This window comes from Tasmannia lanceolata, unplaced genomic scaffold (genome assembly GCF_043159265.1).
Source record: "Tasmannia lanceolata isolate RefF3 unplaced genomic scaffold, GAP_Taslan_0.1 ptg000020l, whole genome shotgun sequence".
NCBI classification, from domain to species: Eukaryota; Viridiplantae; Streptophyta; class Magnoliopsida; order Canellales; family Winteraceae; genus Tasmannia; species Tasmannia lanceolata.
Genome location: NW_027518697.1, coordinates 25,247,712 through 25,391,890, shown reverse-complemented (window position 1 = coordinate 25,391,890; position 144,179 = coordinate 25,247,712). Strand labels below are relative to the sequence as shown.

Sequence of the window (144,179 nt, the reverse complement as noted above, 5' to 3'; positions counted from 1 at the left end):
TATCTCTACCTCTCAACAATGTACCAAGCTCTAACTCCTTCGCAGACAGTCGTTTTTCTTCGTCGTGAACTTGTCTTTCTCGAGCTGCAATGTCTTCTTCCCTCTTCCTCAATGTCTCTTGCACGTTCATTGAGACATCATCCTAAACCACATGGAAAACACAGTGCCCAAGTCATTCACAAAGATATCAAGTTATGAAATCAAACACATACAGTTATAAGATAACAATAATATACCTGCAAACTAAGTGTCCGCCTTGCAGCTTCATCTTCCAAGGGGGGTTAACATCCACATCATCCTACACGTAATAGATTCATTACATTATAGAATACCTACAAATCTATAACTAAATTATTGATTAGACACATTACCTGTGGAACTTCCACATTACTGGACGATAGTCCTTCTAGAGCATGCACATCTCCTTCTTCATCGGTTGCCTACGTAACCAAACGCCAGATGTTCCTCAAGATAATTATCTATTAAACATAACTTTAAAAACCATAATCAATAGCTTCAACTGCTATTATCTAACTCACTTTATGTAAAATTACTAATTTCTCTATGGCAGAAAGAGGTAACTGAACTATGACCTGAAAGAAACAAATATAAAAAATTTTAGTTAAATTGCAATTTCCTATTTATGATTACACAGTAAAAGGTAATGAAAAAAACTTACCGTATTATTGTCTTCAACTGCCAATTGTTTACTGTACACCTCCCTTTTACACAGCTGCAATCCCTCCCACTTGAAGTACCAGGGAAGGAGGCCCGGCTTTGGAGGCGAGGCGAAGGTCGTGTGTTCGTAAAACCACACCTGTAATATAAACTGAAGCTGGTTTAGATTTCACAATCAGAATCTTACTGATCAGTTAAGTTAGAATTGTGACCTAATAAGCTAAAAAACATCATGGAAATATACGGTGCTAGCTTATCTCTTCTTTAAAGCCAACCTATCAAAGTTTTCAACTAAAATATTGTACAAATGCAATCCCCATGCATAGCCTACATTATCAGCAGTTTTACAGATTCCTCCGCTCCTTCACTTGAGCGTAAAGACACCTCCAACCTCTCAGCAATTGCCTGACAATCTAAGCTGTTGGCCCCAATGAATGATTCCCTAAATGCGGTCGATTTCATATTTAACAACTCTATTTTCTGGCCTACGATGGGCAAACCAAATATTGCACCCACATCCTCAGCTTTAAAGGGTACTACCTGCCCCCCTATTCTAAAACCCTTCATCTCACTATCCCAACAGGGAATCAACTGCTCTACCAAACATCTATTTACAGGCATTGCTTCTATCTGTACTAGAGAATGGAGTTTCTCGTAGCAGCTCTGTGTGCTCCTGTGGGACCCGATCCCGCGAGAGGGGTGGGGCGCGAGCCGCCGCGCTCTCTCGGTCTCTCGTACCCACGCGATTGGCGTGTGCATTTTAATGTTGATTTGAATTAATCTTTCCTGTGAACTTGGGATCACTAAGGCAATCCGAATTCCACACGAAAGAGACTGACAGAGTCGCCACCTAGATGTGGGATCTAGGACCCGTAATTAACCAGAAATCTAGACTCGCTACCTGGTTACGAGAATGGAAGGTATGGGGAGTTATCCGCCACATGCACCATTCCTGCCCGATAATCGGTCTTCGATTCCAAAAGCTAATTCTTTTAAATTTATTTTAAATGGCTCATTCAACTCTATGTTAATGTGCGAACTAAGTGACATGCATCCTATGATCTAATTTTAATGTGAATCCTAGATGTGTATCTTGATTTATTAATTTGTCTGGATTCATTCTAAGTGAAAGTTCTCCTAGAATTCTAATTTCATGGAAAATCCTAAGTGATTTGATTAAGCATTTACAAGAAAATTAATATACAAAACACCACAATTTGTTTGTGGTGCCGACTCGCGGGTGGTATGCCATCAGACATCCAAGCTGCCTACGTACCCAAGCCTTACTGGGATCAGAGTCGACGTAGTTCGGTGCACCTAAGCTAAGCTACTTATGCCTAACTCAACTAGGACACCGACCTAGACGGGATTGACTGTTTCAACAGTTTTAGGAGAAGTTATTTAATTCAAGTTGAGGATTTTATTATCTTAAGATTTCATCTAAGATGCTATATGATTCTCATCTAAATGCAAATGGTCCCTTAGACTAATGCAGGTTTGCCTACATCCTAGTTTACTAGGCTTGTCCTAGGGAAAGATTGGGTGACTAGTGTAACTAGACCTATGGCACGGTTGCTATACATAGCAAACGTCCGTGATGAGGCTGGACTCCTAACTCTAGGACTCCCTAAAACCTAAGACTCCCTAAAACTTAGGACACGACACGACACCGGTGTTCCTAAATTGGGCTCTAAGGGTTCCTAAAGGAATTTTGAATCCACCGGCTCTTGGAAATCTCGAATTCTTTTGGGCTTGTGGAAACTTTTAGAGTTTTCTTGAAGCTTTTATTATCTGAAGGTATTTAGTGTGTTTGGTAGCTTTTAAAGTTGTTTATTTAGAAGGTTTTAGTTTCACTTGAAATTTTTAGTGGTCTTTTGGTTAATGGCTTTTAACGGATTTTTATCAGTGGATTTTAAATGGGTGAATTTTAGTTTTGTTAATTTTAGGTTGGATGTACTTTAGATTAATGTCTTTCGATTTTGGTTTGGAAAATGACGTTAACACAACCAAGTTTTGACAATTGCACAAATTCGACAAACCATTGACCATTAAAAGATCTAACAAATGCAGCCCACTAAAACTGTCGTAACTCTTTAACCGCTTGGCCAAATTCAACGTACGAACATGCGTTGGAAAGATCTTTTATAGGGCTACAACTTTTTAGTTCTCCATTGTTTGTAAATCTGTGATTTAGAGGTTCGAATTTGTGTTGCAAACAAAAGGACAGCAACATTAAACTGGAAATGCCTAAAGGTGTGCCGCAACCATTTTGGACTTAACTTTTTAACCACTCGCCGTCTGATCTAGCACGAATACTCGTTGGAAACGGCACGAAAATATCTACGACTTTGTAGTTAACCATTTCCCACGATTCTGTTGTTTAGAGGTCGAAAAATCTGTTTAAAGTCTAACAGCTAGCACTATGACGGGAATGATATTGGCACCCCCATGTTTTCTTTTGATAGTTCTTATTTTTTTTAGTGATTAAAAGACGGTGAATATGAAAAATGGCTTGAATGGGCCTGAGATTAGATTCAAATGGGATGTTTGAAAAAGGGGTTGTTTTTATCTACTTGGCAAGGTGGGGTATGGATATTGGGTTCTTGAGATTGAGTGGGGGCTGTTGTTATCAAATTGGAGTGGGGGCTGTTGTTATTAATTGAAAGATGGAGATTTTGTAAGCCAAATTAAATGGGTTTTGATAATTCACGTAAAATTCAAGTTTTCTTTCTTGTAAATGTTCAAAATTTTTAATGAATTGTTTTCCCAAAAGAAATCTAAATTCCCTAACAAGCCAATGATTTCAAAATCCCATCACAAATAGGTTCTAATGACCCTATCACATTAATTATATTTAGCATAAGTGAGAACATGACCAAGGCCAAACTAGTACGAAATTAAACATGACATCAACCAAAATATACGCAAAACAACACTCAATCCTACAAATATAGAAAAGAAAATAAAATTCCAAAAGGCATACCTTTTTGTAGACGATATTCCATGCAAACTTATGGAGAAGAGGGATTTGGTCTAGAGAGAGGGCTTGAATTTTCTAAGAGAGGGGTTCTCTCCTCTTTTCTTCTCTTCTTCTTTTTTTGATGGTGGGATGAGAGGGTATTTATAGGAGAATGGGATAGGAGGTTAGGTGAGGTTAGGTGAGGTTAGGTAAGGTTAGGTGAGGTTAGGTAAGGTTAGGTGAGGTTAGGTGAGGTTAGGTGAGGTTTGGTGAGGTTTGGATGGTTATGATGAGAGGAGAGGTTAGGTGAGGTTAGGTGAGGTTTGGATGGTTAGGATGAGAGGAGAGGTTAGGTGGTTTTGGATGGTTAGACCCAGGTCATGATCTGCCACTGATCTAACGATTTACGGAAATCGGGTCTCGGAATAGAATCAGGGTCCGGGCTATGAAGTGACCCTAGCTTATTTTGTCCCGATTGATGATCCGTAAAGTCAGATCAAGATATTAATGACCTAAAACATATAAATCAATGATAGAGGGGGTTCTCACATGGATTTAACACACTAATTTATTTGTTGATTAAAACAAAACAAAATGGGGTGTCTACAGATGCCCCTCTTTGGTAGAGATGACGTAGTCATTGAATACCAAAGTTAAAAATGACAGAACCATTTTGCGTAGTTTTAATCGACAAAGGACTCTCTAGATACAACGCACCTTAACATAATGCAAAACCTTAGATGAAACCCTAGAACTTGAATAATAATAAAAACTCGATGCGGCGCCGTTCACAAACGGGCAATTAGAGAATGAGATATCATTTTCGAATGGATTCTGAAGGGAAAGGACAAAGATCGCTCTGAAACAGTTTTTAGAAGGAGATGAGACGCCGCTCACAAGCGGGTTCAACGAGGATAAGAAGCATTCCCAAATGGACTTGGATAATGAGGCACCGTTCACAAACGGCCTCAAGGAGGATAGAAAACCATTCACAAATGGACTCGAGAAAAGAGGCACCGTTCACAAACGGGCTCAAGGAGAAGACAAGACCATTCACAAATGGACTCGAGAAATGAGGCACCGTTCACAAACGGGCTCAAGGAGGAAGATACCATTCACAAATGGATTCGAGAAAAGAGGCACCGTTCACAAACGGGCTCAAGGAGAAGACAAGACCATTCACAAATGGACTCGAGAAATGAGGCACCGTTCACAAACGGGCTCAAGGAGGACGATACCATTCACAAATGGATTCGAGAAAAGAGGCACCATTCACAAACGGGCTCAAGGATAAGACAAGACCATTCACAAATGGACTCGAGAAATGAGGCACCATTCACAAACAGGCTCAAGGAGAAGACGAGACCATTCACAAATGGACTCGAGAAATGAGGCACCGTTCACAAACGGGCTCGAAGAATTTAGAGATTTTCCATGAACTTGAATTTGACGTAAGATTGGATTTGATGAATTTTTTATTTTTTTGAACTCAATGAAATCGGGGATATTATGGATCGTGCCCGACAAAGATGTTGGAAACTAGGACTTTGACGAATGATGAAACGGCAAACCTTTGGAACGAAGAACCATTACTAGCAAGAATGGATTAGGAACATTTTTATGAAACTTCAACAAGATTTTTCTCAAAGAGACTGCTGGTCTTGTCTTCTGGGGATTTTGATAACTGAAACCTTGAACAAGACATTTGAGATTGGTAATTTAGAACAACGACTCTCTTGGATATTAACATGGAAAAGCGGGATCTGCTTCTTGACAGGTGTTTAGATAAACATTTCTTGACCAGGATAACTAACCGGAAGGGAATTATGAATTTGAATGGTTCATCTTTCTGAGAAATTGGCTCAACCACCATTGCATCTGAGGTTCTTCCAAGCTTAAGGTGCCTTCCTGGGGTATGATCTTTTTACGGAAGCTGGGCTTTCTGATGTTTCTACTTCTGAATTTTTCTGAGCTGATCTTCTTTGAAATGAAGTTGTTTGACTAAATTCTCGAGCTCTTTCAGGTATAATTGCAGGGAGCTGCCTAGGCCTGGCCTCCTTCACCAAGACAGTTACATCATTTGGACATAGGAACGACAATTGACTCTTTCTAAAGAGAAAACTTAGATGAAAGGCACTACTCAAAGGATTGAGCAGCCCTGAAGGAGTGAACTTAGAATAATAAAGATTGACTGACTATACTGACAAACATAGTGATGCTTCTGACTTAGTTAATGTTTTGTTTGGTAAGTCTATCCTTTCAAGGAATAGTTTTTCAATTGGTAAACACCGGACTTCTTCCTCGAAACAGTAATGCCTCAAGAATTTAATTACGACCCCTAAGATTGCTTAGCTTCAATGCCCCCAGTTTTGAGGATATCACTTGAATTTGCTTGAACTTCAGTTGATCTTCAGTCTTGATACCGGCTGTTGCCTTCTTATACTGATTCTCTTACCGTGACCAAGTCACCTCTTCAGGGTTTTTAACTTGCCGGACCGCGCTAGCCTTAACTTTTGCCTGAACCACCTTTCTAGGTTTTCGATCCAGCAGGCTATCCCCTTAGCTTTTGCCTAAGCCGCCCTTTCGGGTTTTCAACTTAGCAGGGGAATGATCTTAAATTTTGCCTAGACCGCCCTTTCAGGTTTTCAGTCTAGCAGATCTTCAAACTCCGTTATTTTTCTTATTCATCATCATTTCATTTTTTTATTGTATCTCAGGACCTAGCTCATTAGTTCTGAACACCAGAAGGACTTTTATAGGTAGGATAGGGCTTTTCAAAGAATGGCTTAAGGCTCAACAAAGATTTCGACCGAACCTGTGAACATGTCGCCTACATATCCCAAGGTAGGAATCAGGTCGTGTGTAGTTCAGGGCGAATGCCCCTAGTTTGAAGATAAATTGTTTGATTTTTTTTTCCTTTTTTCTTTTCTTTCTGGAACAATTAACTTCTCTTCTTTTGGAACTTGTCCCTCTCTTTTTTTTTTTTGAAAGGATTGAATTTCTTTTCCTTTTTGAATCGACCGAACTCGGTTCAACCGAGTTGCCTACGTACCCCAGTATAGGGATCAGGTCTCGCGTAGTTCGGGGGAATGCCCCAAGTTTGATGGGTTTTCAAGAAAATTTGATTTAGGCTCGAAGGGTTTGCAAATCGGTATTCCTTTGACATTGGGCTTTGATTTTGGGATTTAATCGGCCAAAGGAGGCCTTTCGATGTTCAGATTGGGAATCGATCTAGGTTACTAGAGTCCCTCTGGTACTGATTATTTTTTTTTTCTCTTTTGTTTTTTTTTTTTCGCGGAGTTTGACGGCATTTCCAGGTAAGAGATAATGGATCTTCTTCTTTCAAGATTCTAATACGTGCTTTTGACTTTCATAGAGCGAAACTTGTTCTTTGACATCCTCCATCTATGGATTCGTACTCTCGATATCTGATGATCACTTTTCATTGTTTGCTCTTGAACTTTTCATCTTGAATTTGTTGGCTTTATGAATTTGAGAACCAAGGTCATTGATTGGAAATATGAAAGTTGTTTCCACTCTATGCCCCTTGTATAGCATATATCTTCTCACTTTCTTCATTTTCTTTGAGCTTTCCATCTATGTCTTGCCCCTGGTATCGGTTGTAGCTTTTCTAGACAATCTTCTTATTCTTGAAATAATTTTATCAATTCTTCACACTCTTTAGAGGGTAATGTATTTTCAATCGGCATTCACTGAATCAAAGTTTCAGTGCCAGTGTTTATCATTTCAATTTCATCTTTGAAAGGTTGGGATTGGCGCTCCTCCTCTCGTTCAAGTAATTGCTGTGACTCAAGTGGAGTTTCGTCAATTTTGTCCTCATTTGAGGAGGGAGTCTTATTTTAAGATCAGAAGCACACTTAAGAACAGACACAAGTGAACTTTTTGGAACTGACTGAAATTTTATTTAAAGAAAAGCTATTACATCAGACGACCTATCCTGAACATGCTCACGATTCACAACTCTAAATAAGAAAGAGAAACAGAAGATAACTTGCCTGGACTAGGCATTGACCTTTAACTGTAAGACCGGACTCAACAATTATACTGACCATGATGACTGACTCAACATAAAATAGTAAGTGACTAAAACTTTAACTGCTGCAACTGTTTGGCGTTGAAGGCTCGGCGAAGGCTGGTTCGTTCTGAACATCATCATGGCTGATACTTTCAATTTTGGACAATGATGACTGATTCGCATAGGGAAATGCCCCTAGCTCAATGATTCTGAGAGTGAACTCTGAAGGACTTAGCAAAATAATCTTGAAAAAGGTAGCCCCTAGAGGAGGAACAGACCAGGGGTACAAGCAAGATTGGATTATCTGGACCAGGCATGATCAGATCATGAGAACGCATAATCGAAAGATTGTGAGATTCTGCATCTGCCAGTTAGGGGATGGCATGAAGATACGATCGAATCGTATGACAGAAGAACGAAAGACGCACGATCAAAAGATTAGATGAGATAGCATAAGATTGCTTTCAACGGATAGATCATGAATGACTAATCCTATGAGATCTTTGGAAATGATGGGATTTATATCCTAACTCAAAGGGAATTTTTTTTTTTCACATTTTATCAGTGTTACCTGAAGGCATCAACCTTAATCCTAATCTATCGGAGTGGAGAGAGAATCTCGACTCATGACTTTGTTCGTGTATATAAGGACCGATCGTGACCATTGGAAGATGGACCACGGCCTAATCTAGACACCAATGGGTAGGATATCCTAAACTAGGCTCACACACGTGATGCACATGTGTTCGTATACTACATGCATGTGTGGGTTAATCTAGGGGTAAGGCCAAGAGTTCCCTTAGCGCGAATCCCTGCTCGATATACTGTACCAGTGTCCGGCGTATCAGTACGTGAACAAGAGATCCGTTTACGTACCATAAAGGTACCAGGCTAAGGGTGGAATGCTTCTCTAGCACAGAGGCACCAGGTGATGAAATCCCAGTCAACCATGCTAGATAACACTCCGGGTTCCTAAAATAGGACGTGTGTGCACGTGAGATGCAAGGGTTTAGATGCAAGTGATGTAAGTGTGTGCAATAAGTTCGCGCAATCTATGATGCCTTCAGGTTTTGTTAAATTAAGTTCGAGTAAAATGTGATGAGAGAATAAAACAAGACAAACTAATCTGACAAGTATACAAGAGATAGAGTTCTTATGAGCCAGTTAAATTAAATTCAAATGAATTATCTTTTGGAATTTTAATGAAGTTAGGTGATCCCCAGCAGAGTCGCCAGACTGTGGGACCCGATCCCGCGAGAGGGGTGGGGCGCGAGCCGCCGCGCTCTCTCGGTCTCTCGTACCCACGCGATTGGCGTGTGCATTTTAATGTTGATTTGAATTAATCTTTCCTGTGAACTTGGGATCACTAAGGCAATCCGAATTCCACACGAAAGAGACTGACAGAGTCGCCACCTAGATGTGGGATCTAGGACCCGTAATTAACCAGAAATCTAGACTCGCTACCTGGTTACGAGAATGGAAGGTATGGGGAGTTATCCGCCACATGCACCATTCCTGCCCGATAATCGGTCTTCGATTCCAAAAGCTAATTCTTTTAAATTTATTTTAAATGGCTCATTCAACTCTATGTTAATGTGCGAACTAAGTGACATGCATCCTATGATCTAATTTTAATGTGAATCCTAGATGTGTATCTTGATTTATTAATTTGTCTGGATTCATTCTAAGTGAAAGTTCTCCTAGAATTCTAATTTCATGGAAAATCCTAAGTGATTTGATTAAGCATTTACAAGAAAATTAATATACAAAACACCACAATTTGTTTGTGGTGCCGACTCGCGGGTGGTATGCCATCAGACATCCAAGCTGCCTACGTACCCAAGCCTTACTGGGATCAGAGTCGACGTAGTTCGGTGCACCTAAGCTAAGCTACTTATGCCTAACTCAACTAGGACACCGACCTAGACGGGATTGACTGTTTCAACAGTTTTAGGAGAAGTTATTTAATTCAAGTTGAGGATTTTATTATCTTAAGATTTCATCTAAGATGCTATATGATTCTCATCTAAATGCAAATGGTCCCTTAGACTAATGCAGGTTTGCCTACATCCTAGTTTACTAGGCTTGTCCTAGGGAAAGATTGGGTGACTAGTGTAACTAGACCTATGGCACGGTTGCTATACATAGCAAACGTCCGTGATGAGGCTGGACTCCTAACTCTAGGACTCCCTAAAACCTAAGACTCCCTAAAACTTAGGACACGACACGACACCGGTGTTCCTAAATTGGGCTCTAAGGGTTCCTAAAGGAATTTTGAATCCACCGGCTCTTGGAAATCTCGAATTCTTTTGGGCTTGTGGAAACTTTTAGAGTTTTCTTGAAGCTTTTATTATCTGAAGGTATTTAGTGTGTTTGGTAGCTTTTAAAGTTGTTTATTTAGAAGGTTTTAGTTTCACTTGAAATTTTTAGTGGTCTTTTGGTTAATGGCTTTTAACGGATTTTTATCAGTGGATTTTAAATGGGTGAATTTTAGTTTTGTTAATTTTAGGTTGGATGTACTTTAGATTAATGTCTTTCGATTTTGGTTTGGAAAATGACGTTAACACAACCAAGTTTTGACAATTGCACAAATTCGACAAACCATTGACCATTAAAAGATCTAACAAATGCAGCCCACTAAAACTGTCGTAACTCTTTAACCGCTTGGCCAAATTCAACGTACGAACATGCGTTGGAAAGATCTTTTATAGGGCTACAACTTTTTAGTTCTCCATTGTTTGTAAATCTGTGATTTAGAGGTTCGAATTTGTGTTGCAAACAAAAGGACAGCAACATTAAACTGGAAATGCCTAAAGGTGTGCCGCAACCATTTTGGACTTAACTTTTTAACCACTCGCCGTCTGATCTAGCACGAATACTCGTTGGAAACGGCACGAAAATATCTACGACTTTGTAGTTAACCATTTCCCACGATTCTGTTGTTTAGAGGTCGAAAAATCTGTTTAAAGTCTAACAGCTAGCACTATGACGGGAATGATATTGGCACCCCCATGTTTTCTTTTGATAGTTCTTATTTTTTTTAGTGATTAAAAGACGGTGAATATGAAAAATGGCTTGAATGGGCCTGAGATTAGATTCAAATGGGATGTTTGAAAAAGGGGTTGTTTTTATCTACTTGGCAAGGTGGGGTATGGATATTGGGTTCTTGAGATTGAGTGGGGGCTGTTGTTATCAAATTGGAGTGGGGGCTGTTGTTATTAATTGAAAGATGGAGATTTTGTAAGCCAAATTAAATGGGTTTTGATAATTCACGTAAAATTCAAGTTTTCTTTCTTGTAAATGTTCAAAATTTTTAATGAATTGTTTTCCCAAAAGAAATCTAAATTCCCTAACAAGCCAATGATTTCAAAATCCCATCACAAATAGGTTCTAATGACCCTATCACATTAATTATATTTAGCATAAGTGAGAACATGACCAAGGCCAAACTAGTACGAAATTAAACATGACATCAACCAAAATATACGCAAAACAACACTCAATCCTACAAATATAGAAAAGAAAATAAAATTCCAAAAGGCATACCTTTTTGTAGACGATATTCCATGCAAACTTATGGAGAAGAGGGATTTGGTCTAGAGAGAGGGCTTGAATTTTCTAAGAGAGGGGTTCTCTCCTCTTTTCTTCTCTTCTTCTTTTTTTGATGGTGGGATGAGAGGGTATTTATAGGAGAATGGGATAGGAGGTTAGGTGAGGTTAGGTGAGGTTAGGTAAGGTTAGGTGAGGTTAGGTAAGGTTAGGTGAGGTTAGGTGAGGTTAGGTGAGGTTTGGTGAGGTTTGGATGGTTATGATGAGAGGAGAGGTTAGGTGAGGTTAGGTGAGGTTTGGATGGTTAGGATGAGAGGAGAGGTTAGGTGGTTTTGGATGGTTAGACCCAGGTCATGATCTGCCACTGATCTAACGATTTACGGAAATCGGGTCTCGGAATAGAATCAGGGTCCGGGCTATGAAGTGACCCTAGCTTATTTTGTCCCGATTGATGATCCGTAAAGTCAGATCAAGATATTAATGACCTAAAACATATAAATCAATGATAGAGGGGGTTCTCACATGGATTTAACACACTAATTTATTTGTTGATTAAAACAAAACAAAATGGGGTGTCTACAGCTCCTTTCTCAATTCAACTTGTTTGCAGTACCTTCTGAATTTCGATGCACTGCATCGGGAGTCATACGGGACCTGCAAATAACAGTTTAATTACATGACCAAATGACTGATTGTAGGAAAAACATTACGCTTTCACAAATTCAAAAACTAACACAATAAACATGGGCAGAAAAAGGAATCCATATAAACCCTAGATTGGGTAAAATTTTCTCTCCCATCGATTCTATGAAATAAATATAACTTCAGAATGTAATTGCATGTATGTAGATATAGATTGGGTAAATTCCAATATAAACCCTAACTTCGATGCACTTTATGTTCACATTGTGCTCTAACTGGGTTAGGTTTGGGTTACAACTATTTAAATGATGGTTACCTACCAAACAAACCATTGGAGTATTAACTGTAGGAGTTTTGTGTGGCCTTTCAGCATTTTAATTTCATTTATATTTATTTTATGTAGATGCTCATATTTAGCACATATGATGGTTATTGCTAGCTATTTGAGATAGCCTTATTTTTGCATTTATGCTCATGCTTTTGTGGATGCATGCTAATTAGCTAGATGGATTTAGTTAATCGATGAGGTTGATTAATGATTGTCAGCAGGTACGGTCTGCTACTCACACGGCATAGACCGGCCCCGACATTTGGGATGTGCGGGATGAGGCTGATCGCATTGACATCTGGGATGTCCGACAAAGTGATTGGCCGCCCTGATTCCACAAGAGGTCAGGACGATTGACCAGTTTCAGAGCCAGGATGAGGCATTCCTGAGATGAGTCGGATGGAGCCTTACAGTCATTGAGGCTTGATCCTGCATGGTGTAACCGCATGACGATATATCTAGTTCCGGATTACTATGTGCTTTTCAGATTTACACCATGACTTATGCACTGGGTGCGACACGTGCTAGAGATCACTACTTACAGGTGCAGGATTAATCCCTTTTACCTAGCATTGTGTGTGAGAAGCCGGTTCCGTAGGTAACCCTTGTGCCCTTAGGTACTCTTCGCTTTGCTAGGAAGTTGAAGTCTAATGCTCGCTACTTTGGCATGCTAACCTGCGGTTGTGATCGATTCGACTACTGGCGCGCAGTTGGACTAATACGGAATAGCATATGTGGTTGGGGAAGATCCCATGATATTTACACTATGGCTGGGCTATGGCGTGCACTTGTTTATCTTTATCAGCCGCCACATTTTTATCGGGTTTTATCGATCGTTTTGCGAGTTGTTTTCTAAATCTATTTATGTAGTTAAATATTTTTATTTTAGAAAATAATTTTTGCAAAACATCAGTTTGCTCAACAAATGAACACGTGCATGCTGAGGTGGATGGGGGCTCTTTGGGATTAGGGGAGTTCATCTCGGTGTATATCGTGTGGGTCTAGCGCAGGCTAGATGGGATTGTGATGTTGCCGTTCTGGTCAGATAAAGATTTGGTACGGTACTCTCATTGAGGAGATGATTGTTCTCTTGAGGTCTCACCTGTTAAGTTTCAGTATTTGAGATCAGGTGTGGATGGTTAGGATTGCTAAAGGGTTAGTTTTGTGCCGTTGGTTTGACTGCCTTTTGGGTTAGGCAGGTGAAAATTTTCGTTATGCCTTGAGGGTATTTTCCTCTTTAAGATCAATAATGGCACGGCTGTAATAAAGTCGAAGAGGGAGGGCTGTTTGTTTGCCCTTGAGAGTATAGAGATTTTGGGGGTAATTTGGGAATTATCAAATTTCCGTTTTCTATATAAGTTAGGTTATGGCTTATTCTCTACACACGTAAGATTATCTCCTCCCTCTTCTTCTCCGTCTAGCACCTTTTCTATCCACCCTCGATCTCTCTCGTCCATTTAGATCTAACGGGTGTACAATTACAAACTCCCTCGTGGTGACGTACAAACCCCCTCAAGGTTTTTCGATCATCTTCTATCCCGTCAGATTTTGGTTTCGATTGCGGCTTTGGCGTGATTACGTGTCCGGTTTAGTGATTTAACGAGCGAATTGTTTTTAAATTAGAGCTTCCGCAACATACAGTGGTTTCAGAGCCACACTTGACAAATAGTTCACAAATCGAGTTGAGAATCGATATCCATGCTGGAAAGGAGATTGTCTTCATATCCGCTATGTTGAATTTTATTTACATATTAAGGGCTTTATTTTTCCTTATTTTTGCTGGCCGGATGAGTCACCGTCGGTTTTCGGATGGCTAAGAGCCGACCGACACATGGCCGGAGTTACTGGTAGAGGGAGCCCACAATAAGTATGATCTGGGCATTTTCAGTTACCTGCGGTAATTTCATCATTGGCTAGGAGAAACAGAGAAGAATAAAGAAATAATAATAATAATAATAAAAATGAGGTGGGGATTGGCCAGTGCGTTTCGCTACGAGAAATCGGCCGGGTGATTTGGATTTTCGGACTGGTTCTGCCAAGCTTCAATGAGCGGCATCCACTATCACCGGCTTCGGTTCTCTCCACGGGGAAGCAAGAGACTATTCCGGTGAATTCTTAGGTTCCATTTGGCCATGAGATAAATTCGTTGGTAGTTTTTCCAGGGAGGGATTCATTATTCACCGTCACTCGCTCCTTGTAGTTGAGAGGATGAAGACGGAGTTGAATAGGATAAGTGGTTTTAGTAAAACACACCATACCCATTATTTGGTAATGACAGTCCATCTCAAAAACAGTTTTAATCGCATAAAGTTTTTTGATAAAGTTGACCCTCGTATGTTTTAGTGGTTAAAGAAGGATGACGTGTGGGGGGGGGACATACACTTCCGATATTTTTGACACTTTACAAATTCGTCAAAACGTGAGTAACATGGTTGCTGACGATGAGTTGCAGATAAGTCCTTCCCAAAAACTACACCCAGTAGTTTTATATTTCCACCTAGGGGTGTAAATGGATATTCTAAAATTCGATTACCGTCCCCATCCGAATCCGTTTAAAGCGAATATTATCCGAATCCATTTCAAGCGGATATTATCCGAATCCGTTTATGAGATATCCGGCTCTTAGCGAATGCGAATCAGGTTAATGGTATATCCGAATCCGAGAAGTACATCATTTTTATTTATTATTAACAATTTCATTAATGTTTAGTTTTAGTAATGACACACTATATTTTGTTTCTAAAAGAAAAGAGAATTTTATTTTTTAGAAACAAAACAAAAACAAAAAGTGTTTTAGGTGGGAAATAGAATAATCTCTTATTTTAAGGGCATTCTTAGAGTTTGACATGAATTATTTATGAAGCAACAAATGTGGGCTATAGGATGAAAGAGACAAATGGATGATGGTGATTGAAAAAAGATGACATAGCTTTTAGAGAATTCTAAAGTAAAAAGGCCATCTAGGTCATTGATGGTAAAAAGGCCATTCATTCGAGGAGTAAGGACAAGAAAGATAAAGTGCTGCAATAAAATGTTCAAATTTACCAGATAAACGGATACGGATAATATCTGTATTTGAACAATATCGTACGGAATCGAATTCGAATCCGAATCCGAATTCGGATAGTGTATACTGTGATCGAATACAGATATAGCTATATCCGCTTCGAATTCGATTCGTTTACACCCCTATTTCCACCCCATCCCAACTGTTTTAATAGTTTAAAAGGTGTTTGATAATTGATACTCACACCCCACTCAAACCCAGAGGATAAAAATTGTGTTGCCAATGGGCCCTTTGTGGTTGCAATGAGAGAGGGTGTTTGAGTTCTAGCCCGCGTATCTATAGCTCGTTAAACGGGCAGCAAAATCATATTTTAATTAGTACACAAACTCAGCTTGTGCTTCCTCTTTAATTGGCATGTGAAAGTGAAAACACAAAAAATTAGAAATTTAGATTTTGTGTGTAAAAGTGATAGATAGAGAAAATAAATGAGATAGTAAAATAGATGAACTTTAATTAAATGTTAAGCATGAATATATAATAAAATGAAGTAAATAATCATAAACAAGCAAAGGATAATAATAAAATAAGTAAATAAAAGGGATTTAATGCTTCCCTAGTTTGGCGGTTTGCCTTTCCGGTTGTTGATGACAGAATCGTCGCAAACAAAAGGGAAAATTATGGTGGGCCATAAGAGGCCATGTTTGAAGACTGGGATGGATGTCGGATGATCGACGTGTTGCCCCAATGAGAATTTAGAAAAAGGAAGAAAATGATGCAAGGTGGAGAGCAAGGTGGAGAGCTTTTCTTTTTCTTTTTCTTTTCTTGTCTCTTTGTTGTAATAAAGAATGAGGGGAAGTAGAGATGGAAGTGAGATCCCTTTTGCCCCTTTGTAGAATATGTGAGAGAGAAGTTGTAGCTAGTAAGTGAAAAACGTTTTTGAGTCTTTTATGAAAGAATGGGAGGAAAAGAGACGTTGGGAGAGATGAAAATTTGGGGAAATATGTCGTTTTTAGATTTTGTGTGATTTCTTTTTGGAGAGGGAGATATATATATTTGTTACTATAAGGGTGGGGGAGAGTGAAAGGAAAAAGAGACGTTTAGGTGGGGAGAGGTTTTCCTTTTTTTGAAGGGGTAAGAAAGATCTATAAAGGAAGCTTAAGTTAGAAATCTATCATTTATTGAGTTAAGTTGTCTAGATAAAAAAAGACATTTGGCAATAAAATATTTAGAGAATATGTGATGGGAAGATGGAATATTTTTGAAAAAAAAAACTGAATCTTGGAATGCTTATTTAGGTAAAGAGTGATTGTGGTTTATTTTTTTAGATTTTTTTATTTAAAGAAACCTTTTGAATTTTATGTTTTTACATTTGCCTCTATTTGTCACTTGTTGTATGCAATAAGTGGCAAAGAAGTAAACACATGAAGAAAATGAAGGTGGATGTTTGGATAAGAACAGATTAGAAAGAAACAGATGCCTATATGAAGCCCCTCTTGGATGCCTCAGGTGAAAAGTGGGGTATCCAAGTAGATAGGCGCGAAAATATACTACACAATGGTAAAGATTGTTTCAGAGATAAGATAAATGAAATAAAAATATTGGGATATGGGGCCACGACATCTACCAACATCCGATGAATTTTGATCTTCAATTGATTTGACAAGTGTTGTAGGTGAGAACAACAAGAATGTTGGCTCGATCCATTATACTGGCCTTGTAAATGCCATGATAATAAGAGCAAAGTAAAATGAAAATAAAGTAGAAGAATAGTAATAACGAAAATATAAAATTATAAAAGTAATAACATAAAGTTGAACAAATGTGTATCTAAAATAAGAAGGCTAATTGAGAAGTGAGGTATATATAATGAATAAAATTGTATAAAGCGGTGAGACAAACTGAGATAGATGTGTAAGCAACTACAAAATATTCTAATGGGGTTTGCCCCATTTGACATAAGAGATAAGAATTATGTATTAAGAAAAAATAATTAAGTATGTAATGATGTAGTCTATAATATGTGAGAGAGGTATGAAGATAAAATTAAAATAAGTTTTGAGATAATAAGATGGGAAAAGTTACAACGAGTGGCTTTAGTTTACATGAGAAGAAAAATTAGGAGTAATGCATATTAAAGTAATGAAAAGAAATAATGATATAGTGGTGTATTTTATAGTATGTACAAAGTAGATATATGTGATATAAATGTAGTTAAAATGAGAGGATTTTCAAGCGTAAAGTTCATATGAAAAGAATATTAAAATAAATGTCTAATTAAAATGGCATTGGAATCCGGGGTGACATGGTAGTTAAGGTTATACCCAACCGAATCGAAGGCAACAGAGTACCGTATAAGCTTAGTGCAATAAATTATCTGGCTAGTGAGTTTGTCAAGTATAGCAAAGCAATGCAATATGGATTATATGCCCCTGGCATAGGCAATATGAGTGCTAAACAAAGTACTGTCGTAATAAAAGAATACTATCATGACTACACTGAAAGTACATAGAGATGAATCATCTAACATTGTGGATGCATATGTAATGGGTGAGAAGGAAAGTGGCGAAATGTAAGTGGATATGCAATATGAGGTAGTGTGAATAAAGGGCTAGTCCCATAATATGGTGGATAAAGAAGATGTGGAAAATAATATCCTATAGCAGTGTTGTCATAGCCTGGTCTTATTGATATTTGTTGTAATTTGTTAGTATTATAATAGTTAGGTTTAAAAGATGTAGAGTGTATCATCGGTGAGGATTTAATATACGTAAGTGTAAAATGAGAGCGTTTACTATGATTAGTTGTAATATTTGATTGATTTATTTTGTTATTTTGACGTATTTTATGACCTTGGTTATTTTGAAAAAGAGGGGTTTGTAAAGGTGATGATGGAGATGTCAAAATTAGAGAGGGTCTAAAAGGAGATGTGTGATTCTTTGGTTGAGGCATAACTTGAATGTTGTTAATTGTAGGCCTTATAGGGAAATCTACTGAAAAGTGTGTAATATCTTTCAAATCAGATCGTGAGGTTGTGGGTGAAACATAGGTATTTTGAAGAATTTCATTAAAAGAAGATCTATGCGATGAAGAGGATTGGAGTAAATTTAGTAGGGAAATTCTAGGAACTGATGCTGTAGTTGATTGTGTATGTGAAGGCGTAGAGGAGAAGACTTTGATTGTGAATGAGGAGAGGGATTTGAGAGTGATGTTGCATGAGGATGTTGTGAGTGGTTAGTGATATTGTTAATGGAGTTTAGTTTAAGTGTTTGAGTAGAGGGCAAGGATTGATTTGGAGTTGCCATGGGCGTAGAAGGGGTTTCATCGATGACTAATTTGTTATTGGAAATTAAATCTTGAACAAAGTATTTGAAGGTAATACAATTGCCAATTAAGTGACCAATTGTTTTATGAAAGGGACAATATTCATCTTCTCGATAGTTCTTATGCTTACGTGTGTTAGGTTTGATTTTTGGATGGTTGATCATATTTTGAGACATGAGCCTATGAAAGAGGTCGGTGTAATTAATCTTGAGTGGCCTAAGATGAGGTTTTTCTTTTGACATTTGGTTAGGTTTGTTTGAGGTTAGGTGGCATATATTGTTAACTACATGTGATTGAGGGTGTATTTTAGGTAAATGATCTACATTTGATTTAAAACGAAATTCTCTGCTAGTTTCAAAAGCTTTTTGAATGGCAATACCATGTTGAAGGACTTTATCGAAAGAAGTGAGACAAAGAATAGAAATCTGAAAGCGTATTTTAGGGACAAGAGCCCGAATAAAGGTGGATACTAGAAGCGAATCGGGATATTGACCTGGTAGTTGGTTGGATACTATTCGCCACCTAGCATAAAATTTAGTGAATGTTTCATCATCTTTCTGTTTAGTGTTTAAGAGATCGTCAAGGGTAATTCCATTATCTATGTTATATGCCAAGTGGTCGATAAAAAGACGTGATAATTGGGCGAATGAAGTGATAGAATGATTAGCGAGGTTTATAAACCATGTGAAAGCAAGATCGATTAAACTTTGAGGAAAGAGTTTAAGTAGAAGTGCATCATTATGTTGAATAGGCATGCATTTGATTAAAAATGATTTTAAGTGGGGGCGTGGGTTGCTTGTTCCATTATATTAAATAAATTGAGGTATGATAAAATTATTGGGAAAGGAAACCGATGCTATAGAAGGAGGATATGGCAATGAACAAAGGTCATGAATTAAAGATGATTGAGCGTCTTGACTATGGCTAGCAGGTTGTTCTTTTATAGTATCTTTAATAGTTTGTTTAAGATGCCCAATAGATAATTGTGTTGTGGGTAACGGTATTTCAAGTATTCTTTAAAGGCGATTTGTGAAGTGGTGGGAGTTTGAGGTGGAGATACTATGTTTGTCTCTATAGGAATGCTCAGAATAACGTTGTGTGGTTGTGTTAGAAGAGCATCATTCGAGGCTTCGTGTTGTTGTATAGGAGTTCGCAATGTTTTATTTTAGGCTTCAAGTGCAATGAGTCTATCTTTAAGAGATGCAAAAGTATTATCATGAGATGTGGATGTTATAAATTGAGTTGGAAGAGCTATTGTGGCCATATATAATTAATTGAGAGTTGTACACTTGTGAGAGATCAAAATGTTTGTGTGAGAAAATTTGTTATAAGTGACTACCGATAACTATGCAATGACTAGCGTAATGAGAAAGCAAATAAATGCACACTTATTAGAATAAACAGTAGAATAATTAAACGAAAAAAATCAGGATTGTGGGGAGCTCGGGCGTGCCAAATTGAAAACACAAAAAATTAGAAATTGAGATTTTGTGTGTAAAAGTGATAGATAGAGAAAATAAATGAGATAGTAAAATAGATGAACTTTAATTAAATGGTAGGCATGAATATATAATAAAATGAAGTAAATAATCATAAACAAGCAAAGGATGATAATAAAATAAGTAAATAAAAGGGATTTAATGCTTCCCTAGTTTTGCGGTTTGCCTTTACGTTGTTGATGATAGAATCGTCGCAAACAAAAGGGAAAATTGTCGTGGGCCATAAGAGGCCCTGTTTGAAGACCGGGATGGATGTCAAATGATCGACGTGTTGCCCCAATGAGAATTTAGAACAAGGAAGAAAATGATGTAAGGTGGAGAGCAAGCTAGGTGGAGAGCTTTTCTTTTTCTTTTTTTTCTTGTCTCTTTGTTGTAACAAAGAATGAGGGGAAGTAGAGATGGAAGTGAGATCCCTTTTGCCCCTTTGTAGAATATGTGAGAGAGAAGTTGTAGCTAGTAAGTGAAAAACATTTTTGAGAGTCTTTTATGAAAGAATGTGAGGAAAAGAGACGTTGGGAGACATGAAAATTTGGGGAAATATGCCTTTTTTAGATTTTGTGTGATTTCTTTTTGGAGAGAGAGAGATATATATTTGTTACTATAAGGGGGAGAGAGAGTGAGAGGAAAAGAGACGTGTGCGTGGGGAGAGATTTTCCTTTTTTTAAGGGGTAAGAAAGATCTATAAAGGAAGCTTAAATTAGAAATCTCTCATTTATTGGGTTAATTAAGTTGTCTAGCTAAAAAAAGACATTTGGCAATAAAATATTTAGAGAATATGTGATGGGAAGATGGAATATTTTTGAAAAAAAAAAACTGAATCTTAGAATGCTTATTTAGGTAAAGATTGATTGTGGTTTATTTTTTTAGATTTTTTTATTTAAAGAAACCTTTTGAATTTTATGTGTTTACATAAAGATTTTTGGTAACTATAACAGCCCTTTAAATAATGAAAGACAAGAAGGGTTAGTGCAAATATCAAAACATGGTTGTGCTTATATCATATTCGTTTCTAGGAGGGCTGCTCTTATAAATGTAATCTTCATATTTTGTCTTATATGGGGCCACTCATAAAATGAAAAGTTACTTACAAACTTTATCAGTTTCTTTAAAATCATTTATATTAGTTTTGATGACAGCCCATGTCTAAGCAAGGGGTCTTCTGCCTTTGATAATAACACCCCTTGTTTCGTCTTATATCAGGCTAATATAGTACTATAAGAGTTGTTTTTAATGCCCATTCACAATCCGTTTTTCCTGAAATTTTAAACATGGTTGTCTGAGATTATGGTCCGCCCCATGAGGTTTCAAAAGCCCCGAAATTCCTTCTGGGCCATTACAGTATATTTCTTGTTGTTCATTCTAAACAACTTATGGTATTTTTGGTAATGGGCCCCACTTTGGAAGGGCTATTATGAAGAAATTTTTTGGGCCATAAAAATGATACAATATTCGGTTAGTTTTAAGAGATTGAGATGTTATGAGTATTCCTCTAATCCCTTAATGATCTATTAGAAATTAAGTGGGCCCACCATAATCTGAGTGTTAATATTGAATGAAAAATGTTTTGTTTCCTTTGAAATTGTGTATGAGATTTATAATAAATTGAATTGAGTGGCATTAATTGTAGATGCCCTAATTATCGTATACCATCGAGGTTTATTTTTCGATCATTTTACCATAGTTGTTGAATTTGAATTTTTCTCCTTACTTTGCAAGTTCGGGCTAATTTTGGTTAAGCGCTATGGTGGTGTATATGATAGATCCTGATTGTATGATTATAACCATCGAGCTATCCACATAAACTGTATGTATGAAATTCTTTGCTTTTGTCTAGTGGTACAGAATGGCTTCGAAGGGTGTGATTTCAGAACTCAACAAGGGAGAGAAACTTGACGGTACAAACTATGATATGTGGAGCCATGAGATGACCTATGTTTTGCATGAACAAAAGGTCTCATATACTCTGAGTAGGATAATGATTCAACCCGTGTCAGACAAGGGTGAGCCCGTGGTTAATGCCACATATGAGAAATGGCATGAGGACAACACAACTGCTAGGTACACATTACTTAGTGCTATGTATGATGACCTTATCACCGCCTTCGAGATCCAAGATACTGCCAAGGGCATGTGGGATGCCCTTAAGACTCGATATGCATCTGTGACAGCCATAATGTCATTGTCCCTCCTTAATGCGAGTGCTTTAGTTTGCTCAGAGGTTTTGGTAGCTGACCAATCTTGTCCTGATTGGTTTTTGGATTCAGGAACAACAAAGCACGTGACATGGGATAGGAGCGGATTCATAGATTTCCATCCGACCGTCAAGGGAGTTCATCATTTATACATGGGGAATAATGCGGCCGAGGACATGCTTGGAGTTTGCACTTACCACCTTCAGAAACGCATTGGCCTCACCTTAGTTCTTCATGATACTCTTTACTCTCCTGGCATGCAGAGGAATTTGATTTCTGTTTTAGGTCTAGTTAGAGATGGATTTGAATTCAAGTTTTTAGGGGATAGGGTTTCAATTCATAAAACCAATACTTTATATGGTTGGGGTTTTATTTGTGATAATTTATTTTGATTGGATTCTATCTGTTCTAATTAGTGCATGGATTTCAATATTACATGTGTGAATAAATCATTTAATATTGTTGATGCGTCCAAATTGTGGCATGCAAGATTGGGACACATTAGTAAGGATCGTATGTCTAGGTTAGCTAAGGATGGTTACCTTGGACGATTAAATGTCATTGATTACCCCACTTGTGAGTCCTGTGTATCAGAAAAAGCGACTAGAAAATCCATCCCTAACGCCAAGAGAACTGAGAACTTATTAGAAATAATCCACTTTGACATTTTTGTGGTCCTATGAGTGTAAGGGCTAGGAACGGTTTCCATTATTTCATCACTTTTATAGACGATTTCTCTAGGTATGGTTATGTCTACCTTATAAGCCATAAGCATGAAGCCTTAGAAATGTTCAAGCGCTATAAGTTAGAGGTAGAGAACCAATTAGAGAGAAGGATTAAAATCTTAATAATCGATAGACGTGGAGAATATACATCTGATTTGCTTGATCAGTTTTGTATGAATAATGGGATCGTCCACCAAACATCCATGCCATACACACCTCAACAAAATGGTGTGGCAGAGAGGCGGAATAGGACCCTTCTTGATATGGTGAGATCCATGATGGCCCATGCAAATCTCACCCCTTCTTTTTGGGGTGATGCACTTTTATCAGGTATCTATATTTTAAATAGGGTTCCTTCTAAGTCCGTGCCTATGTACCCCTATGAATTGTGGATAGGCCGAAAGCATGAACTGAAAGAATTGAAAGCATGGGGATGTTTGGCACATGCCCTGATACCTCATCAGAATCGAGGTGGAAAGATGGAGAAGAGAACTCGAGAGTGTATCTTCATTCGATATCCTGAATACTCAAAGGGTTACGTACTTCTCCATGATTTTGTTGAGATTGAGTCTAGAGATGTCACATTCTTAGAGGATTCTTTTCCAGTAGGAAGAAACCCAGGTTATATATGGATTTTCATGAGATGCCCTTAGATAGTGGGAGTCAACCATTAGACAGTGGTAGTCAAATGCGGGTCCTTTGGACAATGGGAGTCAGCCACCTACACCTATGGTTGAGGGAGTCCACCAGTCGTCGAGGATAGTGGGAGTGACCAGCCCGTGGTTAGTGGAGTCGAGCCCATAGTTGTTAGTGACTCACCGGTCATTCCTGCCATTAGAAGAGGGACGCGCATTAGACGACAATGGTTATTCTATGGGCATGACGGAGAGGCGTTCACCTGTGTTTCTGTCAATGAGGATGAACCAGGATCATTTTTGGAGGCGTTGAAATCGCCTAACTCTAAGGAATGGGTCTTAGCCATGAATGTAGAGATAAGTTTCATGATGAAAATTAAAGTATGGCAACTTGTTGATTTGCCCCCTCGCAGAAGGGCAATAGGAAACAAGTGGGTATTGAAAATTAAGAGAAAAGCTTATGGGAACCATTGACAAATTTAAGGCTAGACTCATGGGAAAAGGGTTCACTCAAATTGAAGGCGTCGATTATGAGGAAACTTTTTTCCCCTGTGCAAAGTTCACCTCTATTTGCCTAATCTTGTTCATAGTCGCATACTTAGACTTAGAGCTATATCAGATGGACGTTAAGACTGTTTATGAAATGGAGACCTCGAAGAAGAGATTTATATGAAGCACCATCAAGGATATGAATTAAAGGGTCAAGAAAGTATAGTTTGCAAGCTCATTAAATCTATTTATGGTCTGAAGCAATCTTTAAGGCAGTGGTATATGAAATTCCAGATGCAGTTACATCATTTGGGTTTAAAATGAGTGAAGAGGACCACTGCATATATATATATATATATATATAGAGAGAGAGAGAGAGAGAGAGAGAGAGGAAAAGGATTGTACGCTCGACCGTACCTAAAGTTAGGTACGGTAGAGTGCCAAATCACATGGGTCCCACATTTTTGGTGAGCATCTAAACGATTCATTTGCAAGGCCCCATCATAGATAGGGTGCATACCAAAAGTCAGCTCCATAGGATGATCCTAACCCATCCATTTGTGGAGGCCAAAATGGACAGACAATGTTTGTCCACAAATCTGCCCATTTTGGCCTCCAGTTTTGGAGGGGTTAGGATGATTCAATGGTGCTGATTTTTGGTATGCACCCTATCTATGATGGGGCCTTGCAAATGAATGGTTTAGATACCCACCAAAAATGGAGGACCCAAGTGATTTGGCACTCTACCGTACCTAACTTTAGGTACGGTCGAGCGTACAATCTTATTCCTCATATATATATATATATATAGAGAGAACATTTCCTACACACTTGTGTAGGGAAGTTACCTACACACTACCTTAAAATACAGTGGGGGCCCACATAGTTTGGGTGATCCAAACAATTCATTTGAATGGTCCTCACATAGATAGGGTGTCCACAAAAAATCAGATCCATAGGATCATCCTAACCATTCAAACTATGGAGGCAAAAAATGGACTAATTTGTGAAGGTTTATACACGTCCATTTTACCTCCACAAATCGTAGGGTTGGGATGATCCTATGGATCTAATTTTTTGTGGACACCCTATCTATGTGAGGACCATTCAAATGAATTGTTTGGATCACCCAAACAATGTGGGCCCCCACTATATTTTAAGGTAGTGTGTAGGTAACTTACCTACACAAGTGTGTAGGAAATGTTCTCTCATATATATATATATATATATATATATATATATATATATATATATATATATATATATATATATATAAAGCGGTCTAATCGTTCATTTCTTATATTGTCTTTGTATGTCGATGACATTCTCTTAACATGGCATATGGAGTTGATAGAGGCAACCAAGAAATGACTTTCTTCAAATTTTGAGATGAAAGACATTTGTGAAGCTAGCTATATCTTGGGAGTTAAAATCGTTCGTGATCGATCTAGAAAATTTTTGGGTCTATCTCAACAGACATATTCATAAGATTCTAGATCGTTTCAATATGTCGAACTGCAAGGCCATAGACACACCGGTTCAGAAAGGACTAAAATTGAGAGTAGATATGTGTCCTAAGTCGGATCAGGAGAAGGCTAAGATGAGTAAGATCCCTTATGCACATGCGGTTGGTAGCCTTATGCACACTATGTTATGCACTCGACCAAACATCTGTTATGCGGTTAGTCTCATTAGTGGTTATCAGAGTAGTCTAGGTATGCTCCACTGGCAGGCCGTCAAGAGGATCTTCTGATAGTTGAGGGGCACCAAGGGATACATGCTTTGCTATCAGGGTTCAGACCTGCATGTACGAGGTTTCACAGATGCAGACTTTGGTGGTGATATAGATGGGAGCGAGTCTACTTCAAGATACGTCTTCATGCTAGGAGGTGGATCTGTTTCTTGGGTGAGCAAGAAACATGATTGCATATCTATGTCCACCATGGAGGCATAGTATGTTGCATGTTCGACAGTGGCTATGGACACTGTGTGGCTCCATAAACTTTTGGAGAGCTTAGGGATTATTGCTAGTGCTAGAGATCCTATTTCATTGTCATGCAATAATACTTCTGCAATTGCTCTAGTGAAAGACCCCAAGTTTCACAAGAAGTCGAAGCACATTAGAAGGAAGTACCACTATGTTCGTCAGGCCGTAGTTGACAAAGATGTTGACATCAGTTATGTTCCCACTCGAGAGATGTTGGCTGACCCTACGACTAAGCCTTTAGTTGGTGAGACATTTGGCGTCATACTAGAGGCATGGGACTGCGCTATATATGATATGGCTTCAGGCCAAGTGGGAGCTGTAGGAGTTTCGTGTGGCCTTTCAGCATTTTTATTTCATTTAGATTTATTTTATGTGGATGCTCATATTTAGCACCTGTGGTGGTTATTATTAGCTATTTGAGATAGCCTTATTTTTTCTCATGCTTATGTGGATGCATGTTAATTAGCTAGATGGATTTAGTTAATCAATGAGATTGATTAATGATCATTAGCAGGTACAGTCTACTACTCACACGGCATAGACCAGCCCTGACATCTAGGATGTGCGGGATGAGGCTGGTCGCATTGACATCTGGGATGTCCGACGAAGTGATTGGTCGCCCTAATTCCACAGGAGATCAGGATAATTGACCTGTTTCAGAGCCATAATGAGGCATTCCCGAGATGAGTCGGATGGAGCTTTACAGTCGTTGAGGACTGATCCTGTATGGTGTAACCGCATGACAATATATCTAGTTCCGGACTGCTGTGTGCTTTCCATATTTACACGATGGCGTGTGCACTGGGTGCGACAGGTGCTAGAGTCACTACCTACAGGTGCCGGATTAATCCCTTTTACCTAGCAGCATGTGTGAGAAGCCGGTTCCGTAGGTAACCCTTGTGCCCTTAGGCACTCTTTGCTTTGCTAGGAAGTTCAAGTCTAATGCTCGCTACTTTGGCATGCTAACCTGCAGTTGTGATCGATTCGACCTACTGGCGCATTGCTTGGAAAGCAGTTGGACTGATACGGAATAGCATATGTGGTTGGGGAAGATCCCATGATATTTACACTATTGCTGGGCTATGACGTGCATTTGTTTATCTTTATCGGCCGCGACATTTTTATCGAGTTTTATCGATCGTTTTACATGTTGTTTTCTAAATCTATTTATGTAGTTAAATATGTTTATTTTAGAAAATAATTTTTGAAAAACATCAGTTTGCTCAACAAATGAACAAGTGCATGCTGACGTGGATGGGGGCTCTTTGGGATTAGAGCAGTTCATCTCAGTGTATATCGTGTGGGTCTAGGGCAAGCTAGATGGGATTGTGATATTGCCGTTCTGGTCAGATGGAGATTTGGTACGGCGCTCTCATTGAGGAGATGATTGTTCCCCTGAGGTCTCACCTGTTAGGTTTCAATATTTGAGATCAGGTGTGGATGGTTAGGATTGCTAAAGGGTTAGTTTCGTGCAGTTGATTTGACTGCCTTTTGGGTTAGGCGGGTTGGAAATTATCATTATGCCTTGAGGGTATTTTGGTATTTAAGATCAATAATGGCACGGCTGTAATAAAGTCGAAGAGGGAGGGCTGTTTGTTTGCCCTTGAGAGTGTAGAGATTTTGGGGGTAATTTGGAAACTACCAAATTTCCTTTTTCTATATAAGTGAGTTATGGCTCATTCTCTACACACACACACACACACACACACACACACACACACACACAAGATTCTCTCCTCCCTCTTCTTCTCCCTCTAGCACCTTTTCTATCCACCCTCGATCTCTCTCGTCTATCTTCTTCGGACTGAGATCTAACGGGTGTACAGTTACAAGCTCCCTCGAGGTTTTCCGATCATCTTCCATCCCATCAGATTTTGGTTTCGATTGCGGCTTTGGTGTGATTACGTGTCCGGTTTAGCGATTTAACGGGCGAATTTTTTTGAAATCAAAGCTTCTGCAACGTACATTAGCTTAGATTTAAAAAAGGCCCAAAATGTACGTATTTAAACAGAACCTGTTTCTTCTTTGCAGGTAGCCCAAAGGATTCCATCTCTACCGGGTTTAGAACTGGTTCATTGGTGGGTTCACCCGTTTCATTTCTCTCGTTATCCTCAACGTCTTTCAATGCTTTTTTCGATTCCTTTGTCGCACGACCCATTGAACAACGACTCCAACAACCCTACTTTCCTAAAGAAGACGAAGGAAAAGTAAAGGAGAATCAACGGACCATAGTTTCCTGAGGACGATGAAGGGAGAAGATATTGGCTAAGGCGACGGTGAGAAATGAACCCTTCGATATTTTAATCCGAACCACACTAAATTCAAATGGAACCTTAGTTCCTACCCGTAGATAACTCGCTCAACGTCCCAGATTAAATCTTTCTTCCCTCTCTTAAGTTCAAAGTGGTGGGCCTCGATCTCAAGGGATGCACTCGCACCGACTTACATTCGGGCCGCACCCATCTTTTTCCAGTCGCACCTTACTTTCTACCCGTCGATTCTCGCCTTTACGGCAAAGATTATCGATGTCTTTATACTGCCATTTACAACATATTAACGTCGACGTTAGAGTCGACTGTTTATTCGTTCAACGGCGTAGATTAAGGCTTTCCTTTCGTACTTGGGCCTCGAGATCAAACAAAAATTATTGCGCGTTCTCTTCAATGCAATCGCACCGATAGACACCCGGGTCGCACCCATCATTACTCCACTTGCACCGTTATTTCTAGCCGTCGATTTCAGCATTTACGGCAACGATTACACCTGTCTTTGCAATGCTCTTTTTTAAATTACAACATCGACGTTATGTTCGAAGTAAGAGTCGGTAATTTCTTAGTTCAACGGTGTGGATTAAGGCTTTCCCTTTTGAAGTAAGATGCCGTCGACCTCGAGATCATAAAAAATTAATGGAATTTCTTTAATGATATCGCCCGATATACACTCTGATCGCACCCATCATAACTCCAGACGCACCATACTTTGTACCCGTCGATTGCCGCCTCAACGGCAAAGATTGTTGATGTCTTTACACAAGTCGACGTTGATATTTAATGATGTACAATCTTTGCCGGATGTCGAGGTATAATTAATGCAAGTAGAAAAAGACACGCAATCAGCATGAAAGGTTGGATGTGATTGAGTTGTACTCGGGGGCTGCAAGGAAGGGCAAAATGGTCTATATTGGTCTGACTCATGTCCTTTTGCCGTGTCAAAGCATAAAGTTAAAAACTCGCCTCCTTTGGAAGTTCATAAAATAAACTAGCTGTCTTTGATGTTTGGATGTTCAGAAAATAAACTACCCGTCTTTGGTGTTTTCCTCGGAAAAAGAGAATGGAGGTTGATTTTTATAATGGGACGAAGCAACTTGGTTTATGAGGAATTGGAGTAGATTTGTGCGGATATCAGTTCATAAACGAACCTGCACTTTATTTAGGGACTGATATTTGCACGACCATCTTCTGATAATGGGACGAATCAACTTGATCTACAGTGAATGTATTGGCTTTGTGCGGATATTACTCCACTAACGAATCTGCACTTTATCTGAGTTGATTACATGGAGGGCCTGATATCTGCAGGACTATCTTTTGATAATGGGACGAACAACTTGATTTTATAGGGGATTGTAATAGCTTCGTGCAGATATCAGTGTCCTAAGGAATCTCCTATTTTCCTCCCTCTCAAAAGACGAACAAGTTGATTTTATAGGGGATTGTAATAGCTTCGTGCAGATATCAGTGTCCTAAGGAATCTACCTCCCCCCCCCCTCTCTCTCTCTCTCTCTCATTTGAGAGTGGTTTTGGGAAATTTTTCAAGGGAAGTGATATATAATCACCCCCTTTTCTTCACCAGCAGACCCCCCCCCCCCACACCCCTCAATTGGGCCTATGAATATTCCATGGAATAAATTTTCATGGTTGCCAATCATGGCCTAAGAGGATATGTCACAACCTATGTTGCATGGATTCCGATTCGTGTGCCGGTATCTGACACGGATTCGAGGTGTTGGATTAGGCAAATCTCCAAAATGTAAGATTCACGGATTTGGTAATTTTTATTAAAAATAAATAAAGTTGAAGTATATGAATGTATGTGTGCATACATTCACGGATTTGGCGTTTTTAGTAAGAGAGTAGAAGAAAAAAGGGGAAGTGGGTAGATGTTTGAGGGTGGACGATCAAGGCACTAGGTTTTTTATTAAGAGAGAACATGTTGTCTTTCACAAAGAAAGTTAGAAAGGAAAATCATTTAAAGAAAAAAATATACATGATTCGCATTTTAAAAGAAACAATGATGTGTCGGATTTGCCTGTAAAAACAGGATTCGTGCGGGATATTGCTACGACAAGAGTCCGGATGTGTCCCACGCGAATCCATGTCCAATTCACATATCGAAATAGACTCGGCACCGAGGGCAATGAATCCATGCAACATAGGTCAACGGATTGGGAGATAATCAATGAAGTAATCAAGGCTAATAAGTAATTCTTCAATGGGGAAAATTGTCCAAGTACTACTAATCTACTTTTCGTATCTTAGATGACAAAGAATTAGGTGCAAAGATACATTTTAGAATTGCGCCCCATCAGCCTGTGCAACTTTAGCTATAATATATTGGCTAAAATTATGCTTAGAAGGTTCTCTATCATCCTCAAAATCATAGCTCAAGAGAAAGGAGATTTTTTAAAAGTGGGAAGCATCATCAACGACATAAGCATATGTTGTGCGAAGAATGATCTAGAACATTGATAGAAAAATGAGAGGAGACAACAAGCTTGACGTGGATAAGGCTTACGACAGGTTGAATGGAAAATGTTTCGAAGATGTCCTTTGACGGATTGGATTCAATTTAAAATAGAGAAAACTAACCAGGGAGGCTACTGAAGGATGTTTCTTTTCAGTTCGTCTTAATGAAAAAACCCAATGATCTTTCCAATCTTATAAAGGTTTGCTTTGAGGACACCTCTCTCCATATTTGTTCATCATATAAAGCCGAGGCGAACCTAAGTTGATGCCTCAAAGAATGTTCACTAGTGGCAAAGCCTAGCTTTATGCTCTCCCCATAGACACAATCCCCTATCACACAATGCCTCTATGCTGATGGCACATTTATTTTTTGAGGTAACTAGTCCTTGCAAAAATGGGATGAAAGCTCGCCCCCATGGGTTGCATGTCACCAAAGTGCATTTGGCGCCCTTTCATCCCATTTTTGCAAGCGCACCTGCGTTTAGCAATCCTCATTTTTTTTTAATGGGACTAAATCTAAGGTTCGCCATATAATGAGTTTCCTGAAAAGATACTGAACTACCTTCTTCACTTGTGTGTTAGTTCATAGCTATAATAACAACTCTACTGAATGGGCGGAACATGTCTGCTAAGTTGCCCCAACAGGGGACTGAACCATAGGGTGCTACTGGTGGGATAGGGTCCATAAGGCTCTCCTTTATCAAGTGGTGAGAGAGGGAAGGGGAGGGTGGGAGATTAAGAGACTTGAAATTGATACGAGTGAGAAGATGGTATGAAGTGGCTAAAAACCAGGAAAACTAAATAAATTCCATTGATCAGAGTTTTTCTTTTGCTTGTTTTACGGCCATTTTCCATCTTCTCCTCACTCATGCCCTCACCATACGCTCCTTCTCCCACCCTTCCTAGCCTTCTCTCCCTACTTGATAAACTAAAATTCCATAAAAAAAATTAATTAGGGGCCGTTTGGATAGGTGGGATTTTAGAATCTTGGATTTCCACAAACTCGTAGATGGGAGACGAGAGGAGACCAGCGGTCCTTTTCAGATTTCTCACCCTTCTTTCCATCAGCATGAGAGTAGGAGATGATCCCATTTTCTAGGTCTTAGAAATCTCAGGATGGGAGAAAGATTTCTAAAACCTGATTTCTTACTTAAAATCCAAGATTCCAAGGAGAAACAAAACGGATGCTCTGCTTCTTCTCTTGTCTCCCATTCAGGATTTTGAGGAAATTCAAGATTCTAAAATCGGCGTATCCAGCCGTTTGGATACACGGATTTTAGAATCTTAGATATCCTCAAAATTCGGGATGGAAGATGAGAGAAGGAGACCGTCTATCGTTTTCAGATTTCAAACCCTTCTTTCCGTTGAACCAAAGAGCATGAGATCATCTCGTTTCTAGGTTTTAGAAATCTCAGGATGGGAGAGAGATTTCTAAAAGCTGGATTTCTTGCTTAAAATCCAAGAAACACTGTCTAGCATACAACAGCTTGATCATGAACTCTCTTTTACACTGTTTTCAAACTAAAACCCACGGATTCAAAAATCCTCATATCCAAACAGCTTAGGCGGCATTTGGATATGCAGACTTTAGAATCTTGGATTTCCTCAAAATTGCATATGGGAGACGAGAGAAGAAAGAGACCAGCTGTAGTTTTCTATTTTTTCGCCGTTCTTTCCGAGGAAATTGCATATGGGAGACAAGAGAAGAAAGAGAGCAGCCGTAGTTGTTTTCTGATTTCTCGCCCTTCTTTCCGACAGCAAGAGAGCAGGAGATCGTCCCATGTTTCCAGGTTTTAGAAATCTCAGGATGAGGTAGAGATTTCAAAAACCTGGATTTCTTAATTAAAATTCAAGAAACGCTGTCAAGGCAGCATGTTGAAAAGCGAGCCTATGTGGTTGCTCTCTCATGTAACATCCGGCTCGTTAAATGCATTCTGCGATGGTACCTAGCAAAGCCCATTATGTGTGTAGCGAGAGTGGAGAGTGCGATGGTACCTAGCAAAGCCCATTATGTGTGTAGCGAGAGTGGAGAGTGCCTAGTGTCACAGGACCCTCTCGCCCAATGCTGTTCGCATGGCTTATGACCATGGTTTAAATTTTCGGCCGAAATACTACAAAATTTTCCGAGATTTCGGATTTTGGTAGCGACCAAAATTTAAAAATTTCGCCCAAAATTATAAGAATTACAGTTAAATTTCCACGGAAACCGAAATTTCAAACCTTGCCTTTGGCCCTTGGCTTGCTATATCCTATGTACAAAATGGTGTGTATGCAAGGATCTCGTCATCAAACCCGAGGCCCTTGACACTAGGCAACTTGGCACAAAGCCATTATGCAAAAAGTGGGGCTGCAAAATGGCTTTTGTGAAATTGCCTATTGCTCAGGCAAATGCATTGTTATGCAAGTGTTTCCACAAATCTTCACAATTTGCATTGCCAAATTATTCTGCAATTGTATGTAAACTTCGACTACGTGTCTCACATATGTAAACCATACCAAACGAAACAATCTAAGTATCTTACTACATATCAAACTTTGTAACTTGTCAACAGTAAATTACTCAAATCTTAGTCATTCTTACTGTCTTTAACATCTACCATTTGCGGAACCTGCCCTGGCTCACTCACTGCTTCCCCTACCTGCAGATTTTCCTTCTTGTCAAGACCCACCTGCAGATCAACCCATCAACAGTAAACCAATGGAAGATAAAATTTAGGTGCATGTTCCCCTGCTAAGTAGAGCAGCATTTTCCATATGAGAAAACAAGATTGCATTTCTAATACAGGTCTTTGACATGAAAACAAGGAGTTAAACAACTTTTAAAAAGAAAGGGTGCAATTTGGATCGGGTTGGGTAGCTAAAAAAAGAATTGGAATCAACCCGGGTTGACCCGATTTTATGGTAAAAGCTCATCCGAATTCCGAAAAATTGACCTGAGTTTGCACCCCTAGGAACATCTTTAAATTTGTTCCCTCAAGTTACTATACTAATTGAGATTAAAGGAACAAAAAAAAAAAAGGACAGCCCAGTGCACGAGGCTCCCGCCATTGCGGGGTCTGGGGAGGGCTAGATGTACGCAGCCTTACCCCTGCTTTGCAGAGAGGCTGTTTCAATAACTTTAAACCCATTTAACTATTGGAAAACAAAGGAAAGTGGATTCCACATGTGGTTCAGAAGTTAGTGTCTATTATTTCTGTAGTAAAACCCTTTAATCAGGCCAAACTTATTATAATTCCAACCGTAAAGTCAATATGGTAATTGAAGGGGAAAAAATCAGTTTCTACTAAGTAACTTGATTCCATTAACCTCCTGCATTCTCTATCAGTATCAATACTCTGGACATCCTTTTATTTATGCATTTGAAATTATCATATAATATATTTAATCAGTGATTTTTACTCTGTTAGATCATATCATCTTTTGTTTCTATTTTCCAACTTAGCTCCACAGGTTAGGAAAGCTTCCAGCAATTATGAATTTGTTGAGTTAGCTATTGGACTCAACATTAGTTGGAAATCTATGCCAAACCCAGTATATTAATTGGCAAATATGTTTCTCCAGCAAATATTGCTAAACAGTTAATCAACATTACTTAACAAAACCCATAAGCATATTTTCAAAATATTTATTTGGTAAGAAATGAGTATCTAGCATCATGAAACTGGACAATTCAAAGGAAAAAAGAGCTTTGAATACGATTAGTTTATGACAGCAATGAATGCAGGGAAAATTCTTACTTGAACCTCCTTTTTCCCTGCAGGCTTGAATGGACAAGCTGGTGGAACCCTTTCTGGCTTCCTGTATTCCCAACCAAAAAGCAGGTACACCTTGCTCTGCAAGAGAGAGAAAAAAATTATATGGTCAAAAAAAAAAAAAAATCCATGGAAAAACAGTGCAAGAAAGATTGTGCTCCACAAAACAACAATTTCAGAACTGAAAGTGATTAAAAAATCAGAAATAGATGCATAACACTGAAATGGATCATATCTTGAGAGGCAAAGATGATCCCAACAAAACAAATTCATGCCGAAGAAAACAAAGGGGAAAGAGAGGAAGACACGCAAAAAGGATATTATATGGTGATTATCATGGTTCTACATGAGCATAGGAGAACCAAAGCCCATTCTACAAAGAATGCAAGAACTGAATAGCTGCAGAAAAATGATCATGCATTGAGTTTGAACCAACAAAAACCACTCCTAGACAAAAACACCGATAAACATTGAGAGAAAACAGCATAAAGAAGATCGATCGCAAAGAGATAAATGAAACAAAGTAAATGAAAAATAATACATACAGGATAAGAATAAAAAAAGGGCGGCCCAGTGCACGAGGCTCCCGCCATTGCGGGGTCTGGGGAGGGTTAGATGTACGCAACCTTACGCCTGCTTTGCAGAGAGGCAGTTTCCGTGACTCGAACCCGTGACCACCAAGTCACAATGTATGCAACCTTACATGCAGGATAAGAAAACTCATCGCAACTCAACTAAGCCTTTGTCCCAAACCAGTTGGGGTCAGCTAATGAATCCTTTAGAAAATTTCATGATGAAGGTGAAAGAATCTACCCGGCTCAAAATGACTAAGTCTAATCCTGACACTAGTTGGGTTCATCTACATGGATCATTTTCTTCCATTCTCTCCTATCCAAGGTCATGTTCTCTGTTATGTTCCTAGCTATCAAGTCTTTCCTCACTGTTTCTACCCAAGTTGTTTTCGGTCTGCCCCTATCTCTTTTTACTCCATCAACTTGGCACGAGTCGCCTCTTCTCACTGGAGCATCCAAAGGCCTACATGCAGGATAAGAATGGTAAAAAAAATTAAAATCTCTACTGAGTAACTTGTTTTTTCCACTTTTTATTTTCTCATCTCCAAACTCTTCTTCTCTATGCAAACAGAAAGGAAAACCTCTCCATTCTAAACCGCTACAGCCCCTTGTACACAGTTACAAAAGCTCTAAAAATTCCAATGGCTACTTTGATCCATCGATTCACACTTCAAATCTCATTTTTCATTGTTGAATCTAGTAAATCTACGCTTATTTAGCTCATACAACCTTAAATCGAGCGAAATCCCTTTCAAAATAGAAAAATGACACTGATGTGTATCTGTATCAGTGGGATCCGATATGATATGTATCCCCCATATTGGGGGTCACGAAAAATTGTAAGGTACATCGGCTTATGCAACCGATATGAGAATACACCCAACATGAAGCTAACACGGCTAATATGGGGCTGATACTGTCTGTATCATGCCATGTTCACGTCAATACCTAGAACTTCTCTTTATCATTTTTTTGCTTCAACCCCTCTGCTCATGATTGGTTTCATAAGCTTAGTTTGACTATTACTATGTATGGATTTCATCTATGTCATGTAGATCATTCCATATTTTTTTGTAAACGCTAAAGTAAAATTGTTATTCTAGCATTAGATTTTGATGATATTGTCATTTGGCAATGATTAGTAGGGCATCGCGGCATTGAAGAGATTTGCAAGAATATGTTCAAATCATGTACTTGGATAGTGAGATGCTTTCTTAGAATTGAAGTAGTCAGATCAAAACATGGAATCAATTTGTCACTAGGGAAGCGTGTTACTTATTATTTTCAGAAGCTAGTATGTTAGGGGCTAAGCCTATTGATGCTCCTACGGATCCTAATATCAAATTTTTGAAGGAAAGTGGAGAAATATTTGAAGATGCTGGTAGATACTGTTGTCTGGTTGGAGGGCTTATTTATTTTATATTTTTTTAATGATACAGAGAATATTATGGGAAGAGGAACCAATTACACATGCTTTTACAGACTGAGATGAATACATAATTTTAAATGTCTACTAAAAGCAACATGAAACAACCAAAATGTTTCCATTTCCATCCCCACCAAAACACAGACCGAAATTGAAGCACATGCTCCGTGGGTCGGAAGCCCTCGGAAATGACGTGGCAAAAAGAACAGATAAGGCAAAAAAAAAAAAACGCATTTTGTTCGGGGAAAAAGAAAACCAATAGAAGAAGATAAAGGTGCTGCAAATCAAGAGAGCAAGATGGAAGCCTAGAAGACGTGCATTACAGCTGGAAATCCATGAGATTAGAGCTTGAGAGAGAGGGAGAGAGGGAGAGAGTGAGAAGATGGCAGCTGGAAATCCCCAATTATAAAGCCCACATTTGCCCGTAATTTCTCTTTCTCAAGCATAGGACGCCATTAATGGAGGCTGTAACCTACGACAGCATAGAAGTCTCAAAACTAATCCTTCCTCTCATTCAACTAATTCTTTCAATCATTTCCCTTGTTTATTTCAATTCTTATCCTAGGCAGGAATAGGAATATTAGTTGCCAAATTTTAGTTTATGTCGAATCCAGTGATTAATCCCTTGGAGGTGTAAATCAAAAAGCGATATAGACTGCTTGATTCAACAGAAACTCAATCGTTGGAATCCATATTAGGATCTTACATCTCCCCTGATTGAAATGAATTTTGAACTTGGAAACTAAGACCACAAGTTCAGAATTCTGAATCAGATTTCCAGTCCATTCCAAAGAATTCTGAATCAGATTTCCCGTCCATTCCAAAGAATTCTGAATCAGATTTCCAATCCATACCAAATTGATTGGAGATAATAAGATCCTGCACCCGAGACTCCGTTCCTTACTCCCATCTTCCTAGAAGGCTAGAACTACGACTTCTCCTTCCAAAAAGAGCAAGATAGTTCATGGAAGTTTAAAATTCTCATTCCTCTATCTTCACCTTATTCTTCATTTTCGTTTGATTCTCCTTAGTAACGCATAGGAATCTAAATACATCTTCTATTTAGCATTAGCTCTCTGGTTAATGTGAAAAGAGTTTCCAGATGTTTTCCCTAAAATTCGAGAAAGAAAACCCTCTTGAGTTTCGCGAAAATCTAAAAAGATAGCACATTGTCAGACTTTCCATAGCTACCAAGTCTTCTCCAACCGGATGGATGGACCGATCGGACATGGCCCCCATCCGATCGGACAAAACTAAGAAAGAGTTGGTGTGCTGTCCTGTTTTCTGTTGTTCTGAAATCCTTTCATATTTTCCCACTTCAGTTTTATTCTTGTTAATAACTTCTCTTGTTATGAATTATGATCTGCCGTACATTTAAATAAACCAAAAGGAAAGGAAAGATATGAATGATAATCAATCCTAGGTAAAAAGAAAATGGAGAGATTTCAAGTAGAGACTGAGCTTGGCTGTGTAACTAATCCCTTCCAACCTCGTAACGAGATCACTTACATGATCTGAGGTTTGCAAACAACCGTGATCACTCTCCAAGGACCCTAAGGACCCTAGAACCCTAAAATTTTCTAGGTGGCAACTCTAGGATTATGAATTACTTATTCCACGGGTTGTTTATGTTCTCCATCAAAATGCAAATTCCGAGGTACCCTTTCCTCACCAAAAAGGCGAGTGTTCCATTAGGAGTGCTAAGGGGAGTGAAACTTTCGATTCCTCACCAAAAAAATAGAGAGTGAAGCGGTCATGGAGAGGTCGCCCGTCAGGGGATTCAAATCTCCACATTAGAATTTCCGTGTCTTACTATTAAGATATTTATTCTTTTGAAGAATATGGTTAGGAAGGAAAGCTCCTCAAAGAATAATAATATTGGGTCACAGAACTATTCTCAAGTTTTAATGTTCGAACACCCATACAAACTTCGGACTAAGATCTAACGGGTGAGTTACCCACGGCTCTTGTCTATTTGCTTAACAAATGAACAAGTGCATGTTGAGGTGGATGGGGACTCTTTGGGATTAGAGCAGTTCATCTCGGTGTATATTGTGTGGGTCTAAGACAGGCTTAGATGGGATTGTGATGTTGCCGTTTTGGTTAGATGGATATTTGGTACGGTGCTCTCGTTGAGGAGATGAATGATCCCTGAGGTCTCACCTGTTAGGTTTCAGTATTTGAGATCAGGTGTGGATGGTTAGGATTGCTAAAGGGTTAGTTTTGTGCCATTGATCTGACTGCCTTTTGGATTAGGTAGGTTAGTAGTTATTATTATGCCTTGAGGGCATTTTGGTATTTAAGATCATTAATGGCACGGCTGTAATAAAGTCGAAGGAGGGCTTTTTGTTTGCTCCTGAGAGTGTAGAGATTTTGGGGGTAATTTGGGAATTACCAAATTTCCTTTCTCTATATAAGTGAGCTTATGGCTCATTCTCTACAAACACGTAACATTCTCTCCTCCCTCTTCTTCTCCCTCTAGCACCTTTTCTATCCACCCTCGATCTCTCCTGTCCATCTTCTTCGGACTGAGGTCTAACGGGTGTATAGTTACAAACTCCCTCGTAGTGTACGTACAAACCCCCTCAGGGTTTTCCGATCATCTTCCATCCCGTCAAATTGTGATTTCGATTGCGGCTTTGGCGTGATTACGTGTCCGATACAACGTTAGAGTAGGAAACATATCTATACATATCTATTGTATAAGCCGGTGATTTGAACCAACTTATACCTACAGAACCGTTAGATCTCATAATAATCCTGAGTATGGGTCTTGTGTATCAGAGATGAGTATGGGTCTTGTGTTAGCTAGTAGAAATTGATTGCAATATAGTCACAGTAGAGATAGGCCCCACATGATTCTGAAAGCTCAATGATAATTAATTCTAATCTAATTAGCAGGAAACTAGAATGTCTCTAAGAACCTCCAATTACCTCAAATTGAGTTAGAATTAATCAATATTGAGCAAAATTTTTAACAATAGAAAAATCACAATAAATAATGCCTTTATTATGATTGGACCCACCATTAAATATACTTATAATGGCTCAATTTCTCTAATGGTTGGTTCGAACAATTTTTCAAGTCTATAACTCACCAATAGACTCCTGAAAAACAAATACGGCTATCTCTGAAGTCCCGCCAAGATTAGATTTAAAAAGGTCTTAATTTTTTTTTGTAAGTTATTAAATAACTAGTTCAATGGTTTTTAATTATTATTAAAATAATAATATTGAGTCACAGAACTATTCTCAGCTTTTAATGTTTGAGCAGACCCATACAAACTTCGGACTGAGATCTAACAGATGTACAGTAACCCACGGCTCTTGTCCGTTTGCTTAACAAATGAACAAGTGCATGCTGAGGTGGATGGGGGCTCTTTGGGATTACATCAGTTCATCTCAGTGTATATCGTGTGGGTCTAGGGCAGGCTAGATGGGATTGTGATGTTGCCGTTCTGGTTAGATGGATATTTGGTACGGTGCTCTCGTTGAGGAGATGAATGATCCCTGAGGTCTCACCTGTTAGGTTTCAGTATTTGAGATCAGGTGTGGACGGTTAGGATTGCTAAAGGGTTAGTTTTGTGCCATTGATCTGACTGCCTTTTGGATTAGGTAGGTTAGTAGTTATTATTATGCCTTGAGGGCATTTTGGTATTTAAGATCATTAATGGCATGGCTGTAATAAAGTCGAAGGAGGGCTTTTTGTTTGCTCTTGAGAGTGTAGAGATTTTGGGGGTAATTTGGGAATTACCAAATTTCCTTTCTCTATATAAGTGAGCTTATGGCTCATTCTCTACAAACACGTAACATTCTCTCCTCCCTCTTCTTCTCCCTCTAGCACCTTTTCTATCCACCCTCGATCTCTCCCGTCCATCTTCTTCGGACTGAGGTCTAACGGGTGTATAGTTACAAACTCCCTCGTAGTGTACGTACAAACCCCCTCAGGGTTTTCCGATCATCTTCCATCCCGTCAAATTGTGGTTTTGATTGCGGCTTTGGCATGATTACGTGTCCGGCTCAACGTTACAACGGGCAAATTTATTTATTTATTTTTGAAATTAGAGCTTCCACAGCGTTCAGTGGTATCAGAACTGTAGTTGACGCGTAGTTCCCAAATCATGGTTTTAATCGATAACCACGCTTCAATCGGTGATCCTTCGTCAGATTCGGTACGTTAATTTTTTTTGCTTTCAACAGCTTGGTTGGATTGCTGGAATCTTATTAAAAGAATACAATATGACGGAAATGACCAGTGTAAAAAGGGGTTTTTCCGACTGGAACTCTTTGGCTAATGTCGGAGATTTGTCGGCTGGGGATCTCCTTGGTCGCTGCTGGTTCGACCATTCCTCGTTCGTCAATCCCTCTTGCGGGCCACGCAATGGCTAAGAACCAGCCAAGAAGGCTTTTCCTAATTTTCAAAGATGGCGGAGTCTTCTTCCTGTAGCCTTGCGTTGGTGGCTATCGTTTCGGCGAAATCCTCTAGTCGAGGGTGCCGTGTGGACGAAGGGCCCGCTAGCTATTTTTGCGGGGATGGATTCTGGAATCAAGTTTATCATCTCCGTTTCCGTCGGGAGGTTGAAGACGAAGGTGAATAGAATACGTGTTTTAATAAAACAGCATATCCATCTTTTGGTAATGCCACCCATCCCAAAACCGTTTCATTGTTTAAAAGTTTTTGATAAAGTTGAAATCCCTATTTTTCATATTTACGGGATATGATAAATGCGACTCTTTTCTTGCCAGCTGCCGTGTACGTGGCAATCGGTTACTTTGAAACAATCCCAAGCTAAAAAGGAATTGGGCTGGGGGTAAATATATCATTTCCCGTTGAATACCAACTTACAAATTAACAAACACCGTGTTACACACGGTTGCTGATGATGACTTGGTGATAAGTTTCACGCAAAAAAAACTACACCCACTAGTTTTATATTTCCACCCTATTTTTAAAGCCAATTCAATAGAAAAGGGTGACTTTGTGAAAAAAAACTTTACAAAGATAATGTTTAAAAATACTTTGCCATTTATAAATAAAGGCACCCATCACACTAGCTATTTGAAAGGGCTGTGTACTGTGCACTTAGAAGCACGAAGCGGGTGCGGGAGCGGGGGCGGAGGCGGGAGCGGGGGCGGGGAAGCGTGGGGTCTAGAAGAGTCTAAGTTTGGGAGCGCCATGGGAGCGTGTATGTAATATTTTCTTAATATATCTTTAAAAATTCAAGTACATCAAAAAATAATATTTTCTAACCATTTTCATATGTATCTTTCAAAATGTAAATACATCTAAAAGCTAATTTCTAACCATCTTCATTTGTGTGCACTCGTTCATCGTGCATTCTGAAGATGCACAAGCCTTTGTGCTTGCTCCAATAAAGTACTTTGAAGAGTTAGAGTTTGATGTAAGGAAGTTGGTGATGGTGGGACTTATAGAGTAATAGAAGTAGGCTGGGGTGTCATTAGAACGGTTCCCGTCTCTCTCAGGTCGCGCTCCCTGGAAGCTCCTTCCTAAGGAGCGCCGAATCGAGGTTCTGAGGTGGGAGCGGCACCCCGAAAGAAGGTTCCTGCTTCTAAGACTGTGCATGTTCCTGTTTTGGAGAGAAGGCATGGGGACGCGTGGTAATATGAGAAAGTATTTTTCTTTACTTGAAAAATCTCAATCCTACTTAATGGTATAGCCACCCCGTTTCAAAACAAAAGCAGTCGATGGTTGTGTTATCCACAACTCTAGTATGGGTGCAATTATCAAATCTTCAATAGTGTTATTTCAAAACACTTATTTACTCAAAATGATCCCTATGGACTTTTTGATAATGGCACCCTTTTCTTTTTGTTTTGAATATGAAAGCTTTACCTATTATTTGATTTAGGGAAGTGATATTATCACAACCATGATTTAATAGTTACACGGTCAAAATTGTCTTTACTTTTTAAAGGGCCTTGTGAAAAATTTTAAGAACTGCAATAACCTTTGACAGCCCTTTAAATTATAAGAGACAAGTACTGTTAGTGCAAATATCAAAACATGGTTGTGCTTATATCATATCCCCTTTTAGGAGAGCTGTTCTTATAAATGTAATCCTAATATTTTGTCTTATATGGGGCTTTTCATAAATTGAAGAGTTACTAATGGACTTTATCAAGTAGCTAAGAATGAAACCATTTATATCAGTTTTGATAGCGGCTCCTGTTGAAGCAAAAATGGTCTTCTACTATTGATAAGAACACCCCTATATTGTCTTATGTGAGACTTTCAAAACTATAGAAATTGATTTGTGTTTCTTTCCATATTTTGTATGGTTTATTGAGAATTGAATTGAGCGGCACTAATTCTAGATGCCCTAATTATTGTATAACATCGAGGTTTATTTTTCATCATTTTATTATAGATGTTGAATTTGATTTTTTCTCCTCACTTTGCAAGTTTGGGTTAATTTTGGTTCAACACTATGATACTTGATTTGAAAAAATACTCTTTGATGGTGTATACGATAGATCCTGATTGTGTAATTATAACCATCGAGCTACCACATAAAATTTATGTACGAAATTCTTTGCTTTTGTCTAGTGGTATAGAATGGCTTCGAAGGGTGTGATTTATGAACTCAACAAGGGAGAAAAACTTGACGGTACAAACTATGATATGTGGAGATGTAAGATGACCTACGTTTTGCATGAACAAAAGGTCTCCTATACTTTGAGTTGGACTATGATTCAACCCGTGTCAAACAAGGGTGAGCCAGTGGTTGATGCCACATATGAGAAATGGCGTGAGGACGACACAACCGCTAGGTACATGTTACTTAGTGTCATGCATGATGACCTTATCACCGCCTTTGAGATCCATGATACTGCCAAGGGCATGTGGGATGCACTTAAGACTAGATATGCAATAGTGACAGCCAATAAGCTTAGAGTCATGGTTATGCAGTTAGAAAACAGTAGGATGGAAGAAGGTACGAACATCTGTGACCATCTTAGGAAGTTGTCCTTAATGATCCGCCAACTGATAGCTGCCGGTCATGTACTCAATGACGAGCAACAAATCCGGGCAGTGATGAGATCCCTTCCCCTTTCTTGGGCATTGATTAAAGCCCTATTGACCGATAACGCCAGTGTGAAGAATCTCAATGACCTTATTTTTCACCTAGAGTTAGAGGCTGAGCGTCGTTCTGCCGAGGGTGAGACTCATGTACATCTGGTAGAGCCTAAGACAGAGAAGGCTGTGAAGCCTTAGGGAAGAAAGGGTAAAAGGGGCAAGGGATTTAAGAAAGAGCGAAAAGTCAAACCCGAGAAAAGAAAGACTTTATTCCCAAGCAAAAGAGAGGGGTAAGAAGAATCGGCGCAGTTCGTCCAGAGGACTTCCTTGCCGATGTGGTATGGCACCGATGGAAAAGGAAAAATAGGCGCAATTAGTCCAGAGGATTTCCCTGCCGATGTAGGCACCAATAGAAAGGAAAAATCAGCGCAGTTCGCCCCAAAGGACTCCCCTGCCTGATGTGGTATGGCACCCATGGAAAAAGAAGAATCGGTGCAGTTCGCCCAGAGGACTCCCCTGCCGACGCAGCACAATAATCGGGGAAAAGCCTCACAAAGTCTGTCTATCATATGTGCAATTAAGTTCACCTGCAAAAATTGCTTCCTTAGCGATTCAAATTTCCCGCAAAATTGCTTGCGTGGACTGAAATCTACACTCCTATGAAACCCTTCACACAGGAAGTGGAAGCATGACCAACCGATATATTTTTGAAATAAAAGAAGGTTCCTGCAAATTTCATGATTTAATGATCAACCGTGTGATTTGTCTATCGGTTGGATGCAACTCTTATTATATTAAGCCCCATGGTACTGATATGTTGTCCAAAGCATGTGGGAACCAAGAACAAAATTCAATAACAAAGCCATCATCCAGGCAAAGTAATGTGGCTGACATTTGTCGCTTAATTCAAAATTTTTGTAGGAGTTTTCTAGCTTTCAAACGGGCGTCAGGCTTGGAACCAATCAAGAAACAGATGCTTTAAGACCAGATGATTCGTAAGATACTCAAATTAGCATTAAGTTTTGACTTTTTAATGAGATGCAACCTCAAAGGGGCATGACAAAGGGACAATACTTACTGCCGGGTGAAAAAATATGAAGTTTTGTCTAAACTAATGATCGGTGAACTAAAAAATCATAGCCAATACATACTAAACTCCTCGGCTTCTGATGATGAAAAGCTTCAACAAAGAATAGTCCAAAAAAAAGGGCAACAAACTGGCCATCCAAAAGACATAAATAGATGGGCCAATTGATGTAAAAAAAAGATATTCAGGTTTGCATCAAAATATTCTGAAACCCACAGAGAAGATTGAATGGTCACACGAATAAAATTGCAAAACCGTAATGAGGAAAATGATTGATAAAATAACCGGTACGATGCAAGGCCCTTATATTCTTTAGATATAAAAGGAAATTGATCACTATTTATCCTATCCCAAACCCATGCTTGTTAAACTTCCGCAAACATATATGTGAAGATGTAGCAAGTGCTAAAGAGATCCCCTCAAATAGGATTAAAACATCTGCCCAATAGGACTTTAGTGCTATTGCTCTGGAAGTAGAAGGTGCAGATGCAAAAATATGCAAACATCTGGCTAGGTTTCTAATTAAAATCTCGAGTTATAGAGGCTATAAAATCAGGAGTAAGGCATACTGACTCAGTTGTAAGTTTATGAAAAGGCTCAAAGCAAGGATTCTATAAGGGTGGCAATGCAACCTAGATAAAGGATTATCTGAAGAGCGACATCGAGACAATTCAGAAGCTACAAAGTTGGAAGGGTTAAAGTTACACAGGGAAAGAACATTAACTCTGATAAGCTCTTAACGGCTGTGGGGAATACAACTAGGGGGCCCATACGCAATAAGATTTACACTAATTGCAACAAAGAAAAAGGAGTGGAAATCTTAGGCATGGGATTTCTTCTGTGGTTCCTATTCCACCAACTTCCTCAGTATAAAAGAGTAGCTATAACTCATGTCTTACATGTCCTTGGACCAAACATTAATCCACAAAGACCAAATCGTCTTGGAAATTATTACCTCAAAGGCAGGAAAGTTCTTCGGGGTGCAAAATTTATGGGGTGAGGATGGTGGACCTAAACAAGTTGTCCATATAATAGTGGGCCCTAAATAGTGTAAAATAGTGGGACCCACTTCAGACCATGAGGTTCAACATGCTGTCCATACTCTTAGAGATATGAGATGAAATGATGGATCCACCTTACACATGGCTCAGATTATCCTATGCATGGCCCGTACAGTACTTGTTTAAAAATATCAAGGGTTGGATCATCCTATGAAGCGAATTTGTTGGGCATACTCTATCTGCATCAAGGCCATCCAATAGAAAAAAAAAATGATCTTAACCATCCAATTCACGGACATTTGAATACTATAACGTCCATTCTAAACCTCCACAAATCGGATAATTAAGATCATGTTATGGAAATGATTTGTTCGGCATACTTATTTCGGGGCGCGACGAATGAATGGTTTCGATCATCCAAATAGCATGGGCCCTGCTATATCCCCTCAAAAAAATGGTGAAAAAGACCGCAATACCCTCGGGTAAAGAAAAATGGTCTGAATACCACCAAATCAGGTGAAAGGACCGTAATACCCTCGGGTTAAGAAAAAAGGTCAGAATACCACCAAATCAAGTGAAAGGACCGTAATACCATCGGGTCAAGAAAAACGATCGGAATACCACCAAATCAGGTGAAAAGGCAGTAGTACCCTCGGGTCAAGAAAAACGGTCGGAATACCACCAAATCAGATAAAAAGACCATAATACCCCAGGGTCAAGGAAAATGGTCAAAATATCAACAATTGGGTAAAAAGACCAGAATACCCTCGGGTCAAGGAAAATGGTCAAAATACCACATCAGGTAAAAAGAGACCAGAATACCCTTGGGTCAAGGAAAATGGTCAAGATACCACTAAGTCAGGTAAAAAGACCAAAATACCCTCGGGTCAAGGAAACTGGTAAAGATACCACAAAGTCTGGTGAAAAGACTAAAATACCCTTGGGTCAAGAAAAATGGTCAAGGTACCACTAAGTAAGGTAAAAAGACCAGAATACCCTCGGGTCAAGGGACATGGTCAACATACCATCAAGTCAAGTAAAGAGAGACCGGAATACCTTCGAGCAATGGGAAATTACTAAAATATCCTTATATCAAAATCAAGTGTTGTTCAAGGAGGTCATACATCTGCATGGAGTCCCTAGATCATCTATGTCAGATAGGATACTAGATTCTTGAGTCATTTCTGGATAACCATACGGAGGAAAATGAGGACTTCACTGCAATTCAGCAGCACATATCATTCTGAAGCAGTTGGAAAAATAGAAGGGATCAATCACAGGTTAGGAAATTTGTTCATATGTTTAGTTGGTGAGAGACCTAATCAATGGGACTTATTCTTTCCTATAGTAATTCCATTAACCGTTTGACCGAAAAAATCACCATTTTAGACCATCTATGATCGTACCATATACCACATTTTAGATCATACCCCAATACTCTACCCTAGAGGGCATAGTGCCAAGGCCGACGACCTCATCCAACACATAAGGGAGGTACAATAAGAGGTGTTAGATAAAATAAGATCATGTAATGACAAGCACAAGGTGGCCGCTAATAAGCATCGAAGAGATCAGTCATTTCATGTTTGAGAAATAGTGATAGCATTACTTCAACACGAGTTTTACCTGATTGAAGCCTATGACAAGATGAAGAGGAAGAAGTTTGGACCATATAAAATCCTCAAGAAATAAGGCCCAAATGGCTATATATTAGATTTTCCTAAAGATATTATGACTTCTCAGGACTTCAACGTTGCCAACCTATTGATCAAGGAGGCCCGCCAGAGCTCGACGATATCAATTCACTAGCCTTTAGGTCAAGCTCATCAGTAGATGATCTAGTAGAGAAGATCATGGATCTCAGTACGACGAAGACACACATACGATCTCAGAGGAGGTATCTAGTTTGTTGGCAAAGAAAACCATTGACAGACTACTCATGGTTAGATGAGACCGAGATGTGACGACTTCGAGAGGAACTGTACCCGTGCATTTCAGACCCTTATTCAATGGAGTCGAGTTCTTCTCACATGGACGAACTGATGTGCTTTTGTTTTTGTTTTTTGAAAATGATGGCCAACTAGTTTATTGAACTGATGTGCTTTTGTTTTCCCTAACTAGTTTGGGACAAAGGCTTAGTTGAGTTGAGTTGAGTTGAGTATAGCCAAATTTTATTGAAGAACAAGAAGACCGAGATGGTCAAGATACTGAACAAGGAAAACAATACATAAATAAAGAGAAAACAACGAGAGAAAAACCCAAAGAGGGGAAAAAACACAAAGAGGACCTCATCAAGATAGAATAGGAAGGTATTCTAACATTTATAACCATGTAAGGAGGTCGGCTAATAGCATGGCGGATAGCTAGTGGGAAAGTCAGGGCTAAAAATGTTTGATTTCTTTCCTCCGTGATCACTTTTTATTTTATTCTTCTTCTATTTGTATCTTTGTTTTATACTGTGGGGTTGACTATCTCGGTCTTCTCCTTTTTATTGGAATGAATTTGCAACCATTTAAAAAAAAAAAAAAAAACTCAAAGAGGGAGTGCACCATAAAGTGCTACAAACTCCTTAGAGACAATTTCTCTAGCAAGCTTCCCCGCCTCCTTGTTTGCTGAACGAGATGTGCTTTTGTTTTATTCTACTTAATTTATTTGACATATGCATTTTTTTAGTTGTTAAACCATTATGTGGTATGTTTTATGACTTATCGGGCTAAGATGTGGGGGATGTCCACATCACTACCTACTTACAGTCTTACGCAACTCCAATGGCCCATCAATAACCATCTCCTATGGTCCACCACTAAATACTCAAACTCTACCATGTAAACCTATTTAAATCCCCCCTTTCCAACCTCAATCCAACTTGTGAAAGAGGAAAAAAACCGCAAGAAGAGAAGCAGCCAAGCAACTGCTCCCCTTCTCCCTTCTCTTTCCTTCTCCTTTCCTCTTTGTTAGACAACGCAAAACTAGAGGCAAATGACAGTGAACGGTGCCTCTCCCTTCTTTCCCTGTTCTCTCCTCCATTCCCATGCCCCTGCTTCCCATCTTCTTCTCCTCCTCTGCTTATTCTCCATCTCCTTTCCCCTTCTCCCTCCTCTTCCCCCCCTCCCTCCCTCTCTCCTTTCATCCTTGTTAGACAATGCACAACCAGAGGCTGGCGATGGTGGACAGCACCTCTCTCTCTACATCCCCACCTCCTATCTTCTTCACCTTCTTTGCTTCTTCTCCATCTCCTTTCCCCTTCTCCTCTCTTTCCCCTAATTTTCACCCCTTCCCTTTCTTTTCTTCTTCTTCTCTCCACTCACTCACCAGTCCCTCTTCATTCTTTGCTTTTCTCATTTCTGCTTGTTTCTTTCCCATCATCCCAGCCCCCTTTAACATCCCCTAACTCTAACACCATCCTTCCTTGAACCCAGCCACCACATACCCCATCAAACCCCACTAATTTTACCCTTGTTTGAACCCAAACCAGTCACCTATCTTTATCATTTGCTGTCTACTTTAGTGGCAGATCTTAGACATTTCAGACCTGCATAACTTCAGTTATCGTGCAAATGTTTGCACTTTGCTAATTAGATCAATTCCCAATTGATGTTCAAACTCAAAGGCTATCGATTTCAATAATTATTCTAGTTGTGATTAGCTGTTATAATTTATTTAACTTATTTGGAATCATATGTTTGCTGCCCCAATTGAACCAGTCCTTATTATTGCTCCTAAAAGTCCTCCAGATTTGATTTGCAAACCCTAGGTTTCAATATTCTATAATCAGAAAAGAGAACCCACACATCAAAATTCACATTAGAATAATAAATAAATAAATACAGGGATGTGGTTCCATAATCATAAAAGAGAAGCCAAAAAAAATGGCATCTAAATTATAAATACAGTAATATGATACTAGCTGGAAGAAGGGGGAAAAATAAAAGTAACCAAACAATGCAAATTCAGAAAAAAAAAAAGGAAAAAAATAAAGAAACCCAGAAGTAAATTTTTCAAAGGAAGCACTGTTCAATAATCAAAACAGGGAAGAGGAATCCAAACACAAGAAACTCTCAAATTGTTAAAAGAAAGAAAAATAAAATACACACAAGTCAGAAGCAAAATTATAGGACTAAGAAGGTATTTAAGGCAAAGAAAAAAGGAATGAAAACACAATTGAATTCAACATTTAGGGGAAATTAAAACCCAGAATCAAAATCAGAAGGACTTACGAGGATAAAATCGATCAGCAAAGGCAAGGCGTTGACGATTGGAACGAGGAATAGAGGTAACAGACACATGAGACAGACCTACAATAATAAAAAAAAACCAAACTATTTTTCTCTGTCAGCCATCAAAATCAAAGAGAAAGAGAGAGAGATAGAGGTGAGACAAAATGGAAAAAACTTTACCATCTTGAAGGCGTTTCTGGGTTCTCTTCTGTTCTTTCTTTCTTCTGTTTTCTATTGCTGCTATATATATATATATATATATATATATATATATATATATATATATATATATATATATATATATATATATATATATGAGAAAACGGTTCCTACACATATGTGTAGATAAGTTATCTACACACTAGCTTAAAATACATTGGGGGCCACATTATTTGGGTGATCCAAACCATTCATTTTTAAGGCCCTCACATAGATAGGGTGTCCACAAAAAATCAAATCCATAGGATCATCCTAACCATTCGAATTGTGGAGGCAAAAAATGGACTAATTTGTGAAGGTTTAAAGACATCCATTTTACCTCCACAAATCGTAGGGATGGGATGATCCTATGGATCTGATTTTTTGTAGACACCCTATCTATGTGAGGGCCTTTAAAATGGATGGCTTGGATCACCTAAACAATGTGGACCCCCACTGTATTTTAAGCTAGTGTGTAGAGAACTCTCTACACATATGTAGAGAGAAAACGGTTCCTACACATGTGTAGAGAGTTCTCTACACACTAGCTTAAAATACAGTGGGGGCCCACATTGTTTGGGTGATCCAAGCCATCCATTTTAAAGGCCCTCACATAGATAGGGTGTCTACAAAAAATCAGATCCATAGGATCATTCCAACCCTACGATTTGTGGAGGTAAAATGGATGTCTTTAAACCTTCACAAATTAGTCTATTTTTTGCCTCCACAGTTCGAATGGTTAGGATGATCCTATGGATCTGATTTTTTGTGGACACCCTATCTATGTGAGGGCCTTAAAAATGAATGGTTTGGATCACCCAAATAATGTGGCTCCCACTGTATTTTAAGCTAGTGTGTAGATAACTTATCTACACATATGTGTAGGAACCGTTTTCTCATATATATATATATATATATAGTAGGGCTGCAACTCGAGCCGGGTTTTACCCGACCCGCATCGACCCGGCCCAAAAATAGCCTGGGTTGGGTTCAGGTTTCATGGGTTTTGGGTCGAGCCGGGTTGAGCATTCAAAAGCCCGTATGAATCTCGGGTCGAGCCGGGTTTGAAGGGGCCCGACCCGACCCGAGTTACATAAGTTATAGTATGTACATTTTTTTCTATTGTTAGTTAAAAGTTAAAATGAAAACCCACGCACCCACTGTTATTGTATGTGAGTGTAATTTCTGCTTCTATGAGTTGAGTTGATTCAAGTGTTTGATTTAGCATTGTTTGATTGTAATTACAACATTGTTTGATTACATCATTGTTTGATTCAAGTGTAATGTGAGTGTAATTTTACTTCTATGAGTTGAATTGCCTTGCCAAACAAGAATTTTCCTTAAAAAATTGCGTCAACAAATTGCGTCAACGTGAAAAAATCCGAACCGATCCGAGATTTATCATGGGTAGGGCCGGGTTTGGAAATCGTGGGTTCTCCAAAACCCGACCCGCCCGACCCGAGTTGCAGCCCTAATATATAGTTCGACTAGGACGGCAACTCCCTAAATTAATTCGGATCTATTACGATGCTTAGATGGGTCCCACATACTGTAGAATAAATTAGTTTATATCTTGTATATACGTTGTGACATTTACAGTTATGTTGTTAGTTTGTTAAGGATAGGAGTCTTATAGAAAAGGGTTATCTAAATTCACTTGCCTGGTGTTTTAGAAGAAGTCGTAAGTGGGTTTTCTATTTATAAATAAGATGTAAATCGTCTTTGGAAATCACTCGACGGACCCTTCCCTCGAGTGATCTCATCTCAGAAAGTCTCGAGTGATCTCAGAAGGTGTCCATTTGAATAGAACGGGTGACTCATTATTTCGATGAATAAGAAGGTGTCCATTCGAACGAGTGACTCATTATTTCGATGAATAATTTCATCGAACAAGAGAGAATTCTTTTAACACTTACTCGAAATCTCACTTATCAGATTTCATTGTGGAAGAATTACCCAACATTTTTCTGAGGAACCAAAGGTTAATCCATTCAAGTTCGTAGCGTTTACCAATTTCGTCATATACCCCCATTAGATCGAGATCTCATTGTGATCCCGAAGAGGGTCAAGAGGCTGATCTTGCCTCTAATTAAGGAGATTGATCTTGAGAGGATAGTGATGGCCAATTCCATGTATGGCATAGGCATTGGATGATCGGGCCGTCGATCTGTAAGCCCACCACTATTTAACACTATTGAATCTTAAATGGAGATCCCAACCATTCGATTAAGGACTGCAAAAATCAATGGGTAAATTTACTCTTTGAAAACTCAAAAGGGACAGCTGCGGATCAAGAGGCCAGCATTATATACTTGTCATGGTGGGACTGACAGAAGTAGATTGGGCTCACGGGCCCTACCAGATCGACTGACCAATCACTATCCAAGACTGTACACATGGCGACAGGAACAATATTTAAAATGGGGGCCTACTTGATGCATGGGTTTGAGTGGAGTTGGTGGGACCCCCTCTATCAAAACAGTGTAAATTGGTGGGCCCACAATACGCATGGTTTTGGCTGAATATTGTGGGCCCTACAATATCAAAGCATGAATGCAAAATGATGGGCTCTACCATTGGTGTAAATTCAAGGTAGGCTGAATAGAAGTGACAAAACCGTGCATTGTGGTGATGCAAAATTGGCAAAACCGAATTTATGGGAGGAATTTTTTTTTCCAATAAAAATATTTACTGCAACATAAAGAACCGTGCTTAGCATATATTATGTATGGGATTTGCTAGGAAATTTGGCATAAAGGCATTTTGCGGCTGGTTGTTGCCAGAGAAAGCATCCACACCCACACAAGCTCACTCTTCAGCAGATTTTGTCTCATTCATTTAAGTCAGTTGGGGATTTGTTTAGGACTTTAGCGGGAAGGCATATTCGAGTGGCTGTTGCATGAGACTTTTCAGCAGATTGTCTTATTCACTGAATTTATCTCAATGCCTTTGTGCAAAAGTCCCTAGCAAATCCCATTATATATCAGACAATTAAGAGAAATAATTTAGGCTGAAGAGGTTTTGGATGTAGGACAAAAAGAATTCTCAACACCCTTAGGTTGCTGAAACAAAAATATGTTTGAAGAAAATCTTTCCCCAACGGAAATTCTTTCGTCTCCAATATAGATAGGAAAATGATATAGTTATTGAGGGATATCGGTATAAAGTGAAATGTCCCTCTAAATTAAACTTGAACTACAGTGGTTCAAGTTACTTTTTTCATTTGTAATCAAACAAAGGAGAAGTGAAATTTTTTTGAAAGAGCTTTTCTTTTCTGAACTTTTCTAGAAAATTCCAGTAGGGACCTTTTGGATGTAGAGAACATTTTGGAATTTTTTCCATGAGAAATGAATTTCATTTTCCATGGAATTTTTCCAAGATAAAATTTTCCTTATTTTCAAGGAAAACTGTTAGGCCGTGTTTGGAAACTATAAAAAATTATTCTATGCATGCATGAGAGGAGTGGGGAAGGAGAAAGAGGGATAGACTTGAGTTGTTGGGAGTGGAAAGAGCATTAGCCATCCCCTGAAAATGGTGAGAATATTACCCACTTGAAATTGGTATTTTGTTTTCGTGATTTTTAGAAGCTTTTTCTGCTCCCCTCATTCCCACCCTCTCAAGTTTCTCCCTCTCCCGCCTGTCAGAATTGGCCTTGTACATATTCCATGGAATATTTTTTCAAAGTTGCCAAACATGGCCTAAACCTACTAGACCATGGAATGTTTTTACACGAAAAAATATTTTCCATAATTTTCCTCTTCCCTTAGATCCAAACACCTCCTTAAACATGTTCTAAATCTGATTGCAAAGAAAATCACCCTCTTTTTGTTCTTTTCATTTTCCCGTCTATCCTCTTCTCTAAAGCACCAGAAGTGTTGATGACAAACTTCAGTGCATAACATTCTAAATTCAAATCCAAAAAATCAAGCAAATAGAAAGCAATGTTTATGGGTGTCTCACCTAAACACAACACATAATGTGGCTTTGGCTTTTGACATCATCCCATAGTTGCTTAGATCCTTTTCAATGCTGCTTCAATAAGAAACCACACCACACCAGAAATGTCTTCAAATGAAGAGTTTTTACATTCAAAAGTATTAAAATAGATTATCTGTTCATACACAGAGTTTGGCCATCCTCCAAGTAATCTTACAAAGGAACTATCAATTAGCCTATATATGCTTTGAAATATAAGATTATCCCTTGACTGAGTGACATTATTTTACATGAGGATCCAATTATCCACTCTCAAACCAGCAAGGATAGTAGGGTTCCTGGTGGGACGCAGAGAGAACCCTGAGGATTCCATCAAGATAGATCAATGTGTCCACACGGCTTGATATTGAATTTCAAGATTGTGTCAATGTCCCACTCTTCCATGATTTACTGGCAGTTCTTTCCAGAATTGCAACATATAATATAGGTGTAAATACTTGGAAAGTACCTGCGAAAAGGAACTGAAAACTTTAAGGAGATACAGTACTTTTAACATATTAATGGTTTTGTAAATTGCTCAAATGATAATGCACATGTACTGTCTGCGAAGAAATGTCTATACATGGATCAAATGGATATTATGAGCCTCATTTCTTGCAAATAACTTCTTATACATGGGTGAAGTCCCAAACCAATGTCTAAATTTTAAATGCCGGAACAAGTACTCAAAAGTACATCGATTCAACTCGATAAGACCAGTTAGGGATAGATAGCAATTCAGATCAGTAAAAACCATGAAAAAACAAAATACTTGAAAAAAACAGAACCTGAAAAAGTTGACGTGACTTTTAAAAGACATGTAATAATGATGTGATCCGGCCATGTGCAAAAACGCATGCCACTACGTGTTCCATGTTAAGCCATTATGTGTAGTTTTTATTTTGCTTATGTGATGGTTGTTCAATGTTGTTAAGCTATCATGTCTGGATCTTTTACTTACGTGATGGCTTCTGAGCGTGCATGTGTCCTTGTTCTAGAACTTCTAGAAGTATCATCTTAAATTTCCACCATTTGCATATGTTTCCATATGTTTCAGTACTTTTACAGGATTTTGACTGAATTTTTTTTTTTTTTTTTAAATGTTTTCATTTTCATCACTACTAAAACACACATTGAAACCAAAACTTGAAACTTTGCAATGAAACCCTTTGCAAACACATATGCAACTTGTTAATTACTTGAAACACAGCGAGGACAAATTTCATCTTCTACCTTCTCACGTATGACTTACAGCCTATCTCAATGTGCTTTGTCCTTGCATGGAAGACTGGGTTTTGATATATTATGATGGCAGTCTGATTGTCACACTAAAGACCACGGGATCATGATCACAAAAGTAACTCATGTAGGAGGTGTCTCAGTCACGTTAGCTCCGTTGTAGTGGAACCTATGGACCTATATTCTGCCTTTGCACTTGATCTAGCTAGATCCCTCTCCATTTTACTACTCCATAGATAAGAAAATCATGCTCCATGAAATAAGACAATCATTAAATAAAATAGAATATCCTTACACTGACCTATGTGTGTCTGGATCTCCTATCTAGACTACATCTATGTATCCACATACTTTGACATTCTTATCTTGTTGTGTCGGCCAATGTAGTCCACAATCTTAGGTGTCTTTGATGTACCGTTTGTTTTTTTAAAAATGACAAAGATATATTGATAATTCATACAAAGTTTACATGAAAAAGGGACCAGGAGTCCCCCATGGAATACAACGTACGGTGGCCTAGGATATAATTCTAGGGCCCTAAAAGATAAGATTTACAAAACTATTTCCCCTTTACAAAGCTCAGTTCCCTCTTTACATTCCCCATTACATTCTCCTTTAAATACCAAAACACTAAAACTTCATAAATCAATCCTACGGCCTTCCTCGAAGGTCATGTTTACAATGACCCTGATACCAGAAAAACCTTTGCGATCTTTATTGAAGATCTTGAAAACAACTCCTCCATAGACAAATAGCCTTCCTCCATCTTGAGCGGTCTTCCTCAAAAATCTTGAGAAAAACCTGCTACACGGTTAAAATGAAAACCCTCAACACATTCCAACGATAACACCCGAGTCGAGAAGTAATCAAGGACTGTGATCAATCTTATCCCAAGAAAACTATACAAATCTAACCCAAAAATATAATAAAACTATTTCCAAAAAGAGACCCCCAAAGACTAGAGCTAACCCCTTTACTTCCTGAGAGCTTTAAGCTCCTTACTACCTTTCCCTGGGGTTTTTCCTTTTTCTCTCCTACGTCCCCCTTCTCTATTTCAAGGAACATTTTTTTTGTCCCTTCACTGTTCTCCTCATACACTATACCCAGATGGTCCCCCATTTTTGTCATTTCCTCAAACTCGTTAGAGTAAGCCTTCTCTTCTTCTTTTGACACTTCCTTCTCGTCCTCTCCTGAAATGTCCTCTTCCGATTCCGACCCCATCTTCCCTTCCTCTCTTAAGACCTCCTTATCTCCTTCTACTGAAACCTATTCAGCCCTATCTATACAGGATTTAATTTTCCCACTTAGTTCCGCTTCCATCGAGTCTCTTGTCATTTTGGATTCCTCATATGGGAAAACCGTTTCCTTCTCCTTGTCCTTTTTATCCGTCGAAGCGGACTCCAATCGAGCCTTTCCTTCCTTTATATTGTGGTATGCACACTTCTTTGACAGGCCTTTTCCTTGTCAATTGGAGAAATTCTTCCTCATTCTCCATTGCTTCTTGAATTTTTTCCATTGGGAGTTTCATGAATTCCATCGCGATTTCACTTTTCGTCGGAGATCCCTCACAGGATCTCTTTTTCTCATCAACTCGGGAGGAGCGACACCTTCCCTTTCCCTCTATCGTCCACTCTTTCCACTTCGTCGGAGGACGACGAGTCTCCAGGGTTCACATAGCTATTGAACATTTTTAAGATAGCTGAAACAAACTGTTTCTTTTTTCTTCGTTTCTGTTTGAGCTATGACCTTCCCGATTTTTCTTAAAAAGTATAAAACTGCCTTTTCTAACCTCTCTGAGAGAAAGGTTGTAATGATGATTCTTGGTCTTATCAAGGCGGTTTGAAACAGAGCCTTTTCCACCATGAGAGCTTTTTGAATTCCAATCTAACTTTACACCTTTACGAGCCAAGTGTCACGGACCTTTGGTTTGGGATTGAGATCCGTGCGGCACTTGCGTTGCCTCACGACAAGCAAGTGAGCCTAGCAAAGTTATGAGAATCAAACCTACAAAAGAAACACAAATGGAGTGCTAAGTTTCCAAATACACACAAAGCAATAGGGCATGCGAGTAGGCAAATGTTAAGCTTTATTGACGATTCTAGAACAAGTTACAATAGGATTATGCCAAAAAGGTCTACAACTCCTAAGGGTCCCCGATCACCCATTGACTAGAATGGAATCCCTGCTAGGATATGCACTAGCAATGCACCACTCTATGGCCAACCAAGATCTCAGGGTAAAGAGCTTTAGCAACCAACCCACTTAGCGGCGAGTGGCGACCAAAGATGCTATAAATGACAACTTCCCAAGATGCAACGAGACGAGGTAAGTTTGGATTTTAATACCAACTACGTCCTCACTACAACATGTACATTGGTATGACTCTTACATATTACACTGATAGACCAAGTCACGGGCCATAGGCCATGCAAACAACGCTGGACGAAATGGCCACGTGACACTGCCCCACACAATTATGTCGACGCCCTCGTCGACATTGCGTCCGTGTAGATACGTATTTCATCTTCAGTGAGGTGGAGCTTTTCCCTTGGTTCCCAGCTGGCTTCTGAGTCTGGTAGACCCTTCCACTTGACGAGGTATTCTAGTGTCTGCCTTCGAGAAGTTCCGCGCGGCATGGTGCGTTCAGCCATGATACCCTCAACTTCAGGTGTGAAGGAAGTTGCGTGTGGTTCCTCTCGAACTGATGTGTTTCTGGTGTTGTCTTCCTTATCGGCTCGATAGGGCTTCAAACAACTGGCATGAAAGACAGGATGGATTCTGAGCCATGAGGAGAGTTGGACCCGGAAGGAGACTTTACCAACACGCTCAAGGATGAGAAGGGGTCATTCATACTTTCGAATCAAGCCTTTATGCACTTTGCGAGTGAACTTGAGCTGGCTCGAGTTCAATTTGACTAACACCAAGTCACCAACTTTGAAGTCATCTGGTCTTCTATCCTGATCCACCCACTTCTTCATCCTCCTTGAAGCTTTCTCCAAATACACTCTGGCAATGTCTACATTTGTGTGCCACTCTTTTGTCATATGATAAGCAGGGGGGCTATTGCCGATATAAACAGCAGCGATGGAATGGGGGGTGGAAGGTTGCCGGCCAGTCGCTAGCTCGAAGGGGCTTTGATTAGATGCAGAGCTCTTTTGTAAGTTGTAGCAAAACTGCGCTACATCGAGCAGGTGAACCCAATTTCGTTGGTTGGCGCTAACAAAGTGTCTCAAGTATTCTTCAAGTAGGGCATTGACCCTTTCTGTCTGTCCGTCGGCTTGGGAGTGTAGGCTAGAGGAGAAGTTTAACTTTGTGCCCAACAGCTTAAACACTTCGGTCCACAAGCGCCCTGTGAATCTTGGGTCCCTGTCACTGACAATATTTTGGGGAACGCCCCAATACTTCACAACATGGCGGAAGAATAGTCTAGCTGCCTCCTCTGCACTGCAATATATTGGCACTGATATGAAGGTTGCATACCTTGAAAACCTGTCCACGACCACTATGATAGAGCCAAACTCCCCAACTTTGGGTAAGCTCACAATAAAGTCAAGGGAGATACTCTCCCAAGGTCCCTTCGGCACTGAAAACGGGTCTAAGAGTCCCAAGGGCTTGTCCCTTTCCACCTTATCTTGCTGGCAAGTGAGGCACGTTCGAACATACAAATCTAACCCAAAAATATAATAAAACTATTTCCAAAAAGAGACCCCCAAAGACTAGAGCTAACCCCTTTACTTCCTGAGAGCTTTAAGCTCCCTACTACCTTTCCATGGGGTTTTTCCTTTTTCTCTCCTACGTCCCTCTTCTCTATTTCAAGGAACATTTTTTTTGTCCCTTCACTATTCTCCTCATACCCTATACCTAGATGGTCCCCCATTTTTGTCATTTCCTCAAACTCGTCAGAGTAAGCCTTCTCTTCTTCTTTTGACACTTCCTTCTCGTCCTCTCCTGAAATGTCCTCTTCCGATTCCGACCCCATCTTCCCTTCCTCTCTTGAGACCTCCTTATCTCCTTCTACTGAAACCTATTCAGCCCTATCTATACAGGATTTAATTTTCCCACTTAGTTCCGCTTCCATCGAGTCTCTTGTCATTTTGGATTCCTCATCTGGGAAAACCGTTTCCTTCTCCTTGTCCTTTTTATCCGTCGAAGTGGACTCCAATCGAGCCTTTCCTTCCTTTATATTGTGGTATGCACACTTCTTTGACAGGCCTTTTCCCTGTCAATTGGAGAAATTCTTCCTCATTCTCCATTGCTTCTTGAATTTTTTCCATTGGAGTTTCATGAATTCCATCGCGATTTCACTTTTCGTCGGAGATCCCTCACAGGATCTCTTTTTCTCATCAACTCGGGTAGAGCGACACCTTCCCTTATAGCCTTCCCTTTCCCTCTATCGTCCACTCTTTCCACTTCGTCAGAGGACGACGAGTCTCCAGGGTTCACATAGCTATCTAACATTTTTAAGATAGCTGAAACAAAATGTTTCGTTTTTGTTCGTTTCTGTTTGAGCTATGACCTTCCCGATTTTTCTTAAAAAGTACAAAACTGCCTTTTCTAGCCTCTCTGAGAGAAAGGTTGTAATGATGATTCTTGGTCTTATCAAGGCGGGTTTGAAACAGAGCCTTTTCCACCACGAGAGCTTTTTGAATTCCAATCTAAGTTTACACCTTTACGAGCCAAGTGTCGTTTCTCAGATACTTTTGTATTTGGTTTATGAAAATTCTTGTTGTAGCCAAACTTTGAATTTTTCGAGGCTACACCCAGTCTGAAATCCTTTCTCCCTTGATGATCTGATTTTGGTGCAGGTTTTTTAGGAAAAAGTCTTTTCCTGCCAACCAGTGTTTCCTTGAGTTAGCCCCCTTCTGTTTGAGATCTCTCGTAAGAAGATGCCAGGTGTTGAAGCATTAATTGAATCTTGCTTGGTGGTCTCAGAGTTCGTAGTCCTTGGCCTTAGAGATTCGGCTAAGGAAGTCCCAGCTACTGCCTGACCAGCTGGAAATTTGAATTTGAATCTAAATTTGGAGTTCAACGGCTCTCTCTGACCCTCTTGTACCAGCCTCATTTTACATTTTTTGTCCTCCACCAGTCTTTCTTCCGGCATCAGAGGGAAGAATCCATTGATTTTTTTCCAATTTGGCTAGCCAATTGGGACGGATCTTCCTCATTTTCCGGTTCAGGCATACACCTAACTTGGATTAATTAAACTTTGTTATCCACTTTGAACTTAATAAATGGTGTCATTGACTTCCAATACCGCATTAAGACCTTTATTGAGGCAAACGCCACGCAGTAATCATGGTTCCCTAATAGTTGAATTTGAAGCACTTGCCCAAACAGTTTTCCCAAGGCTTCAACTGTTGATAGTGACCATGCATGGAGGGGATATCATAAAACCTTAAGCACACCGTTTTCGCCCCAAAATGTATGGCAGGGTTCACGGAATGCAGGGAGGTCATGTGATGGCCCAGGGCATCTCCCCCTTTTCGGAGGATCCTTAATGCTTGCTTTTCCCGAGTCAAACCTGAATAGAACCTCGGAGCTATTAATTACGAGGGGCTTTGATAATAATGGTATATTCCAATCTTCAATAGCCCATTGTCATACCTCCTCTAGGTCCCATGAGGGATTTTTCATACATCCCACCAGCATTTTTTCAATTCCTTTTTATGGTCTTCGACATCATTTCCTGCTATGGAAATTTCAGGGTATCGCGCTAGAGCTCCCAAGTAGGGTGGGGACGACACTTCTCTCCTTTCTTGCCTTGTGAAGACCCTGTCTTCCACAACTGGCCCTTCATCTCTAGCACTTGCACACTTTCTACATTTAATTCGAGTGCCAAATTTGTAGTATCCACAGGTTGCACACCTCCAATTCTCAGATTGTTTCGAGGTCGATGGTAGTCCCAGATCCTCCACCCATCTTCCGGAATGTCTTCTGCGACCAGAGAGATTTTCAATTCCTAATCCTCTACTTCCGAAGATTGGGTCATACTCTCGGGGGCTTCTTGGCAAAGATCGGGGTGATGATAAACTCCGTTCATTCCCTAACAACACCATGTTTTTCCTACAACAGTCTCTGTCAATCTCCAGCCATTGCAGGGCTTCAAAGACAGTGTAGCAAGCCTCTATTATGTCTTGGTATACATGTTTGAGGCTTTCTATCCTATAGCCACAACTGCAGGTTCCGTTAGCTATGTTCATTCCCAGGTAAAGAATGCCCAGGGAGCTTTCACAGCGCTTTCCGAAGAACTCCCAGACTCCCATCTCCTCCCCCTGAGAGTTCCTATTTGTGTGTCTTTGATGTACCTTAGTATTCTCCTTGGTTGCGTTAAGGTGCTCCTCTCTATGATCATGAAGATAATGACAAATCCAATTCCTTGCAAAGGTTATGTCAGGTCTAGTGAGAGTTGGATACTAGTGTCCTACCCCTATAAATATGAGGATCATGGATCTTCTGCCCTTATTTTCCACAAATTTTCTTGTTGCATCTCGTAGGTATACTAACTGTTTTGCAATTCATTATCTTAAACCAGTTAGAAGGTCCATTGTATACTTCTTCTAGGTCCAGTTTGGATTGCATGAAAAGCATTTCCGACGGAAAAAAATTTCTCAGGTAAATTGTTTCTTTCCACAACTTACAGGGAAATAATATGATTATGGTTAATTTTGAAGGATATCATCATAAATTGAAGCTTCCTCTAAGTAAAAATTGAATAAGATTAGTTCAAGTTATACTTTTTCATATGTAAATAAAGTGACTTTGGGAATATTTTTCCTTTTCAAACTTGTCCAGAAAATTCCTGCAATCCAAACTTGGCCTTAGTATAGAGACATCCCTTCCTTTTGTCTTTCAACCTGCACTCAAAGAAGGTAGCACAGCTCACCTAGGATCATATCAAAGGTACCTTTCAAGCCATGTTTGAGACTGAATTCAGATCTATCACTCCTCATTGTGATAATATCATCGACAGAGTAAACTAAGATGATGCCAGAATGAGTGTTCAATAGTGTGTTATCAAAACTACTCCTAATGTATTCACTATACTTTAGTGACTAATGAGACTTCTGGAGCCATGCTATGGGAGCCTTTTTCAACTCCTAGATTATCTTTTTGAGTTTACAGACAAAGCAATTTATGTCTCTAATCCTAAAACCTTCGGGCAGCTCCATATATACCTTTTCTTTCAACGAACCATGAAGAAAAGCATTCTTCACATCCATAGGGAGAAGTGTCCAACAACACATATTTGGATATTGCAAAGACCAATCTCACTGTCATAGTCCTAACTGCTAAATTGAATGTCTCAACATACTCAAGTCCCAATGTCTGATTAATACCCCTTAACTACCAACCTTGCCTTGTACCTATCAGGATATTGTGCCTTCTTAGAAGAAAATTAAGTTACATTGAAGAGCAAGAAACGTGCTGAGGCAGAGTACAAAGCTGCATCATACGGCACATGTGAGGTTTTGGCTTCGTTCTCTGATCTAAGAGTTCAATGCCACTTCATTGTGATAACAAAGCTATCCACAATATTTGACTAAATCCTTCATGGGCAGATGAAGCACATTGAAGGGGACATCTGCATTGTCAGGGAGATATCTATACTAAGGTTGTAGGGTCCATTCAGTCCTTGTGTTCCTTCATCACATCAGTTGGCCAATATCATTCGTAAGGTTGTAAGGCCTTCCTTTCTTCAGGATATGATTATCAAACTGGGCAATTTGTATAGCCCAACAATGGTTTTAAATTCCGGGAATATTTCGATTTCAGCTGCCACCGAAATGAAATCCACTTGATTTCGGAAAAGTACCAGGTTTCGTTTGAAATTTCCTTATTACAGCCAAGTTTCAGGATTCTATTAACGTTGTCGACAGAATATCCGAAACATGTAACTTTTAAGATCAATATTTCGATCTCAAATCCACTTGATTTCAGAAAAGTACCAGATTTCGTATGAAATTTCGGTATTACAGTCAAGTTTCAGGATTTCAATAATGTCGTTGTCCGAATATGAGAAACATGTAACTTTTAAGATAAATATTTTGACAGAAACCCTGACAAAAATCAATGGCAATCTCAGAAAAGAGAAGAACAATGAGATTTCTTTAAGATATTTCTAATAAAAAAAAGGAAAAAATAAAAAGAAAAACCAGTGGCAAAGAATCTTACCTGGATTTCAGCAGTGATTTCGTACAGAAATACTTGCATAATTTTATGAGATTTTGGCTAAAATTTCATAACAAAACTGAAATGTTTCCGTTTCGCTGATCCGAAACCGACATTTAAAACCTTGAGCCCGGCTTGAGGGGAAGTGTTAAGTGTTATATGTACATTTGCTATGTATGAGATGTGTGTGTGTAAGTTATTTTAGTGTTTCTCCGTCATCAAGGATACATTATTCATTGTAATAAGCTTTCTCTATGATGTTAATCTATGGAAAAGGGACTCTTTCTTTTTTATGCTTTTCATCATAATATTTCTCCCTTCTCTATCATCTTGTCTCCCTCTCTTGTTTCTTATTTCATCCTTCATTGCCACTCTTGATTCCATCAAGCACCACATCTGAGTCTGTCACAAACATCGTTCTCCTAAATTTCTCAACAAAAATCTCATGATATATAAATTTTCATTATCTCATTCAAGTTTATATCAGAAAAAGGTAAAAAAAAATTTATAAAAAATAAAAATAACACACGCACGCACGCACAGACACATGGGAAAAGTGTTTCTAGTCGGCCGGCTAGATATGTTATCTACTCCATCGGCCAAAAATATAGTGGGGGCCCACATTGTTTGGGTGATGCATACCATTCATTTGACGGGTCCTGCATAGATAGGGTGTACCCAAAAAATTAGATCCATAGGATCATCTCAAGCCTTCGATTTGTGGAGCTGATTTTTTGGGCACACCCTATCTATGCCGGGGCCTATCAAATGAATGCTTTGGATCATCCAAACAATGTAGGCCCACTGTTTCGTGGTCCAGGAGAAAGAAGACCTTTCTCTTCCGGGATCCGGGAGAAAGATGACAGAAGACTTTTCTCTTCCGGGATCCGAGGAAAGATGAAATGACTCAAGGGAGTTCCTATTCCGGAGGACTCTCTTACAAAAGAGTTTAAATAAAATCATACCTTTATCTTCCCGGATCTGGGAGAAAGATGACATGAGACCTTTCTCTTCCTGGGTCCGGGAGAAAGATGACAGAAGACCTTTCTCTTCTGGGATCCGGGGAAAGATGAAATGACTTAAGGGAATTCCTCTTTCGGAGGACTCTTTTACAAAAGAGTCTAAATAAAATCATACATTTCTCATCTGGGATTCAGGAGAAAGATGAAATGACTCAAGGGAGTTTCTCTTCCGGAGGACTCTCTTACAAAAGAGTCTAAATAAGCTCATACCTTTCTCTTCCGAGATCTAGAAGAAAGATGAAACGACTCAAGAAAGTTCCTCTTCCGGAGGACTCTCTTACAAAAGAGTCTAAATAAAATCATACGAGATGACTCAAATGTGTCTCTTTTCCAAGAAGACCCTTTACAAAAGAGTCGAAAATAAGCCATCAGATATGACTAAGAAAACAAAATCATCATAGCGTCAAAAATACCATGTCGCATCCGAGAGGATCTGTTTACAAAAAAAAAAAATCAGATCTTCATGAAGTTGTATTTAGATAAGGAACCTCTTGATGGATAATCAGAGGTGTTTTCTTTCTTCAAGAAATGTACTTGTAATTAACGGCCGATAGAGCCGAAAATGTACAATTGCTACCAAAATGAATAAAACTTCTTCTCGCAAGAGAGAGCAAGAGGGAAATTTGATCTCAATGCATTTTATGTGTGTGATTCTCTTTTTCATGCATGTGAAATCTGTTGAGAACAGGTATATCTTGGGTTTTTCTTGCATCTCTACTAGACTTGTTGTTAGGATGGACAGCTAATCCGTGGAAAGAAAGAGGCAAAATTTTATGGTATGTTTCTTTCTTTGCCACTCTATGGGTCATTTGGAAGGAAAGAAATGTTAGGGTGTTCAAAGGAAAATCCAAGAGTTTGTCATATTTTTTCTTCTAAGTGATTGTGTAAACTATTTCTTGGGTAAAATTCCTTCCATTATTTTAGTTTGTATCTGCCTATGGGAAAGGTGGCGGGACATTTGTGCTAGTGTGGAAAGGAAACAAATAAAGCTTCAAGATTGGTTCCCCCCTCCCTCCCGGGTGGGGGGGGGGGTTCATTAAAGCTTAAATTTGATGGAACTAGCTTTAGGAATCCTAGTACGGAATTGAGGGTGTTCTCATAAATGAGCTTGGAGTGGTGCTATGGGATTTTGATGGGCCTATTGGGATGGCTGATGCTTCAGAGCAGAGACGCGTGCAGTTTTCCACGGTCTAGAGTTGGTAAAGAAAAAACACCTAGACAATATAGTGGTTGAAGGAGATTCATCTAACATCATAAGTTGGTTAAAAGGTTCAAAACAACCTCTCTGGAGATTTGACAGGTTATTTGTTGAGATGTTTGATTGGGTGAGGTCCATGGAGGTTGTGTTTAATCATGTTCGGCGATCCGCTAATGAGGTGGCAAACAGTTTAGCTAGAGAAGGAGTCGTCAAGGATTCCCTAGCTCTACCACCGTGATTTTCCTTTTTGTGGTTGTTGTACTCTCATGTTTTCTCTCTCTCGTTGTACCTGGACCATCTTGGTCCTTTATATTAATATTACAGGCTACCATTTTCAAGAAGAAAAAAAAACATCAACCTCGAAGTTATGTGAAAGCTAGGCATATATTTAGTCATTTGCTAGGAAGGAATATGTAACTAGCAGTTTATGAAAAGTAATTTTCCCAAGAAAAATGGAAAAAGAATCTGACACTGCAGTTTCGATTATATCATTTTTTAATGGTGAAATTTTATTAAGGAGAGGGACAACTCCCAATTATGGCCTAGTACAAACAGCTAAGTAGAGAAGGTAAAGAAAGCTACAAAAAGAAGTTAGATGGGTTAGAAAGAATCAGAGCATAATTCATCTGCTGGAGGATCTTCGACTCAGATGGTCTGATCAAATCAGAACAGTGTAATGCTATAGATGAGCAGCAGGCGAAGGGCCAAGTATTGATGGTGATCTACAAGTAAAATACATGTAATCGACTCAAGGGGAGGCAAATTTTGTCGGCGATTCGTTGCATCCTTTGTAGGGTGGCCGAGGAGTCCATCAACCATCTACTTCTTCCGGTTATGGAAAGAAATTATTAACTATTTCGGCTATGCATGCGTTTTTCACAGATTGATTACGAAAACAATCTTACATTGGAGTAGTGGCCCTTTAGGTCGCCTCCTTTGGAGTCTTGTCCCCTATGCAATAATGCAATTACGTGGCATATATGGAAGGAAATAAATCACAGAATATATGAGGAAAAGGGAAAAGGGCTCGGAAGACTAATCATGGATATCAAGATTGACTTATTAGCTTGGGCAAAAATAATTCATGAGGTAGGCCCTTATTCAAGGGTGGACATCATCAGACATTGGCGAGAGAATCATTTGGGAGAGGGAAATAATAAAACGCCCACCCCCATGATGGGTCCCTCCACCAGTCGACTATCTAAAGCTAAATTTTGATGGGGGTGCAAGAGGAAAAACGGGACCGGCAGAAATTGGGGTGCTGATCCGGGATTCGGTTGGTACTTTGTGGATGCCTTTCTCAGGATCTATTGGAATCTGTGACTCCAATGAGGCAGAGCCCAGACCATTGCTATGGGGGTTAAAATGGTACCGGACAAATATTTCATATCCACTTATAGTCGAAGGAGACTCATCAAATGTCATAGCTTGGGCAAAACAATCGGCTCTGGGCCTTGGAAATTGACGATCTTGATATCGGAGATCCGGGACTATTGTAGGGTCATACGCCCTACGTTTTCTCACAAGCTAAGATTGGCAAAAGAGAAAACGGAGTAGCTAGCAAAGGATGGAGTGGAGAAGTTGGTAATGGAAGTTATAATCGGTAATATGTAAAGAGGATGGCTCGGGATGTAAGAAGCAGGGAAAGGTAGTACCTTGCCTGTATCAGTTGCCGGCTGACATTTTGCCGCCCACGCTCAATACATGTTTTTGTAATTGTTAAAGTATAAAAGATAAATAACGCCTTTCTCCAATAGCTTAAGCTTTTGGAGAAGTTGGTAAGTTAACATGGTATCAAAGCCAAAGGTCTCGAGTTCAAACCTCCTGGATAGCAAAAATCCACATGCGATGGTCGGCCCAAAGTGGGACCACATGTGCCACGTGTTTGCCAAGTGGGCCACACATGCGGGGGAGTGTTAAAGTATAAAAGATAAATAACGCCTTTCTCCAACAGCTTAAGCTTTTGGATTTTAAAAAAAGTTATCTTTCTCAAAAAAATCTACAAGTAAAAATACCACCAGCTTAGTGAGAAACATTAACTAACTACAGACAAGACTAAACAGATATCAGCAACTTTTATATGTTGTTTTAAAGAGCAATAACAGTTTGCATTATAACAGAACAATCCATGTCACTAAAACTGAGGCAGAACAAAATCTAATGCCAATAAATTACCTTGTTAGCAAGAGTTCAGGGGAGGAATGGCCAGAATTAATGTTCAGAGCGAGAAAAAAGTTGCAATTTGTTCTCACTTATGCAACCAAGTAAACCAGAGACACTAGAAGGCGCATATTTCACATCAAGGATAGGACGCTGTTGCGGTTTAAGATGCTGAACAACCCCCAAGGATGGCAATTCACGGACACACAATCCACGGGTTACTTCATCACCAAACGCAAACAAGGTATTGTTATCCTCCATGCTTATAATTGCAGATTTTGGCATTCGAACTTCACTGACATTGGATGTTGTAAACCCACAATTCTGATAAGAGTTTACACCTACTCTCTTGAGATGAACATGAGAACCCAATATCGTCTGCCCAGAAAGAGTGGGTGAAGCTGAAACTAGAGGCTGAGAAGCTTCAAAATCAACGGGAATCTGAACTCTGGGTCGGAAGGTAGCAACCATATCATCATTGGACCCACAATAAGCAAGTGAAATACATATGTCTTGATTCTCCACTTGAGGAATAAAAAACGGCCTACACTTGAGGTAGGTGGAAAAATATTAGTACAGTTTATCACTCAACAATGAATAACAGATGTAAATATTTTCTAACTTATTGTTTTTGTAAGAGACAATAAACTTGAATGATTTTGTGCGTGTGTGCATATATATATATATATATAGAGAGAGAGGAAAATGATTGTGAGCTTGAAGCTCATATAGCTTATATGAGCTTGAGGGCCCAAACACATGTGGGCCCACATTGTTAGGATGATCCAAAGCATTCATTTGAAAGGCCCTTACATAGATAGGATGTGTACAAAAAACCAGCTTCATAGGATCATCCTAACCCATCCAAATGTGGAGGGCAAAATGGACAGACACCGTTTGCCACAAATCTGCCCATTTTTTCCCTCCGCTTTTGGAAGGGTTAGGATTATCCAATGGATCTGATTTTTGGCACACACCCTATCTATGATGGGGCCTTGCAAATGAATGGTTTGGATCATCACAAAAAATGTGGGACCCATGTGTTTGGGCCCTCAAGCTCATATAAGCTATTTGAGCTTCAAGCTCACAATCATTTTCCTCATATATATATATATATATATATATATATATCTATAGAGAGAGAGAGAGAGAGAGAGAGAGAGAGAGAGAGAGAGAAGAGTTCCTACTCCCCGAAGTATTATCTACTCCATGGGCTTAAAATACAGTGAGGGCCACATTATTTGGGTGATCCAAAGCATTCATTTGATGGGTCCTCACATAGATAGGGTGTGCCCAAAAAATAGCTCCATAGGATCATCCCAACCCTTCGATTTGTGGAGGCAAAAATGGATGGGTATAAACCTTTATGAGAGGGTCCATCAAATGAATTCTTTGGATCACCCAAACAATGTGGCCCCCACTGTATTTTAAGCCCACGGAGTAGATAAGTTATCTACTCGGGGAGTAGGAACTCTTTTCTTATATATATATATATGGCAATCATTCCCTACGTAGGATAATGCACCCCCATTTTTAACGTGATTTGACGTCAAAAAGTGTTAAAGTCTGCCCACAATTCATGTTAAAAGGGGGCGCATTATCCTATGGGGGGCGAAAAGTGTTTCTTGTTCGTCGGGCCAGATAACTTATCTGGTCCGTCGACCAGAAACAAGTGGGGCCCACGTTGTTTGGGTGATGCAAACCATTCATTTGATGAGCCCTGACATAGGGTGTACCCAAAAATTCATCTCCATAGGATCATTCTAACCGTTGTTCTGTGGAGGTTTAAATGGACGGTTTTAAACCTCCATTGATCTGTCCATTTTCAACCTGCACAAATCGAAGGGTAAGGATGATCCTATGGAGATGATTTTTTGGGCACACCCTATCTATGTCAGGGGCCATCAAATGAATCGTTTAGATCACCCAAAAAACATGGGCCCCACTCCTTTCTGGTCGACGGATCAGATAAACTTATCTGGTCCAACAAACCAGAAAATGTGGACCCTAATAAGTGGAAAACTACTAATTCATTGGAACAACTAATATCAATACTTTTAAGCTCCCGTAGTTGCCAAAAGCAAATTCTAGACAGATTGTTTTCATCAAATTGAATTTCTAAAATTCTTACTAGAAGTTCTCAGATGTTTCATTAGGTAGCTGAAAATCAGCATATTCTATTCGATAAAGTAGAAACAATGAACCAGTTTTCCTAATCAGAGTTAACACTTTATTATGGCAATAGCATCGCAACACAAGAATAGAAGACAATAGGCCAGTTTCTGCAGGATTTATAGTGTGGCTTATACCTTCTTAAAAAAATACAGTGTGGCTTATATGCTGTGTTTGTCATTTATTCATGTCATTTAAGTTCATACGGGCATTTATGACATTATGAAATATGTCTTTTAACTGAATAAAATAGGATATGCCCCATAAAGGGGTTCACACCCTCATTACATGATCAGTTGCACGGCACATCCTAGAGCAGATCTGACTTAATTGATGATTAGTGGATGAAGGTTATTATTTATAATGTATTTAAAACAATTTTTTCCCTAAATGTCAGGACTGTTCAAAGAGATATTATGGATATTTAAAAACCTCAAGTTTCTAAAATTCGAAACGACAGATCTGGGGTATTCCAATCTGGTCACTTCATAAGAGAAATTTTTCAAAGGGGAATTCCACATCATAGAATCTTTTTTATAGTGATTGCTATGGCAGTGGATTGATTTTGTTTGGATCAATATTGTGTGTTCTGGAAGCAGTTTTTAAGGGCATTTTGATCATGAAAGTGTATTGGTTTTAATGATTATTCCATAAGAAATTATTTTCGCTTGAAGTAAATCAGTCTGAATGTATATTGATTTTCTAAAGTTGGATCATGCCTAAAAAACAATTCACCAAGCAGTTTTGTGACCAATCCATATCAGACCTGGGTATGTAGTTAGATGGCTTACCATGGAGTACAGATCATTACTGACATCCATTTATGTAATCCGATTTGGATCTTCCCCCAATAAGCATCTTTTCATATTATAACCATCTAGATGGTTTGATCTATCCAATCTGACAGTAATGATCTGTACTCCATGGTAAGCCATCTAACTACATACCCAGGTCTGATATGGATTCGTCACAAAACTGCTTGGTGAATTGTTTTTTAGGCATGATCCAACTTTAGAAAATCAATATACATTCAGACTGATTTACTTCAAGCGAAAATAATTTCTTATGGAATAATCATTAAAACCAATACACTTTCATATATATATATATATATATATATATATATATATATATATATATATATATACATATATGTGTGTGTGTGTGTGTTCCTGCGCTCGAGTGGAGATAGCTTATTTGCGCTCGAGTGCAAAGAAATCATGTGGGCCCACATTTTTAGGGTGATCCAAAGCATTCATTTGGAAGGCCCTTGCAAAGATAGGGTGTGTACCAAAAATCAGCCCATCCAAAAGTGGAGATAAAAAATGAGATTCCCTCCACTTTTGGATGGGTTAGGATTATCCTATGGATCTGATTTTTTGTGGACACCCTATCTAGGTAAGGGCCTTCCAAATGAATGCTTTGGATAACCCTAAAAATGTGGGCTCACCGTGTTTTTTGCACTCAAGCGCAGATAAGCTTATCTGTGCTTGAGCGCAGGAACAGTAAGCCCATAATATATATATATATATATAAGTGAAAATAGGGTTACGAGTAGAATGACAAGAATACCCCCATATGGGTATATAATTACACCACTACTCTTAACACTCCCCCTCAAGCTGGAGTGTATATATCATACATCCCTAACTTGGTACACATGTCACTCAACTTTGTTCTACTTAGAAGTCCAGTGAACATGCTAGCTATACGATCATTTGATCTTGTGAAACTATGTAATCTCCCCTTTTTGAATTCTTAGACTGAAAAAAGTGACAGTCCACCTCTATGTGATTTGTCCTCTCATGGACTGGATTCAATGTGATATTGTAAGCCCAATGGTTTTTACCTTGGCATTCCCATCTTGTTTTGATGATTCCAATACACAAGTGATCATTTATCACTAATGTGTTTGTTTGTCTAAGTTGTAGATCTTGATAAAGTAAGATCAAGGATGCTTGGATTGAAGGCCAAGAAGCCCACATTGGACCACTAATTGGAAGGCCAAAGTCATCAAGCAAGAAGTCATGAAGACTTGAAGACATGAAGAAATTAATATTGAAGACCATTTTTTAATGTAATTGATCCAAACCTAGATTAGGTTTTTAGAGGCATAATTAAAATAATCTCACACACCCTAAATAAACAAGTGATTGTATTTGTGGAGTTCCAACACCTTGGAACCCTCATAGCAATCCCATCTTGGTTGAGAACTGGAAGCCCAAAAACAGAATTGAAAATCTGCTCTGCATAGGCTTCTCGGAACTCCGAGAGTTTTTCTCGGAACTCCGAGAATTCTCGGAACTCCGAGAATTATTCTCGGAACTCCGAGAAATGGTCCAGTAGACTTTTTCCAATTTCTGTGAGGCTTCTCGGAACTCCGAGATTTTTTCTCGGAACTCCGAGAACACTCCAACGGTCTGAAAAAGAGCCGTTTGGAATTTTGCTGGAATTACCGTAATGCCACTGAACGGTCATATTTTGTTTTTCCTATAAATATGGGTGTTCTAAACATACAAACTATCAATCCTAACACTCTTAAACTTCATTTGAATACCCAAGAGTGAATCAAGCTTCAATTGTGCCTCTCATCACCAACTCTAGGATTTGGATCATAGGCTCTCAATTGTACATCTTTTGTAACCCTTGTGAAGGGATTTTTTAGTTCTTTCTTTCATCTTTCAAGATTTGTATTCGGGCGAGTATTCGGAGAAGCGGAGCCCTTTTTTCTCCGTGGTGAGGATTGCCACCAAGGTTAAAGCAATTGTAATTGGCACCGATCTTCGCCAAGGTTAAGAAGATCAAATAGTGAAGCCATCAACGGGTTTGGTTGGTGGAGTGGAGTAGGCCTCGGGTTTGAGGACCGAACCACTTTAAATCTCGGGTGCACTCTTTCTATCTCTTTGCTCTTTCATTTGCATTGCACCATTAGATTTAACTTGTATGCTTAAAATATTGTTTTTGATCTCTTAATCGGTTTAAGTTTTTTCAAATTGGTAAATTCTAGTTTTCTTAAACAACCGTATTCTCCCTCCTCATAGTTGCCATTTCTAATTCAACTTGGGACCCCCTATATCGGATTTTCACTTGGTATCAGAGCCTTGGCTCTTAAAAGATTTTAAAATTTTTGTGAAAGTTATTTCAAAATCTAACTAGGGAAAGATTTTATTTGGCAACTTCTAATTGTGAAATGGCACACCAAATTGGAACCGGACTTCCGGAAGGCCATTCCACAACTAGACCTCCTTTCTTCAATGGGTCAAACTATGGACATTGGAAAACAAGGATGCGCATCTATCTTCTTTCGATAGATGTGGAACTTTGGTACATTGTTGAAAATGGATACAATGTACCTTCCAATCCTTTTGAAGAATGGAATGTGGTAGAGAAAAGGCAAGCTAATTTGAACTACAAAGCCATAAATTCCTTGTTTTGTGCCTTAGCTACCGAGGAGTTTAATAGAGTTGCTCTTTTTGATTCCGCCAAGACTATTTGGGATACCCTTGCAACTACCCATGAGGGAACATCACAAGTCAAGGATTCCAAAATAAACTTGTTAAAGAGCAAGTATGAAATGTTTAGAATGAGTCCAAACGAGAGTATTTCGGAAATGTATACTCGTTTTTCTATTATTTCTAACGAACTAGCTAATCTTGGTAAATCTTATCCTAACGATGAGCTTGTGAGTAAGTTACTTAGGTCTCTTCCTCCCCATTGGGATCCAAAGGTGACCGCGATTCAAGAGTCAAAAAATCTCAAGACGCTAACCATAGAGGAGCTTGTAGGATCTCTCATCACCCATGAGATGCTCCTTACTAGCCGACAAGAGGAAAAGAAGCCAAAGGAGAAGGAGAGGGAATTTAGATCCCTAGCACTCAAGGCTTCCAAGGAAGACTCATCAAGTGAAGCGGATAGTGACGAAGAAGAAGCTTTACGAAGATTCAAGAGCTTGTGGAGAAAGAAGCATAAGAAAGATAAGAAAAAGAAAGAAGAAAGTGATGTTGATGGAGCCTTAAGATGCTTCAATTGCAGGAAGATAGGACACAAAAGACCGGATTGTCCACTTCTAAAATCAACTTCCTCTAAGTACAAGGGTAAGAAGGATTGGAAGAAGCATAAGGCTCTTGCCGCCGGTTGGGATGCGTTAAGCACATCGGGCAAAAGCTCAAGTGAAGGGGAAGAAAATAAAAAAGATGATCTTTGCTTCATGACATTCGCCCATGAAGTTGAGGTAAACTCTAACCCCTCATATTCTTCATCTAGTAGTAAAAGTGATAGCATACCTTATGATGAATTATGTGAAACCTTGCATACCCAAATTTCCAAAAACAAAGTTCTTAAAAAATCCATTTTAAAGTTAGAAAAAGAACTTGAATTTTTGAAAAGTGATTTATCTTCTTCCATATCTCAAGAACAAGTTACACTTGAAAATCATAAACTTGAGATTAATACCCTTAAGGGTAGCTTGGATGAGAAAACTTGCCAACTTTTAAAATTTCAAAATATGGCAAGCTCCTCCAATTCTTATGAAGATGAAAGAAATGAGCTTTTAGTTCAATCATCCCATCTTCATAATGAAAATGAAAGACTTAGATTATGTTTACATGGATTTCTAAATGGAAATAAAATTATTGACATAATCCTAAGTAAAACTAGTCTTAGACCTCAACATGCTTATCATGATAGGACTAGTGTATCTAACCCTCTTGTTAGATGCCATTTTTGTGGAATGAATGGTCATTACCAATTCCAATGTGCATCCAAGAGTAGGGCTAGATGTGGGACCAAGAAATCTTGGGTTCCCAAAACCCCCATATGATGATATTCATATTGTGTAGATTAGGGGTTTTTGAACTTAAAATTGAATATATTTCATTTGTATGTTTTGTCTGATAACCCCTCTAGTATTGTAAAATTATTTTAACTAGGGGGAGTTAAAATTGAATTTTTCTTTGAAAAAGGGGGAGCTTTAAAATTGTAAATTTTAAACCCTTGTTTTTCTTACCCCTTCTTTTTGTTGATGACAAAGGGGGAGAAGAATCTAGAGTAAAGTCTCTAGTGTAAGAAAAATGTGAAAAGAGTATATGCTTTGATTTGTAAATCTCTTGTGCTTGTCATCATAAAAAAGGGGGAGATTGTAAGCCCAATGGTTTTTACCTTGGCATTCCCATCTTGTTTTGATGATTCCAATACACAAGTGATCATTTATCACTAATGTGTTTGTTTGTCTAAGTTGTAGATCTTGATAAAGTAAGATCAAGGATGCTTGGATTGAAGGCCAAGAAGCCCACATTGGACCACTAATTGGAAGGCCAAAGTCATCAAGCAAGAAGTCATGAAGACTTGAAGACATGAAGAAATTAATATTGAAGACCATTTTTTAATGTAATTGATCCAAACCTAGATTAGGTTTTTAGAGGCATAATTAAAGTAATCTCACACACCCTAAATAAACAAGTGATTGTATTTGTGGAGTTCCAACACCTTGGAACCCTCATAGCAATCCCATCTTGGTTGAGAACTGGAAGCCCAAAAACAGAATTGAAAATCTGCTCTGCATAGGCTTCTCGGAACTCCGAGAGTTTTTCTCGGAACTCCGAGAATTCTCGGAACTCCGAGAATTATTCTCGGAACTCCGAGAACACTCCAACGGTCTGAAAAAGAGCCGTTTGGAATTTTGCTGGAATTACCGTAATGCCACTGAACGGTCATATTTTGTTTTTCCTATAAATATGGGTGTTCTAAACATACAAACTATCAATTCTAACACTCTTAAACTTCATTTGAATACCCAAGAGTGAATCAAGCTTCAATTGTGCCTCTCATCACCAACTCTAGGATTTGGATCATAGGCTCTCAATTGTACATCTTTTGTAACCCTTGTGAAGGGATTTTTTAGTTCTTTCTTTCATCTTTCAAGATTTGTATTCGGGCGAGTATTCGGAGAAGCGGAGCCCTTTTTTCTCCGTGGTGAGGATTGCCACCAAGGTTAAAGCAATTGTAATTGGCACCGATCTTCGCCAAGGTTAAGAAGATCAAATAGTGAAGCCATCAACGGGTTTGGTTGGTGGAGTGGAGTAGGCCTCGGGTTTGAGGACCGAACCACTTTAAATCTCGGGTGCACTCTTTCTATCTCTTTGCTCTTTCATTTGCATTGCACCTAGACCTGGCAAAAAGTGACCCGGACCCGCGGGTCCACCCGGCCCGCACGTAAATTTACGGGTCCGGGTCACCTGTTGGTGACCCGTTAGAAATTGACCCGCGGGTCCACCCGGCCCGTCAAAAGTGGGCCGGGTCGGGTGGACCCGCGGGTGCCCGTAAAAAAGTGCAAAAGACGGTTTTTTTACTTTTTTCCGTAGTTTTCTCGGTAATTGTCATATTTTATATGTAATTTTTTTACTTTTGACCTTTTTACAGTAATTTTTCATTTCAAACTTAGAAATTCTGAGAATATTTCAAAAATCCGTAATGATTACTTCTCTTTATTCTTTTGTTGCTAGCAACCTTTGCCCCAGACCGTACTTCACCCAATCTTTGCAGCAAAGGAGGGGCTACAAGCCGAAAAATAGCCCAGGAGAAGGTGGCTAGCAAATCCCTAAATAAAAAAAAAACTCTTAAAAAATACGTCAAAAATCCGGGTGACCCGCGGGTCGACCCGGCCCGTACGGGCCGGGTGCGGGTCCAATGTCAATGACCCGTAGAATTTTTCGGGTCACTTTGACCCGGACCCGTACGGGCCGGGTCAAATCCGGCCCGGCCCGCCCGTTTGCCAGGTCTAGTTAGATTTAACTCGTATGCTTAAAATATTGTTTTTGATCTCTTAATCGGTTTAAGTTTTTTCAAATTGGTAAATTCTAGTTTTCTTAAACAACCGTATTCTCCCTCCTCATAGTTGCCATTTCAAATTCAACTTGGGACCCCCTATATCGGATTTTCAGATATGAACGACTGCATTGTTATCATAATGTAGTGAGGCGGGTGATGAGGAAGGACACCCACTCTGACATAAAAGATCTCAACCAAATCAACTCGCCACTTGTATGGGCCATGGTTCTATATTCTGCCCCTGCACTTGACATAGCTACTACATTCTGCTTCTTACTTTTCCACTAAACCAAATTACCTCCAATAAAAAGCACAGTAACCAGTAGTAGACGTTCTGTTTGCTTTTCAACACCTGTAAACCCCTCAATCCTCTTGCGATTATGCTTTCTAAAAAAAACAATCTTTTACAGGGAGCTTTCTTCAGATATCTCACAATCTGGGTGATTGCTGACCAATGAGAAGTATGCGATGAGCTCATGAACTGACTATCCACACTGACTGCAAATGAAATGTTTGGACGAGTCACAGTGAGGTAGATCAGTTTCCCAACTAGATGTCTATATCTTCCTGGATCCTCTAGAAACTCCCCCTGATCAGGAAGAAGCTTGACATTGGGATCCATTGGTACCTCAGCTGGCTTCACTCCCAGAAGGCCCGTCTCTTCCAATATATCATGTGCATGCTTTCTTTGTGATAAAGATAGTCCCCCACATGAATAAGCTACCTCTATCCCAAAGAAGTACCTAAGGCGTCAAAGGTCTTCGATGCAGAATTCTTTCTGAAGGAAATCCTTCAGTCTCTATATACCTGCATTGTCGCTCCAAGTGATAATGATATCATTTACTTAAACAACCAGAAAGATACGACCATCCTTAAACTAAGAACTGAACACAGAATGGTCAACAACATACTGTGTCATACCAAATCGCACGACTGCCCTACTGAATCTCCCAACTAAAGTGTGAGGAGACTGCTTAAGGCCATATAGCGCCTTACTCAACTGACAGACTGCATGGCTCATCTCCTCGTGAGCAACATGCCCAGGAGGTTGCTCCATGAAGACCTCTTCCTGCAGATCACCATGCAAGAAGGCATTCTTAACATCCAACTGAAAGAGTTGCCAACACGTGTTAACAGCAAGAGAGATCAGAACTCGAACCGATGGGATTTAAGCCACAAGGGAGAATGTTTCCGTGTAATTAACATCAAATGTATGTGTATACCCCAAATAAAGTGTGAGGAGACTGCTTAAGGCCATATAGGGCCTTACTCAACTGACAAACTACATGGCTCATCTCCCCGTGAGCAACATACCCAGGAGGTTGCTCCGTCAAGACCTCTTCCTGCAGATCATCATGCAAGAAGCCATTCTTAACATCCAACTGAAAGAGTTGCCAACACGTGTTAACAGCAAGAGAGATCAGAACTCGAACCGATGGGATTTAAGTCACAAGGGAGAATGTTTCCGTGTAATTAACAACAAATGTATGTGTATACCCCTTAGCTACCAATCGTGCCTTTAGCCTTTCAACTGTCCCATCCGGTAGGTTTTTCACTGTAAACACCCACCACCAACCCACAGCCTGAGCACTAGGAGGGGGTATCGATAACGACTACATATTTTAAAACCCCATATTTATAATCATAAAGTAGGAAATTAATACACTAAGTGAAATTGGGTTATAAAACTTCTCTTAGAAATCATTTTCCATGGAAAAATAAATTTAAAAGAACGTAGAATAAATGAAAAGGTGGAGGAAAAATTTGCGAACACTCCCATTGGGAGTGTGGGCCCACTTTCTTTATATTTAAAACCCAAAAATCTAGAAATTTCTTTAATTTCACAAAAGATAAGGATTGAAAATACCTTAAATACAACAAGAAAACTAATTAATTAATGAAATAAAGAAGGGAGGAGGAAAAAAATAGAATTTGTGAGAGTTTTTAGGGATTCACGATCCCTATTAGGAGAGAAGTCGTGCACACAACACCCAATTTTTTGAGTTGTGCGTGAAACTTTGTGGGACCACCTATTTTACTTTACTTTCATTCTTTTTTAACATAGCTAACTTACCTTTTAGATAAGATCAAGTAGATTTGAGAAATTTTAGCAACCAATTAAAGCTTTTGAGTCATATTGGGAATCCAATTGTGAACAATAAACAAAGAAAGAAAAAAAAGGGTAAAAATACATATCGTAGCCTCTCTCACGCCCAATTGTGAGCACGCCAAACCGAGGGAGAGAGAGAAAGAAAGGGAAGGGAAAAAAAGAAAAAAGAGAAGGAAAAGAAGAGGAGAAGAAGAAGATTTTTGGCTCTTTTCAAACCCTAAACGCATTCATGCAAGTTTTGTGAAGTTTTTATGATCTATTGATTGTTTTTCTTCTTGAATCAAAACCCTAATGTTTAAAAATCTTTAAAAGTGATCCAAGCAAAGAAAATACGAAATATATGATAAATTTCTTTCAAAATAGATCTTACGAATGAAATATGAGTTACTTATGATTGTTTTCTTCGAAATCAAGTATTATACGTAATATGTAAATTTCGCACGAGTATTTTATTTGTTTGTAACGAATTCTATGATTGATAAATCAATATTTGTGATTTGTTCTCTCTAAACAAGATCATACGCATGATCTGTAAGTCATATAAAATGATTTTTTAATCCAAAATCAGTTATCATAAGGTCTAAGAAATTACTTTTCTTTCGAATCAGTTCATGCGTGTAAATTGGTAAGGCATTGGTCATTGTTTTGCTTTCAAATCAGTTCGTGCGTGGATTTTATTGGCCATAAAATATTAATTCTCTTCAAAACAGTCCACGCTTGTGGATTCTTTGGTATAAAAATTATGTTTTTTCAAAAATCAGCCCACACATGTCTTAAACGATGTGTGTGATATGAAATGATTAGGATCTTTCAAAATCAGTTGATATATTTATGATTATGAGGTACATAATGAATTTCTTTCAAAAGGAGTCCATGCGTGTGATATATATTGTGTAGATAATTATTTACTGTCGAAAACAGTTAACACGTATGATGGTTAGGATCTAGAGAATTAGTTTCTTTTAAAATTCATCCACATGCATGATATGTATGATAAATACAATTGCTTGCCCTTCAAAATCAGTTCATATATACGATAGATGTAATATATATATATATATATATATATATATATATATATATATATATATATATATTAAAGTGTTTCTGAGCTCGAGCGTCAAAAACAATATCTGTCCAATTTTCCCTCCACTTTTGGATGGGTTAGGATGATCCCATGGACCTGATTTTTGGTACACATCCTATCCATGTAAGGGCCTTCCAAATGAATGCTTTGGATCACCCCAAAAATGTGGGCCCACATGAGTTTTTGAGCTCGAGCTCAGATAAGCTGATCTGAGCTCGAGCTCGGAAACACTTTCCTTTATATATATATATATATATATATATATATATGAATTTTTTTTTAAGGAGAAAACCATCATAAATGATTTATAGACAAGCATAAGGTTTGTTTCGAAAGAAACAACTACATACTCTCTAAGTTTCACACATAAGATCAAATCTTGAAGGGAAAAGATCTCTCTCTATATATAAATATGAGGAAGTTGTTGGTGAGCTTAAGCTCACCAAACTTATGGTGCGCTTAAGCACACAATCACATGGGTCCCACATTTTCTGTGGTGATCCAAACCATTCATTTGCAAGGCCCTATCATAGATAGGGTGTGTACCAAAAATCAGTTCCATAGGATCATCCTAACCCCTCCATTTGTGGAGGACAAAAATGGGCAGATTTGTGGACAAACAATGTCTGTCCATTTTGACCTCCACAAATGGATGGGCTAGGATGATCCTATGGAGTTGATTTTTGGTACACACCCCATCTATGTAAGGGCCTTTCAAGTGAATGCTTTGGATCATCCTAACAAAGTGGGCCCCCATGTGATTGGGCGCTTAAGCGCACCATAAGTTTGGTGAGCTTAAGCTCACCAACACTTTCCTCTCTCTCTCTCTCTCTCTATATATATATATATATATATATATATATATATATATATATTATAAACATTATTAGTATAATCTGATTTTTAAAGGAACATCATCTTGCAACCTAGATTTATCATGGTATAAATTGATATTGAACAAAAATAACCATACATATATATATATGAGGAAAAGGATTGTACGCTCGAGTGTACCAAGCTTATGGTACGCTCGAGTGCCCAATCACATGTGGGCTCACTTTGTTAGGATGATCCAAAGCATTCATTTGAAAGGCCCTCACATAGATGGGGTGTGTACCAAAAATCAGCTCCATAGGATCATCCTAACCCCTCCAAAAGTGGAGGGCAAAAATGGGCAGATTTGTGGACAAACGGTGTCTGTCCATTTTGACCTCCACAAATGGATGGGTTAGGATGATCCTATGGAGCTGATTTTTGGTACACACCCCATCTATGTAAGGGCCTTTCAAATGAATGCTTTGGATCATCCTAACAAAGTGGGCCCACATGTGATTGGGCACTCGAGCGTACCATAAGCTTGGTACGCTCGAGCGTACAATCATTTTCCTCTATATATATATATATATATATATATATATATATATATATACAGACAAACACTTGTTTTCCTTAAAAACAATTCATGCATGTGTGGTATAATAGTTATTTGGACTGACTTTCAAAACAACACCTATCATGATTTTTATTCGGGTATATGTACATGTGTGTATGTATGTGTGTGTGTATATATATATATATATATATATATATATATATATATATATATATAGAGAGAGAGAGAGAGAGAGAGAGAGGAAAGTGTTGCTGAGCTTAAGCTCACCAAACTTATGGTGCGCTTAAGCGCCCAATCACATGGGTGCCCACTTTGTTAGGATGATCCAAAGCATTCATTTGAAAGGCCCTTATAGAGATGGGGTGTGTACCAAAAATCAGCTCCATAGGATCATCCTAACCCATCCATTTGTGGTGGTCAAAATGGACAGACATTGTTTGTCCACAAATCTGTCCATTTTTGCCCTTCACAAATGAGGGGTTAGGATGATCCTATCGAGCTGATTTTTGGTACACACTCTATCTGTGATAGGGCCTTGCAAATGAATGGTTTGGATCACCACAGAAAATGTGGGACCCATGTGATTGGGAGCTTAAGCGCACCATAAGTTTGGTGAGCTTAAGCTCACCAACACTTTCCTCATATATATATATATATATATATATAGAGAGAGAGAGAGAGAGAGAGAGAAAACATTTCCTACACACTTGTGTAGGTAAGTTACCTACACACTAGCTTAAAATACAGTGGGGGCCCACATTGTTTGGGTGATCCAAACCATTCATTTGAATGGTCCTCACATAGATAGGGTGTCCACAAAAAATCAGATCCATAGGATCATCCCAACCATTCAAACTATGGAGGCAAAAAATGGACTAATTTGTGAAGGTTTATACACGTCCATTTTACCTCCACAAATCGTAGGGTTGGGATGATCCTATGGATCTGATTTTTTGTGGACACCCTATCTCTGTGAGGACCATTCAAATGAATGGTTTGGATCACCCAAACAATGTGGGCCCCCACTGTATTTTAAGCTAGTGTGTAGGTAACTTACCTACACATGTGTGTAGGAAATGTTCTCATATATATATATATATAGGATGTATTAAATTGAAATATTTAGAGAACTGAATTAAAGGAACACAACCTAGGGATAAATGACTCTCTAATTGTCCTAGGGTAAGAGTTAAATTATAATTGAATGAGAAACTTGTAATGCTAAGATCGGAATTAAATTCCGATTTAATGAGAAACTTAGAGCGGGTACGTGATGCCTATTTCAGATTTGGTAGCACAATCTATTCTGACATAGAGGATTTCTGACCTCTAATTCCAAGTTGATAAGGTAGGTGACGGTACTCTAAACTTACACTCTTGGACAATGATTGATTTAAATGTATGCCATGAAGGTTTTTAGTGATTCATGATAATGATTTGTAGGATAACTGCTGCTAAATGATATGTATTTCACTCTTGTTTTGCCATATTAATAGCATGCTAATCGATTTAATGATGATGCCATAAATAATGACATACTAATGCTCACAAATAATGGAATACTATGATTCCTTGTTAAAGGAAAATACTTTGGAAGGAAGGAAATTGCTAATAAATAACTTGAGGTACTGAAAATGGATGGTATACCAGGAAAATTGGCAATAAATAAATGGCATTGAATAATATGATTTGGTGGATTGGACGGAGGATTCGGAGGAATAACGAAATTCTGAGCCGCCATGGGTTTTAACGCACCTTCTGGTGGTAAATGCATTATCTTAGACCAGGATGTCAAGAGGCGGAGTGGTCATTAAGCACGCCGAAGAAAGTCCTTCATGCCCACTGCCTATAGACGAGGGAAGTGGAATGTATTAGAGGCGGGGTAACGAATTATTTGGAGCTGGATTACCTTGGGGAAATTGTCTCATTCATTAAAATGATAAATAACAACGTAAGCTTCTAAAGGAGAAATGTTGTATGCTTTGTTTCACATTTCTAGATATTGTGGTATGTTTCTTTATTACTATTTCCCCATGCGACAATCAATATAACTGTTACCTCATGATCACTATTGAATCGAATTGTATGCCTTTAAACTCAAAAGTTGTTTAATTGTGTGCATTTAGCTCTGAAATAAATCTACTTAGTTCGTTGAACTAACCCCTAAAATCCACCCTACAGGTTTCACAACATTGGATGACGGAGACAAACACGAATAGGGACATTTAGATATATATATACGCAGAGTGGAGGATTAATGAATAATGTGATGACAATCATCATCATCTTTAGTAGACTTTATTGGACATCGTTTTTTTAGTAGACTTTATTGGACATCGTTTATTTAGGTACACTTTATTGGACATCGTTTCTTCAAGTATACTTTATCTTCCTTATGTTTCTTGTTGAAATTTTTATTTGAGATAGTAGTTTAAAATGTCCCAAATGGAAGGGATGGATATTTTATTTTGAGATGTGGTAGATGATTTCATTATTGATGGTATTTAAATTAATTGCAATGGTACTTAGTTGATTCTCATGTTGTAAAAAAAGTTATGTTAAATTTACTATAGGTTTATGTATGGATTATGTGTTTCTTTTAAGTAGCGGCCCAATCCGGTTTTGGGTCGTTACAGTATCCAACTACCAAGTGTTTATTAGACCGAAGAGCACGCAGCTCGCCAACCAGGATGAGCTCACACCTCTGCAACCGAACGAGGAACAGAAACATAGGTCACAGAAAGGGAAGGTGATTTAGGGTTGAGATTAGATGTTGGATTAGGAGTTTGGGATTTTGGGTTAGGGTTCTGAGTTTTGGGTTTTGGGGTTTGGGATGGGCGACTTCCAGTGGCGGTGGTTATGGGATTGGGGTTTGGATTAGGGTTTTAGGATTTTGGGTTTGGGTTGTGGTTTTGGGGATTGGGATGGGCGACTTCCAGTGGCAGTGGTTATGGGGATGGAGGGGTTGAGAAATATGGGATGGAGAGTGGGTTTGGGGTGGGTTTTCGAGGTTGCGCAAAAGAGGGTGCGCAAAACTGATTTCCGGTGGATTGCACAAATTTGGAAAATATGAGGGTGAGGGTTACACAATACAAAGAATGTGGAATACAAAGAATGCTCAAAAGAGGGCTGTGGAATATGGATTTGCAGAATAAGAGGGTTGCGCAGATACGAGAATGGGGGACCAGTGGGTAGCGGTGGATTTGCGAGAATGGAGAGGGACTAGTGGGTGGCAGTGGATTTGTGAGAATGAAGAGGGACTAGTGGGTGGCGGCTTGTATGGGAAGTGGTGATGCCCCCCCCCCCCTCCCCCCCCAAGTGTGGTCCCTAGGGCATAGTAACCCTAAGGCTCTGATACCATGTTGATGGAGAAGAACTTAGGATAAGAATGTGAGAGTTAGCTTCTCTCCCTCATACAATATATATATATATATATATATATATATATATATATATATATATATATATATATATATATATATATATATAGGAAAAGGATTGTCCGCTCGAGCGTACCAAGCTTATGGTATGCCCAATCACATGTGGGCCCACTTTGTTAGGATGATCCAAAGCATTCATTTGAAAGGCCCTTACATAGATGGGGTGTGTACCAAAAATCAGCTCCATAGGATCATCCTAACCCATCCATTTGTGGAGGGAAAAATGGACAGACCACAAATCTGCCCATTTTTGCCCTCCACTTTTGGAGGGGTTAGGATGATTCAATGGAGCTGATTTTTGGTACACACCCTATCTATGATACGGCCTTGCAAATGAATGCTTTGGATCACCACAAACAATGTGGAACCCATGTGATTGGGCATTCGAGCGTACCATAAGCTTGGTACGCTCGAGCGTACAATCCTTTTCCTCATATATATATATATATATATATATATATATATATATATAGAGCAAAACGTTCCTGCGCTGTAATGAATATGTTGCTTTCAATTGGTTCTAATAGCGGGTCCCCCTTTTACGTTTTAACTTTAATAAGTTTTTTAAAAAGACAGTTGAGTCCCCCTATGTTTCACTTAGCGAAAACAAATGACATACGTATCCTTTTTAACTTTTTAACTCTCTCTCTCTCTCTCTTTTTGGAGCGTTAGAAAATGCCAATGAACAGAACATGAAAATTTGTAAGTGATCCCCAGTCAACAGAACATGTGCCTTATACTCTCAGTGAACAGAACATGGAAATTATCTATACACAAGTAATCCAGGATTTTAAAACTGCAGATTTGGGTTTCAATAGAATCCTTGTATACAACCAGCAACCAAAGAGAACCCATCTTCTAAATTTTATAAAATCCTTGTATCCAAACAGCAGCCAAATCTGGGTTTCAATAAAACCCTAATCGAATAGAAACGTGGTCATCCTTGTATCCAAACAGCAGCCAAATCTGGGTTTCCATAGAAACGCAAATCGAACAGATCCAAGTTCTAGGGTTTCCATAATCGAATAGAAACCCTAGATTTGTGCCTCCCAAGAACAAGGTTCGGATTTTGGGCTTCGGATTGAGTTTAGGGATTCACCGAAAGAAAAAAAAACCAAACTAAACTTGAAGCCGTGTAGAGAAGGCATTACGGAGAAACCATGGAAAAAATGCTTGACGTTGTGTGGAGTAGAGAACCAGAAAAGGACGAACAGGGAGAAGCTTTCGTGCGTGGAGAAGGCGTTACGGAGAAACCCTATTATTAGGTTATGAAAGTTAAAGTCGATAACTTTTTCTTATTAAGGGGACCCACAAACACGAGCGAATGGGAGGCTTTTTAAACACTACAACACAAATAAGTTTAGGGCAGCAACAGGGTCGGGTTGGGTCGGGTTTTTCAAAACCCTAGCGCAACCCTGGAACCCATTATCTCGGCCCTGACCCTGATTCAGGGCCAAAAAACCTCAACCCATTGCCCGCCCTACAGGCTTCAGTGCTGGCCCTGGCCCGCCCTGATTGGGCCGGGCCAGCCCTAATTGACCCTAGTGCAAATACCTGTTAAGAGTGCCAAAAATAAAGCAGCCACTTATCATATAGAACAAAATGACCAATAAACAGAGAAAGGGAACAAAATAAGACTATGAATTCAACAACATGACGAGCAACAGAGACAATTAATAATAATAATCTAAAGAAACATCAATCCAAGATAATAGAAAACATTAGCAAAAGAAACATGCACAGATGGTTCAATTCTATAATAGAAAACTTAGGGTCGGGCCGGGTCGCGGTACCCGAGGCATTATCCTAGAACCCGACCCGACCTGAGTCAGGGTCTAAAAAAATGAACCCTGACCCGCCCTCAGGGTTGAAAAATCCAGCCCTGACCCTGTTCGGGCTCAGGGCAGGTCAAGGCTGACAGGGCCAAACTTGCACCCCTAGATAAGTTAGTTGCGCTACAGCGCAGGAACGCTTCTCTCATATACATACATGCATACATACATACATACATACATACATACATATATATATATATATATATATATATATATATATATACATACATATATATATGGGTGAAATTAGGGTTACAAGGAGAATGACAAGAATACCCCCATATGGGTATATAATTACACTACTACTCTTAACAGGATGGATATAAGAAATGACGGAAGGTGACCCCAAATATGAGAGATGAGAATATGAGAATCTTACAGTGAAGTCATGATTGTTACAAAAGAAATTTAAGGGTGTAACAACAAGAGGAGGAAGAAAGAAAAGAGGAGAAAACAATCGAAATGCTGGCATAGGATTCAAATGATCCCTAGCCCATTTATATTAATAATGAGAACAAATAATGACCAAGGAGCCCTTAAGGGGAATAAAAAACATAACCTGCTAAGGGCAAAAAGGGGAAAGACGGAAGATATCGATACTCACGAGAGGCTCCGAAAGAAACGAAGGACCCAAGGCATTAGTAAGGACATCAGCCAGCTGCTAGGAAGATGGAACAAATGGAGTGCATATGATGTTGGCCCGAACCTTCTCTCGCACGGAATGAATGCCGAGCTCGATGTGCTTCGGAAACTCAAGAAACACAAAATCAAAAGCAATACGGACGAAAAGCTAGTTGTCACCGTAAAGCCCTACCCCACTTAGGATTGCTTTGTGGATCACCCGATCAATGGTTAGATCGCAAGATCGCATTGATCGGAAATTGACGGTCCTCATTAATCTTGTGTTAATTCAAGTTTATCTCTGAATTTTTTTGTGGAACAAACTTTCCATGGAAAATATCTTTCCACCCATATGAGTTGGACGAATTTTCCAAGGGCGAAAATCTTCCAACTCATAAGATTCGGTGGATCATCCAAATCTATTGGTTGGCTTTTATTTTTGGCACGTTGGCTTGAAAAATCACTTAATTGGAATAAAGAAATTCAAATTCTTAAAGGAGGGAAAACTAATAAGGAAAAGATGTGTACTACCTTTTACTTACCTAATTAAATGACCTAAACTATGGAAACTTAGCTAAATATTAGAGATTTGAATTGCAACCTTTATTTATACCCAAAATCTCTCCCAAAAGGAGAGATCATATTTCATTCAACCCTCCCCTTGACCGAAAAAATAAAACGTGTGGAGAGAGGAGAAAGAGAGAGAGAGACTAAGCCAGAAGGAGATTGGCTGGGTCTTCCTCGCACTTATAACTATTCAAGTACGTACCCCTAATCATGCCATACATTGATTTTGTGCATTCTCCTTTTTATCAGTACTTTACATATAGGGTAATGATTTTCATGCATGCTCTTCCATTTATTTTCAGTCCGAGGTGTAAGGATTTAAAAGGATTCGATATCAATACGTTAGGCATAGAATTTATTTAATGATTTTCATATATGTTTTTCCATTAGTTTCCAGTTCAATGTATAAGGATTTAAACAAAATTATTCAATGTCAGTACTATATGTACAGAAGTTATTTAATGATTTTCGTAAGTGTATATATTTTTACCAATAAAATTTTCATCAATGTACACTTTCAACAAATGATTTCGTCAATGCATATAGGTACTGGCAGAAATCAATTGGTGTATATAGCAAGGTTGCCAGAGCAGGAATCGAAAACAGGAATCGAAAGCGGGAATCGAAGGCTCCCAGGGAAGAATCCTGCTCAAGGTTGCCATAGCGGGAATCGAAACGGGAATCGAAGGCTCCCAGGGAAGAATCCTGCTTCCTTTGTATATAGGTACTGGTGAAAACCACTTTATCCATATAGGTACGGATGAAACTAGGTACTGACGGAAATCATTCGGTGAGTATAGGTACTGACGAAAATCATGGGATTCATTCATGCAATGACGAAAAATCGTTTAACTCATATAAGTACTAACAAAAATCATTTGGTGGTATGGTATTGACGAAAATCATTTGAGCCACAAACTCACTGACGAAAATCGTTTGGTGTATATATGCACTGATGAAAATTTTTTGGGGCATATATACACTTACGAAAATCATTTCGTGTATATATGCACTGACGAAATAATTTGGTGAAAGTATGCACTGATGAAAATCTTATTGATAAAAATATATACACTTATGAAAATCATTAAAGAACTTCTATACATATAGTACTGGCATTGAATAATTTTGTTTAAATCCTTATACATAGAACTGGAAACTAATGAAAGAACATACATGAAAATCATTAAATAAATTCTATGCATATCGTAGTGTATCGAATCCTTTTAAATCCTTATACCTCGGACTGAAAATAAATGGAAGAACATGCATGAAAATCATTAAAGAGACCTTATATGTATAGTACTGATGAAAAGGAGAATGCACAAAATCAGTGTATGGGTCACGGGTACTTGAATAGTTATAAGTGCGAGGAAGAACCAGCCAATCTCCTTCTCTCCTTCTTGCTTAATCTCTCTCTCTCTCTCCCCTCTAGCTCCACACATTTTTTTTGGGCCAAGGGGAGGGGTGAACGAAATATGATATCTCCTTTTGGGAGAGATTTTGGGTACAAATAAATGTTGCAATTCAAATCTCTAATGTTTAGCTAAGTTTCCATAGTTTAGGTCATTTAATTAAGTAACAGCTAGCACACACATTTTCCTTATTAGTTTTCCCTCCTTTAAGAATTTGAATTTCAAACTTCTTTAATCCAATTAAGTGATTTTTCAAGCCAATGTTCCAAAAATAAAAGCCAATCATATGGGTGGAAAGATATTTTCCATGGAAAATTTGTTACACAAAAAAGTTTAGAGATAAACTGGAATTAACACACTTTAAGGATTAATGAGAACCGTCGATTTCCGATCAATGCGATCTAACCATTGATCAGGTGATCCAAGGTCTGATATAGCAAATCTAGCACGAAAGCGACCCTAGGTGGGGTATAACTTTATAGTGTTGGTTAGATATATCACTCAGCCTACCAGACGTTATATGTGCAGGGTTAGGGAGGTCTCAAAAAAACTTTCAAGACATATGTATGCCCCATCACAAGCCTAAGATTCCAAATTATTGCTTTTGTGGGCATGAACCCTTTTTTTAGATTTTTTTTCCTTTTTTTAAAGCTTAAACCCTTACTAAGGTTCAGTTAAGTTGAGGGGAGTCTTATAAGACCTATTTCCTATTCTAAAATAATTCCTTTGATGATTTTAGAGAGTTTTGAGGTCATAGGCCGTTTGTTTCCGAGTATTTCATAAGAACCTGGAAAGCATATGATTTGCATCTTATGAAAATGCACCTATTTTGTACTTTCGGCACACTATCCCTGATCCCCAGCTTAGGGCTCCTGACATCCATACTAGACATGCGAACCTTCAAGCCCATATTGTAATCACAAGTGGACGGGGAGGCATAAGAGTATGAAAGGGATAGAAATCAAGACCTAAATAGAACATATATCTTTTTTCTACATTTTTGTCGTAATTTTTTTTATTTTTTTCTATTTATCCTTATTTTTTATTTAAAATTTCAAAAAACATCGTGAAAGGAAAAAATGCCTAGCCATTGAGAGCAATGAAAGTGAGACACTATGTAAAAATTTATAGCGAGAAAAATGTCTAGGATAGGATGAGTGAAATTTTGTTGACTATTTAAATAGAAAAAAAAAATAGTATGATGTTGGAACATTCAAAACTATCATTTCGAATGCAATGCAAGTGAGATAATGAAAGATAACAAATATACACAAAACGTTGTGAACCACCATTAAACAAAAGATGTATGTGAAATAAAAGAAAATACTTTTAATAGCACCATTGAGAAGAAAATTGAACAAAATAAGGAGAAATATTAGACTGCCTGAAAACTGAATATATTTGCATTTTTTCCTTTATTTAAACAAAAACTGAAAATACAAGCATAAAACAATGCTTGCCACGTATAAAATTTAGACCAACCTTTCTCCAACGCCAATATTCCATTGACATGGACCAGTTGAAGAAGCACTTAAGATTGTTCTAACAGCATAGGGTAGACTGTGGACCCCATTATCCACAAGAGAGTGGATGGTATGAACCGGGTGGCTGGTCAAACCACTTATGGATTCCATGGGCCGTGAAGTTTGACGCAAGTCAAACCCTATCAGCATGCCATTCTGCACAAAGGAATAAGAAAATATTGGAAATTATGGTACACAGCATATTAATAATCTAAAGCCAATCATATGGGTGGAAAGATATTTTCCATGGAAAATTTGTTACACAAAAAAGTTTAGAGATAAACTGGAATTAACACACTTTAAGGATTAATGAGAACCGTCGATTTCCGATCAATGCGATCTAACCATTGATCAGGTGATCCAAGGTCTGATATAGCAAATCTAGCACGAAAGCGACCCTAGGTGGGGTATAACTTTATAGTGTTGGTTAGATATATCACTCAGCCTACCAGACGTTATATGTGCAGGGTTAGGGAGGTCTCAAAAAAACTTTCAAGACATATGTATGCCCCATCACAAGCCTAAGATTCCAAATTATTGCTTTTGTGGGCATGAACCCTTTTTTTAGATTTTTTTTCCTTTTTTTAAAGCTTAAACCCTTACTAAGGTTCAGTTAAGTTGAGGGGAGTCTTATAAGACCTATTTCCTATTCTAAAATAATTCCTTTGATGATTTTAGAGAGTTTTGAGGTCATAGGCCGTTTGTTTCCGAGTATTTCATAAGAACCTGGAAAGCATATGATTTGCATCTTATGAAAATGCACCTATTTTGTACTTTCGGCACACTATCCCTGATCCCCAGCTTAGGGCTCCTGACATCCATACTAGACATGCGAACCTTCAAGCCCATATTGTAATCACAAGTGGACGGGGAGGCATAAGAGTATGAAAGGGATAGAAATCAAGACCTAAATAGAACATATATCTTTTTTCTACATTTTTGTCGTAATTTTTTTTATTTTTTTCTATTTATCCTTATTTTTTATTTAAAATTTCAAAAAACATCGTGAAAGGAAAAAATGCCTAGCCATTGAGAGCAATGAAAGTGAGACACTATGTAAAAATTTATAGCGAGAAAAATGTCTAGGATAGGATGAGTGAAATTTTGTTGACTATTTAAATAGAAAAAAAAAATAGTATGATGTTGGAACATTCAAAACTATCATTTCGAATGCAATGCAAGTGAGATAATGAAAGATAACAAATATACACAAAACGTTGTGAACCACCATTAAACAAAAGATGTATGTGAAATAAAAGAAAATACTTTTAATAGCACCATTGAGAAGAAAATTGAACAAAATAAGGAGAAATATTAGACTGCCTGAAAACTGAATATATTTGCATTTTTTCCTTTATTTAAACAAAAACTGAAAATACAAGCATAAAACAATGCTTGCCACGTATAAAATTTAGACCAACCTTTCTCCAACGCCAATATTCCATTGACATGGACCAGTTGAAGAAGCACTTAAGATTGTTCTAACAGCATAGGGTAGACTGTGGACCCCATTATCCACAAGAGAGTGGATGGTATGAACCGGGTGGCTGGTCAAACCACTTATGGATTCCATGGGCCGTGAAGTTTGACGCAAGTCAAACCCTATCAGCATGCCATTCTGCACAAAGGAATAAGAAAATATTGGAAATTATGGTACACAGCATATTAATAATCTAAAGCATTAGCAAACTAATGAATTCGGTATATAGAAATAGAAAAACTAGCTACTAGTTTGACCTGTAATCCAGCATACACATGTTGCGGACTGTGGAAATCCCATGAACATGACCAAGCGGGGCCCTGAAAGCATATGATGTTTAATAACAAGATTTTTTACTCAAGGAATTATTATTGAACACTTTATCAAGAGAACATACAGTTACCACCATGAGCTGAACAACCAGCACCCAAAAGCATATTTAGAGCTAAAAATAGAAAGGGTCTCTCTATCTCTCACTAAGCTGGATCATACACGTCTGTGTCTTATCCTTCTCATTTTTGACGTCTCTCTCTCTCTCCCAAAAGTGAAACCCATCTTTCCTTTTTTTTTTAAAACGGGAACCCCTCTCTTCATTTCTGTCTCCCTTTCTCTCAGTCTCTCTCCAAAACTTCCCCCTTCTGATGTCTCTCTCTCTCCCACCATCCCCACTTATCATGTTTCTTAACACTGATATAAATCTAGGCATGACCCAGATCACACTGAAAAGAGCCAAAAACGAGTTCACGGGCTGTAAGCAAAAGAGCAAGCAACGAGGAGAAATATTGATTCCTCGATGGATTGGCACATCATACAATGATTCGACATCCCATCCCCAATGGATCAAGTGATCCACTGTAAGGAGTTTCTCCAAACTTGCCAAACAACAAAAAGTGGTGACCCTAAGAGGACTAATAATGGACCAAAGACTTTTTGTGTGGCATGCCATGCGTTTAATGAGAACAAGAAACAGTAAGGAGAAAATAACTTGATAGGGTTTGTTAACAGAAAGTTCAGAGAGAGAGATAAATGAGTTAGGGTAATCTCCCCCTGACTCATATCTTTATACTAAAACATAAAGGAATGTACAAAGTCCTAAATGCCCTTAGGCAAGTTATATATTCCAACACTCCCCCTCAAGCTGGAATGTAGATATCAAACATTCCTAGCTTGTTACATATATCACTCAATTTTGACTTATTTAAGGACTTTGTAAACATATCAGCTAATTGTTCCCCTGACCGAGTAAACACAGTGCAAATCTCTCTTTTCTGGATTCTTTGACGGATAAAATGACAATCCACTTCAATATGCTTGGTGCGCTCATGGAAGACTGGATTGCTGGCACTGTATATTGCAGCTTTGTCGTCACAATAAAGCTGTGAAGGAGAAGATGAAATGAAGCCAATTTCAGAAAGAAGTGAACGTAGCCAAATAAGTTCCGTGCTTGTCTGTGTCATTGCCCTGTATTCAGCCTCTGCACTGGACTTAGCTATAACATCCTGCTTCTTACTCTTCCATGAAACAAGATTGCCACCTACAAATATACAATACCCAGTGGTGGACCGTCTATCTGCTGGGGATCCAGCGCAATCTGCATCAGAGAAGCCTTCAACTTTCATATGGCCATCTCTTTTGAACATCAATCCCTTCCTTGGCTTCTCCAACGTGGCAGAAGAAGTAGAATCTGCAAAAGCTGGCTGCGAGACCTCGAACTCGAGAGAAGGGGTGAAAGATGCCGCGCCATGTTGGAAGAATGCCTCAGACTCAAAGAACGTAATATTGGATGAGACAAATCAGCGACGCAGACGAGGGCTATAGCAACAATAGCCTTTCTGCGTACGAAAATACCCCAGAAAGACGCAACGCTCAGACCGGGGATCGAGTTTGTCACGGCCAGGTCCAAGGTGAAGAACAAATCAAACGCATCCAAATACACGAGGTGTCAAAGGAAACTGTTCCTTAACAGGAGATAAAATCTCAAAAGATGAAGCATCCTCTAAGACGGAGGAAGGAAGGCGATTTGCTAAGAAACACGCCTTGAGAAGGGCATCACTCCAGTATGCCTTAGGAACACTCATCTGAAAAAGAAGAGTGCAACCTACTTCAAGCAAATAACGAAGTTTCCTCTCAGCAACACCATTCTGTTGAGAGGTGTACGCACACGAAGACTGATGTAGAATCCCATGTTGGGAGAGATTGGATTGAAAGTCGTTAGTATCAGAAAAGTATTCTCTAGCATTGTCAGTATGAAGACATTTAATATTGCAATTATATTGATTCTTAATTTCAGGATGAAATGTGCGAAAAGCAAAGAACACGTCAGATCTACTCTTCAGTAAATATAACCAGGTCATGCGTGAGAAGTCATCAATAAACACAATAAAATACTGAAAGCTAGTACTAGACGCGACCCTAGAGGGTCCCCAGTCTCATTGTAATCCATTCTGATGTAAGGGGACCCCATATATACTGGCTTTCAACCTCTAACTTCTTTATACACACACATATATACATATACATAAATGTATATACAAGGTGTGGCCTTTGGAAGAAAAAGGAGCGAATATATCATTTCCCTATATATACTGAACAAGTAAATTTATTAAAAGGGAACAACAATATACAATGAAGCTAGATGGAAAACACCATCAAGAAAAGAAAGAAAAACTTATTACAAAATGGACACCTCATGCCACACTATCAATTTGCTAGCAAATCAGCACACTAATTTCCTTCGTGGTGGATATGAAAGTGATCACTCGTACTGCATCAAAATATATTTCATATACCTAAAGTACTTTCTAAACCTCCGTGGAAGAATGGATTCCTCTTTAAGGTAATTGATAGTGTTGATGGAGTCGCCTTCTACGCATAATACAGAAATAATGCTCACCCTTTAAATCTGTAACATTAAAGAGGGCTTAAAATAGCTAGAAAGTACATCAGATATATCTTGTGGTTCGTATGAACCACCACAGACACTATTAACAGAAAATCCTACTTTGAGAGCAGCACATACGGAAGTTTTTGTTAATTCGCACGTTTGTCTGAAAGGAAATGAAGAAAAAAGTAGAACATTGAACCTGATCTGTATGTTAAGATACTATGTTACAATCTAGGGTTCAATCATAAAGAAGAAAAAATGAAGAGAGAGAGAGAGAGAGAGAGAGAGATGGAAACATTTACATGGTACGAGTAAACTATTACATGGTACGAGTAAACTATTGCGTGATCCCTCTGCCCCCATCAGAGTGGTCAGATACAGGAGGAACATTTCAGACCTTAATGGGAGAGTAATCTTTGCCAATGCAGGTTATTGTTGTGACGATCAAACAATTGATACTGAAGTGAACGCAACTTGGTTCGGATTCGTGCATAAGGGAGATTGGATGCTCTATAATAATGTTGGAGGGAAAATCGATCACCATTGAATAATTGAAAGGAGAGGCATGCCACCTGTGGGCATTTCATTGGTTATTTTGACAAGTTTAGTGTCCTTGTGATAATGAAGTTAAAACTTGTATGGGGCGAGATACCGGAGGTGTAAAATTTTGTTTTCCTTTTTTGTTTTCTTCTTTTTATTGTTTTGCTTTTGGGTCTCTGTATGGCTTTGTTAGCCTTTGCTTCTTGTTTTAAGGAATTACTTGTTTGAAAAAAAAGGAACGAAATCTGTCAGCTCAAGCATATTAGCATCAACTTAAAGCATGTCATATTAATTATCAAAAAGCAACTAGAAAATATAATTATTAACACAAATGACGGGTTTATGAAGTTTTAGCCCCTTCCTGCGTACATGATTTCACATTAAAGTTAGGGCAGCGATAAACCGACCCCCAAATATCTTAAATCGACCCCCTATGTCTCTTTCTATCTTTTCTGGGTTAGAGAGAGGAGAGAGAAAGACACATAGGTGGTCGATTTAAGATATATGGGGGTCCATTTATCACTCCCCTAAAGTTAATGAAAGTTTATTTAAATAAAAGAATGATGAGAAGGCATGCAATCCAATCCAAAAGACTAAATCTGAACTTCCTTAAGCAGCAGACATGAATTTCACAGAAAATGAAAAAGAAATTTTTTACCGGTAGGTCATATGTCAGAACAATATTGTTGTTTTCCGTGCTGAAAAAGATGGAAAATTCACAATCAAATATATACAGTAAAAAGGGTTACAATAATACTAATCATGATGGGGAAAAAACCACTTTCAAGAACAGTAGTGCACCTGAAAATTGACAATTTCTTCCCCATTGAAGCAAAAAGTGCTAGTCTTCCAGGATTATGGGAAATGCGTATGTCACGAACAGCTCTATAACTAGATGGAAGGGATATATTCTCATTTACATATGGAAATCGCAGGCTAATCTGCAGAACGAGATTAACAATGATTAAATTAGAGTGGGAAATTAATCTCATTTATACTAATCAATGCAAGGAACTTATCTAAACGTATATAAACAAGTAACTTTACTTTGGTGAGCACATGTGCGCCATCCATTCCTGGTAGTCTCCGGGACATGATCATAATTTGACTGGAAGAATCCATATCAAAAATCCGAGCACCATCTACCTCAAGCTCATCCTGTAAACAATAAAACTGTTAGGTGAAGGTAATGAACACGAACCAAGGTTTAAAATTTCGGTTTCGGACATAGCCGAAACCGAAATTTCGGCCGAAATTCAGTAAATAAAAAAAACAAATTACATTATTGTGCGGAAATTTCGGCCAAAATTACCGAAATATTGAAAAAAAAATTAAAAAATTACATTATTTTCCTGAAATTTCGGATTTAGGTGGTTTCGGTGTCGGTCCCAACAGAAATTTTGGTATTTAGGCCAACATTTAAAACCATGACAAGGACCAGCATTAGTAATCATGGCGAAAACAAGCAAACAACTCAAAATACAAACCACATCATAAGCATGCATAGCGCAAACATAGTAGAAACAATTAGCATTCAGACCGAATGACTCTATGAAATTACGTCGATACTTCCACATATTACGGGTAACGTAGGAGACATCTCTATTTTTCCCCGGGGGATCTTTAGAATTACCACTGCTTAGCTTGGCATAGAACAAGAACGTCAACTAAAGGATCACTTGAAAATGAAATTATTGAAATTGACAGGTAAAATAGAAATTTTCTCTACAGTTAATCATTCATTGAAAATTGATTACAAGAAAACACAGATATGGCATTCATAAGTGACATTCAAAATAACAAGAATGCCCTACAATATAGTAGTGTAATAAAAATTGATGTCTTCTACATTTCTATCTCTCCTCAAGCTGGAGCAAAGATACTTGTATTGCCAACTTGTTCGAGAATCTAATGAAAGATGAGTATTCCTTTCCACCTTGAATAAACATACCGTTAACTAACTACCTGAATGGACATAGACGGCAGAGCTCAGAAGTCCCATCCAAAAAGTACTATGATATGGCATCATGGGTTATATTTGGATGGATGTCCGAGCTGCTATCCTTTTGGAAGTTGCTACCATGGAATGAAAGTTTAAAGTGTGGTAGTACATGTGCAACTAATAAGAAAAATTTTAGACACTGGTAGAATTTAAAGTTGAGGTTTCCTTCTTGTTAATGACCTTGGCTGCCTATATGAGGGGTTGAAAAGGAAGTTCATGTGGCATGAACTTACAAGAAATCAAGAGTTCAACATCGGGTCATGGTGCGTCTTGGGGAGGAGAAATTATGTTAAGGTTCTCACATTTGATAAAAAATCGCAAAGGTTCTCAAATTTGATTTTTTGAAATGAAGCACACAGAGTGAACTACCCTACCTTCCGTAACAAAACATGAGATGTAACTCCAGAATCCCAGCCGAAGTCATAACATCATCATATTGTACGAAAAAATTTGCCAACTTATCAGCTTTTGAGTTTCCTTCTTGTTGAAGAGTGTTGAAGGGTACTTTGGTCATTACATGTATGCTGCAAGGTATTGTAGTCTTTGTACCATGTTTCCCTACTTTGGGCCTATATATACATCATATTCATGGGTGGACTCCTTAGTGGAGAATCCCTCATCTTCTCCCTCACTCTTTCTCTTCTTCTCTACCTTATTCACTTCTCAACATGGTATCAGGGCTACGATCCTAAGGGAAAGAAGAAGAGAGTCCCCAAACCCTAGCTCCATCTCCATCACCAACAACCCTAACCTTATCCATCTCCCTGTTTTTTTCCTCACTTCTCGCACGACCCCCTCTCTCCCATACGGTTTTTTTGTGCATTTACGCTTTTGCTGGTTTTACGCATTTGCGTTGGGTTTCCGTAAATCATCTCTCCCTCAAATCTCTCTCAGATCTCAATCTCTCTCTCTCTCTCTCTCTCTCTCTCTCTCTCTCTCTCTCTCTCTCTCATGTGGCCCATGTATTAGGCAAACCCATTCATGCCACCTCTTGCCGTGGACCTCTCCACTCCCCACGTAAACCCTCCTTCCCTCTCCAAATCTTTGTCGTAAACCCTTATTCACCATTCCCCCTTTGTCGTACGCCCTATACTCCCATTCTTCTTAGATTTACAACCCAAAAACGCCAAATCCCTTTTGGTCGATAGTTGCTCACTAACATCCCATTTGAGGAAGAAACCTCCTTCCCAATTCCTTAATTCCAAACCCTAAATCCCTAAACCCTAACCCCTTTTGTAACTACCATTTTTAAATCCATACATTTTCCAAAACAAAACAAAGAAAAAGACCCCCTCTTGTATATTCTTTCCCTTCTTTTCTCCATCCATAACTTCATTTCTTGTTCTTCTTTTTTTTTGTTCTAAATCCCTAAATCCATTTCTTTTCTCAATCCATCAATCCTTTTCTCTTCAAAATCCCTACTGTTGTTGGGATCCTTCTAGTTCCACATCATTCCTTTCTTCATGGTTTAAATCCTCCCTTCCGTTAATGTTTCAATCGAACTATGCGAAACATACATTTCATATAAAAAAACGCAAAGTTTCCGTAGAAATGACAGAAACCTGATAAAATCGACTCCACTAGCAGAAAAGAGAAGAACAAGAAGATTCCTTTAAGATATTTATAAAAATGCAACAAAAAAGAAAAAGAAAAACCATCGGCGAAGAATCTTACTTGGATTTTGGTCATGATTTCGTGCCAAAATGTTTCCATGATTTTACAAGATTTCGGCCAAAATTTCGTACCAAAACTAAAATATTTCTGTTTCATTGATGACCGAAAACGAAAATGAAATTTAAAACCTTGTATATCGGTGGGGCGTACATAGAGAGCCTAATGGCAAAAAGAACATTGGAACCCACATCTTTTATTAATCAGCGATCTACTAGTGGGGCTCACACAGAAGGCCATGCCTAAAAGCCAATGAGGCTTTACTTGTATAATAGTGGGGTGTACACATAGAGGCTTAATGACCAAAAATAATGGCCCCACATGTATGTGAATCAATGATCTACTAGCTGGGCTAAGATGGAGGCCCCAACAAGTAAAAACTAATGGGCCCTACATGTATGGTAATTAATTTTTTTTTTTGGGGATAGGTAAGCTGGGATCGAACCCCTAAATGGTATTTAAGTATATACTAATGGGGATTACATAGAGGGTCTAATGGCCAAAAAATTAATGGACTCAACATGTATACAAATCACTAAACAACTAGCAGGGCTAAGATTAAGGGTCCAATGGCAAAGGGGCCTATTCATAGTAATGAATTATATACTAGTGGGTCTCACATAGAGGGCATAGTAACAAAAAAGTAATGGACCCACATGTATATTAATCAATAAGAGGTAACTAGGGCACAACGAAAAAAAGCCAATGGGGCTCATACATAGTAATAAGTTATATACTAGGGAAGGCTACATGAAGGACCAAACGGTCAAAAAATAATAGACCCCACACATTAATCAATGACCTCCTAGTGGGGCTTAAGATGGAGGGCCCAATGGCTAATGATCAATGGATCCCACATCTATTACAAGTTATCACTAACTGTCAAACCCCAATGGACCCCATAGGTCCAAATCTTACCCTACACTTTTTTCCAGACAGAAAGAAAAGTTGCATCCAAGGTTTTAAGATGGAAAACTGACAAAAAAAAGGTGTTTTCCTTTCCAAATTGAAAGGTCTTTCCACCTCGGAAAGCCTTTCCTTACGCAACAAAACAATGGAAAGTGGTGAAAACGTGGAAAATGTTTTCCTTTCCACAACTTTCCATTGCTTTCCCGCCAAACAAACAGGCGCTAAAGAAAAATGTGCATATTGTCAAAAAAAAAAAAATATATATATATATATATATATATATATATATATATATATATATATATATATCAAAGCCACACCTTCAAAACAAAGCTGCAACGTGAGGATCCTCTTCGTCCAGAATTTTGTGAGCCAAAGCTGTCATCTGCAAACACATTCAAACAGTTCATGACCAATCGCTAGTTCCAAGAACTCCCAATCGAGACCAATAATAGAAAATGCATGCTACACTATTACAATGACTTCTCGTGACCAAGCATAACTTGAACTCGAGAAACCCTAAGTCACAAATATCTCCGACATTTTCAAAATATAGTGATTTTATCACAATATTTTGATAAAACGACAAAATCCCGTAATAAGCCCGAGAATTTAAAACATATAGCGATTTTTTCATTTACCGCGATAATATCATGATATTTTTACAAAAAAATTATTTTATATTTTTCTTAATTTATATATTTTATGGGAAAACTTTTTGTGAGCTTGAGCTCATATAGCTTATATGAGCAAGAGTGCCTCAAAAACATGGGTCCCACATTTTTTGGGGTGATCCAAAGCATTCATTTGGAAGGACTTTACATAGATAGGGAGTGTACCAAAAACCAGGTCCATAGGATCATCCTAACCCATCCAAAAGTGGAGGGGAAAATGGACAGACACTGTTTGTCGACAAATCTGCCCATTTTTTGCCTCCATTTTTTGAGGGGTTAGGATGATCGAATGGACTTGATTTTTGGTACACACCCTATCTATGATGGGGCCGTGCAAATGAATGGTTTGGATCACCACAAAAAATGTGGGACCCATGTGTTTGGGTTTGGGCACTCAAGCTCATATAAGCTTATATGAGCTCAAGCTCACGAACAGTTTTCCCATATTTTATTTTATTTTAATTTTTTTTAATAGTAGCCAAATTTTATTGAAAAAAGAAGACCGAGATGGTCAAGATACAAGCAAAGAGAAATACAAAATAGAAGAAAAGATAAAAAAAGACATCAGGGGAAGAGAGTCGAAAAGGTGCAAAGCTTCTTTTGCCAACCTATCTGCCACCTCATTAGCAGAACGCCGAACAAGTTTGAAGGATATAGTCAAATATCTAGAGCAATCTGATATCTCATCAAAGTATCTATCAAATCTCCAAGGATTCTTCTGGGGACCTCTGAGCCATTTGATGACATTTGAGGAGTCCCCTTCAACCACCACGTTATCCAGACCATTCGATGCCAATAGTTTGATTCCATGGTGAGCGGCACGGACCTGAGCTTCCAAGGCATCCGCTACTCCAATAGGCCCCCCAAATGCCCAAATAACATCCCCTGGGTCGTTTCTAAGCACACCCCCTATTCCAGGCCCTGGGTTGCCCAAACTAGAGCCATCGAAATCCAGCTTTAGATAGCCTATAGGCGGGGGTTCCCATTTTTGCAAAGCTGTCTGCTTCAATTTCGAACTGAAACAAAAGCAAAGGAAGAGATTTCACCCACGATATGCTAAGGGCTATCACTTTAACGAACAGGTATTCAGGGCTTCACGCATAACCCTTAAATAATCTTGCATTTCTTTCCTTCCATAACACCCATATTGTTGCTAGAAATGAGACTTCCCACAAGATTTTTCCTTTTTTCTTGCATGGGACCAATGACCAACCTTGCAAAAAGTTCCATGATTGTTTCAGGAAAAACCCAGTGGATACCAAACCGGCTGAGTAGCTTGCCCCAAACCACCTTCGCCGCGCTACAATGGAGCAAAAGATGATTGGCAGTTTCTCCTGCCTCAATGCATAAAGGACAATGATCTACAATTATCATCTTCCTCTTTCTCAAGAAGTCCACAGTCTGGATCCTCCCAAGACAAGCCGACAACCCAAAAATGCCAACTCTTGGAGAGGCTTGGATTGTCCATACTTTAACGATTTTTGCAGACGCATGGCATACAATTAGTTGAAGATAAAAAGATTTTATCGTGAATTCGCCTGATGAGTTCTAGATCCAAACCCTCTTTATCCTCCCTCATCTTGCTTAACATATCCTTCTTCCAGAACTTCCAGCAATCTAGCCACAGATGTTATCTCCCGATCAAATAGATTTGTCCTGAAAAGCGGATTCCAAACCATGATGGCTCCATTCTTCTCCATGAAATCCTTCACAACTCCATCTTTGTTTTCTGCCATAACGAACAACTGTGGAAATATCTTTGAGGGGTTGATTCGCACACCACAAGTCATGCCAAAACCGAATCATGTTCCCCTCATAGACGTTGAATCTAATGCCAGTCTCGAACAGGCTCTTTAAATCTAATATGTCCCTCCAGATTGTCCTACCTGGACGTATAAATCTGTCCTTCGTCACCCAATGACCAGGGGCCACACCATACTTGGCCACAATGACTTTCACCTAAAGGTTATTCCCCTCCTACCCAAACCTCCACAGCCATTTACCTAGGAGAGCCAAGTTCATTTCCTTGATTCTTCTTATCCCTAAGCATCCACTCTTCATAGGTTTGCATACTCTTTTCCATTTAACTAGTAGTATCCCATTCTTATCCCCAGATCCCCCCCCCCCCCCCCCCCCCCAAAGAACCGTCTCTGAATTTGATTGATTCTCTTTGCCACAGAAACAAGAGATTTGAAAACCGACAACGGATAAATAGGGATATTTGCCAGCACTGCTTTAATGAGTAAGTCTACCTCCCTTAGTTACTAGGTTTCGTTTCCATGTATCAAGTCTTTTCTCCACTCTCTCAACTATGTGATTCTAGAAGGGCTTATTAGCTTTACCTACCCCAAAAGGTAGGCCAAGATAAGTGGGGAGGAACTGTCAATCTCGCACCCTAAGATACCCGCTAGTCCAAGAAGTGTTTCCTTCTCCATATTAATGCCAAACACTCTTGATTTAGAGAAATTGGAATGTTGACCCATTATTGCTTCATAACATCGTAATACATCTTTCAAATTCATCACTTTAAGCACAATAGGGGAGCTAAAGAGAAGTGTATCATCCGCAAACTTTAATTGAGATACTTCAATCACATTATCACCCATCTTGAAACCTTCCACCAAACCACACCTTGTGCCTTTATCAATCAACCTAATGAGAGTTTCTGCCACAATGACAAACAGGAAGGGGGATAAAGGGTCTCCTTGTCTTAGCCCACGTGAGGACTTAAAGAAACCTTTTGGTACACCATTGATCAGTACTGAAAACCAAGCCGAGGATACACATATCCCTATCTATTTCCTCCATTTAGTACCAAAACCCATTCTTCCCAACAGATAATCTAGGCACTTCCATTCCACCCTGTCATAAGCTTTTCCATATCCAGTTTGCAAACTATCCCACTTTGACCCTCTTTATAATAGTAATCCACTACTTCATTCGCCACCAACAAACAATCAGCGATCTGTCTATCACTCAAAAAAGCACTTTGACTCTCCGAGATGATACATGGGAGAACCTTCTTTAACCTTTTTGCAAGCACCTTCGCCAGAACTTTATACAAACATCTAACTAGGCTTATAGGGCAGAATTTTGTCAAAGAAGATGCTCCTTTTAACTTTGGGGATTAGATCAACGAAAGTTGCCCCAGTACCACGGTCCAACTCCATTCCTTCATAGAAATCCTTGAAGAATCTCATCAAATCACCTTTCACATATTCACTGCAACTTTGAAAGAAGGCCAAGCAGAAACCATCTGTTCCAGGGGCTTTATCCCTTTCCAAGGAGAATAGTCCCCTCTCTACCTACTCCTTAGAAAATGGCTTCTCCATGTTTCTCCTCTCTAAATCCCCCAAAGTTTTGAAGTCTACCCCGTCGGGAAGAGGAAGAAGGATCTCCTCCGACGTGTACAACCGCTTCTAGAAATTAACGATCTCTTTTATGATGACATCTTTTTCAGAATTGAGCTCTCCATCACCCTTATAGACTTTATTCTATTTCTTCTTCTTCTGGAACTTGTTATCCCATGAAAGAAAGCTGTATTTTTATCTCCCTTCTTAAGCCAACAAACTATTGATTTTTGCCTCCAAGAAATCTCCTCTTGAAGCAAGATTTTTTTGTGTTCTTCTTTCAACTTCCCTGCTTCTTCTACCTTCAAAGGATTTTGTACCCCTTCACCCAACTCCCCCTCAATCTCTTTCAGCCTTGAGATTAACCATGCCCTCCTTTCTAAATCTTCTCTGCCTTTCAATCTTCCATTTTTTCAGTTTTTGTTTCAATAGCCTCAGTTTGGATCCGATAACCACATCCGTTGGACCCCACTCTAGCATTCTCCCACCATTGTTTGAGCTTTTCCTGCATCTTTGGGTGCTCCAGCCAAGAAATGTTAAATCTAAAGGGAGTGGTCCTAGGACTCAAAGCGCGGATCCAAGAGGATAGGATAATGATCGGAAATCAAATGGCCCAAAGCTTTCTGCTGGATGTCAGGGGTTCACTCCATCCATCTTGGACACACCAAGAACCTGTCAAGTCTACTTCTAGAAGAGTTCCTCGCCCATTTATATTGAGCCCCAGACAATGGTAGATCTTGTAATTCATGTTCCGCTATAAAATTTGCATAAGCAATCATATGTCTACTCAATCTGTCACAACCCAACCTTTCCTCCATGGCTCTTACTTCCCCGATGTAAAGCCAAAAAAATAAATAAGATTAATATATCCTGAGATTTTCCCTTGCCGAGAGATTCTCGAGAATTATTTGTGACATAGGAGAAACCTGGCTCAACTATGAAAAAAAAAACCATGCGATTATAGGGAAGACCTCAACTATGCACAAAGAAAAAGGCAAAAATAAGTGAATAAGATAAAAACAAAGCATGAATGGCAGGTTTTTTCATTGAAAGAAAGACTACCCAAGAAATATGATTCTACAGAACCCCTTCTGTCATCAGCAAATTCAGATGGCATCCTGCGCCTCCCTGCTAATGACACATGTTCAAAGCATCCTGCCTTCTACAAAGCCAAAAGTTAAAGCCAAATCTAAAAAATAAACATTGAACAAGAACTGTAAAATAAAATATCGAGGTCAAATGAATTGCCACCTGTTTTTCAGAAAGTTCTCCATCCATTAAACGTTTCTGCAAGCCATAAAGAACAAAATTCTCAAGTGAACCATTTAAATATTGAAGACTAACAATCAAGTAGAGATTCTTAATTTATTCCTTAAAAATAGAAACAATAAAACTAGGGATTTGCTAGGGACCATAGCAGAAGGCATCTAACAGATGGGCTGTTGCATGTGAGAGCAGCCATACAGGCTCAGATTTTGCCTCATTCATTTAATTCACCTGATGTGCTGCTTTCACATGCAACAGCCCATCCGCGAAATGCCTTGTGCAATGGTCCCTAGCAAATCCCATAAAACAATAAATCAACAATAGAATCCATAGTACAAAGAGAGCAAAAGAACCCCATGTGTAGCCAATATATCTTACATTAGCATCAAAAAGAGAAAAAATAAAAGTGGTTACTGACAAAGACATGAGAGGCAACTAGACTTCTCTATCATTATCAGTATCACCTTCCAGGACCTGAAATATTCATGTACATAATTACCATGAACCATAAACATGTTATGAGCAAGGTTTTAAATTTCGGCCGAAATCCGAAATTTCAGACCGAAATTTCGGATTTTGGTGAGGACCAAAACCAAAATTGCCGAAATTTGCGAAATTTGCGAAATTTTGACCAATTTCACTCGAAATTTCGGCCCAAAAAACGACATTTAGAGCCCCTGTTACCGAATTTCGGCCGAAATTTATTAGATTTCCGTTAAAATTTTGGTTTCGGATAGGACCGAAATTTAAAACCTTGGTGACCCTACATAAAATAGTATTAAGCAATGTCTGGCCTGTGTAAAATGGCATTTTGTTTAGGGCAGCAACCATATAAAGAGGGCCCCAACAATGCAGTGATCCAAAGTATACATTAGGTGGGAACCACTGTGCATGGGCTACGCTGTAAAAAAATCTCCCATAAAAAGAAGCTAACTGTTTGATCATGGTCTGAAAATTGAAACTCAAGAAATATAGCCATTAAAACACATTCAACGGGAGTAAGTCCATGGATCACATGGCAAGAATCATCTAATGGGCAGAGTCTTCGCACATGGCCCGTACAAGGTGGGGCCCACAAAATGATTGTTCCAGACAACCAAATGAATTATTCCGCCTGTGTGGTTGCTGACACAAGAAAAACAGAGTCGTGCTCGGGCCAAGCATTATATAATTCCTCAAAATAAAAAATAAAGGCAAATGTCGACAGAATTTAGCAAGTAAAAGAAATTGATCTAGAAACATAAAAAGAGAAATTCTATGTACCTTGTGCAGGCGTACTTCCTTGAGCAATGAAGCATTCTGCAAACTCAATTTGGACCGAATTAGAAAACTGGTCTAGCTACTAAAAAGAAGTAACAAAAACTGGACATGCACTAATCAAATAGAAGTTTCTTTGCTTGCTTCCTCAAAGATAAGAAATGGTAAATGGCAATCCACGCAGAACAATGGTCAAAGCTCAAGACCCAACACAAAGCTGCAACTATCAAAGTACATTTAGCTAATGTGGTTCACTTCTGCAAATTTATTTCATTTAAAATGAATGCAGCAAGGAATTAGATACCACACCGTATCAATCATTTAAAGAACCATTTACATGAATGAAATCCAGCAAGAACCATGAAGCAATTATTAATCAATCAAAGACTATCTTGAGGCCAAATGCGACAGTTACATAAAGCAAACCCACAAATATGCATAGGAGGATTCTTGTACACCATGTGTAAAGTTTTCTCAAAGAACTAGGACAACTGAGAAGCAATTATGAAAACCAACAATTCTTATCCAAAACCAAATATCACAGTCCTGCTCAAAACAGTTTGCATCTCAGAAAATCACCTTTTCCTTGTTCAGTAAGAAGAAAATTATGTTATTAAGCTACTAAATTGACTGACAGTATCGGCAACCTGATAATCGATCAACATTTCTGTAACCTTTAATGGGACATGCAAATGATTTCTTAAAAGCCTTAAATTTTAAATCTCAGAACTCCTTTGCCTATGAGGAGAACATGAAAAAGATGAGAATTCTAATATCGAAACTCGACAAGTCGCTGATAGAATGTTGACTACTAAGTGAAGTTCAGTAAGTTGCTTATAGAATGTTGACTACTAAGTTAAGTTCAGTAAGTGGGGGAAGCGAAGCTTAGCCAGCTTTAGAAGGCCAACCACTACATAAGGCGCAGGAGGAGAAAGCTCTTCGAGCTTCCCTTCATTCGTTGCTAAGCCAATGTCTCAGGTCTCCGAGTCGGCCCGTGCTCAGAAGGAAAAACAGAATGTTTTACCGCCTACCCCTAGAGTCCTGTAATGGAATGAGTTTAATTTCTCTCTGATTTCACAAAGCCCGCAAGTACTGTACCGTTAGTGTGTTTGGCACACTTCTCCGCCAGCTTGCCACTCAGTGGAGCCACTGCTTGACTCGCCCATTGTTTTTTGGCAGAGGGACGCGAGAATCACATGGGTGGAAGGATTGTCAGCAAAAATGGCATTGCAGCATCTTGCAACATCAGAAAGATTTTTTTTTTTTTTTTTTTTGAATGATACATCATACAACATCAGCAAGGTAAAGAACAAATACTAGAAATCAAATGATAATGAAATAAAATCCATAGAATCAGCAAGAAAAAAGTTTTTGTCCATGGTGACTGAAATGAAGTTCACCTGAAATTCAAATGTCAAATCTTGGGGGTGAGGATATGAATACAGTGACAGAACAAGAAAAACGGCAAGATGGCTAACTCATACTTAGCAACCAACCAGTTTAAAAAAGAAAAAGAAAACAATGTTCCTTGCTACTAAATACCATACCTCCATCTTAAGAAATTCATTTTCATTCCGAAGAGAAATAACTTCCTGCAAGCAAGCCAAGCTCATTCAATCAAAATGAAAATCATGAATTTGTAAAATCATTGAGTGAAACTAAAAAGTAACCTTATGCAGATCATCGTCTACCACAGCTACTTGTGGTGCATAAATATCTATAATATCCTTCAAGTTACATTTCTCATTGCATTGTGGGCACTGCAAAAGACAAATAGAAAAGTAAACAAGGAAGAAATAGTAGCAGATACCTTTCCCTTGAAAAAGAAGAAATAATCAACCAAGTGATGATATTAAGACAAGAAAACAGATACCTTTCCAATGTTTCTTTTACATTGTCGAATCCATTTCTCTATGCAATATCTTCCATATAAGTGTCCACAAAGAAGAGAACTGCAATCCTCAAATATGAAAATCAGCCTATCAGAATGTGGCCTCTAAAAATAAGTATTATGAAAGAGAATCTTTAAAATGATCAAATGATGAGGAAAAAAAGTATTAGTTTCATAGAAGTAAAAGGAAAGAAGAAACTACTTGGAGAAGACTATTCAATTCATGGAGATTGAGGAAGAGAAGAAGAGAGAAAAGGGGAAATAATGAAAAGAGGGATAAAGGAAATACAGAATTCGTGGAACGTGAAGTCTAAACCAACTCCCATAAGGCTTCTTTATATTTATGCTCAAACAAAAAATTACAAGCATGCCGTAACTATAATGGGCCCAATCCAAAGTCCTAACTACACATGAAAAACATATATAAAACCAATATAAGACTATTTGAACTAAAATTTCTCTTAACACTCCCCCTTTACATGGATCAAAGATATCATCCATGCCACCTTGAAACAAAGAATACCAAATTGACAACAACCAAATTGACTACAACCAAGCGTCATCCTAACTATATCTGCAGACTGATCTATAAACCTAACACCGAGTAAAAATGACAAGCTACATTGATTTGCTTAGCTCTCTCATGGAATCATAGACTCCTAGCAACACAAGCAGTTGTCAGGTTCTCATTAGAGCTTCTTCATTGGCTTGCCAACCAAAAACCCATCTCTTTGGCAATTCTTCAACCACATTGACTCACATTCTAAATGAGCAACCCACATATTGCTTTTACAGAAGTTTCTTTTTTTTTTAAATCCGTTCGACTAAAATTGCTTTTTTAAAATAATTCGTTTGACTAAAAATCATCCTTAACGCATTTTCCTATCACCACTTGTTTCAAAATTGCATTTTTTAACAACAATAAAAAGTACTCAAAGAACTGAAGCTTATGAGGATGAGTGAGATTGTCATAATACAATCAAAACAAAAGTAAAAACGACATTAGAAAAATTGAAGCATACTACAAAGGGAATTTAACACTACCAAGCAATCTTGACTTACAGATTCCTAAACTAATACATTTTCAAACTCATTTGCCTTTCGTAATAAATGATGAAATGATACATCCGTGGAGGCACAAATAATGCTTCCTTTATGTACTCTCCCTCAAACTTCCATCCCATGCCTTCTCAACTATTTTGGTTAAGGCTATCAGTAAGCACAATGGTTCAACCCTTGGCAATCTTCTATTTTGCTTTGATGATTCCAAACACAAGTGATTCATTGTCTACTAATGAGTTTGTGCTTAAGCTCTATGCAAGGATTGAAGATCACATCATCAAAGCTAAGTCAAGGATCATAGATCATGGCATTAAAGCTTTCTTGGAGATCATGGGGCCGAAGTCAAGTAAAATGAGTCATGAAGATGAAAAGCTTAAGACTTAGAAGATAAAGAAGTGAATAATAGAAGATGGAAGACCAGTCGTCTTGGAAGCAAAGACACAAAGCCAATGTGAAGATGATGAGAGCTCAAGAAAGTCCAAGGAAAAATCTAAAAAAATGAGCAATCTAACCCTAGCATTAGAAACCTATCTAGGCGACAGATCCTATAGATTATTGGACCATGCCTTAGAAGCCAAAGTGAGTTTTAACCAAAACTCAGGACGGGACAGTCGCAACCATAATCATTTTTCTAAGAGAAATAATAAAGGAGGCAAACGCGAAAGACCATAAATTGAGGCCCCCTCCTCCCTCCGTATCTAATAGTTGGTGTGTTCCAACAAGTTTTAAAACATCCTCTCATATTACAAGCTATTTTCGATCTTCCTCCCTTTTTGTCGCATCAAGGGCAATTAAAGTGTCCGGATATGCATCAAAAGATCCACCCATGGATCTACGCTCAAGTTCAAATTGTTCAGCCCATAGATACCCATCAACCAATAGTTTTAAACTTCTAAAATAAAGTTTAAATACCGTTTTCGCATATTCCTTTTGAAGCACACTAGGGAGGAGAATATGGAAGTTATTCATAACGTGTTGCTAGTTTTAGTCTGTAACCACAAGCGATTGCTCGTTATCCAACAAAATCTAGTTTATTCATGTGGATGTTTCGGCAAGGTGCCACCATGGTTTTAAATTTCTACTGAAACCGACACAAAATGATCAAAATGTTTCCGTTTCCATCTCCACCGAAACTGAAATGACCAAAATGCATAAACCAAAGTAGTAAGTGTAGTCATGGTATATGTATCATATAATTAGATTTATATGAATTACATGTGAAATGTGGTGCATGTATTTTGAATAAATGTTTATATGAATTACATGTGAAATGTGGTGCATGTATTTTGTATAAATATTTATATGAATTACATGTGAAATTTGGTGTGTGCCAAACATGCGCGACAGTGCATGTCATTAAGGGTTCGATGTTTTAAAACCATTATGCATAGTTTCTTGCTTATGAAATAGTTTTTATGTGTAGTTGTACTTGTTCTAGCATTTCCTGAAGTTTCATCTTTAAATTCTTTCATTTGCATTCACATGTTTCCAAGATTTTCCAAGATTTCCACAAAAATTTCTAACCAAAACCGAAATGTTTCCGCTTCTGTGGCAACTAAAACTGAAACCAAAACCCAAATTTAAAACCTTGAGTGCCACAACAACTTCGAGAAGGAGATCTTTCATGTTTCAAACACCAGGATAGCTGTGTAGAACTGTAAATCTATAAAAGGTCTCACCCACAAAGTCTTCACTTCTATAATCCAAATGATGTACAAAAAAGAGCATAAACATAGAAGGCACATTACTTTCCAAAAAAAAATAAAAAATCATAGGGCACATTTGTTACACGGATAACAATTTGAAGGTTAAATTCACTCCCAAATCCTGCTCACCACTTAATCCCGCTCAGCCCTATAAATAGAAGTGAGTCTCACTGCAGATATCACCCTCAAAAATTATGGATAAGTGGGAAAATTGGATTAAGCGGAATCCAAATTCACGCTCTCCATGCTTACTCAAAGAGTGGATGAGGAGGGAATCCAGGAATGAGCTTCATTCTACAGGCCCATAGACTATCTATGTCTCCAAATGAATGATTCGAGAAATGAGGAAAATTCCTAACCAAAGCCATGTTTGGATTGCAAGAAAAACATATTGTTTCAGGGGGGGCATGATTTTAGAGGAAAATGATATGATTATGGTTACTTTAGAGCTTTACCATCATAAATTGAAGGTCCCTCTAAATTAAAATTAAATAGGGTTGGTTCAATTATCTTTTTTGTGAGTGAATAAAGAAGGTAATTTTAGAAATATTTTTCCTTCCTGTTAGACCGAAAATCGGTAACAGGTACGGCAGTGATGTAAGAGCTGAGTTGGATGACCCGAGGAGCTGAGTCCTGAGGAATCGAAGTGAGGGAGCTGAGTTCAGCTAGACTGAAATGAAGGAACTGTGTTCTGCACAGAAGCAAACGAGGTGAGAAGACCAACCCGGGTGTTACTCCGGACAGGCCCTTCGACACTCAAAGTCAGTATATGAGCAGGAGTGCAGAGCTAATTTAAGAGTTTTGGAGAGGTTGTTCATTACCCTTGGTTTGAGCTTTGAACCTCCTTTTATAGAGGGAAAGTTGATGACGTGGGGTTGCCCACCCAAGGACAGGTGGCAGCCTGCTATAGGCTGGAGTCCACCTACTCCAGGACAGGTGGCGGCCTGCTAGAGGCTGGAGTTCACCTACTCCAGGACAGGTGGTGGCCGCCTGTGATAGGCTTGAGTTCACCTACTCCAGGACAGGTGGTGGCCTGTGATAGGCTTGAGTTCACCTACTCCAGGACAGGTGGCGGCCTGCTACAGGTTGGAGTCCACCTACTCCAGGACACGTGGGGTTGCCCACCCAAGGACAGGTGGCAGCCTGCTATAGGCTGCTGTTTTTACACCCCATCAGTTGCCCCCCAGTTCTCCATTGTAGTGACTTGGGGAAGTGTGGTGAATTACATTCCTGAATGGGCGGAATCTGTTCGGAAATTTGCTGGAGACGAGTTCAGAAATGAGTCCGGAAATTTGCTGGAAATGAGTCCGGAAATGAGTCCGGAAACTTGCTGGAAATGAGTCCGGAAACTTGCTGGAAATGAGTCCGGAAATTTGCTGGAAATGAGTCCGGAAATGAGTCCGAAAACTTGCTGGAAATGAGTCCGGAAATTTGTCAGTCCGGCCTGGAAATGAGTCCGGTTGGGCCGGACTGACTTTTGTCGTTTAGCGAAACGCGTCATATCCAGTCCGGCTTGGGCCGGACTGACTTTTGTCGTTTAGCAGACGCGCCATATCCAGTCCGGCTTGGGCCGGACTGACTTTTGTCGTTTTGCGGAACGCGTCATATCCAGTCCAGCTTGGGCCGGACTGACTTTTGTCGTTTAGCGGACGCGCCATATCCAGTCCGGCTTGGGCCGGACTGACTTTTGTCGTTTTCCAAAACGCGTCATATCCAATCCGGCTTGGGCCGGACTCACTGACTTTTGTCGTTTAGCGGACGCGCCATATCCAGTCTGACTTGGGCCGGACTGACTTTTGTCGTTTTGCGGAACGCTTCATATCCAGTCCGGCTTGGGCCGGACTGACTTTTGTCGTTTAGCGAACGCGTCATATCCAGCCCGGCTTGGGCCGGACTAACTTTTGTCGTTTAGCGAAACGCGTCATATCCAGTCCGGCTTGGGCCGGACTGAGGTACGAGTCCGGCTTGGGCCGGACTGATGCACGAGCACGTAACGGATGCCCTTAGCTTCTTGGAGATACGCGCGTATTCGCTTATGCCTTCGCCTCGAAGTGCGTGTTCTTCATTAATGAAAAACATGCGGCCTTTATACAGTGGCTTTCGAAGTGCGTGCCTTGTATTAAAGGCGAACTGCCTCAGCAAAGCTTATAAAAGGAGGTTTTTTACCCTTCATTTTTCACTTCTTACTTTTTTCTCGCCTCCTCCTCTCCTCTCTGCCAGTTCGGCTTGCGTAGTGCGTGGCTCTGAGCATTTGTGGATTGGGAGCTTCCTACTCTGCCCGGTATTCTTCTCAGCCTTTCTTTTTTCTGCTTCATGTCCATAGTAGTTCTAGTTCTGAGTCCGGTTCGGAGTCCGGTTCAGAGTCCTCTTCCAGTAGCTTAGAGTCTAGTCTAGTAATGGCAAGTCTCAATGTTAGAGTAGAAATCGTAGATAGCGATAGCGAGGTGAATAAGGAGGAGGTGATTCTTGATCTCAACACGACTCCACTCCCAACGGATAGTTATCTCCAAGCAGGAGGGAGTGTTGGTAGTGACGCCGCGGAGGCGTCCACAACGTTTCTTCCTGGCCAGGCCGTTGAGGTCATAGCTAGGGCCCGGATGAAAGCCAATCCGAAATACAACATACGGGCTCTTGTCGAGGAGAACTATCTTGATGAGTCCATGATGAGGGACATTAGAGACAGATACTGCGTTCCCCCCAGGTTTGGGCTGAGGGAGGCGACAAAGGGAGATAGGGCCTGCAACGAAAGCTCCGACGTCTGCATCTACGATCAGTCGTTGAGGGCTGGACTCAGGTTCCCCTTGCACCCGTTCTTCGCCGCGGTGCTTCAATATTACGGACTAACCCCGGCTCAGGTTGCCCCGAACTCGTGGAGGTTGCTAACGGGCTTCGTCTATCTTGTCCAGGGCCGGCTAGAGAGGAACTTATCTGTGCCGTTATTCCGCGCTTGTGCCGACTTAAAGAGGCACAAGGAGGGGGGCTGGATTTACATTAACCAGCGCCCAGAGTTGAAAATAATCACTGGCATTCCTTCTTCCATACACTTGTGGAAGAATAGGTTCTTCTACGTTGAGGACAGGGAGTCCAGCGAGCCCTGGCCGGTTCCTCTAACATGGGATGTCCCTGACACAGTGGCACTAAGTCATAAGCCGCTTCTAGAGGACGAAGATATGAAGACATTCGCCCTAATGCGTGAGGAGGTGGAACGAGGGGGCCTCATTCATTGTGGAGAATTCTCAGGGGAACCGGTTTTGGTCGGGCTGGGTCTTAGTACTGCGACCCCGGCACGTATGTGGCTAGACTTGCTTTAAACTCCCTGTTTGTTTTCTTTTCGCTTCTGACTGTCCTATTCATGTTCACTTGCAGAGATGCGGCAACAATCAACGGTCGAGAGAATAAGGCAAGGGGCTTTTCCAAGGGCTCAACAGGGGGCTCAGCAAGTGGCCCAGCAGAGCCAGAAAAGAAAAGCAGCCGAGATGGCGAGTCCGGCTCCTACCCAAGACACTGCGCCTCCCCCGCCTCCCAAAGGCAGAACCTCGGTGAAACTGGTTGGTGCCTTCGGCCAAGGAGCCGGTTCTACAAAGTCTGGTGGGACACCCGCAGGAACTGGAGCCCGTCCTCCCCCAATGAGGGCGGGAGACAATGTTTTTAAGCCCAATTGGGCCGTTCAAAAAAACAATACTGGCCTTGGCGAGAGCCGAGTAGCTGCTGAGATCCTGAGCAAGTGTATCCTCAGCAAAGATAAACAGAAGGTTCTCCACGAACCGCCAGCTACGGCCGAAGAGGTCGTATTCTCTTCACTTTATCAGGTAAGATGGCCAACGAGTATGCTCATTTTCTGTCCGTCTTTTGCTTCGCTTTCCTGTGTTAACACTTGCTTGTCTGCGTCTGTAGATTGGAGTGTACTTCAATGATCTTCAGGGGAAGAGTAAGAAGTTCTCTGAGGCGATCACGAAGTCAGAGGCGGAGAATGGAAAGCTGGCGAAGGAGGCGGAGGAGCTTCAAACGAACATCGAGCGGGTAGAGGCGGAGAAGAAGCTGCTTAGAGAGGAGCTGGCCCATCAGAAGCAGAAGGCAGCTGAAGCCCTCAACGCCCAGAGGGAGAGAGCCAAGGAGAGACAGATAGCGGCCGTGGCGGAAGCCGTCGCGGAGGCCATACAAAAAAAGGAGAACGAACTCTTTAGTTTGTCCAGTGTGGCCTACAAGATTGGATTCTTTGACTGTCTTGAGCAGGTCAAAGCGTCCAATCCAGTCGTGACTCTGACCGGCCTGAATATCCCTGATCCACCGGCGCTTGACGACGAGGAGCCGTTAACCACTGCTGCCGTAGTAGTCCCGGAGACGGACTTACCTCGGGGCGGCAGCCACGGGGTCTCTTGAGCTCTCTTCTTTTTTCTTTCTGAGCCATCTCATCTGATTCTTTCTGTAATGGTCCTTAGAGACCCAACTTTTGTACAGCCTTTCGAGGCCTCACCTTTTGTAATGGTCCTTAGAGACCCAACTTCTTCATGAATAGAAATCATATTTTGATGTCTACTTGCTCTCCATTTGTCTGCCTCTGAATAATAATACTGTTTGATTTCTTGCTGTGGGCAGACATTTGAGATGAATTAACTTGCAAGTTTCCAAGTTTTGGTAAACTGGGTTTCCAAGCGTCAGATACCCAGGTTTAGAGAACTAGGTTCCAGATAAATAATAAGTACCCAAGTTTTAGCCAACTGGGTTTCCAGATAAATAATAAGTACCCAAGTTTTAGCGAACTGGGTTTCCAGATAATAAGTACCCAAGTTTTAGCGAACTGGGTTTCCAAGCGGCTTTGGTTTCTACTGTCCGGGCTGGTTCCGGACCAGGAGTGAGCTCCCGGTCTTTGCGGAGACGAGCCGTGGCGAACCAAGCAGCGAGTACCCTAGTTTTAGTGAACTGGGTTTCCAAATAATAAGTACCCGAGTTTCAGCGAAATGGGTTTCCAGATAATAAGTACCCGAGTTTTAGCGAACTCGGTTTCCAGATATAAGTACCCGAGTTTTAGCGAACTGGGTTTCCAGAAGGTGTAGACACCCCATTTTGCTCTACCTTAATCGATAAAGAAATTAGGGTTTGTTTTCCGTCGATTTTCCAATGTCTTTCTTTCCCGCATCCGTTTGTTACCTTTCTAAATATTTTTGGTCGTTTCCCTCGTGTTTCGTATTTTCCCGCTAAATGTTGAGAAGGATTATTCAGAAAAATCTAAACCAGAGAGAATTGGGACCCGTTTGGTGGGCCCGCATTGGGTGCTTCGATTAAATTTGGATCGAGAAAGTTGGACCCATTTGGTGGGGCCGCATGATGCATTTTGATTAAATTTGGACTCGTTTGGTGGGCCCGCATTGAACATTTGTTTAAAATCGAATCAACCGAGGGCCCACATTGTGGGGCCCGCGTTGTGGGGCCTCAGTGGGGCCTCTTGTGAGGCCTCTTATGAAGAGCAATGATGGTAGCTCTCCACTAAGAAACATGATGGGCCCTCCACTAAGAGCAATAATGATGGACTCTCCACTAAGAAACATGATGGGCCCTCCACTAAGAGCAATAATGATGGACTCTCCACTAAGAAACATGATGGGCCCTCCACTAAGAGCAATAATGATGGACTCTCCACTAAGAAACATGATGGGCCCTCCACTAAGAGCAATAATGATGGACTCTCCACTAAGAAACATGATGGGCCCTCCACTAAGAGCAATAATGATGGACTCTCCACTAAGAAACATGATGGGCCCTCCACTAAGAACAATAATGATGGATTCTCCACTAAGAGGGACAACATGATGAGCTCTCCACCAACATATCTCTCTCTCTCTCTTTCTCTCCCTATATATATCTCCCTTCCCATCCACACCAGGAGAAAAAAAAAAAAAAAGAAATTTATCTTCCATTATCTCTTTCTCTTCCATTATCTCTTCTAATCACTCCCTCCAATCCCTTTCCTCAATATATTCTTCCATCCCTCTCCCTAATATTCTTCTTCCATTATCTCTTCACTCCCTCAATCACTCCCTCTAAACACTCCAGAGAAAGCGAAAGACGGCGGAGCGGATCGGCGGCGGCAGGATTTTTTATATTTTTTGGATTGGGCGGAGATCTTCACCACAGGTAGGTGCATTGTTCTCAAAATATTTCTGTATTTTTCCGAATTTTTCTGATTTTTTCCGCAAATTGTGTTTTAAAAATGGAAAACTCTTCAAAAAACATCTTTTGACGAAGAAAAATTAAATTATATACCAAACAGATTCTAAAATTAATGAAATTTCGTGGGAAAATAATATGTTACTGATTCATTTTACCATGAATTTGTAAAGATTTTTGGAGTTTATTTGGTATATTATTTAATATTTTCTTTGAAACTTATCAGATTTTAGGAGAATTTTTACTAACATCAGATCATCATTAAAATTCATAAAATTTTTACAGTAGTCTTAGCTTCCATATTACTTGTTACTGTAAAATTTTCGTGTGATTTGGATCTGTTTTAATATGGGATGTAGTGTTAATTTATAATCTGGTCTGGAAATTGTAAAATCCGAAATTGGTAGTAAATAATTTCTAAAATTCATGAAAATCTCACTGCATGCTATTTTGATTCATATAGTATTTCTGTAGAAATTTCATAGAATTTAGAGTTATATTTCTACTAGTTTATGTGTTAATTGTGCAATCTGGACATTTAATGGTTTAATCAAGATTAAATGTGAATTTAATGTAAAAATATGCAAAACTCATCCTGTAAGCTACATACATTTTCATCTTGCTGCTGTAGAAATTTCAAATCATTTCGAATTTATTTGCAACAATTTCACTTGTAAAACCGCTCATATGCTTAAAATTGATAAAATCCATGGAAAATTCGAAATTAATTGAAAATCATATAAAAATTCCTAAAGAACTTTAAAATTCTGTCACATGTTCACTCCTTAATCCATTGAAACAGAAATTTTAGGATCTTTAGATTTTCCTGGAAAAATAGCCCGTGCATCCATAATCGTATCCCAATTGCAACTTGATCTTTGACAATTTGAATATTTAAGTTATAGCATGTTGTTGGCTCCGAGGTTAGTGTCCACGGAAATCCTGAGATTCTGCCAGGCAATAAGATGCTATAACCTAAGTATTAAATTGCACAAGGAAAGAGCGCACGATTCCCTCCTTTGGATGCCATTCAAGGCCGAAATTGGTGAACCCTAGAACCATTGGTAATCCTTAAATGTCTAGAAACTGAAAATCTTCGAAATCTGAAACTCATTAACCTCGAGAACTTAAATCGATTTATCTTGTGTCTTTCGGAACCATTGGATTATGGTTTCCAATCTAAGAACCATTAGAGCCCAATTTAGGAACACTGGTGTCGTGCCGTGTCCTAGGTTTTAGGGAGTCCTAGAGTTAGGAGTCCAGCCTCATCACGGACGCTTGCTATGAATAGCAACCGTACCATAGGTCTAGTTACACTAGTCACCCGATCTTTCCCTAGGACAAGCCTAGTAAACTAGGATGTAGGCAAAACCTGCATTAGTCTAAGGGACAACTTGCATTCAGATAAGAATCATATAGCATCTTAGATGAAATCCTAAGATAATAAAATCCTCAACTTGAATTAAATAATTCCTCTTAAAACTGTTGAAACAGTCAAATCCGTCTAAGTCGGTGTCCTAGTTGAGTTAGGCATATGTAGCTTAGCTTAGGTGCACCGAACTACGTCGACTCTGATCCCAGTGAGGCTTGGGTACGTAGGCAGCTTGGATGTCTGACGGCATACCACCCGCGAGTCGGCACCACAACAAATTGTGGTGTTTTGTATATTAATTTTCTTGTAAATACTTAATCAAATCAGTTAGGGTTTTCCATGAAATTAGAATTCTAGGAGAACTTTCACGTAGAATGAATCCAGACAAATTAATAAATCAAGATACACATCTAGGATTCACATTGAAATTAGATTCTAGGATGCATGTCACTTAGTTCGCACATTAACATAGAGTTGAATGAGCCATTTAAAATAAATTTAAAAGAATTAGCTTTTGGAATCGAAGACCGATTATCGGACAAGAATGGTGCATGTGGTGGATAACTCCCCATACCTTCCATTCTCGTAACCAGGTAGCGAGTCTAGATTTCTGGTTAATTATGGGTCCTAGATCCCACATCTAGGTGGCGACTCTGTCAGTCTCTTTCGTGTGGAATTCGGATTGCCTTAGTGATCCCAAGTCCACAGGAAAGACGAATTCAAATCAATATTAAAATGCACACGCCAATCGCGTGGGAACGAGAGACCAAACGAGAGAGCGCGCGGCGGCTCGCGCCCCACGCCCCTCTCGCGGGATCATGTCCCACAGAAGGCGAGGGGTTACGCCCGACGTTTGGCTACTGATAGTACTTCTTGAGATTCTTGGAGTTCCATGCGTGGGGTAATAGGTGCTCCTCCAGTGTCTCCAGCTTATAACTTCCTGGGCAAATTACTTCTTTCACTCGATACGCTCCCTCCCAGGTCGGGGAAAGTTTTCCGACTTTCGTTGGTTGGGAGATGGCAGCTTTCCTCAGGACTAAATCTCCTGTTCGGAATTCTCTGTTGCGTATCTTTGAATCATGGTAGTTGGATACTTTCTGCTTGTAGGCGGCGACCCTGATTTGGGACTCTTCCCAGGCTTCCTCCAGCAAGTCGAGGTTCGCCCAGAGCCCGTCATCATTGAGTTGCTCACTGAAGTTGGTAACTCTGGGGGACGGGGCGCCCACCTCGACGGGTATTACCGCCTCCGTCCCAAAGGATAAGTTGAATGGTGACTCTCCCGTCGATGTGCGCGGGGTGGTTCGATACGCCCACAGGACATGATAAAGCTCATCTGCCCATCGGCCAGCCTTATCATCCAGTCTCTTTTTAATCCTGTGAAGAAGGATTCTATTTGTCACTTCTGTTTGCCCATTCGTCTGAGGGTGCGCCACTGAAGTAAACATCTACTCGATCTTCAGGTCAGAGCAGAAATTCCGGAAGTTGCGGCAGTCGAATTGTCTACCATTGTCCGTTATCAAAACGCGGGGAATCCCAAACCTGCAAACTACTGACTTCCAGAAGAAGTTCTGAACGTTTTGCTCTGTGATCTGGGCCAGAGGTTCAGCCTCGACCCACTTGGTAAAATAGTCAATAGCAACTACTACAAACGTGCGCTTCCCGGAGGCCGGTGGAAAGGGGCCTAGGATGTCCATCCCCCATACTGCGAAGGGGAGTGGGCTGATGATCGGGGCCATCGACACAGCAGGCTGGTGGATAGTGGGAGAGAATTTCTGGCATCTCTCGCACCTTTTAACCAGACTCTGTGCGTCTTGCCTTAAGGTAGGCCAGTACAGGCCTCTGAGCAACACTTTGATCGCCAGGGCCTTGCCCCCCAGATGTTCTCCGCAGATCCCTTCGTGCGTCTCTTGCAGGGCGTAAGCGGCGTCGCCGGGCCGGAGGCACTTTAGGTACGGGAGGGTGTACGATCTTTTGTACAGGCTCTCACCACTGAGGGAAAATCGGGCGGCTCTCTGTATCACTTTGCGGGCTTCTTTCTTGGCTTCAGGAAGTTTACCACTGCGCAGGTATTCAATGATTTCGTCCATCCAGCACGACTCATTCTCCACCTGCATTACTTCACCGGCCTCACTTTCGATACTGGATTTCTGTAAAAACTCCATGCATATACTCCCAAGAGTAGTTATCCGGAGGCAGCAAGCTTGAACAGCACATCTGCTTTTGCATTCTCTGTTCTGGGGATTCTGATGACCTCAAAACTTTTGAACTTGCTGGCTAGCTGGCGGACCTTGGAGAGGTTTTTGATCATACGCTCGTCGCGGGCCTCATAGACTCCTTGAATCTGGTTCGCAACCAGCTGGGAGTCGCAGTACGCTTTAAGCCTCTGGGCTCTGGTCTGGACTGCGAGATTCATCCCGGCGAGGAGGGCTTCATACTCTGCCTCATTGTTGGACTCGCAGAATCCGAACCTCAAGGCATAATCTGCAGTGAAGTTATCGGGTCCGGTGATAACCAAGCCGGCTCCACAGCCACCCTTGTTCGAAGATCCGTCGACGTACACTTCCCAGTTTGGTTCGACGGTTGATGGATTCTGTTCTGCTGGTGCGGGGATGATTGCTGCTTCAGTCCCATCTTCTGATTGTTCCTTCGTTGTGAGTGCCTTTTCCACAACTGGGGTTTGAACAATTTCAGATTCAGTGATCTGCTGGAGGATGGTGCACTCAGCTACGAAGTCTGCTAGCACTTGAGCCTTGATCGCTGGCCTTGGTACGTACTGGATGTCGAATTCGGTCAGCTCCACGGCCCATTTCATGAGTCGTCCCGAGATGTCTGGTCGATGGAGAACTTGCCTGAGCGGCTGATCGGTCAGGACTTTTATAGTGTGGGCTTGAAAATACGGCCTTAACTTCCTGGCTGCCATTACCAGCGCGTAAGCCAATTTCTCGACCCGCTGGTACCTGATTTCGGCGTCATGGAGAACTTTGCTGACATAATAGACAGGCTTTTGCTGGCGGTGCTCTTCACGAACTAGGACGGCAGCTAGAGCCGTGGGGCTTACAGACAGATATAGGAGTAGCTCCTCACTTGGCTCCGGCTTTGACAACAGTGGTGGAGAGGATAAGTACTGCTTTAATTCTTCAAATGCGGTTTGGCACTCCTCTGTCCAAGGCGCAGTCTTGAGTCATTTGACTGCGTTGAAGGGTAGGCACCTCTTTGCAGATTTCGAGATGAAGCGCCCCAACGCAGCCACCATTCCTGTGAGCCGTTGCACTTCTCTGATAGTTTTTGGTGGAGTGAGCTCCACCACGGCCCTGATCTTTTCTGGGTTGGCCTCTATTCCTCTCTGGCTTACCATAAATCCTAAGAACTTTCCTGAGCTGACGCCGAAAGTGCACTTGGTGGGGTTGAGCTTCATGCTGTGCTTTTTTAGGACCTGAAATGTTTCTCTCAAATCAGACACATGATCCTGTACACTTTGGCTTTTGACCAGCATATCGTCGATATAGACTTCCATGTTACGGCCGATCTGGTTCTGGAAGAGTCTGTTCACGAGCCTTTGATAAGTGGCTCCGGCATTTTTGAGGCCGAAGGGCATGACACGGTAGCAGTACGTCCCCTGATCTGTCACAAACGAAGTCTTTGGTATGTCTGACTCATACATTCTGATTTGGTTGTACCCGGAGAAGGCATCCATAAAGCTCAGCAGCTCGTGACCTGCGTGGCGTCAATGAGCTGGTCAATTTTCGGGAGCGGATAACTGTCCTTGGGACAGGCCTTGTTCAGATCAGTGAAATCAACACAGGTCCTCCACTTCCCATTTGTTTTCTTCACCAGGACTACGTTTGCCAACCAGTCCGAATACTGGATTTCTCGAATGAAGTCAGCCTTTAAAAGCCTCTCCACTTCTTCTCTTATCGCCTGCCGCCTTTCAAGGGCGAAGTGCCTTCTTTTCTGTTTCACAGGCCTGCAGGTTGGGTCAACACCAAGTCTGTGAGTGCTGATCTCCGGGTCTATGCCAGGCATATCAACGGGAGCCCACGCAAAGACATCCGCATTGTCTTGAAGAAACTCGGTGAGATGGTGCTGGACGCTGCTGCTTAGAGAGGATCCGATCTGGACGACTTTCTCATTATCATCCTTGCTCAGAGGGATGGAGATGAGGTCTTCGGCGGGCTGAGTCCCCTGGGATTTGTCCCTCAGGTCTAGTAGCTCAATTGGCAGTGACTCCACCGCCCTCTTGCCTTTGAGTGCCATGGCATAGCACTCCCTAGACTGGGGCTAGTCTCCCCGGACTTCTCCCACGCCGTTTGGCGTTATGAACTTCATCTTCTGGTGATACGCTGAAGCCACCGCGCGAATCAGGTTCTGGCCAGGCCGTCCTAAAATAGCGTTATAGACCGAAGTGGCCCCACTACCAGGAAGTTGACCATGGCGAACGCTTGGCAGGGCTGTTCTCCGACGAGGATTGGAAGTTCAATCTGCCCCTCCACCTTCACAACCTCTCCTGAGAAACCGAACAGATATCAGTTCGTCGGCTTCAAGCGGTCGTCGCCTATCATCATTTTCTGGAAAGCGTGATAGTACAAAATGTCTGCCGAACTCCCGTTGTCCACAAGGATTTTCTTTACTTCCCAGTTTGCGACAAGCATGGTTAAGACCAGTGCATCGTCGTGAGGCAGAATTAGGTTGTCCAGGTCTGCGTCTGAAAAGGAGATTTCATTCTCCATCTTCGACTTTTTACTGCATGTGTGCACGGCGTTTACCCGGCGGGCGTATGCTTTGCGAGCGGCGGAGGATGTGCCTCCAGCGGCCGGTCCGCCCATAATTGTACCGATGACCCCCCTTGGCTGGGATCGCGGCGCCTCTGGTTGTGAGCTAGGTGGCAGAGGAGATTGGTTCCGGACAAGGGGCGGCTACGACCGTCGAGGGCTGCGGCTAGGAGGGCTCTTCTCTCTTCTGTCTGGTCTGCAGCCGTCACTCCGGACGTATTTTTTCAAATAGCCCCGGCCAATCAACTGCTCGATTTCTTCCTTGAGCTGCCAGCATTCGTCCGTGTCGTGGCCGTGGTCCCTGTGGAACCGACAGTATTTTGATTGGTCTCTCTTATTTCCCTTGGAGATCATTCTAGCTGGCCACCTCAGGAATTCTTCTCCGCTAATAGCGGCCAGTATGTGCTTCCGGGAGGTGTTGAGAGGCGTGAAGTTCTCTTCTCTCCTCTGGGGGGGACTTCTCTCTTCTGGCGGCTCTATCCTCCCTACGTTGCTTGGTAGGGTTCTTGTCCTCAGAGGTTCTCCTCCGAGTCAGGTCTAGGGCTGCCAGCGTTTCTTCCACTGATATATATTCCTCTGCCCCGGCCATTAGATCTGCCAGCGAGTGCGGATTTTGGCGAGCTACTGACCGGCGGAAGTCGTTGGATCTAGCACCCGCGAGGAGCGCATTCATGGCAGCTGAGGGATCTAGGTTTGGCACTTGGAGTGCCTCCCTGTTGAAGCGGCGGACAAACATTTTCAGAGGCTCATTATCCTCCTGGCGCAAGGCCATCAAGGAGGCTGTTGTTTTCCTTGGCCTGCGGCTACTCATGAAATGGCGGACCAGATCGTCCCCAAAATCTTCAAAGCTGCTACCGAAGTTTGGTTTGATCCTGGAGTACCAGTCCCGGACCGCACCGGTCAGTGTTGTCGGGAATGCTCTGCAGAGGAAGCCATCAGACGCTCCGTGGAGGAGCATCATTGTCCTGAACGTTTCCAAGTGATCCACAGGGTCAGTGGTTCCATTATATTGCGGGATGATTGGCATTTTAAATCCTCTGGGTGGTGGGGCACCCATGACGTCGTCGGAAAACGGTGTTCTGCTTGAGAACGCCCGCACAGTAGGCCGGCTCTGATCTCTTGCCAGCTCTTCTATGCGGTGGTCCATTTCTTCCATCCTTTGAAGCATTGGATCACATCTGCGGTCCGGTTGGTCCAGCGACCTGTTTCTCTCCACTGATGGGCTCGCCGCAGAGCCGAACTGACTTTCCGGACTCCTTCGACGAGGCCGGGACTTTTCTTGTGGTGCGCGCCCTTCATGAGCTCGGTGCCTTTGTGCAGAGCGGGACCACAGCCTCTGGCGGCGGTGTGGCTCTGTATAAGCATGCCTGGCTCTGGGGGGATGAACTTGCCTCGAGTGGTGAGTCCGGTTTTCTCCTTGGCGTGCCGACTCTCCCTCGTGGAAATTCGACCTTTCCCGTATAGGTCGTGGAGCTTCTGGAGGAGGTTGGGGAGGCGCCTGAAGTAGTTGCTGGTACTGACCGACGAGGGCCGTCATCTGCTGAAAAAGGGCTTGAACTTGATCCGGAGTAGGTGCAGGATTGAGGTGTTCTGAGCGAGCAGGGCTCTGTTCAGCTGTAGCAGAGGCTGCCACCATCAGCCAGGCGATTCGCTCACTTCGAGTCCTGTGAGGCAGCACGGCTCGATCAGTCCGTGTAGTTGGTACCCGCGCACTCTTGCGCCCTGCCATTTTTATAAGAGATTTGAACAGCTTTTAGTTCTGGTGTCCCACGGATGGCGCCAATCTGTTAGACCGAAAATCGGTAACAGGTACGGCAGTGACGTAAGAGCTGAGCTGGATGACCCGAGGAGCTGAGTCCTGAGGAATCGAAGTGAGGGAGCTGAGTTCAGCTAGACTGAAATGAAGGAACTGTGTTCTGCACAGAAGCAAACGAGGTGTAACGACCCGATTTCCAGAACCAAGCCGTTACACCTATTTGACAAATTCACCTGATGTTCTTTATGAGCAGCGGAAGTATTCTCAATAATGAAATCCATTTAAAATTTTAAACTCACTCTGTTCTAAATTAAGGACCTAGCATCCCAAATAAAATTTATTACAGTCCGAAATTTAATACTTAAACTGAGTCTAAATACGACAGGTGACCCATCTGTCACTCCACCCTCTCTATTTATTTCCCATTCCCGCTTTATTTATATGTCTTCGTTTGCGAAGGCTCCCTCTTCTACTAATCCTGTGGAGGGAAATGTAGCAATGTAAGAGCAAGGAAAAAGGCTCACGACATAAAAGAAACAGTACAATAACCATAAAATTTTCAATGATCAACATTAGAATCCATTTTAAACAATAAATCAAATAATATGTACTCTCATCCTCACTGTGATTCCCAATATGTTCTCTCCCCCAATAGTCATACGGTCATTATGGCCATTATGGCAATTCCCCAATTACCCTGACTCTGGCCGTCAACTATTGACCATCAAGGAAGCTCCGCCCCCTAATGAGACGTGCTCCTTTCTAGGATTTCCTTTGGGTCACCTTCCACCCGAGGATTTTGGGTCACCTTCCACCCGAAAATCTCTCCAATAGTCATACGGTCATTATGGCCATTATGGCAATTCTCAATTACCCTGACTCTGGCCGTCAACTATTGACCATCAAGGAACCTCCGTCCCCTAATGAGACGTGCTCCTTTCTAGGATTTCCTTCGGGTCACCTTCCACCCGAAAATGCATTGTCAGCCAGGTGTCGTACGCTCACAGCCTGGGTAACTTTTGGCTTGACCAAGGACGGATCGTAAGGGTCTGCCTTAGTCCTTTCTGGGATCTTAAGGGTCTGCCTTAGTCCTCCCTCCCTTCATTTTAACTTAGAATGGCATGCAGAATTTATGCTTTCTGAAATGAATATGAAATTTTGCTTTCTGAAATGAAAGACTAAAGAAATATGGTATTGAAGATGCTTTTTCCTTTGAAGATACTTTTACCTTCTAACACAGTCACATATCAAATAATCATAGAAATTACACTGAATTACCGTTATGAAGCGAGTCCATATTCACTTGCCTGAATGTACGTGGAAAGGAGCGAGATAGTGTAGCTGAGAAGTACCCTTTTCAAATTCTGATGTTTCCTGTGTTCAGTGTTCTTTCTATCAAATTCCTTTCTGTCTATGTCTAAAATAATATTCCCTGTGTCCTTTCTATCAAATTTAAGATTATGGGGCCAGTATGCACTATTCATGTGGACCCCGCATGTTACTATTCATGTGGGCCCCGCATGTTACTCATTCATGTGGGCCCTGCATGTTACTATTCGTGTGGGCCCCGCATGTTACTATGCATATAGGCCCCGCATGTTCATGTGGACCCCATATGTTACTATTCTTAATAGGTCATCATTCTTTGGCTACTATGCTCAGCAGTTCGCCTTTTTTTTTTTTTTCCTTACAGTTTACTTTACGGTTACGACGGTTACTATGCTAGCATTTCACCGTTCAGGTAAAGTTTGCATAATCGATAGCGAGTTATCGCCTCATATGCATGCTTTATCCTAAGATGATAAGACTTGCATAATCGATAGCGAGTTATCGCCTCATATGCACGCTTTATCCATAGGTGGTAGAACCAACCATATCACCGTTATTTCACTGTTTAAATAAATAACTATTGACAGACTTACCTGGATAGTGGATTTCCTTTTTCCTTCTCTCTCTTTTTCCCCCTCTCTCTCTTTTACTCTTTCTTCACTCTTCTTTTCTTTTTCTTCTTCTTCTTCTTCTCTTCCTCTCTCTCCTTTTCTTCTTCTTCTCTTCCTCTCTCTTTCTCTTTTCTTTTTCTTCTTCTTCTCTTCCTCTATTTATAGGCATTTTTGTGCATAGTAAAGGCTATTATTTAATTATTTATGAATAGTAGAAGGCTGCTGCGTGAATAGTAAAGACTATTTAATAATAATTAAGTATATTTAATTATTTTCAATAGTACCTTAAATAGTAAAATAATACTATTTAATTATTATTTAATTATTATTTAAATTTATTTTCGTTGTTGGTGGGCTTGACTCGTAACGGCGTGCTTGACTGGTGTTGGGTCCCGCTTGTGTTAGGTCCCGCTTGTGTGGGGCCCGCTGATGTGGGACCTACTTGTGTGGGGCCCGCTGATGTGGGGCCCGCTGATGTGGGACCTACTGATGTGGGGCCCGCTGATGTGGGACCCGCTGATGTGAATAGTACTTGGTGGGTCCTACTATAAATAGTAGTTTTGAATAGTATTCTGAATAGTAATTCTGCATAGTATTTCTGCATAGTAATCTTGCATAGTGACTATATATATATATATTTTTACCGGTTATTACATTCTACCCCCCTTAATGAAAATTTCGTCCCCGAAATTTACTATTCGCATAGGCTATCAATTACCATACCTCACAACTTGAGCTGAATATGGGATTTTCTTGATCTCTGAGCTGAATATGGGATTTTCTTGATCTCTGAAGGTTCACTCTCGGAGTCACTATCTTCTATTATGATGACCTCAAGTTCCTGCCTTCCTGCCTTTTTATCCTGAGTGACTCCTGAACAGATGTCTCAAAGATTTGCCTCCTATTTCCCCCTTACAAATCCTACCATCTCATATCTAACTTTTCGCAGGCTTACTTTTAGTTATACGAATAATAAAATTGTAAGGAGAATAGTAATTAAAATCCTGACCTTCAGTTATCGCAGTAGATGCCTTAGCACTGTCGTTAACGAGTGCAAAGAAACGATTTCCTGACCCTCCTTGCGCTTTCTCATCTTGACTCAGAGGGCGATATTGGTTTCTCTTCTCTTGATTTTGCGGCTGGTTCTGATTACCCCTCCACTGGTTCTGCTGAGGAGCAGACTGTCTTAGAGTTTGAGGCTGATGTTGGGATGGGGTCCCATTTTGCTGTCTGCCCAACCTAGGGTGATAATCTCCCACCCCAGTGAATTCAGGAGGGTGATAATCCCTGAACTGACGATGGAGTTTGGTAGGATCTTCCCTTGGCTGGTGCACGGCCAAATTTGCCGCAATACTTCGGAGAGCCTCTTGACTCGCTGCTTGGGACTGCACTTGACTCCTAAGTATCTCCGTAAGCATGTGCAGAGGGTCTTGCTCCTCTTCCTGCCCATCCCTCCTAGCTCCTTTTCTTTGGTAAGTATTCATCTTCTGCCAAGACAAGCCTACAATTAATTTACATTTTCAGGGTATGTTGGAAGATTTTAAACCCCTTCGTCCTAGCGACGATTTGTCGGTAATAGGAAGGTACCATAACTTTTAATTATTTAGATCTTCGTATCCCATCTTAAGACGTACCCAAGACTCGTTCACCAGGTTCCTCACAGCTTAAACCTGGTGCAGCTCTGATACCATAACTGTAACGACCCGATTTCCAGAACCAAGCCGTTACACCTATTTGACAAATTCACCTGATGTTCTTTATGAGCAGCGGAAGTATTCTCAATAATGAAATCCATTTAAAATTTTAAACTCACTCTGTTCTAAATTAAGGACCTAGCATCCCAAATAAAATTTATTACAGTCCGAAATTTAATACTTAAACTGAGTCTAAATACGACAGGTGACCCATCTGTCACTCCACCCTCTCTATTTATTTCCCATTCCCGCTTTATTTATATGTCTTCGTTTGCGAAGGCTCCCTCTTCTACTAATCCTGTGGAGGGAAATGTAGCAATGTAAGAGCAAGGAAAAAGGCTCACGACATAAAAGAAACAGTACAATAACCATAAAATTTTCAATGATCAACATTAGAATCCATTTTAAACAATAAATCAAATAATATGTACTCTCATCCTCACTGTGATTCCCAATATGTTCTCTCCCCCAATAGTCATACGGTCATTATGGCCATTATGGCAATTCCCCAATTACCCTGACTCTGGCCGTCAACTATTGACCATCAAGGAAGCTCCGCCCCCTAATGAGACGTGCTCCTTTCTAGGATTTCCTTTGGGTCACCTTCCACCCGAGGATTTTGGGTCACCTTCCACCCGAAAATCTCTCCAATAGTCATACGGTCATTATGGCCATTATGGCAATTCTCAATTACCCTGACTCTGGCCGTCAACTATTGACCATCAAGGAACCTCCGTCCCCTAATGAGACGTGCTCCTTTCTAGGATTTCCTTCGGGTCACCTTCCACCCGAAAATGCATTGTCAGCCAGGTGTCGTACGCTCACAGCCTGGGTAACTTTTGGCTTGACCAAGGACGGATCGTAAGGGTCTGCCTTAGTCCTTTCTGGGATCTTAAGGGTCTGCCTTAGTCCTCCCTCCCTTCATTTTAACTTAGAATGGCATGCAGAATTTATGCTTTCTGAAATGAATATGAAATTTTGCTTTCTGAAATGAAAGACTAAAGAAATATGGTATTGAAGATGCTTTTTCCTTTGAAGATACTTTTACCTTCTAACACAGTCACATATCAAATAATCATAGAAATTACACTGAATTACCGTTATGAAGCGAGTCCATATTCACTTGCCTGAATGTACGTGGAAAGGAGCGAGATAGTGTAGCTGAGAAGTACCCTTTTCAAATTCTGATGTTTCCTGTGTTCAGTGTTCTTTCTATCAAATTCCTTTCTGTCTATGTCTAAAATAATATTCCCTGTGTCCTTTCTATCAAATTTAAGATTATGGGGCCAGTATGCACTATTCATGTGGACCCCGCATGTTACTATTCATGTGGGCCCCGCATGTTACTCATTCATGTGGGCCCTGCATGTTACTATTCGTGTGGGCCCCGCATGTTACTATGCATATAGGCCCCGCATGTTCATGTGGACCCCATATGTTACTATTCTTAATAGGTCATCATTCTTTGGCTACTATGCTCAGCAGTTCGCCTTTTTTTTTTTTTCCTTACAGTTTACTTTACGGTTACGACGGTTACTATGCTAGCATTTCACCGTTCAGGTAAAGTTTGCATAATCGATAGCGAGTTATCGCCTCATATGCATGCTTTATCCTAAGATGATAAGACTTGCATAATCGATAGCGAGTTATCGCCTCATATGCACGCTTTATCCATAGGTGGTAGAACCAACCATATCACCGTTATTTCACTGTTTAAATAAATAACTATTGACAGACTTACCTGGATAGTGGATTTCCTTTTTCCTTCTCTCTCTTTTTCCCCCTCTCTCTCTTTTACTCTTTCTTCACTCTTCTTTTCTTTTTCTTCTTCTTCTTCTTCTCTTCCTCTCTCTCCTTTTCTTCTTCTTCTCTTCCTCTCTCTTTCTCTTTTCTTTTTCTTCTTCTTCTCTTCCTCTATTTATAGGCATTTTTGTGCATAGTAAAGGCTAGGCATTTTTGTGCATAGTAAAGGCTATTATTTAATTATTTATGAATAGTAGAAGGCTGCTGCGTGAATAGTAAAGACTATTTAATAATAATTAAGTATATTTAATTATTTTCAATAGTACCTTAAATAGTAAAATAATACTATTTAATTATTATTTAATTATTATTTAAATTTATTTTCGTTGTTGGTGGGCTTGACTCGTAACGGCGTGCTTGACTGGTGTTGGGTCCCGCTTGTGTTAGGTCCCGCTTGTGTGGGGCCCGCTGATGTGGGACCTACTTGTGTGGGGCCCGCTGATGTGGGGCCCGCTGATGTGGGACCTACTGATGTGGGGCCCGCTGATGTGGGACCCGCTGATGTGAATAGTACTTGGTGGGTCCTACTATAAATAGTAGTTTTGAATAGTATTCTGAATAGTAATTCTGCATAGTATTTCTGCATAGTAATCTTGCATAGTGACTATATATATATATATTTTTACCGGTTATTACACGAGGTGAGAAGACCAACCCGGGTGTTACTCCGGACAGGCCCTTCGACACTCAAAGTCAGTATATGAGCAGGAGTGCAGAGCTAGTTTAAGAGTTTTGGAGAGGTTGTTCATTACCCTTGGTTTGAGCTTTGAACCTCCTTTTATAGAGGGAAAGTTGATGACGTGGGGTTGCCCACCCAAGGACAGGTGGCGGCCTGCTATAGGCTGGAGTCCACCTACTCCAGGACAGGTGGTGGCCTGCTAGAGGCTGGAGTTTACCTACTCCAAGACAGGACAGGTGGCGGCCTGCTACAGGTTGGAGTCCACCTACTCCAGGACACGTGGGGTTGCCCACCCAAGGACAGGTGGCGGCCTGCTATAGGCTGCTGTTTTTACACCCCATCGCTTCCCAAACTTTTACAGAAAATTCTTGCAATCCAAACAAGAAGTAAGGGGAAAAAGAAACGTTTTTTTTGGGTTGAACGCACCAGATACGATGAGGACCCTGGGAAGACCAAGGCTCCATGCAAATAGGGCAAGATGCAATGTCAGAGTTCTTCCCATCAACAGTAGCGATTGCCATTCTCTTCTGCGAAGAACCCACTATGGAATCGGAATCAGGAGCCCTCTTCTGCGAAGAACCTGCTACGGAATCTCCATTACCATCTCCTCCTCTGCCTACTTGTCCTTCTTCATCTCCATCTTGGACGGGATGCGCAAAACCTGGAGGAGGATTCCTTACCAGAGGAACGTAGTCCTCATCTTCTTCATCTTCTTCATCTTCTTCTTCATCTTCATCTTCCCCTTCTAAGTATTCGTCTTCGTAGTAGAAGTAGCCTTCGTCCACAATATGTAAAGGGTTATCACCGCTTGCCATGGAAGATGCAAACGAGAGAGAAAGAGAGAGTTTCAAAAGCAATTGTGGCTCTTCCTATACGAGATGTTAAAAGGAATGAGTACCGACTCCTTTCTTTTTCGGGGTTTTAATCGTTGCACACAGTTCCCTTCCAATGTGTAACGTTTTTTAATTGCCGGGATCAGGGATCCATCCACATCTTGGATTCCTATTCCGATTCTCCCTTAAGCGGAATAAGATTAAAAAAAAATTGAAAAATATTTTTAATTTGAAAAATTCTAATAAAAATTGGGCGATGGTTTTTTCAACACCCCCAGGACGGATGGGCCCCCTTTTAAGTGTTAAAGTTGACCACGATTCACCTTAAAGGGGGCGCATCCCTCCTACAGGGGTGTGAAAAAATCATCACCCTAAAAATTTCACACAAATCGGGGTTGAATCAAAATATGGGATTCACCAGCGTTCATAGCAAAAGGCATTTCATGGATGGTCTGTTGTAGGGCTGCAACAGGGTTGGGTTGGGTCTGGTTTTTCAAAACCCTAGCCCAACCCCGGATCCCATTATCTCGGCCCTGACCTGCCCTAACCCTGAGTCAGGCCCGGAAAACCTCAACCCATTGCCCGCCCTACAGGGCTCAGCGTGGCCCTAACCCGCCCTGATTGGCCCTGATTGGGTCGGGCCGGGCCGGGCTAGCCTTGATTGACCCTAGTGCAAATACCTGTTAAGAGTAGACCCGGCAAAATGGGACCCGTACCCGCAGGTACACTCGGGCCGCAGGGTACGGGTACCAATTTCATTACGCGCGAAAAACAATACCCGCACCCAACCCCTACCCGTGACCCGCGGGTGGGTCTGGGTTGGGCGTTGGTGCCCGCGGGTTACCCGCCATTCGGTTTTCAACTTTTTATTCTTAAGGCCCAAACACCAAACAATAAAAAATAGACTCTGAGGGTGGCCAACAAAACAAGTCAAAGCAATCAAACTATGTGGGTGGCCAACAGTCTTAATTGCACTTACATGTCCCTCTGTGTGGGACCCAAATTTCAATGGTTGGGATCAAACCACTCAAGTTTTACTATCAAGCTCTATATTAGGTGCTAAATCTTGTATTTGGAGCTTATGAGTTCAAATCAATGTGCCTTTATTTAATTTCCCTGGAACTGAACTTCCATGGCTGCATATACAGTAATTTTCATATATGAGCCAAACAAGGTCAAGATTCACATGCACTTGTAGAAGTACAAAATTACACTGTGCAACTATAATACTTGTTTCAATTGTCGAGTTACCCACGGGTATACCTGTGCCTACCTGGGTAAGATCTAGGTACATAAAATGGCTACCCGTAGAATCACGGGTAAAAGCTACCCGTACCCACCCGAGTTACCCGTTTGACGGGTCTACTTAAGAGTGCCAAAAATAAAGCAAGCACATATCATATAGAACAAAATGATCAATAAACCGAGCAAGGGAACAAAATAAGACAATATGAATTCAACAACATGACGGGCAACAGAGACAATTAATAATAATAATAATAATAATCTAAAGAAATATCAATCCAAGATAATAGAAAACATTAGCAAAAGAAATATGTAAAGATGGTTAAATTCTATAATAGAAAACTTATGGTCAGGCCGGGCCGACCCAAGGTATCAACCCTTAGCCCGACCCGACCTGACCCTGAGTCATGGCCTAAAAATGAACCCCGACCCGCCCTCAGGGTTGGAAAATCCAACCCAGACCCTGTTCGGGTCAGGGCGAGTCAAGGCTGATAGGTCCAAACTTGCACCGCTAGTCTGTTGCACGTGTGAGTAGCCACACAGAGTCACTTTTCAGCAGATTTTGTCTTCATTCACAAGTTGGATGCTGTCAAATGCAACAGACCATCCGCGAAATGCTTTTCTCGATGGATCCCTCAAAATATAATCCCTTTTGGGGCGGAAAACAGATTCCGGCATTTTCTATGCTAATTTTCACCCTGATGTCGATTTTGTCCCCTTGATTCCTTTCTCTTTTTGAACCAAACGTCAGAATCATGTGGAATTGGAATGAGATACTGATTCCCACCCTTAATTCCAACAATCCGAATGCACTCTTGAAACTACGGTTGCAACTTGCATCGGGCGGATTGGGTTTTTCGTAACCCTACCTACTCGAGATAGTTTCTCGAGTTGGATCGGCCAGGCCAGGTTTTTAATGTTTATCCTATAGTGATTAATTTCAAATCTTCACACAAAAAGTGTCTAAATTTAAGACGTTAGTGCATAAATTTAAGTAGGAAACTACTTTTTGACATCACAAACCTCATCACCTCAATGAAGACAATTATATTAATATAATAGAAAATAATTTGGCATGTTATTTAAGAGATATTTAAGAAAATCACTTACCTATACAAGTCAGGTCGGGTTTCGGGTTTTTCAACATGAAACCTGACCCAACAAATGACCCGTGAGTTCTAAACCCTATCTTTGCCACTGGAGAAAAGGTATCCATATAATCCACACCAAATGTCTAGGTACAACCTTTAGCCACCAAACGGGCTTCCATATGGCAGATATTTCACAGTAAATACGCAATGACAGCCAACGACTTGGGCACCTCTAGGCAGTGGAACTAACTCCTATGTATGGTTAGAGGTGAGAGCCTCCATGAAATATAGGTGTGACAATCCAAGAGGGAGGTGAATTGGTCAATTAAAAATTTTAGGCTTAATTAAGGGAGATTAAAAATTAATCCATTTAATTAAGCACTAATTAGTTTAACCCTTGTTCAAATAAGTATATCAATAAAATTTAGGGATTAAATTTTCTAATCATGCACATTTAGCTAACCCTTGTTCAAATAGATATTATAATGCAATTTAGGGTTTAGACATTTAACTTAAGTGCATTCACTAACCCTTGTTCAATTAAAGTATAAACATAAGTAAGGTTAGAGATTACCAATCACCACACATGCGAGAGAGAGAGAGAGAGAAAAGAGCAAGCATCCACAAGGCACAAGATTTATAGTGGTTCGGTCACAACTTGACCTACTCCACTCTTCCAAGTTTACCTCATTGGGATCTCCACTAAAATGATGAAGCCGTACACCCGACTCCTTCATCTCCAAAGAGAACAAACCCTTGCTTTTCTATTCTCAAGGGTCAAAGCGAAGCCCATCTGCACGAAGCCTTCGGCGAGAGGACACACCCTCATACGCCGTCTTCACCTTTATTGGGCCGAAGAGGAGACCCTCATCTTCACATTCCTTAACGGGTCGAAGAGAAGACCCTCTTCTTCACAATTATTACCGGACTGAAGAGAAGACCCTCAATGAAGAACAAATAAAATGAAAAACACTCAATGCCTCTTAATAGGCGGATTACAACTTTGTAAGCTCACAATCACTCCCAAGAAATAGCAAAAGAAAAGCCCTATGGTGTGCCTCTTGATAACATATAGAAATAGAAGATCAAAGAGGTTTTTAGCTTTTAAAATAAAAATGTTGAAGCTCAAAGAGAAATGAGATTTGATCTTTCTCTAATGTTCAAAAAGCTTGTAGAGATAGGTTTTAATCATGTATATATAGTGTATTTGAAAATATGACCGTTTGGGGTAAAACTGTAAATTATTGGCTTGAAAAAGTCAAGCAGAAAACGCCCCAACGGCTAGAAATTTCATTAATACTGGAACATCTTCATAATAATATCAAATCATCCAAATCTATCAACATTAATACTAGAACATCTTCATAATAATATCAAATCACAATAGAAATTTCATACATTATTTATGAAATTTACTATTTTAATAGATTTATTTATGTTCTGGCTGATTCAAATAAAAATGACTAAAAATATCAAAACATGCACAAAAATTCTGAAAAATTCATAATATGATTTTTCTGTGCCAATTCATCTTATTATAGAATTTCAGATTCCGAAGAGTTCATTGGGTAACATCTCCTTTACACATGTGAAAAATAATTGATTTTCATTAAACAATTCAATAAAATAATAAATCAACTCAAAATCCTTTCAAATTTTTTTTATGATCTTAAAATATCAAAAGGCTACTGAGAATAAAATTTCGTCAAATTTTGAATTATTTTGACATGTAAACAAATTTTTATTCGCCAAATATTCTTTTTCTAAGTATTTTTTAAACGAATTTTTAAATCATCAAGATGAAAGAATTCTACTGAAATTTTTAGATTTATATTGTTCTTTTGACTCAATTAAAACTAAAAATATATAACATTGAAAAAAATCCTTGATTTTGAACTAGTTACTTTTGAAATCGACTCAAAGATCAATTGAAACCTTAATTCGTTGAACATCCTATTTTTTACATGTAAAACGGTTTTTCTTCCACTAAAATCAGTAATAATACGAATTGGCTCATCATAAATCATATTATGATCATGCAAGACAATATCTCATGAATTCTCTACAAAAATCCATGGAAAAATAAGAAAAAGACACTCCTAAACATGTTACTAGTTCTACTCCAAAAAAGGTTGAAGAACTAACATTTGATCGCAAATCCAAGGTCTCTAAGGCTTATAATCCGAGATATACGCTTTAACAAGCCTTTGATATGCAAAAGAAAAACTCAAATTTGACGAAGAGATGAGCTGCTCCGAATAATATTCAAGAAGAGATGAAAGGGATGTAATTTCTCCACTTGAATTCAAAGGAATATGGTGAACTCCTCCACACAAAGGGGACGAATTTTTAGTTTTCTAGGAGAGCAAGGCTGGATGAACATCCAAGAGTCCCTACAAGGTTGGTTTGATCTCCTTTTATAAAGAAAGTTAGGGCAAAAAACAAGAATGACAATTTCCCATGTGAGAGTTGCCATTCTAGCTTTTTTTCTAATTTTCTCTATTGGCTTGCTTTTCCTTTTGTTTCCTAATTGTAATTGTTTTCGAATTCCATCCAAAAGGCTATATTAATGACCAAGGTATTCTATTTTGCATTTCTAAATATTATAGTTTCCAAAATAGAAAAAAATAATGCAAGATATCATGGTGATTCCCGTTCAAAAAGCACTGCCCAACTTTAAAGCTCATTTTTGACCTATTTAGCGGAAGAATCACGAAAAGTTGTAAACTACAAAGTTGTAGCCTTTTAAAAAATCTTTCCAACGCACATTTGCACTTTAAAGTTGGCCAATCGGATGACTTAATTTTTCATTTCTTTCTAAACTTTCATTAACCTCCGATTTCAAATTTTCAATTTATTTTTTCAAATAAAAAATTGAATGTTTGAAAGAGTTTTCCTTTGCAAAAGATTTTTGTAGAGTCTCTTTTTGTTCAAAAATAATATTTTTAACAATTGAAGAGAGACTATTATTTTTCTCATAAATTTTTTCAAGATTAGTCCAAATATCTTTTGTATTTGTACATGATGAAATTTTATCAAAAGCATCGGGACATAGTCCTGATGCGAAGTTAAAAATAGCAAGTATGCGAGGAAAAATTGAAAAATAGATAATGGATGACATCAAACAGGACCATTTGGAATTCCCTGGAAATGCCCAAAATGCCTTTAGAACACAAAATTTCTAATCAAAATAAAAACCTTGAGAAATTCTAAAAATAGCAGGTTTCCCAAAATACTTGAAATCAATTCAGACAAACTTTTAGGATAATCTGGGACACATAGGAAATGACCAAAATACCCCTACGATGCAGAAAATGATAAAACCGGGGAAAACCCTGAAAAATTCAAAAAATAGCAGGTTTTCACAATTGATTGGAAACATAAGATACCATCAACTGGAGACTAATGGAACCCCCTAGAGACTTTCGGAATTGCGAAGGAATATTAAAACACTTAAAATGAGATGAAATTCCCCTAAAATGCGAGAATGCTTAACGTAATGCAGAAGACTGACTTGGGATTTAACAGACCAATCAAACCTTTCGCTCTTTTTAAAGCGTAGCAACATGGGGGTGTCTACACAACCCCTCGCCTGTTCAGGATCCGTCCTCAATTTGTAAAAATTACAAAAAAACAAAAAACAAAAACAAACGTTTTTACCGGGTATATTACAATTGATTTATTGTGTTTTGTTGTCTGTTTTCTGTGTAAATAGATCATGGACGAATGGATGTAGCGATTCTACTCTCACGAAAGTCTTAGACACATCGGATGGATGATAGATCCCAATGAAAACTTCATCCCTTTCTTACCCACCATCTTGGTAGACATGGATTTTCTTAGGGCAGCTGCTACGTTTTGGGACCCTCAGTATCATGTTTTCCATTTTGGCACATAAGAGATGTGTCCAACTTATGAAGAATTTTGCACTTTGTTAAGAGTGTCACCTGATGGGCCTATGATCACTCCTACAATCACGAGTCGATACCGATCATCCGTCCAACGATTGTTTTGCTGGGGTCATTTTGAACCTTCCGCATTTCAAAATAATGATGACGTGTTAACTAATTTCATTCTACGTGCCTTCTCCCCAGATGGAGATTTGGAAGTTTTCATCTATCAGATGCATCGATATAGCGCCCTTCTGTTTTGTGTATGTGCTCAGTATCTTACCGCTCAAAATTCTGTGATAGCTTCTCCTAGCATCATCAGCCTTGTTGATCAAATCACAGATGGAGCCAATCTTGTTTCTGTTATTTTGGGGGAGACCCTTAATGGCCTAGATGCGGTTTCTGCAGATTCGGGTCTCCCTTTTTCAGGATGTCCCGTTCTATTATACATTTGGTTTACTCTCAAACTTGGAGTTTTTATCCCGAGATCCAGGATAAACATCTCCATTTTCAACTTCAACGCTTGAGCATTTGGTCACCGTTTCTATACCGAGTCCGAGTGAATTGCTTGGTTAGGTACCAGACATATTTTGGAAGTTAGACGGATATACATCTACTGCTCTAACCACCCATAAGTCCAATCATGTCAAGATTCTGGCATTAGAAAAGACCTCTTTCTATATTTCATATCGCACCATGCGCCAGTATGGGGCCAAGCAAGAAATTTGTCGCCCCCTCTACTAATTTTCACCAACAGTAGGGTTCACCTAGTGGAAGGCGAACAAAGTCGCCTCCAAATGGAAAAAGAGAAACATCACCCCTATCCTCAGCATCACTGCAGCTCGAGGAGATGAGGCGTCACCCAACTATTACCTCGCCTTGCACAGAGAAGTCATTGGAATGATGCTAACCCTCGGTCGCTGATCCAATCTGCGCAGAAGATACAGAACACCGCTTTCTTTTCTTTTACCGCTTTTGCTTTGTATTTAGCCTACTATAGGCCTCCGTGTAAAAGAAAAAAGGAAATGCGAATAAATAAAAATATGTGCATAGGTATTGTACTTATCTTTTTGTTTGTCTGAAAATTTTCTTGTTATCTTCTGTATGAAGCAGACCATGACCGCAGAAATGATGTCCGAATGGATTCGAAGTTATAGTGGGTCGAAGAGCTTCCTATGGTTCAGCCATCTCACCCGCCATGAGCAAACCCTTCCCTTGTATGAGTCCATCCAAATAGATTGGAACCTTCTCAAAGTGAAATACTCAAGAGGGGGGGTGAATTGAATTTAACTCAATATTAGGCCTTTTGAAAATTATTTATAAACCCTAATTGGAATTTTTCTTCACTTAATTAAATATTTGGTTAATGCAAATATAATTGAAAGAACAAAGTGAAATGCCAAGCCAAAACAATAATGGAAATGCAAGAGTGAGAAATGACACACCGATATATAGTGGTTCGGCCAACGGCCTACTCCACTCTACTCAAGGTCGCACTTGAGGGATTCCACTATTGGAGACCTCCACGATGCCCGGCTCCGAGGCGGTTACAATTCCAAGGGATATTAAACAAGGATGCCCTTACACCTTTACAAAGACTCTCCTTCTCCGCCGAGTTCTAAGCGGTTGCTCTCTAGGGAATTAAAAAAGGAATGCCCTAGCCACCTATACAAGATATGGAAGATTTGATAGCTTGGCTTCTTCTTGAAAGCTTGATGCTCTTTGTAGATCCTTGATTGCTCTTCAATGATGGTTGCAAGTGAAAGCTCTAGAATTCCAACTCAAATAGATTTGCAAGTTGCAAGGCAAGTTTGGGAAAAACAAAATCTCAAGCAATAATAGGTTGCAAGTTTTCTTTGATGCTCAAGGATGTTTTTAAATGATCAAGAGAGTGAGAAAAACTTCTCTACATATTGTATTTATAGCCTCTCCAAAGAATATGACCGTTTGGGGGTGGAAATATCAAAATACAAGAATTAATTCAAATCCCAACGGCTATATTCTGAGCTGTCGCAGGGTTCTCGGAGTTCCGAGAATTCTCGGAGTTCCGAGAAATATTCTCGGAGTTCCGAGACAACGGCCAGAAGAAATAAAATTTCTACTGGACCATTTCTCGGAGTTCCGAGAAATTTTCTCGGAGTTCCGAGAAAATGTCCAGACGCTACTGGACCTTTTCTCGGAGTTCCGAGGGAACTCTCGGAGTTTTGAGCTCGGAGCTCCGAGAAAAATTCTCGGAGTTCCGAGAAGCCTAAAAATCCGCAGATTTTGATTTTTATTGCTTGTTTGATTTTTAGCTTTTGGAACTCAACTCCTATGGTTATTTTGGAATGTTTATAAGGGTCCCAACATGTTGGTCCACCACATAACCATTCACTAATCCATTTTAAGTTCTTAAGTGTTCTTTGAAAAAACAAATTGAAAACACTTTGAAAATGTTTTGCCTTGACTTGAAAATCTAAAGAGAAAGGATGTACAATGATACCTATGCAATCTTCGATCCCTCTTTAGCTTTGGTCTTCAAATGATCTTCCATCTTTGGATGCTTGCTTGAGTGATGATGTGAGCTACACTTAGCTCCTTTGGCTCTTGTTTGGTACACCTTTAAGCATGACCAAGTTGAGTGTTGGTTTCTTCAATGATCAATCCTATCTTAAACACAACACTTCAAAGCAAATTGATTAGTATTCAAAAACACAATCAATTATGTTTAGAATCATCAAAACAAGATAGGAGAGTAGACCCTTGGGCTTACAATCTCCCCCTTTTTGATGATGACAAACAAAATTGATTATGAGGTGTGTGTGGAGTGACATAGTAGGCAAGTGAATACTAGAATTCCCCCTCAATATATGCACACATATAAATGATACAAGTTATAAGCATGAGGTGCATATAGTAAATTTGAATAGATAATCAATTTCAAGCCTTCTCCCCCTTTTGTCATCGACAGAAAGGGTGTAAAAAAAATTTAGGAGTAGATAACTCCCCCTAAATCAATGCTTATGGTATAAAAATATTTAACCAAGTAATGCACATATACCTGTTCATGATCGAGATGTTGACATATGTCAAGATGTTAGGTATTTTAATTAAAGTGAAGATACCTCTCCAACTTAGAAAAACTAAGAAGGCTAAGAATATCAATTGAGTGATTTTTAAGATTAAAAGTTTGACATCTCATTCATGCAGATACTACCAAACAAAGATTATATATATAAATACTATATAAATAAGCTGGTTAAAGGCACAAAGTATTTATTTGGCAATTTCTTTAATTTGATCCGCACTCCAAATGTTTAAGGCACTTCGGATATAACAAATTCTTTCATCACTAAGGGGTTTTGTAAAGATATCCGCTAATTGATCTTCAGTGTTGATATATTTTAAGTAAATTTCCCCTTTTTGTGAGTGATCTCTGATGAAGTGGTGCCTAATCTCAATGTGTTTTGTTCTTGAGTGTTGTATGGGGTTCTTTGTTAAGCATATAGCACTAGTATTGTCACATTGGATGAGAATATTTTCCATTTTGATTGCATAGTCCATCAGTGTGCTTTTCATCCATAGGACTTGAGCACAGCAAGCTCCAGCTGCCACATATTCTGCTTCTGTTGTGGACAGAGCTACTGAATTTTGCTTCTTGCTAAACCATGAAACAAGTGATTTACCCAAGAATTGGCAAGTCCCACTAGTGCTTTTCCTATCTACTCTACATCCAGCAAAGTCTGCATCTGAATATCCGATGAGAGTGAAGGAAGATGATCTTTCATACCACAGTCCTAGACTTTGGGTTCCTCTTAAGTACTTGAAGATCTTCTTAACTGCTGATAGGTGAGATTCTTTAGGATCCGATTGAAATCGAGCACAGAGACAGACAGTAAACATAATGTCTGGTCTGCTGGCTGTCAAATAGAGCAAACTACCTATCATACCCCTATACAGTTTCTGATCCACAGATTTGCCAAATTCATCTTTTTCTAGCTTAGCAGTAGTACTCATGGGAATTCTTGATGTCTTACTGCTATCCATGCCATACTTCTTTAATAACTCCTTTGTATATTTTTCTTGATTTAAAAATATTCCATTTTTGTATTGTTTAATTTGAAGTCCTAAGAAGTAGGTTAACTCTCCCATCATGCTCATTTCAAATTCATTTTTCATTAAGGTTGCAAATTCATCACACAATTTTTGATTAGTTGAGCCACAGATGGTATCATCCACATAGATTTGGACAAGGAGGATATCATGATTTTCTCTTTTGATAAATAAGGTTTTATCCACCTTTCCCATCTCGAATCCCTTTTCAACTAAGAAAGTGCAAAGCCTCTCATACCAAGCTCTAGGAGCTTGCTTTAATCCATATAAAGCTTTATCAAGCCTGAAGACATGATTTGGATGTTTGAAGTCTTCAAAACCTGGAGGTTGCTCAACATACACTTCCTCTTGGATATAGCCATTTAGGAAGGCACTTTTGACATCCATTTGATATAGTTTAAATCCTTTATGAGATGCATATGCCAAAAGTATCCTAATAGCCTCCATACGGGCAACATGAGCAAATGTCTCATCATAATCTATCCCTTCCTCCTGATTGTACCCTTGGGCTACAAGCCTAGCTTTATTCCTAGTGATAATTCCATTTTCATCCAATTTATTTCTATACACCCATCTCGTGCCAATGACTGGATGATCACTAGGTCTAGGTACTAGCCTCCACACTTTGTTCCTTTCGAATTGACTTAGCTCTTCTTGCATGGCCATCAACCAATATTCATCCTTTTCAGCTTCCTTGATGGATTTTGGTTCTAATTCGGATAGGAACGCCAAATTGTTACTCACACTACGATAGTATGATCTAGTTCTTACTGGCAATGTGGCATCACCTAAAATTTGGGATTCAGGATGATCTACCAATGTTCTCCTATCCCTAGGCAATGAGTCATCAATTTCATTTTCTACTTCCTCACTAGGTAATGTATGACTTATTGATGCATGAGGAGGAGCACTCAATTTTGGAAAAAGATGTTCAATGGGTTCATCCTCATCATGTGGCATTTCTTGTGATGTTGGCTCTCTTTCATCAAATGTCACATGCATGGATTCTTCTACTACTAGGGTTCTCCTATTAAATACTCTATATGCCTTGCTGTGAGAAGAATACCCTAAGAATATTCCATCATCCGATTTCCTATCAAATTTGTGTAGATTATCTTTGATGTTTAAAATAAAGCATTTACATCCAAACACTCTAAAATAGCTTATATTTGGTTTCAAGTTTTTCCAAAGCTCATACGGTGTTTTCTTAGAAATTGGCCTTAGATATACCCTGTTTATAATATAGCAAGCGGTGCTAACCGCTTCCGCCCAAAAATATCTAGGGAGATCATTTTCATGCAACATAGTTCTAGCCATTTCTTG

The 144,179-nt window shown here is 39.8% G+C and overlaps 3 protein-coding genes across 6 annotated transcripts; all 3 read right to left on the bottom strand.

Annotated features, from left to right (window-relative positions):
- Positions 1 to 33,199: 33,199 nt before the first annotated feature.
- On the bottom strand, positions 33,200 to 50,129 carry LOC143854598 (uncharacterized). Its single transcript, XM_077364640.1, has 4 exons — positions 50,067 to 50,129; positions 49,887 to 49,964; positions 34,530 to 34,625; positions 33,200 to 33,461 (listed from the first exon to the last, which is right to left on the bottom strand). Exons 1-4 carry the CDS (start codon positions 50,067 to 50,069, stop codon positions 33,360 to 33,362), a joined length of 279 nt encoding a protein of 92 aa, XP_077220755.1. The 5' UTR covers positions 50,070 to 50,129; the 3' UTR covers positions 33,200 to 33,359.
- Positions 50,130 to 54,122: 3,993 nt separating this feature from the next.
- Positions 54,123 to 90,981, bottom strand: LOC143854548 (uncharacterized). Its single transcript, XM_077364574.1, has 3 exons — positions 90,795 to 90,981; positions 67,863 to 68,391; positions 54,123 to 54,528 (listed from the first exon to the last, which is right to left on the bottom strand). Exons 1-2 carry the CDS (start codon positions 90,944 to 90,946, stop codon positions 67,899 to 67,901), a joined length of 645 nt encoding a protein of 214 aa, XP_077220689.1. The 5' UTR covers positions 90,947 to 90,981; the 3' UTR covers positions 54,123 to 54,528; positions 67,863 to 67,898.
- LOC143854547 (uncharacterized) lies at positions 90,865 to 132,634 on the bottom strand. 4 transcript variants are annotated; one of them, XM_077364571.1, is made up of 14 exons: positions 132,132 to 132,634; positions 108,742 to 108,820; positions 108,539 to 108,628; positions 108,416 to 108,460; positions 106,875 to 106,910; positions 105,597 to 105,632; positions 105,408 to 105,507; positions 100,642 to 100,706; positions 96,787 to 96,897; positions 96,541 to 96,680; positions 96,398 to 96,437; positions 92,573 to 92,635; positions 92,257 to 92,453; positions 90,865 to 90,991 (listed from the first exon to the last, which is right to left on the bottom strand). In XM_077364571.1, exons 1-14 carry the CDS (start codon positions 132,518 to 132,520, stop codon positions 90,979 to 90,981), a joined length of 1,404 nt encoding a protein of 467 aa, XP_077220686.1. In that variant the 5' UTR covers positions 132,521 to 132,634; the 3' UTR covers positions 90,865 to 90,978. The 4 variants fall into 4 exon arrangements, 3 of the variants coding, with proteins under 3 accessions (XP_077220686.1, XP_077220687.1, XP_077220688.1); XM_077364572.1 differs by having other exon boundaries at positions 105,408 to 105,504; XR_013237542.1 differs by lacking the exon at positions 90,865 to 90,991 and adding an exon at positions 95,105 to 95,217 and having other exon boundaries at positions 92,435 to 92,453.
- Between the last annotated feature and the right edge of the window lie 11,545 nt (positions 132,635 to 144,179).

What these genes read in the sequence shown, in the direction of transcription:
- LOC143854548 (XM_077364574.1), bottom strand. Translation starts at nt 90,946, where the DNA reads ATGGAATCCATAAGTGGTTTGACCAGCCACCCGGTTCATACCATCCAC. An exon ending in AATATTGGCGTTGGAGAAAG is followed by an intron (nt 68,392 to 90,794) that starts GTTGGTCTAAAT and finishes CCTCAAGTGTAG; the next exon opens with GCCGTTTTTTATTCCTCAAG.
- LOC143854547 (XM_077364571.1), bottom strand. Translation starts at nt 132,520, where the DNA reads ATGGCAAGCGGTGATAACCCTTTACATATTGTGGACGAAGGCTACTTC. An exon ending in TGTAGAATCATATTTCTTGG is followed by an intron (nt 100,707 to 105,407) that starts GTAGTCTTTCTT and finishes ATGTGTTTGCAG; the next exon opens with ATGACAGCTTTGGCTCACAA. An exon ending in ATGTGTATGCTGGATTACAG is followed by an intron (nt 92,454 to 92,572) that starts GTCAAACTAGTA and finishes TCCTTTGTGCAG; the next exon opens with AATGGCATGCTGATAGGGTT.
- LOC143854598 (XM_077364640.1), bottom strand. An exon ending in TGCTGATCGATTTTATCCTC is followed by an intron (nt 34,626 to 49,886) that starts GTAAGTCCTTCT and finishes TCTCTCTTGCAG; the next exon opens with AGCAAGGTGTACCTGCTTTT. An exon ending in CAGGGAAAAAGGAGGTTCAA is followed by an intron (nt 33,462 to 34,529) that starts GTAAGAATTTTC and finishes GTTGATCTGCAG; the next exon opens with GTGGGTCTTGACAAGAAGGA.